Source organism: Telopea speciosissima, chromosome 2 (genome assembly GCF_018873765.1).
Source record: "Telopea speciosissima isolate NSW1024214 ecotype Mountain lineage chromosome 2, Tspe_v1, whole genome shotgun sequence".
NCBI classification, from domain to species: Eukaryota; Viridiplantae; Streptophyta; class Magnoliopsida; order Proteales; family Proteaceae; genus Telopea; species Telopea speciosissima.
The window spans coordinates 52,257,192-52,399,800 of NC_057917.1; the positions used below are offsets into that span (position 1 = coordinate 52,257,192).

Genomic DNA, 142,609 nt, shown 5'->3' on the forward strand with positions numbered 1-142,609 from the left:
TGTGGATCAACAATTGAGCCTTTCCTTCCAGCTATGGGATCTCAACTGAACCGGCCAAATGTCCGACCAACCATAAACCCTCTGTAGCGTGACATAATGTATAGTGTACCATGATGGTCCACAGTGCTTGAATATGCAGCTCAACACACAGGTGGGGTGTTGAATTATATACCCAAACATTGTGGGCCATGAGATGTGCGCTACACTCTGTATCGTGAAACAGAAGAGCCCAACTGTTGAAAGCGAAAACACCCTTAATGGAGAAATTTTAAAAATATCTTTGACTAACCAACGGTGGCTGACTACATTAGCCGTCAGTTGGTCTCCATTACTGTATAAAGAGAGAGAGAGAGAGAGAGAGAGACCCACCCAGGGGACCATTTGCTGTCATAAGTTCTATCATTATGGGGGACTTTTCCCCATTCCTGAATTATTGACCTAATTACTTTCCATTCATGGAATGGTAGCGGATGATGATGTTTTCGGTCTGGACTCTTGGACAGAATAATAATGTGCTACTGCAATGTGATTGGAGCTGAGGTTGGAGCTTGGAGCTTGGAGATGAGATCTTCCAGAAGAGGAAAGAGAGAGAGATACCATTCTTTGATTGGATAGGTTTTATGCTCCTTTTGGATATTTTTATTGTTACTTTGGATACGTTTCTCAGCTTTTTAAAGCTTTGCACAAAGATCATTGTTTTAATACTTTACCATATCCACAAGTACAGGACAGACAGGCTTTCTGGAACCCTTGTGCTCTTTAATGGTGAGAGAATGTTTTGACCCAAAAAAAAAAAAAAAAAAAAAAAAGCGATGGTGAGAGAATGTTTTGACGACTTGACTAGCATCTATGACGTGTTTGGTTTAATGCTAATAAGAGAGGAGAAGAGAGGATAGGAGATGATTAAAAGAAGAATTCTGATTTGATATTTGATTTGAGTTAACCAGAATGATGAGCAGACAGGGCATCATCAGGTAGTTTGTTCTGATGATATGGGTTACAGTTAGATTACCTTTTGACATGTGGAAGCCACAAATTGGTAAATCAGGACTCAAGAGAACCAAGTTCTCTTCTTTTCTTTCTCTGTTTCCCTCTTTTCATAAATTATTTTTGGGGTTTTGGAGGATTAAATATTGGATATATTTCTAGAGAGAGATAGACACATAGGCTGCTGGCATATGGTATAGTGCTAGTATACCTATCCCTCTCCCATTACCTATTCATAAAATTACAATTCACAAAAGAGACAAGTTTTCTACGGAGTGTACCATCCACACCCAAAAATAGTGGGGGTGAAATGACCATTCTGCCCCCTATGAAAGGTGAAAATCCCATCAATCCCCATGGAGACAATGTTATTACCATCAAATGCTTTTGCTACCCAAACTGCTTCTAGTAAAATGATGGGAAGGAGAACAGGAGAAGATGAGTAAAGGCTCCTTTTCATTCCCTCTCATGCTTTACTTGATACATCCAATAAGCTGTGGAGTGTTGATTGGACTATACAAGCCATTTGTTATTATTGATCATATGATGTTTGAGGACATGCTTTAAGATTTGAGCAGACTACTTAGAACAGGATTTGGGACTTAATTGTGTCTTTGAATTCCAATCCCAAGGTTGTTAATGAATACCCCCCATTTCAAGTGTAATGAGTGGGATTCTTGTACCATTTAACCTCAAATAAGATGTATGTGGGGAAAGATTTAATTAAGGGAAAATCTTGTTTTAATCAAAGTTAATGAAAAAGAATTTTACTTTTTGGCCTTTTTAAGACAACTCATAAGACATCCCATAACCCAAACAATCATGTACCTAAATCCTATGCCAAAATCACTAAGACTATCTTGAAGTTGCTGAACCAACTTTCAACTTTTCAAGTGTAAATATCTTGCACAAAACATCCACTGGTTTAGGGCATTACGCTCCCTAGCGCTTTTTACTATCACAAATAGAATTACCATCCCTCTTTTTATGTATGATATACAGATTTTCTGTTCTCTTTAATTTATATTTTTTTTGTTTTCTCATCAGAAAAAATAAAATAAAAAAGCACCAAGACTTGCTGGAGATTCAACCATATTCCATAACCAAGGTCCCAATTGTGCACTCTATGGTCCCTGCACTGGTTGTCCCATTCTTGAATTAATCTTATAACATGGTGATAGGCATTGATACTGATTGTTGTGGGCCCGATGCTGTGCAAAAAGTGCCTGGAGTTATTACAGATGGGTCATTTTAAATATTAAATGGGAGAGGGCCGGGTTCTCTAAGCAAGTGGCATAGGGAGCGCATCAATGAGGAGCGACAAAAAAATTTAATACATAGGGGGCTGAGAGGACATTTCATTTGTGAGAGAGAGAGGGACAGTGCTACTGTACCCTCGACGGTCAACTCAGAATCTTTCCCATATTAAACAGTTTGGATTATAACACTAACCCATCAGTATAGTATAAACCCGCCCACTAACCCAAGAGCAAAGCAGACCCCCTAAAAGTCCTGGACCTCTCTCTCTCGGTAAGCGCCGCCAAGAGATCAGGACTGCAATGGCAAGGTCGAATTGTAAGTCTGGCGGGGGGCAATGAGGAAGGGTAAAGGAAAATCAATGCCTAAGGGCAAAGAGAGTCACACACTCACACCTGGAGGGTAAAGGTGAGGCCTTTAAGAACGCTACACTACTACCCAGTTTGACAACCCCAGATCAGAGAAGCTCTAGAGAGCATGGTTCGTGATCTTGGAATCGGGATTGGATCGGTATCACCTAAAATCGAGCAAAATATGATGCATTTGTCTTTATTTTTCATTAAAAACTATTTATTGTATCTTTTTACCCTTGACCATACAAATGTATCGGGTCTCGGGATCAATCTCAGCCGATATCGATCCGATCCGAGATTAGGAACCATGCTACAGACTTACAGAGTGAGGTTTTGAGCAGTTAGTGTTGAGCATCATGACAATGGGCCGCAATGCTGACCCATTTGAAACTCATCAACAGTGTTTGGGGAAAACTTTGGTTGGGCCCATTTAGTTTTGAGCGAGCAAAACTCAAACAGCTTTAGATCTCCCAAGATAATTAAGTATTTGCGAACCTTGATGTATAAATATCTATAGGATCAATCTATCTACATACGTATGTATGCACCAAAGTAAGCTTGACAAGTACTCCACCCCTAAGTACATGTCTCCAAAATTGCATTGGATCTAGACTCTTGGGCTGTGTTTGGTATACATTCATGGAATGCATCTGGGTCCATTTTGCGTTTTGGGACTATATGAACAACTATTTTTATGATCCAAGAATGTGAAATCAACCCAGAATGTATTCCAAGAATGAATACCAAACACAGCTTTGATATTCAATTTCTAACGTGCTTGTCCTCTCTCGGATGTATCCAACACTTTCAGAATGAAAAGTCTAGGATGGATCCAAGGTTTTAAAATGATCCATATTAGGACATTCAATTCCATTTAGTGTATACTTTCACGTAATTACGAACTTGGGTCTGTCAAAGTTTAGTTGTAAAGGGGAGGAAGAGGGAATGTGGGATGGCAATAGTATATTAAGTCAACCAAAACAAAAAAAGCATGTCTGAAGAAAAGATATAAGACCACGCGCGCGCACACACACACACACAAGGTTGAGTATATCATCATTGGTGCAGTTTAGCTAGACAACATATTGCAATATCCTGCTAAGTTGTAGACATGGATTGGTCCGTATGATAGAGGACCTCACACCTATCTCATTGGTTAACTTTCAATTTGAAACAAGAAAGTAAGTGGTCAAAAATTAATTTAAAGTTCCATAACATTAAAAGAAAGTCATTTCATCAAATGACATACTTATAATTGTAATTTTTTTTTCACTTTGGACTCGCTTTAGAGGCATTTTCTTGTTTGCTTGAGGTTGAAATTTGACCGATGAGATGGGTGTGGTGTACCTATTTTCATTGACACATCCATCTTTGGCCCTTAGTAATTGGTGTCACTCTGAATGGCACCACCAATGTGCCAGTTAAGAAAACCCCGATGCTCAAATATCTAACACAAGTTTACAATGATTAATGGGAGAATGTTCTCTGTGTCGCAGCGCAGCCTGTGCCTAGGCACATGGGCAGCCTGTGCAGGGGGGCTGGGTGGTCATTGTGCCCACCCCCATGTGCCTGGGCGCAGGCTGCGCTACGCCACAGAGAACAGCACCCCCTGGTTAATATACACAAAGGGAAAATGATTTTCTAGCCACCCATGGAGTATTTTTTTAATACCAAAATATTTGGCATGTGGCATGTTGGACGGGGTCTAAATTTGTGAACAAATAGCTTCAAGGTCCTCTATTCACATGTCAAGTTGCAATCCTAATGGCATTGGCAAAGCGACAAAATAAAGCTTGAAAATCTAATTAAATGCTAAAAAAGGGTGCAAGTTTGACACATATACATGGGAGGGTATGTGATTGAATTTGGAATTGAATGCTTGCATGTTGGCAATGTTGATCTTGACCTATCCATTCAATGGTGGACTATTGAGGGAGGCTTTCCTTGCAATGGTTGTGTAATGACATTTTTTTCAATTTTGCGTCGATTGAGGTCCAAATGACTGTGAGGGTCATGTGAGGGGGAGGTTTCGGGGTGACAAGGTCTGAATGACAAGGAGTTGCCACGTAGATTAGGGTACGTCTAGAACCCATGCTAAGAATAAAACAAAAATGACTCCAATCGGAACTGATCTAATCTAAAAGTTGGGATCCGTGTCAGATTGCCGTCCGAGGAAGGTGTGTTAGGCACCCCGATCCAACCGGTACAAATCGGTCTTCTACCATAGGTTGCATGTTATTTGGTTGAGCCTAAATTAATTTAAACAAGAATGCTAGGAAATCACAAAAGGGGGATGGAAGACAGACCTTGATCCAGCTTTGCCCTGCATGGTTAGTATTCTAGAATTTAAAGTATTCATGGTGTCTAGTAATATAATATTCCTTAAGCTAAACATACTAGAAACCATACATGCATGTTGGAAATTACAAAATTGCTATTCATTTCACCAAAGTATGGAAGAATAAGCAATATAGTGTGTAGAGCATAAAAATTGATAGCAAGCATTATGGACATGTATATAAGAGCATTCTGAGCATGGTGGACAGCATGTATTGAATTAGAAATAAAAAAATAAAGGGGATAAATTCACGCATACAATATTATGAGAATACCCCAAGTGCTAGAATAGACTAGAAAGGGTGAAAAACATGAAAAAAGAAGGGGAAAGAGATCTAAAATCCTATGATAAAGAAAGGCGATTAAAACAGCGATGATAGTATGAGAAAAACTCTAAAAAGATCAAAACATGAAAAGAAAATGAATCAAAACATTGAAAATCATTGAAAACGATGAAAACTTCGTTTAGGCCAAAAAAAAAAAAAACAGTGAAGACAACCTATTCTAAGAAGAGAAAATCGATAAAAATAAAAAAAATAAAAAAAACAAATAAAACAGTGGTATAAAATCCAGTTAAATTAGAGAAGATAACTAAAAGGGTTGCGAAACATGGTGAATAGGGTTTTTTTGCTAAACTTATCCGATAGAGCAATATAACTGTGCACAACACCGCTGCCCCATGAAGGGCAGCAGTGAGTCGTGCTCAGTAGAAAAATCACAAAAATATGAAATCAGAGCCAAAAGAAAGAAGACTCGCCTTCCTACAACTTTCATGAAGGAAAGTAAATCATTTGAGTGGTCTCGAATCAACTTAAAGAGGCTTCAAATCGGAACAACTACTGCAACACAACAACTTTTGCTCCAAAATATCATCAATCTTCGTTTCGGAACTTGTCGGAACACTTCGAATTTTATCAAAATCATTATCAGAATCCCCTAAAACGTGTAAGGATGACCTATTTATAGTGTGAAGGATCCCAAAACCTTGCAAGGTATGGGTTCTCAACTTCCCTTAAAGGGAGATCTTGTTACCATAAGAAGAGGGTTTGATCTTGCTTGGGCTGGAAGAAAATTGATTTGATCCATCCAAGGAAGATTTCTAGAGTCTTGTGGAGGTCTTTTGGATCATAAAGGGTGTCTAAGATGGTGCTAAGGTCATGAGGGACGAAGCCAAATCGAATCTCGGATTGAGATTCACCAAATCCCTGAGTTTTTGCCAAAACATCATGGAATGACAATAACGGCACAAAGTGGAGTTAAAATGGCATTGACTGTGGTGCATCGGATGTCGTTTTGACGGCACCAGGTGTTGTTTTGGACAGAAAGTATCTGGTTCATATGCAACACCAAGGGCGTTGTGTAGCCGGTTCTAAACCTATTCCAGCTAAGGTCTTGGTCCATGGGGTTAGTCTGAGTCTATCTAAATGTGATAAAGCCATGTACCAGTATTTTTGAAAAATCATTTAGTTTAATTTTAACCACCTATAACATCATTGGAGTTGAGAACACTGTTTGGGGGCAAGGGCACACTCAAACTATAACGAGGGAACCACCTCCATATTTTAGGTAGATTCTGAGTTCATCATCGTCTAGGGCCACTCGGAGCGACCAAATAGGGTATTTTCACGAAATTTTACGTGCGAGCTTAAAATGATCAAATAATGATCAATTGATGTTATCTGGAAAGTCTTGGGCCAGTTGCGGGAACCCCTATAAATAGGGGTCTCCCCCTATTTTGAGAAGAGGAGCCCCTAACCTCGGGATTCGTGTTGCATCCACCTTTTCCCATATTTTTCATGTTCTAAAGCCTTCTTTGAGGCCCTTTTCCCATCCCCATTTGCAACCACTGCTCCTATAACCCTATTTGTGACCCAAATCACCCAAAATCCCACTTTTTACCAACCTTGGCTACATTTGAGCACCTTTCCAAGCTATTACTCTGCCCGAAGTCTTAGTAGCGAAAGTCTCATTTTCAAGCCGTTACTCTGCCTGAAGTCTTAGTAGCAAAAATTCTATTTTCAGTTGTTACTCTGCCCGAAGTTCGAGTAGCAAGATTCCCATTGCAGTCATTACTCAACCTGAAGCCTCAGTAGTGCAACTCATTTCACATAGCCCTGTTATGTCCGATAAAAGGAAGATGAGCCGAAGGGGACAACTCATATTTTGTATTTACTGCATTTTTTGTGTACAGGTATATTTTATTATTTTTTCTTTTTCTCATTTTTGAAAAATTGTAAATCATTAGAGCATTTTGCATTAGTGTAAATAATAAACTTTATCCATAAAACAACACATTTTGGTTTCCTTCAAAGCACGCTTAGTTTATTTAATTTTTCTTGTTTGCTAAAAATAGTTTATTTTGACATGTATATTAATATTTTCATTTGCAAGTAACATGTTTAATTCCTTTTCATGTACTTGATGCATATCAAATTAGCATTGCATGTTGGTCTAAGACAAAAAAGAATGGAAGAATGTTCGAAATCAAACATCTAATAGAAAGACCAGTTAACCAGGGTGAGATGGGGTGCTAATACCTTCCCACGCTCGTAATCTGACCACTTACCCAAACTCTCTAACTAGATCATATGGAATCGAGTAGCCTTTACTACTCACCATGGATGGAGCTACCACTATTGGTTCCTAGGCCCGAATCCTAGCTAGGTGGTGACTCCTTTTATTTTGACATATGAAGCATGATCCCAGAACCCCCTGTCGCCAAGGGACCCCCAAAACCTTTGGACCCGCCACGCAAGGACGGATCGAACCCCGCTCCAAAGGACCATGGTACCCACAATACTTGACTAGATTGTCGAGATGGGGGAATAGTGGGGGTTGGGGAGATAGGTGGTAAGGGGCAATGAGGTGCTCATGTGGTGGGTTGGACGGAGGGGTTCTAGGGAAGTCGATGAAGTGATAGGGGCTCATGTGACTAGGTTGGGGTGGGTGTAGGTAAAGTTGGTGAAGGGGTAGGGAAATGGTCAAATGTGGTGTGGTCTAGTAAGGGTACAGATAGAATAATAGCATGGTTTTTGGGAATGGATGAGGGTTGAGCCTTATAGAAAAAAAATATTCATGAAAAACGACATCTCGATTGGAAGAGTATTCATGAGTAGAAAGATTAAACAAACAATATTCCTTTTGACCTTGTGGGTAACCACAAAATTACACCGTGTTGCACATGGACCAAATTTATCGCGGTGTAGATGACCATAAGACACATAACAAACGCATAACAAACGCAACCAAAAACATGGAGATGATCAAGGTGGGGGTCCTTTTGACCTTGTGGGTAATCACAAAATTATACCGTGTTGCATGTGGACCAAATTTATCACGATGTAGATGACCATAAGAGATACATAACAAAGGCAACCAAAAACATGGAGGAGATGTGATGTTTGCACTCTGCCAAAGGCATGACATCGTCAAGAAATTTGGTCCATGACCTTATAGGAAAAAAATATTCATGAAAAACGACGTCTCGTTTGGAAGAATATTTATGAGTAGAAAGATCAAACAGACAATATCGCTTTTGACCTTGTGGGTAACCACAAAATTACACCGTGTTGCTCATGGACCAAATTTATCGCGGTGTAGATAACCATAAGACACATAACAAACGCAACCAAAAACATGGAGATGATTAAGGTGGGGGTCCTTTTGACCTTGTGGGTAATCACAAAATTATACCGTGTTGCATGTGGACCAAATTTATCACGATGCCTGAAAAGGCATGACATCGTTAAGAAGTACCGTGGGAAGACGGTTAATCAAATAAGTTGTTGTTAGAAGGAAATCTACCCAAAAGGAGGTGGGAAGGTGGGTTGAAAACGAAGGGCGCGTACCACATTGAGGAGATGTGATGTTTGCACTCTGCCACACCATTATGTTGCTGTGTCGAAACCATGTTGTGGTGATGGAAAACACCTTGGGTATGAAAAATTCTAAATCATCGTCGGTGCATATGATTTTGATAGAATAATTGAATTGATTTTTCACATGGGCAAAAAAATTGCTAAGAACATAAAAAGTATCAAATTTAAAATGCATGAGAAAAGTTCAAGTACACCGTGAAAAATCGTCAACCATAGTTAGAAATAATTAGCACCAGTATTACTGGAAGCTTATGGTCCCCAAATTCCACAATGAATTACTTGCAAATTTTCAATTGTAGAAATAAAGCTAGACAAAAAAGGTAAACGAAGTTGCTTGAAAAGGGGACATATATTGCAAGGGGGGAAGTATGTGAATTAGAAAAAATAAGTGTGTTAGTTAAAGCATTTATTCGATCAAAAGAGGGATGACCCAGTCGTGATGTCATAACTCATAAGTAGGTGTTGTGGATGCATGTGAGAGAGGTAAGGTATCGATGTGAAGGTAGTAAAAGCCACCATATTCATGGCCCCTTCCAATCTCCTTCCCCTTCAAGTGGTCCTGAATAAGACAATGTGATGGAAAAAAATGTTAAGTAAGCATTTAAATGGGTGGTGAGTTGATGGACAAGAATAAGATTGTATTAAAATTAGGGATATAGAGGACATGATTTAACTTGATGGTGGGAGTGAGATTGGCAGATCCAGAATTTTGAATCAGTACACTACTGCTATAAAGGATGCTAATAGAGGCTGAGGTAAGGATGAATAGAATGCAATACATGGGGTAAGTGGGTAACCTAATCAATAGCTCTTGTATCTAGAATTCATGGAGAAGGAAAATTAACAGAAGAACTTAAGCATAGAGTTGTATATGCCAAGTTTGTAGTGGGCTGAATATGTACTAGTTAGGTTTCTTCTATCAATTTCTCCATTTTATTGAACGATTGTACAACCGGCTTCTTTCACAACTCTCTCACCATCAGACAAGGATGCCCTATGCCTCCCTATATCTTCACTTTGATTATGGAGGTGTTTTCTAGACTCATTCACAAGCAAATCATATAGAGGGCATAAAGATGTTCCCCAAATGTAAAGAGTTTCAACTTCTCTCTCTCTCTCTCTCTCTCTCTCTCTGGGTTTCAGATCGGGTCCCTCACAATGAAATACTTGGGCCTCCCCCTTATAACAACTCGGTTGATTGCCCATCATTGAGCCCCTATCCTTGATAAGCTTCGGAAAAGACTTCAACTTTGGCAAGCAAAGCTCATATTCTATGCAGGAAGACTGGAGTTGATCAGAGGAGTATTACAAAGTTCCTACTTATATTGGACTGGGATTTTTGGCGTTTCCCATTCCATCATCCTAAAAGTTGAAACCTTGATGAGCGCATTTCTGTACAAAGGATTTAGAATAATAGATTCCTTCACTGCACCAATTGGGCTTCAGATTGTCTCCCTAATGTAGAAGGAGTGTTGGGGCTTCGTTGAGTTAAGCACATAACATGAATGACACTTTCAAGCCAATGTGGAAGGTGGCTTTCAAATCTAAAGGCGTATGGGTATCTTGGATCTACTCTCGACTCCTTAAGAGGGATTCCATCTAGACTACTCACTACCCTCAGGATTCCTCATGGGCCTACCATCAGATTTTAAAGCTTAGAAGTATAGTTGTAGATGTCATCCGATCCAGGATTGATGATGGCACCTCCACCTACCTCTGGCTCAATAATTGGCACCCCCTTTGGAGTCTTACTAAACACTTATGGCAATCGGATTAGATATGATACTGGTTCAGATAGGCATGCTCTTGTTTCTAACATCCTTCGTGATGGAGATTGGGACCTCGGCCCTGAGTCTTCTCCTAACCTTCTGGATGTCTGGGATAGCTTGCTATGTATCCCCAAGAAACCTCGGGGGAGCAATGACATGGTTATATGGCCAAAGACAAGCTCAAGCATATTCTCCACTTCTTCTGTGTGGAATGTGGTCCTCCAACATGCTTCGATGGTCCCATGGGACAGCATTGTTTGGTTCAAAGGATATATCCCTTGCCATAGCTTCATACCCTAGAAGGTGCTCACATACTCCCTCCCTACTCTGTGCTTTCTACAATGGAAAGGAATTACATCATCTTCTAGATGTTGCCTTTGATGGAACGGTCAAGAAGATATGTCCCGCCTATTTTTCTCTTGCCCCTTCTTACAACAGTGTGGGAGGAGCTCCTTCAAAATTGCACCCCGACAATGCGACGGCCCCTTCCTTTTGACAAGGAGTGGCGTTGGGTCCATAAGTACTTTGGCAACAAGACTGGTTATGATATTGTGAAACTTGTGTTTTGTGCTACAATCTACCACATTTGGAGTAACCGTAATTTTAGGGAATAGAATTCCAAATCTTGAACCGCCATCAAATTTAGGATGCAATCTCCTTTGAGATCAATTCCAAGCTCACCTCCGTTTTTGACCCATGGGTAGAATTCCTTAGTAACAGACATATAATGTTTTCTTGGAACATTGTCCTTCCTAGTCAAGGAAGCAAGGCTCTTTGTTTTTTTATCAATTTTTTCACTCCCTTATTTGGGAGCTTCTCTGTTTCATTGGGCTTGTTGAATATATTTACGTATTCACCCACAAAAAAAAAAATATGATACCACTAAAACTAGTTGAGAATAACAAAATAATAACTTAACAAAAGAAGGCCTAAAAAAATAAATAAAACAAAATAATAAGCTTAGGACGTTATACTTTTGCACTTGAATTTTTTTTCTAAGAAAGACAACATAGACACAAAAGTGGTATATTGCTAGTGTATAGACTCTCCTCCCCGTAATCATATATCAGAAATATAAAACCAGAGTACATAAGAGAGAGAGAGAGAGAGAGAGAGAGAGATTACTAGCCGTCAATATCGAACATTGGCCTCAAGAATGATCTTGAAAAACTGGCATCTTTCCGCCGGGGGATTAGGGCTATTAGAGGGTTCTCTATTTCTCTGGTAACAGCGCATTGCTTCAACCACCAGAGACCGATTCTTTTGCTTCTGCTAGGGCTCGACTAAGATTGAAGATTGTCAATTCCACACTCCACACCAAATAAAGCTAAGAAGAAAATGAAACGAAAGAGGAACTTTCCCCTTTTTGAATTGGAATGCGAACCATCCATCGTTTCAGACCTCCTTCAAACTTCTGCGGATTCCTGAGGTTCTCAAGTTGCTAAATCGGCTTGTGACTGTTAGACTGCTACCAAAATCACTCATTTAATAATGTCTATAAAGGTCATACCCAGTGCACAAGGCTCCCGCATTTAGCAGGGTCTGGGGAAGGTCAAATGTACGCAGCCTTACCCCTGTTTTCAGAGAGGCTGTTTCCAGGACTTAAACCCATGACCAAGCGTTCAGCAAGTGAGCACTTGACCAACGCACCAAGCACAAACTTCAATAAATTATGATTTGACATTCAAATTGACCAAGAACCAACAGATCCAACTATAGATACTTTTAATACTGCCGTTGGATTGGGAATGAATTGTAACAGTTAGAACTCATATATAGGAGAGTATCGATGTTCTACTGTAATGGATCCGAGTTTCTTGTTTTTGAAATCTTTTATGCATACTTTAGTGAATCCGCTTTATGCGTGTAACTTCGGCAAGGCTCCCTCGTCTCACCTTTGTCTCTCTTTCATCTTCTTCTCCTCTGCCCCTCTCCTCTGTTCTCTCCAACCATGAAAGGTCCCAATCCTCCACCGTTGAGACCCCTATCCCAAGGCACAATCCCTTTCCAAGGTTCATCTTCTCAACGGGCTCAACTTCCTCTAACCACTGCTTTCTGTCACCACCATCTAAGCAACACCAAATCAACAATATGACAGTTCTACAGATTTTGATGAGGACCCTTTCTTTGTTGATGACAAAACGGAAGATTGACTCAACACCGATGGATCCAATACTCTTATTGGTTTGATTCTCGATGGAAAACGGTGTCGAAAGCAGGCGATTACGGACTCGCTAGTTCCAACATGGAACATAAGGTATACCGTTGAAACCTCTTTCTATGCAACTAATCAATATCTCTTTCATTTTCACCACAATCAAGACCTCAAAAATGTACTCGATGAAAGACCATGGGTAGTTTCCCGGAACCTTAGGTAGCGTTTGGTTGCGTAAATCAACAGAGCGGTGTTCTATCGGACCATAATTCTAAATTAATAAAACCGTTTGGTTGCCTAATTCCAATGGATTACAAGAATTGCATAATTCTGATTTTTCACTAAACTTGATCATTCATCTGAGTTCACCTCTTTAGGTGAACTCAGATATGGATGATCATTCACAACCCTAATATAAATACTATCATCCATATCTCGGATTACCCTAATTCAAAAATCACAAGAGCCCTCGACAAAAAAAACCGAAAAGCTCGTTGTTCCTCTCGATGCACGAAGAAGAAGACACCTGCAAGATGGAGGTGCTTGGCTGCTTGCGACTTCTCTGTCTCTCTATCTCCTAACTTGGAAATCGTTGAAAGCAAGGGTGAGCAGTATTCTCTGCCCCTCTATGTCTCTCGTTATCTGGTCTCTCTCCCTCTCTCTAAGATTTAGGGTTTTATATTTTTAGGTTTTTTTGGATTGCAGGGATTTTTGGAGCAGAGATACTTGGGTGAAAAGGCTTTGTCAAGTTTTGGATTGCAGGTATGCTCGGTGGTCTCTCTCTAGCTCTTCATTCTTCTCTTTCGTATTTCCTTTTTTTTTTTTTTTTTTTTCCTTCTCTGTTTCCTTGTTGCTAGTTAAAGAGGATGGATATTCTCCATTATTCCATCGATCGATTTCTGACTCAATTCCTTCGTCTAATGGCCCTTGATATTTCATACTTCATAAATTCCTTATTTCTTTTTCCTTTTTTTGTTTCCTTCCATCCTGCAAGATCGAACCTAGGTCTGTAAGTGGACCTTTGTGCATGGCCTGGCACAATGGCCATTGTGCTACCACTCACTTTTTTGTGCATCGAAATTGAGGAGGCTTAAAGTATCTTTTCCAGCTGTTGCAATTTCTAAACTAGTTAATTTTAGTGTGATAATCTGATTTATTGCCTACAACTCTGTACGGCTGCTGATTGTTAGGTTAATATTTAACTATCAACTCATATTTTAATTGTGACCCTACAATGCAAATTCTTTTGATTAATAACTTGAGCGTTGGAGGGATTCGGCTGATTGGACTTTCAATCGAGTTGATTTCTAAGTTCAACTTCACGACTTACCCTAAGAGCTATGCGATCCGGAACTTGCCTTTAGACTGGCTGCCAAGGTTGGAATTTTGAAGGAAGCTATGATTATCTCCGGCAACCAATCTGGTGTTCGATCCCAATTCCTCTGCATCAGGATTACAATGGATATTAGTAAACCCCTCCGTAGCTCAATACCTGTCCACCGACGCACTGGTAACCAAAGCTCTGCTCGTCTCAAGTATGAACGACTTCCAATCTACTGCTAATTTTGCGACATGGTGGGTAATGAAGAGAAATGGTGCTCTATATTGTTTGAGGTTATGGAGCAAAAGCAGCACAACAACAACTCTCCCCATCAATTACATTTCGAAATGAAGTTTTTAGGCTCAGGGGATCGACGCCACCACCGCGTTTGATTGAAAGTGCCTAGACTCTCCAACCTGGACAGTTACCACCACACCAAGAAACGGTGGGTTTCCCTACCGGTGATGAGGAAGACTGGCCACGTATGGAAGGAGGCATGCCTCCAGTCTCACGTGCCACGTTGCGTCATACCACAACGCATGTGTTACACCCTGGCAGAACGATTTTGTCTAGCACATGCTCCAAGAGCACACCCACCCAATCATATCCAAGTACGGAATTCCCTGTCCCCTCTACAAATTCCATGACAACCGTTTCCCAACACCCAATCTGATATCCAGTACTAGCTATCTCTTCCATCACTCCTCACCCCACCTCGGACCCTTACCTCCAAAACCACCCTTTAAGTACCTCGGTAACCATACTTTATCCTCTGCAACAATATATCCTCCATAACCCCGAAATTACCCAAGCCATCCTCTCTCTCCTCCACAACTTACAGATACCCATATTTCTAACCTACTAACCCCACACCAATCCCGCCATACCTGTGCAGTCATAACCTTGACAATTCCAACTTAGAAGTCTCATTGCTTCCCTTGGAGCTGTTCCACAACATCCACGAGGGTATCTAATAAAAAATGAAGATGGGGATTTGTTGGTAAAGAGGTGGTCGGGGTTTTGGAGCACTTCGCCCTTTTAGATTTGGTAACTCCTAGAGTAGATGGAGAAGGGCGAGTTAAAGCGTGGTACTTGGAGGAAATTTTGGTTGAAAACGCAGGTGGAGAGTCAGATGGAGGTGGTGCTATTGGTTAGGGATTGGTTGGATTAAGGGCATGATGGTTTATTTGAAGGGTGGATTGGGGTTGAGTTGGTGTTATAGGGGATGAGAGGTCAGGGTAGATGGACTGGGTTGAGTTGTTTTGGATTAGGTTGTGCTGGCAGAATCGTGGGTTAGAAAGAGAGGAGAGAAAATAACAGCTTAGAATGTTGTTTCATTGATAGGTAAGCCCCTCTATTAATAATAGAGGAAAAATTACAAAGAGACTAAACTAGGCGATGTGGGACTAAAACCCACATAGCCGACATAAACTTAATAATATAAGAAGAATAAAATTACCCAAAAAGATCAGAATACCCCCACGGTATTCTGGATTACATATTCCAACACTCCCCCTCAAGCTGGATTATACAAATAAGTAAAGAAAGAAAATCCAGCTTGAAGTAAAGAAAAAAAAACTCCTAACAATGCTAACACTTCCCCTCAAGTTGGCGCATATAAGGTACTAATGCCCAACTTGAACAAAATGGGAAAAAACTAAGTTGTAGCAGAATGCAGCTTCAAGACGAATGCAGCTCCCAAATAAACCTTCAAGAACTTGAAAAAATAGATCTTCAAAACTTGGGCAGACTTGATTGGCAAACAGGGACTGGAATGTTTTCCAAAAAAGGCAGCTTTCATCAATCTTCTAGTTCTGTCCAGTGATGAATCTCTGAATGATAATCTTGAAAATAAGTAACTAGGATAGCGAGCAGATGAATCAAACAGCAGAAAAAATCAACTCAACTGTAGAACCTCATATAGGCAGGCAATAACCAAACATCTTCAATACTTTAATTTCCCCCTTACAGCAAACTCAACCTAATAACAAAGTAGATACCCAATGGCAATGGTGGAAACTCTGATCTTCTATGTTTTGCACCAAGTGTTCCTGCAAGTTCTGCTTCTACAATGTCTGCAGGTGTACTGTACATAATCCCCCCCTTATGTGTAGTACACGTGGATATAACAGAGATGATGTAAAAGATAGGGCAAAAACATAATATTCCAGAATTTTCCAAGAGATGCTAAGGGTAATGGAAAAAGAAGAAATGGCAAATTAAAGAATACCATTATCGTCCAAAATGGTTATGGGTATATGTCAAAGGTATGTTTTGGGAGGTGGTGAAGTGAAAAGAGCAGCGGGATAATGAACCATGGACAAAAACAATGCAACAAAGTAATCTTCAACCTTATTCAATCGATCAAACTAATTCCAAAACACCAATCTCCAATGATCAGATCTGAATTATAAAAAAATAGGTCTGATTTTTAGAAGGAGAAGGCACTATTCTTCAAAAACTTGATCGATCTTCACACAAGGAAGAACCAGTGTGTAAAATTCCAAACTATAAACTCCCACATGCTAAATAGAATTAATGAAGAGATCTAGATAGCAATGGATGTAAGAAGCTTCAACAAAAAACTTGGATCAGATCTGAATTAGTGAATAAGGCTAGGATCAAGCTCTCAAAGTAAGTCAGATATGAACCAAAAAAGCTTCACATAATTGAATAAGTTCGTAGTTACAACCAATAACCTTGGAACACACTATTGTAATCCCAAATAAGTTGATCTCCAGGGTAGTAGATTCGAGTCTTCAATAATGAAAGAAATTCGATCTCCAATAGTAGGATACCCAGTCTCAATAATAGGGCAGCAGTAGTCCGCATAAGGGCAGCAGTAACATGTCAACCAGTCATGCTTACAGAAGCCAATCAATAGATCCAGCAAGGTAGGTAGTAAAGCTCAATAGAACCAACAAATATAAGATAATCACTTAGTAGATCCAATAGGTAGTTCAAGCAGCCAGCCACATAAGAACAAGGAAAATAGGTTGATAATTGGAAAAATCGAGCCATAAGAATGAACCTGAATTTTTTCTAAAAATAACTAATGAATTATGCTGAAATGTGGGTTGAATACTCCTCTGATATGTATAAGACTGTCCTCAAAATATGAGCTTGATAGGAAAACCTTAACCCTAAAATCGATTGTTGTTAGGGTTTTAGAAAACTCTGAAATTGAGATCGATTTAGGGAAAGGGGGTTGTAATTGCTGATGTAGACATGTAATAGATGCTGACCAAGGCTGCTAGAATGGAACCTCCAAGGTGAACAATCAATCTCCAGTAAGAGTGAGACCTGATCTTCACAGGGGAGAGACTCCAAAAAATCGCAGAAGTAGAGCAGGGAAGCATTACAGCACTACACCAGCATAAAGGACCTTCTTCAAGCCTTGAACTGATGAAGGAGAGTTCTCTTTTAATGTTAGAACCACCTCCAAAGCACTCGAACAACAACAAACATCCCTAGCCCAAATCAATTTTTATCAGGGTTTTGGAAAACCCTGAAAAGAAGAGATCGATTGGGGTAGGGGTCTTCAAAAAACTTGGATAGGTACAATATTGAGGTCGATTGGTCCTTGAAGTGGAAGTAATCAGCCCTCCAAAAATTAGCAAAAACTGAAACCTGAAAGTCAGGGTTTTTGGCAGGTAACCAAATTAGCAGGTTAAGGAATTTTTGTTGTAAAAACAAATCTAGCCATCAGAAAGGATCCAAACTTAGGTCGCATAGGGCTTGTAGTAATAGGGAATCACCCCCAAAAGATCAGCTGCATCTGAAAAAGGAAACACCAAAATCGATTGGAGTCAGGGTTTTGAAAAACCCTGACAAGTTGAGATCGATTAGGGTATGGTGGCTGAATCTAATTAAAGCTTGGAGAAAGAGGAAATAGGGAATGAGGATAATGGAATAGGGTAGAAAGGGGCTGGAGAAGGGTGCATAGGGAGCTCCAATGGTGGAAGGTCAGCCTTTAATAGTAATAGAAAGTCTATCTCCAAAAAATTCTAGAAAATCCCAAATCGTAGGTATGGCTCCAGCAGATTTCGAACAGAATTTTTTTTAATAAAAAAGGTAGAAAGTGAGGGGGGACAGCAACTAAATCATTGATATGCTGTGTTTACGTCATTAGTGCTACGTCATTAGTGCTGCCCCTTTACAAGGTTGAGAAGAAGAAAAACAGAAGAAGGAGAAGTTGATTGAAGAGAAGGAGTAGGGTTTTTTTTCTCTTTTTCTAACCTAGATCAGACTAGCTCTGATACAATGTTGACAGAATCGTGGGTTAGAAAGAGAGAAGGAGAGAAAATAATAGCTTAGAATGTTATTTCATTGATAGGTAAGCTTCTCTATTTATAATAGAGGGGAAATTACTAAGAGACTAAACTATGCAATGTGGGACTAAAACCCACATAACCAACATAAACTTAATAATATAAGAAGAATAAAACTACCCAAAAAGACCAGAATACCCCCACGGTATTCTGGATTACATATTCCAATAGGTTGGTTGGACTGGTAGTGGGGTTTACAGAGGAGTCACCAACCTCCCATCTTCTTCTCTTTATGGATGACATTCTGTTGTTCTCTGAACTTCAGCTTGAGAAGGTTTGCAATCTGAAAACTTTCCTTGATCTTATTGCCAAGCAAGTGGGCAAGCTATCAGCCTTCCCAAATCTTCTCTTATGTTCAGTACCAACACTCCCTCCAAGTTCAAGCGCTGCTTCTCTCGTGTTTTGAAGATCAAATACAGCTCAAGTCCTCCTAATTACCTTAGGTTCCCAACCGAGTTTGGTAAAAACAAGACTAAAATTTTCAAGGGAATTCAAGATAAGGTAGTCAAACATTTTCAAGGTTGGAAGCAAAAGCATCTATCCCAGGCGGGGAAAGAAGTTCTCCTAAAGTCAGTTACCACATCTCTATCAAACTATGCTTGCTCTCAATTTAAACTTCCCCAATCTCACCATCAATTCATCAGTAAATCAGCTGAAAATTTCTTCCAAGGAGAAGGGGATGGGATGCCAAAGACCCACTAGATCTCCTAGAATAGGTTATGTAAATCAAAGGACAAAGGTGGACTTGGCCTTAAAGACTCAAATCTCCACAACTTGGCCCTTCTAGCAAAGGCAGCCTGGCTGTTATGGACCTTCCCGGACTCTCACTGGGCTAAGACTGTTAAGTCAATCTATTTTCCCCCCCTCTGACTTTCTATCGGCTCGGTTAGGCAATCACCCATCATGGGCTTGGTGTAGTGTTCTCAAAGGTCGCAAAGTTCTTCAAGAGAGCCTTATCTGGAAAGTGGAAACTGGAGAAAATATTAAAATTTGGGAGGACCAATGGGTCCCTCTACCCTCCCTGATTTCAAAATTCCTCTCCCGTGTCCGGAGCAATGCACTTTGGTCTTTGTAGAAGATCTTATTGATGAAGAGAACAGACGCTGGAAGCATGACTTGCTGGTATCCCTAATCACCCAGAGATCAAATCTGCTATTGAGAGTATTCAGCTTAGTATCCTCCCAAGAACTGTTTCTCAAATCTGGGGCGTTTCAAAAAATGGGAAGTGGTTCTCTGTCTGGGAGTGTGGCCTACTCCAGCGCTCCTTGTGCCTTTCTCTCTCCTTCCCCAAACAAGGGGAAGAGATGTCTTTCTACATGGGGAGGAGAGAGATAGAGACATGGGAGTGGTGGCATAGGCCATGCTCCCGAACAAAGCTCTCATAAATAGCTGATTGGATTTCCTGATAAATCAAATAAAGCTAGTGGGTAAACAAAAAAAACCTCACAAATAGTGCAATTAGGATATATAATTACTATTTATTGGCCATGCCCTGTTAAAGAGGTTTTTCCTAAGAACTGAGTAGAAAATGATATTGTAGACCACATCACAGCTTCAGGTAAAGATCTATCATATATGATGGAATGACGTCTTAAACAGAATTACAGTCGCAGTCAGAAACATGGACATGCCCAGGCTGATAAATGCACAAAGAATTGCACTGTTGTGGAACTTTTTTGCATAATTCACTATCTATTAAATGGGAATTGCAGTCTGTCAAAAGGACAAAGTGTACATGACATTTGTATAAAATTATCCAGGGAGTTCCCTATCTATCTAGTGGTTAGAATGCCTGATAATTCTAGTTCCAATATAAATAAATGTTTATGTTAACACTAAGCCATACAAAATTGCAATCCTGTTCATCCATGAATGTGCAGACAATTTGTTCTTTTTTCATGAAAAAAATATGCTAACACAGGACTCCAATCTATGGCCACACTAAATATGACATCCACAAGAATAAAAAGTTCTCCATAGAACTAGCACATGTCAACTCGGAAGATTAGAAACTAGTATGAAAGGTCAATACTCAGACAGTTATTGAATGGATTATAATCAGAAGCAGGCAGAAACCAAGCTCATGGAAGCATCGAGTAAGCCCATCATATGCCTAATTCAACTGTAGAAAATAGAAAATATTTAGTTCTGTTGCCCCTTGTATATTGATTGTGTCCTTTAATTAGTGATAAACAAGTACATTCAAACAAAACAAATGTCTGGTAACTAATTAACCACCTCTATATACATCAAGCAAAAACTCCAAGAACCAAGTCTGCGCCTGTTAGCACGTCTTCAAAAGGTTTACAATAAGACAGGATATACACAGTGGCAAGATGAGATTATTAATTGTCTTCAATTGTACAAAACTTCTCATCTTCTTCTGGCATCATTGTGCAGGAAAGTTAGCATGAGGATGTTTGACTACAAAATTCATCAACTAGTTGGGGCCCAATAGACAAGTCAGTTATTGAAAAGTCAATAAAGTCTGCAACAGATCCTCAAAACTTGGTTTTCCATACCATATTATGAAGATAGAAAGAAGGATGTTGAAGTTGAACTTGCTTTTGATGTCGATGTTGAAACCAGAGCTGAAGCAGAAACATCATGATGTAAACTGAAGCACATTACAAAAGTTGAGAAAAAAGTACCTACGGAAGAAAAAACTAGTATATACTGGAGCCAAAAGGGAAATTCGTAGGAGAAACTGAGAAAGTGATAAATTTAAATAGAACAGGGGATGTTGAGGACAGGTAAAGAAAAGAATTGGACAGAGAGGATTGCTAATCCATAAGTTATTACAATGGTAATGTGAACATTGAAAATCTTACATTCTGGAGAAATATAAAGCATTCACAAAGAGCAAAAAAGTCAAAAAGTAATCTTTGATGGGAATTATTTTCCAACTTTGTTTATACATTGTTTTTGTCCTTATTGACTAGATTATGCATTTAAAAACTTCCTGATGCAGTTGCATTAGACATTAACCCAACGTGTACAGGCTGATGCAGATTCATGGTTCAACCGGCTTGACCCGTCTGGCCATCCAGACTGAGATGAACCAGGTCCAATGGGTATTGTGGTCTAGTAGGATATTATAAATTTATTAATTTTTATTGTGATAATCATGTAATCTTTAATTTGCATTTCAGATAGGAGATTAGATTGTGTTTTCCAGTTTCCCTACTAGAGTAGTTTCCTTGCTAATTTTATTTCCTTATTAGATGTAATTCTTTTCTTTTAGTCTCTGTGTTATCCATTTCCTACCTTCCTGTAGTCGCTTTCCATCTCTTTCATTGTTTCTCTCCATAGTTAGGATGTGTGCAGGCAACAATGTATCAATCAAACGGAGAAGCCCAACAGAGATCAGCACCACAACCATCTGCACCATATTGTAACCTAAATCATGTATATTGTTGGTAGAATCGTGGGTTAGAAAGAGAGAATTAGAGAATGGAATGACTTATTCATTGATAGGTAAGCCCCTCTATTTATAATAAAGGGGAAAGTTGCAAAAGGACTGAAAGACATAATTACCCCTAACTAACTGACTCTATAAGAGCAGTAACTTAATCTAATGAGATAAGAATTAAACTACCCCCAAAAGAACCAGAATACCCCCACGATATTCTGGATTACATATTCCAACACTCCCCCTCAAGCTGGATTATACATTTAAGTAAAAAGAAGCTCCAGCTTGAACTAATAAGAAAAAAAACTCCAGAATAATGCTAACACTCCCCCTCAAGTTGGCGCATACAAGACACTAATGCCCAACTTGAACAAAACGGGAAGAAACAAAGGTGCAACAGAGTCCAGTCTTGACAGATGAATGCAGCTCCCAAATAAACCTTCAAGAACTTGAAAAATAGATCTTCAAAACCTGGGCAGACTTGATTAGCGAACTTTCACCAATCTTCAATAGCTGTCTAGTGATGAATCTCAGATTGTCACAGTGACATAAAATCATAAAGTGTAGAACTAGGGCAGCAAGCAGCGGAATAAACGAATCAGATAGCGGAAATGATCAACCCAACTATAGATCCTCATATAGGCAAGCAATAACCAAACATCTTCAATACTCTTCATCTCCCCCTTACGGCAAACTCAACCCAATAATGAAGGATACCCAATAGCAATGATGGAGAAGACTGATCTTCTATATTTTGCACCAATGTTCCTGCAAGTTCTGCTTTTTGCAATGGTTGCAGGTGTATTGTACATAATCCCCCCCCCTCACGTGTAGTAGTACACGTGGACAGATAACGGAGATGATGTATGAGATAGTGCAAAAGGATAACCATCCAGAGTTCTCCAAAGGTGCTACGGGTAATGGAAAAGAGGAAGTAATGGCAAAGTAGATTATACCATAAACTCCCAAAGTGGTTATTGGTAAATGCCAAAGGTATGGCATAGGAGATGGGTAAGGGAAAAAGAGCAGTGGGATAAAGAACCATGGACAAAAACAATGCAACACAGTAATCTTCAACCTTCTTCAATTGAACTCTGAAACACCAATCTCCAATGATCAAATCTGAATTAAATAAAAAAAAAAAGGTTTGATTTGATGTAAGGAGAAGGCACCATTCTTCAAAACTTGATCGATCTTCACACAAGGAAGAACCAATGTGCTAAATTCCAATCTGTAAACTCCCACAGGCTAAATAAAATTGATGAAGATATCTAAGTAGAATTGATGTAATAAACTTCAAAAAAACTTGGATCAGATCTGAATTAGTGAACAATACTAGGATCAAGCTCTCAAAGTAAGCTGGATTTGAATCAGTAGAGGAAACTTCACACAATTTAACTATGGAACACGCTGTTGTAATCCCAAATAAACTAATCTCTAAGGTAGTAGATTTCAACAATGAAAGAAATTCGATCACCAATAGTAGGATACTCAGTCTCAAGAACAGGGCAGCAGTAGTCCTCATAAAGGCAGCAGTAACCTACCAACCAGTCATGCTTACAGAAGCCAATCAATAGAACCAGCAAGATATGTAATGAAGCTCAATAGAACCAGCAAGTATAAGATAATAACTCAGCAGATCCAATAGTAAGTGATGCAGCCAGCAACATAGGAACTAGAAAATAAATAGGTTGATTGATGTAGAAGGTGACTATAAGGATGAAACCTGAGTTTTGTTAGAAACTCCATGAATGATGCTGAAACTTGGGTCGAGTACTCCTCTAATGGTGATAAAACACTCCTCAAAAAATCAGCAAGAGAGGACTGCCCTAACCCTTAGATCGATTATAGTCAGGGTTTTGTAAAAACCCTGAAACTTGAGATCGATTGGAGGGTAGGGGGCTTCAAAAAACTAATGATGACTTGTCAAAGTGTGATGATTTCAGGTAATAGATGTTATCCTCAACTGCTTGAACGGATCTCCAATACGAACAACTAATCTCTCCTAGTGTTTGAGACTTGATCTTCAAGAGGGAGAAACACCCAAAAGTGCAGAAAAAATAGGGCAGCAGCTATCTTGTGTAAAAGAACTTCTTCAAGCCATGAATAATTGAAGTAAATTGCTTCTCTTGATAGTAGAAATACCTCTAAAAAACTCCAGAAGCAGTAGGTAACCCTAACCCAAAAAATCGATTAATGTCCCGAAAAATAGAGATTGATTGGGGTACGGGTCTTCTAGAAAACTTGGATAGATGCAATATTGAGGTTGAGTGGTCCTAATAATGGAAGTAATCACCCCTCCAAAAATCAGCAAAAGCTAAAACCTGTAACCCTAAATTTGATTGGAGTCAGGGTTTTATCAAGGTTTTTAGAAGGTTAAGGAAACTTTGCCGTAAAAACTAATCCAGCCATCAGAAAGGGTCCAAACTTAGGTCAAGTGGGGCTTTTAGTAGTAGAGAATTACCCCCCAAAAATCAGCTGCATCTGAAAGGAGGAACCCAAAAAATTGATGGAGTTAGGGTTTTGGAAAAAACCTTGATAAAGGAGATCGATTGGGGTAAATCAAGGCTGGGAAAGAAAAGAAAGGAGAGTAGATGGAAGAGGGTAGAAAGGTACTGGAGAAGGTTGCATAGGAGGCTCCAACAATGGAGGATCAGCCTTCAAAAGTGGAAAAATCTAATCTTCAAGGATTTTTGGAAAAAACTCCAAATCGCAGGTATGCTTCTAGCAGAATTTCAATGGAAAAAAATAGATAGGATGGAGGAGGGCAGCAACTAAATCATTGGTTTAGGATTTTACCTCATTAGTGTTGCCCCCTTACAAGGATGAGAAGAAGAAAGAACAAAAGAAAGAGAAGCCGAGAAAGAGAGAAAGGAGGGTGAAGTCGATTGAAGAAGAAAAGGGTGTTTTTTTTCTTTCCTAACCTAGATCAGACCTGCTCTGATACCATGTTGGCAGAATCGTGGGTTAGAAAGAGAGAATTAGATAATGGAATGACTTATTCATTGATAGGTAAGCCCCTCTATTTATAATAGAGGGGAAAGTTACAAATGACTAAAATAGACATAATTACCCCTAACTAACTGACTCTATAAGAGCAGCAACTTAACCTAATAACATAAGAATTAAACTACCCCCAAAAGGACCAGAATACCCCCACGGTATTCTGGATTTACATATTCCAACATATATAAATGGGGATAAAATCAACAAAGGATGACCCCAAGGGGGTTGCACAGTTGGCAAGGACCAACACCTCACAAATAAGAGGTCATGAATTCAACTCTCCTTGGGGCCTAACTATTAAAAAAAATATATATCAACGAAGGATGTGAAAAACCTTGAAAGGATTTTGAACATCACCATACCCCCTTTTATTCCATTAATAACCCCCCCCCTTCGTATTTATCCCCACATATCCCTTTAATTGGTTTTGCATCCAAGTCTGTCCTTAAACTATAATTCCTAATACCTTTTATGTCCTCTCTTCTTACATACCAAGTAAACCCTTGGAAAATCGGGTTCATTACAAGTCTTGCCATTCCTACTATTGCTTGGACTTTTGTTGAATGGGGTGGACCCATAGCAAACCCAAATAGGGTTTTTGACCATGAGATTGCATCAAATTAGTATTTAGAGCAAATCTGGCCGATGGATCCAACCCTCTTGCTGGCTTTCTGTCAACAACTTCAACTTATGTGAGAGAATCTCGAAGAGACTCAGCAACAATGCAGGGAATTCAAGAACCGAATGCTAATCACATCTGATCATATGGACTCTTCCTTCGACAAATTAATCTCAGTCGTTAAGTAAAGGCTGAAAGAGCCAGAAGACGAGTCACCAATGATGGGGGACGAGATGGTGCCGCTGATCATTGACAATCAACTTGTGGAAGACAATAAACCAGTTCATCTCTTGAGTGAACCAGTCGATTTTGTATTTCCAAGTTGCAACTTCAACAACGAACTTTGTGTCGGATTTCATACAGTTCGATCAGGGTCTGACCGATGATTTAATAAATCAAGGACGGAAAACGATCGAGTGGTTCTGATTCTCCTGTTTTATAAAATTCGAAGATGAGTTTTTCTCAACATCGGAGGAATTGATGCAAATTCATGGTTGAACCAGCTTGACCCGTCTGGCCATCCAGGCCGAGATGAATCGGGTCCAATTGGGTTTTGTGGTCTAGTAGGATATTTAGGATTTTATTTATTTTATTGAATCGTCAAGTAATTTTTTATTTGGGAAGTCAAGTAGGAGATTAGATTGTGCTTTCTAAATTCCCTATTTGAGTAGTTTCCTAGTTTGTTAAGTTTCCTTATTAGATATAATTTCTTTTCTTTTATATAAGTTTGTAATCTTCATTATATCATGGGAGCATAGTTCAAAATCTCGTTTCAGTAGGCCATTTTGGTCAGACTTAAATAAGCAAAATACTGAAATTTTGCCGAAACAGTGTACTTTTCCATGAGTTTCGCTTGGCCATTTCGGAGGGAAATTGGCTGAAATTATCACAATTTTCAACTGAAATTTCGACAAAACAGTGCATTTTGTGAACAAATCAAGAAAGATTTTGACTGAAATTTTGGTGAAATGAACAAAATTTTGGCAAAACAGTGCTGATTCTAGGTTTCGCCTCCTGTTTCATCCAACATGTCGAAATTAGCAAAATTTTGGTGAAATTTCGACGGGTTTTTGAACTAACCATGAGAATTGAATTGCGAATGAAATAGGGAGTTTGGTAAGATGAAGCCTACGTGACTTGTGCGACCCCCCTCTTTCTCATCTCTTCTTGTTTCTCTCCCCTTCCCCTGCGAGATCTTCTTCTTCTTCTTCTTCTACCTTTATTCTTCTTCAATTCTTTATTTCCTTCCCTTTTGCCGTTATTTCCTATTACTGTTTCCCTACTCTGTTTCAGACAGTGGTAGCAGTCCCTTTCTTATTGGCTTTGATCTCCCTTATTTCTCTTCTTTTCTTCTTCATAGTTTAGGGTTAATATCACCACCTTAGGGTGATCCAAAACCCTAGGTGCTGGTTCCCAAATATCCTCTGAAGTACTGAAAATCATAGCCTGCAACTACGCTGGTTTCACTCCTACCACCAGAATCAGATTCAGCACTCTTGTTTCTTTGATATTTGGTTGTTTGGATCAGATTGTTGGTTGTATTCCATAGATTTCAGGGTTAACTACTGTAATAATATCAAAGCTAAGAAGACCAGCAATGGAGAGAAGAAGAATTGAAGGGAAGAAAGGAGAAACCGAGAGATAGCATGCAAGGTTTAATATTTCGCGATATCTCGGTATCTCGGGCCTACCGAGATACCCAAAATATCGCAAAATATGACCGAAATATTGCATTTTTTCTGCAATATTTCGAGGGTCCATCTCGGGGGGTATTTGGCCATATCTAGGCCTGAAACTTCATGGACAGCCTTATTTAAGCTTAATAAACACATTTAAACCATAAAATTGTAAAAATGTGAATTCAAATTGGTGTTTTGGGCTTGCACCCTTGCTTGACATACGGTCGCCGACCCTAATGTATAAATAGTTAAATACACATAGATTAGGCAGTTAATATTTAATAATAGTATTTAACTTCATCACATATCAAGTTAAAGCCAATACACATTGATGAGTACCATGATTCTCATAAACTCCATAATATTCAATAACTCGCTTAAAGCCTTAAAGGCAATACACTAAGTGTCAAAGTTAGTAAGTCACAAGACTCGCAACTCGCAAGTCACAACTCACAAGTTCATAGATCAATGAAATCACAACTTAAGTTACAAATTACAAGTGCTAAACTGCTAATAGTAGTTGTTGTGCCTCGCTGGAGTCGACGTCCATTGCTCTCTGTTTGAAGGACATATGTGGACCACGGTATAGAATCGGAGAAGAAACGAGTGTAGTCATCCACTAGTGTCACGTAAATGGAATCATCAACATACTGTAGGTAACCTATCCTAGGATATAAACTAGGGTTACCAATCGATCCAGTCCGTGAAGAAGATGATCCACTGTGATATGATGTTGGCGCCGGCGCAAGAGGCGATGGCATTGGCTGCATGTATGGCTGGTGAGGTTGGTAGCTAGGTCCGCTAGGGTATGCAAAGATGTTATCTACAAAAGATGATCCAGTATGTCCCTGGGACTGGGACTGGTAGTCATAGTCCCCTACCCCACTAAACTGCCCATATGATGATGATCCATATCCATATCCACCGTAAGGTTGTGATGCACCATAATCCGATGCCAATGGAGTGGTATGTGCGTCAAAAGATGGGGCATGCCAATGTCCAGTCGGTCCTCCCTCCCTATCACCCATACTCAAACCACCAATAGAGCTAGATAGGTTATCAATGTCCATGTGATCAGGTTACAACTGTGTTTGTCGACCCCTACGCTTCCTATTGTATGTATGTAGGGGGCCTCTTGAGGGTGGGGGTACGGGGGCACGTGCTCCGTGGTCCGTATCTTGTGTGGCATGATCAAACTGTGTCTCTCCAGTGAATCGGAGTGGCTCTACAGGTACCGTATCCTGGGCCTCCTGGCCTACCACATAACGCTCTCGCATGCCGTCAAATTCTTCACCAGCATCACCACCACCAACATCACCACCAGCATCATCACCACCACCATCATCACCATCATCACCATCATCATCATTTGAGGACTTAGACCAGTCTTCATCATCAGCAACATTGCCACCAGTGGGCTGGAATGGTATGGGTGAGGCTTCCCTTGCATGTATCTGACTCTCATCAGCCATATACTCGTCCACATCAGCACCAATCTCAGAAGCTATCATGGGGTCGGACCTACCTACCTCCTCATCCAACACTGGCTCACCTCTATCCCTCACCCAATCCACAATAGGGTCCTCATCGTCTGAGTCAACTAGAAAGATGTCAGCTAGATCAATGGTGCCCCTCTGTCCCTCATGTCCCATGCGTATGTGTTGCAGTTTCAGCCTTAAGTTGTAGTGCACATACACCATGTCAGATAAATGTTGAGACCCCAATCTGTTGCGCCTCTTGGAGTGGATGAGTGCAAAGGTACTCCAGTTCCTCTCACAACCAGATGCAGAATATGTTTGGGTAAGGACTTTAATTGCTATTCTTCTTAAGTTTTCAGCCGATTCCCCATACAACACCCACCATTCAGCTGCATTACAAGTTTACAACAAAAAAGACATGTGTCAAATGTTGTTTCAACTTTCAAATTTCAATACATATGTAATTTAAAACTTAAAAGAACTACCAGCATCACCACGTGCTCTGCCTTGTATCGCAGCCTTAGTTCCAAAACTATATTATAAGTTAGGCCTTTCATTGTTTTTTTTTTATATTTTACTTTTTTGGATTTCATTGTAATGGGCTTAATTTATAAGCCCATAAAGCAGGGATAAAGTTAGTATACGGATAAGTAGTTAAGTGTTTGAGTTAGATTATTATACTTAATAGCTAGATAGAGTTATGCTTTGAGTTTATTTACTTTATTGAGAGTGTGTGCCCCACACCTAGCTTAGCTCACCTCAGGGCTCACGTGATTCACCGAAGCGACGAGACTGCTTTTTCAAGTCTCTGTCATTCCCACATAGCCCTTCATGGTGACAACTTGTTCAAGAGATGCTTGCTTAAGACCGATTATAAGTCCGTTTATGAGTCAAATTAGGAATTTTTGAAGGTCTTTATATATGTACTACACCCCCATCAATTAGAGATGATTTGAGTAAAGAATATGAGTCTTTTTAAGAGTTTTGGTGTTGTTGAACTCTCTTTTTTCTCCCAAGAAGATCGATCTCATCTCATCTCTTTTCCCTCCCCTTCCATTGATCAGATTTCTCCCCTTAACAACTCAGTTGCTTCCTTTAGATCTGATCACAGATTTAACCATTGGGCCTGCTTGCATCAGACATCCATAATCTGAATTTTCAGATTGCATTATTTGGTATCAGAGCTGTAGCCGTACCCATTTAGTTGGGATAAGGTTGAGTTTTTGTTGTATTATTTGGTATCAGAGCAAACCTGGCTATGGATTCTCTTGTGTTCAAGACTAGAGTTCGCTTTCCCAACAGAAAGCTTTCAATTTTATTCATTGATAAAGGACAAAGCGACAATTTCGTCTCGAGGTCCATGGTGGAAATGGAATCAAAGCAAGTGAGATCATCATTGAGTATGAGGATGATGTCTTCAATGAATTCTCCATTTCCCAGTATTGTGACGGTGCTTATTGTGATATGCTTTATTCTTTCTAATGCATCATTAAAGTTGGTCGGCAATAGTTGGAATCGCAAAATGGTGTAGTTGATTGCCATAGCAATATGTGCATCCTAAAGCCTTCTCATTAATGACAAAGACTTATTTTAAAGAGACTGAATGATGCAGTATGCTCGGAACCAAAGGAAACGGCACCAATAGTGCCGCCACAGGAAGAGTTGAGAGGGTGAGCACAAGAGGAAGGCCGTTCTGATGTGGGATAAGTAACAGTAAAGGGGGACGAAATGATTATTATACGTGAAGCAATAACAAAATTTACTAACAGTGAAGGATATTTTACACATTGAGTTCGTTAATCCCTACATATTTCAAGAAGAGAACGAGCCATTCATGTTTCATCTTTTGAACCCGGATGAGTATGAATCGCTTTTCCAAGCTCTACTATTTTTTCCCTTCTAAAAAACTCAAGGGTGAGTTTTTCTCAACACCGGGGAAATTGATTCAATTGCATAAGACATTGATCCTGTATCGGGGCCTATACGCAAGCTTCGAAGGCCCATAAGATGTCGGTGGCAGTCCAATGGGCTGAATGGACCTTTGGGTAGTCATATTATGGGCCTTTTATTTTTCAGGTTTCATTGTAATGGACCTAATTAAGAAGCTCATAAAATGGGCATAAAGTTACTATACGGGATTAGTAGTTAAGTACTTGAGTCATATTAGAATACTTCATAGAGTTTATTTACTTTATTGAATGTGTGAGTATGATTAGAAGTCCTTTTATGAATCGAATTAAGAATTTAGGTCTTTAAATATATAATATACTCCCATCAATTAGAGATGAATGAGTAACGAATGTGAGTTTTTTTTTAAGTTTTAGTGTTGTTGAGTAGTCAACAAACAAGGAAGGATAAAGTACAGAATGAATATATAAGAGCGGACTTGGGAGTTGCCTCGATAAATGACAAGCTCTGAAAGAGTCGTTTAAGGTGGTATGGTCATATTCAATGGAGGCCTAGGGACTCCCCAGTAAGGAGTGATATGATTCTGATTGAAGGAGCTAAAATAGCTAGGGGCAGACCTAAAATGACCATAGGAGAAGTGGTGAGGAAGGGCATGCATAGTCTAGGTCCTGTACCAAGTATGACCTCGGACAGAGCCTATTTGAGGCCAAGGATCCATGTCCCAGACCCCATTTAGCTGAGAATTTCCAGATGTGTTGGGCTGTGCCTCTTTCCTCTTACTATCTTTCATTTGTCTTTCTTCCTTTTGCATCTATCATCTCTTTCCCCATCCCTCTTCTCCCATCTTTTCTTTCCCTTTTTGGTTAGAACTCTGTTTTCTGTATGTTATTTTGTTTGGATCCACGTAGCAGGCCCTATTAAGTTGGGATAAGGCTTAGTTTGTTGCTGTTGTTGTTGGTGGTGGTGGTGGTGGAGGTGGTGTTAAGCAGTGCATACGGGATTGGTATCCCATACCTGATTTCTTCTCTTCTTCTCTCTTCTTCCTCCTAAGAAGATCGACCTTATCTCTTTTCCCTCCCCTTCCATCGATCTGGTTTCTTTCCTTAACAGCGCAGTTGCTTCCTTTATCACAAATCTGATCATAGATTTGATCATTGGGCCCGCTTGCATCTGATATCCATAATCTGAATTTTCAGATTGCAATACTTCCAGGTACCAACGAAGTCGGTTCCAGCAGTGGCAGGAGATCTTACTTGAATTGCAATATATCCTTTCTGTTTCTGTGATTCCATTAACATTATGTAGTGTTTGAGAGCATGGTATAAAATCTCGCGAAATATCGGCGATATATCGCCATATTTCGTGAATCTCGACATGTCCGAGATACGAAACACTTCCTAAACATAAAAATACAATATCTCGTCGATATATTGTGATATATCAACCATATATCGCGAGAACTCACGATATATCGCGAGATATTGTAAAAGTGACAAATAGTGTCACACTAAGGGCCTTATAATTCCATATTTCGCAGCTCTTGGTCGATATTTCGACCGAGAGCTGCTGAAAATCAAATTTGCTTTTCTTCCTCCCTTCCAAGCCTCATCCAAGCATTGTTGAAGCTCCTTGTCGCCGGGAAGACGTCGGAGGGTCATCTAAGCTCATCATCCAAGCCTATTTTCATTATTTAAGGTAAATTCTATTTCTCTAAAACTATTTTTTTTAAAAACTTTGTACAAATGTTGTTGGATGTTGATGATATTAATATATGTTAGACACGGAGGCCGATCTAAGACCTCACGGTGTCGAAATTTTTTTCCCATATGTATTTTTTTTATTTTTTTTCTGGTTTTAAAAATTCATTTTCCTACAACTAAAATAGGAAGTAATTAGGGGTAATATGACTTAGATGGTAATGAATTAAATATATGTTAGACACCAATGGCCGATCTACGGCTTCACAATGTCGGATTTATTTTTCTGCTCTTAAATAATTCTTTTAATTTTCGAAAATTAAGAAAAATATATAAAAAATTAAAAAAACAGAAATAAATAAGAAAAAATATGAGTTTTAAATTTAAAAAATAATGAAAAAATATGAAAGTTATTTCTATATGTTTTGAGATGCATTACATGTATATTATGTTTACTAATTTTTGGTTTTGTTGTGTTAGGTCAATACTTATATTAACATTATATATAAAAAATTGGTTTTAATTATGTGAAAAATATAAGGGTTAGGGGAAAAATATTAAATAACTATACAAGTGTATTAGTAATCTAAAAGTGTCAATTGAAGTGCATCTACATTAAGTTTTTTAATTATTTGTGTTACTTACATTGCAGTAAACAAGTATCATTATGGCGGATCGTGATAGACAACGTGCGAAGGGCAAGCAAAAGGTGGGGGAAAGTAGTCAACAAAGGGGGCGGAGGGAACAGAGGGAACAAGAGAGACCAGCCAGCCAGCATAGGGGTGACATTGCATGATTACATGGTACTCCCATTGACGGGGATAAGAGAAAATCTATATGTAACTATTGTCACATGTATTTTATGGGAGGGTCCAGTAGACTTAAACAACATCTGACTGGAGGATCTAAAGATGTTGTAGGTTGTCGTATGGTCCCTACCGAAGTAGCCAGGGAGATTGGTGATAGTTTGAGGGGAAGAAAGAAGAGGAAGGCTGACAAGCAAAGGATAAGACAACAACTTGAGGATACTGTGAGGAGTTCGATGGGAGGAGGAAGACGATACAATGATGATGATGATGATGATGACTCCTCGATGATGATGATGATGACATTGCAGTGCACGATGACATACAAACAGCGAGAGGAGGCTAGGGATTTTAGGCGGACTGTTTCAAGGAGTAGAGTAAGTTTTCAAGATGATCGGAGAGACAAAGAGTAGGGGGTAGTGGAGGAGTGGCGATTCGGAGGTCCTAGAACTTTGAATCCTTTTAAAAGATCACAAAGTGTGAGGGCAACCCCAACACCTCTACCAGTACCAAGACCACCATCAACATCTGATCCTAAATTGCATAAGAAGAAAGGAATCAGTCAACCCAGAATCAAAGGAGCTTCGAAGGGGATGAAGGGATTGGTTAAAGAATCAATAGCTAAGTGAATGCTATACCATACCATCCCAGCAAACACTGCACAAGGCCCCCATTATGATACCATGATAGATACCATTCCAGAGGCTGGCCCAGGATTCAAGGGCCCCACCCCATACGAGGTAATGAATGTTTATCTACCTCAACAAAAGAGTGAGATTGATGAGTACATTAGTGAGATGAGGAATATGTGGGAGACATATGGGGTGACTATAATGGCGATGGATGGGTGGGCCTACAAGAAAGTCCATCATCAATTTCATGGTTTATTGTGATGGGAGGGACAGTGTTCCTCAAATCATGGATGCATCTAAAGAGATTAAAGGATGCAAAATATATTTCTGATTGTTAAAGGAAGTAGTGGAAAAAGATGTGGGTATTGAGAATGTTGTCAGATTGTAGCAGACTGATGGAAGTAACTTCAAGTGGCCGGTGAGAAGATGATCAACAATAGTAAGTACCAGCTCTTCTGGACTCCTTGTGCAGCCCATTGCATTGACTTAATGCTAAAAGATATGGGAAAGTTAAAGTTGGTGAAGACTGTGGTTGAAAGTGCAAGACAAGTCACCAACTTTGTATACAACCACTCCTATGCACTCAATCTATTGAGGGAAAAATGTGGGGGTGACTTGGTTAGGCCTGGCATCACAAGATTTGCCACCAACTATATTCCTCTCAAAAGCATTGAGACAAAGAAGGCCGGGTTGAGAAGCATGTTTGCTTCTGAGGAGTGGTTTGAATGGAAGGGTTCCAAGACTGCAAATGGGAGGGAAGCACAAACAACGATGTCATCTGAGGACTTCTGGACCAAACTAAGCAAAGTGGTGAAAGTTTTAGAGCCAGTAGTTAAAGTTCTACATGTTGCTGACTCCGCTCTGAAGGGCCCAACCATGCCAGTCCTATATGCTGCAATAGACTTGATGAAAGATAGTGTCTATAGTGTGGCTCCTCGCAGTAGCAAACACTTCTTAGATATCATAAATGCTCACTGGGAGAATCAACTTATGCATCCACTGCATAAGGCTGGTGAGTAAATTTGTTTTATGTTTACTAATTCATAGTATTATTATTTACTAATTACCTATGCATTTGACAATACCTCTATTCTATATGTCATATTTCAGCATACTACTTGAACCCTAAGTATCAATATAACAATAGGCTTGGGTTGGAAACTCAACTTATTGATGCTGTGAAACAAGTAGTGAAGAAGTTGGAGCCAGATGGTGCACTACAAGCAATTTGCAACAATGAAGTGAGTTCATTTCGAAACTCAACTTATTGATGCATTCAAATAAGTAGTGAAGAAGTGCTTACTAATTTTTCACATGGGTGTAGATCAAGGTATTTAGGGATGCATTGGGAAGTTTTGGAATTGAGGCTGCGATACAAGGCAGAGCACGTGCTGATGCTGGTAATTCTTTTAAGTTTTAAATTACATATGCATTGAAATTTGAAAGTTGAAAGTTGAAACAACATTTGACACATGTCTTTTTTGTTGTAAACTTGTAATGCAGCTGAATGGTGGGTGTTGTATGAGGAATCGGCTGAAAACTTAAGAAGAATAGCAATTAAAGTCCTTGCCCAAACATGTTCGCATCTGGTTGTGAGAGGCTGAGTACCTTTGCACTCATCCACTCCAAGAGGCGCAACAGATTGGGGTCTCAACGTTTATCCGACATGGTGTATGTGCACTCAACTTGAGGCTGAAACGCACACATACGCATGGGACATGTGGGACGAGGGGCACCATTGATCTAGCGACATCTTTCAAGTTGACTCGGACGATGAGGACCCTATTATGGATTGGGTAAGGGATAGAGGTGAGCCGGTGTTGGATGAGGAGGGAGGTAGGCCCGACCCCATGATAGCTTCCGAGATTGGTCGATGTGGGCGAGTATATGGCGACGAGGGTCGATACATGCGAGGAAGCCTCACCCATACCATTCCAGCCCACTGGTGGCAATGTTGTTGATGATGAAGACTGGTCTAAGTCCTCAAATGATGATGATGGTAATGATGGTGATGCTGGTGGTGGTGATGGTGATGCTGGTGGTGGTAATGCTGGTGGTGATGCTGGTGAAGAATTTGACGCCATGCGAGAGCGTTATGTGGTAGGCCAGGAGGCCCAGGATACGGCACCTGTAGAGCCACTCCGATTCACTAGAGAGACAGTTTGATCATGTCACACAAGATACGGACCACGGAGCACGTGCCCCCGCACCCCCACCCTCGAGAGGCCCCCTACATACATACAACAGGAAGCGTAGGGGTCGACAAACACAGTTGCAACCTGATCATATGGACATTGATAACCTATCTAGCTCTATTGGTGGTTTGAGTATGGGTGATAGGGAGGGAGGACCGACTGGACATTGGCGTGCCCCATCTTTTGACGCACATGCCACTCCATTGGCATCGGATTATGGTGCATCACAACCTTACGATGGATATGGATATGGATCATCATCATATGGGCAGTTTAGTGGGGTAGGGGACTATGACTACCAATCCCAGTCCCAGGGACATACTGGATCATCTTTTGTAGATAACATCATTGCATACCCTAGCGAACCTAGCTACCAACCTCACCACCATACATGCGCCAATGCCATCGCCTCTTGCGCCGGCGCCAACATCATATCACAGTGGATCATCTTCTTCACGGACTGGATCGATTGGTAACCCTAGTTTATATCCTAGGATAGGTTACCTACGATATGTTGATGATTCCATTTACGTGACACTTGTGGATGACTACACTCGTTTCTTCTCTGATTCTATACCGTGGTCGACATATGTCCTTCAAACGAGAGAGCAATGGACGTCGACTCGGCGAGGCATGAGTGGGATTGATCCAGGGAGGCACAAAGAACTACTATTAGCGTTTAGCACTTGTAATTTGTAACTTAAGTTGTGATTTCATTAATCTATGTGTATTTAGCTATTTATACATTAGGGTCGGCGACCGTATGTCAATCAAGGGTGCAAGCCCAAAACACCAATTTGAATTCACATTTTTACAATTTTATGGTTTAAATGTGTTTATTAAGCTTAAATAAGGCTGTCCATGAAGTTTCAGGCCTAGATATGGCCAAATACCCCCCGAGATGGACCCCCAAAATATTGCAGAAAAAATACAATATTTCGGGCATATTTCGCGATATCTCGGATATTTCGGATATCTCGGTAGGCCCGAGATACCGATATATCGCGAGATATAGTACTATGTTTGAGAGACGCATGCACATACTTGTAAATCTGTATATTATTTAGAAAAAGTTGATATTAACTAGATTTTCTTGATTTTGCCAAACAAGCTTCTGACATATTTCCTGTGAAACAACTATTCTTTTTATTCCTTTTGGGTGGGGGGTGACATAAAGGAGGATGTAGATTTTGGTGGTAATATCTCATATGTGTCCACCTTCACCATTCGATTTTTAAAGAGTTTTATATGGTTTTGGAAAGGAGCTGTCCCCAATATCTCCTTCTATTAAATTCTAAGCCTTAAGTCAAACCTATTACATAGCTGATAACTTTCCAAGATAAGGCTCCATATCTTCACTATACATATTATAGAGTGATGCACAGAAGATACTATTCTAGGCTCCCTACAAGTTGCAGCAGGCTTAATTTGGATTTTTTTGGAATGTGGGGCACGCATGAGGTGCCTTTTATGATTGATATTTGTGTCCTCAGCATTTGATAAGTTAGGCATAGGGTCAAAACTTTTATAATAGGTTGAGCAGATCAAAAATAATGACCAGCCAAATTTTTTATACAAGTTGCAGGAGTGATGATGCAGATCATAGGTCCATATGTAGTGGCAAGAAAGAGGCCCTAAAACCAGTCCAGAATCGCTGTGGGAGACAGCCTGTACTGGTTTAGCCTGGTTCTTTTTTTCTTTTTTTTTTTTGGTGAATAAATAATTCATTACCAAAACACCCCAAAGGGGAGGAGAGAGAGGGTGGGGAAACTATACAAAGCCTCAAGCCCTACAAGCCCTAGAGGGGTGAGCTAGGAGACTGAAAAAGAGTCATCTAAGCCCCAGGAAGCAACAATATGTCTGTTCCTAGGAGAATCTATAAGAGAAGTGTTAGAATAAGTAGTTCTACCCAATAGGGGTAGTTTTGTCCTCTTTTATGTTTGTTCTCCCTTAGCCTATTCTTATTTGGGTATTCCTAATATGAATATGCAAGGGTAGCTTTCCTAATTCTAGTATGATAAGTGTAACTCTTTGATAATAAATAAAGGAGCTTGGTGATACATATTGATCACTCAAGCATTCAGTTCTAAGGCTGTTTACATGGTATCAGAGCCAACTCTGATCTAGAAGAACAGCTTTCTCGTTTTTTTTAGGTTTTCTGTTCTCCACCCTTCTCGGTTTCTATTTTCTACTTCTCTACCACTCTCGCTCTCGCTCTCTCATTCAGGGCAGCAACTATGAGGTGATCTAATGAAGATTTAGCTGCTGCCCTCAATGTCACCTCATTGAAGATCAAATATCCTTGGTGTGATCAGAATCTGCCGCAGGTTTCCTCCAACCTTGGGGATCGAGCTGCTACTTCAACTCAAGCTTGATTTCTGCCTTTTTGATTCCTGCCATTATTGGTCTACACCCTTCCCTGATTGAAGACTGCAGATTTGAATCAACATAACTTCAGATTCAACCCTGCAATTACTCTCATTCAAGGTTTTTTCCTAAATTTTCATACATTTAGGGCTTTTTATTGGCTCATCAGAAGGAGCTAATTTTTGGAGGACATCTTCCCTACCACTAGAGGGAAACTCGACCTCAGTTTCAGCTTATTCTGATGGCCGAAAATTCTGCAATCTCAAAACCTAGGATTCTACTCGATTCTGACATCTACGCTGCTAAGGTTTTTTATTTATTCACCAGAAGTGGCTGATTTTTTGAGGACTTATTCCATACTACCTGCAGTAGTTTCGATCCAAGTTTGAGCCTATTCTAACAGTTCAATTTGTGGGAATTTCAAAACCCGTCTTCTACACTTTCCACATCATGTCTGATCTTACTTCAGCTGACTCAGATGGATCTGCTCGTCCAGAGTACCTTCCTTTTGCTTCCCCCACTAAACTAGATGGGACTAATTATTTGATGTGGTCAAGGTCTACTTACCTTACTATTGCTGGCCGTGGCTATACAGGACACCTTACAGGCAACCTTCCCAAACCTGTTGAAGAAGGACCTGCCCTGACTCGGTGGTTATCTAATGACTCTATGGTAATGTCATATCTTATACATTCTATGCATTCTTCCAGTGCACCCAGTTCCCTTCTCCGTGACACTGCTGCCCAGATATGGAAGGCCGCAAAGGATACCTATTCCGATGTTGGGAATGATGCTCAGGTATATGAGTTAAGAAAAAAAATTCATGACACTAAACAAAATGAATTGACTATCTCTCAATACTATGTTGAACTTCACAAGTGCTGGCAAGAACTTGATCATTACTCTGATTATCAGCCCATTACTGCCAATGACATTGCTGCGTACAGAAAGCATGTCGATAAAATTAGGGTTTATGATTTTTTGGCTGGCCTTAATGTTGAATACGATCCAATTAGGATTTAGATTCTCAGCAAGGATCCCTTCTCTACACTAGAACAGTCCTATGCATTGGTTCATATTGAAGATCGACGACATACAGCTATGCTTAATACTACACCTCTGGATCGATCAGCTCTACACAGTGGGACTGGTTCTACTCCTATTGCTCGAAATTCTAAGTCTGAAAAGGCAGCAGTCAAATGTGATCATTGCGGTTGTGGCACACTAAGGCCACATGTTGGAAGATACATGGAAAACCAGCCGACTTTGAAGCTAAGCGTGCTGCTCAGAAATCGAAAAACAAAGCTAATCATACTGAGGCTGTCACTACTTAATGGAGGACAGAATCAGGAGAGAGGAGATGATAGAAAGAAATCAGTATTGCAGGGGGTGTAGAGAATAAACCTTGAGAAGAAATAGAAGAAGGGGGGGGATTAGCAAGAAATCAGAATTTCAGAATAGCAGGGGGAAAAGAAGAAAGAAACCATGGGGAAGAAAGAAGAAGAAAAGAAAGGGGGGGGGAAGCAATCCACGATAGGGAAGCGAGGGAGCAACCAAACTTTTAAAATTCTCATTTTTTTTTCCATTCAACAACTTCTTGCCAAATGGCCTGTACATAGCTTAAGTAGAGAAAAACAAAACAATAGAAAATTATTGATCTCCCCCTTGGGAAGCACACCAACTGAATTGTTACCTAAACTTAATGGAGCACAAGTTCCAAGAAGTCCACGAGTCAACTTAAGGGGCTGATCCAAGTGGGCCTGGGCCTAGACCAAAGAACCACAAATTGAACCAAAACTGAACCAAACCGAACCAAATTGAACCAAAAAGTGCAACAGAAATGGACCCAGTTAAATAATCGCCTAAATTAAAATGGGTCCAGGTCTGGTTCGGGTCCCAACCCGTGGATCAACGGATCGAACCAGGTTTGTCCTGCATCAACTCTCCCGTGGTTAAGAAAAACTCGACCACGAGTGTTAACAAAACAGGTTTGTGGAATAATGCTTGAATGATCAATGAGATCAGTTAAGCTCTCTATTTATAATAATAATAAAAGCGATTACAAGGGAAAATACTATTCACGACACTGTACACATGAACAGTGTCACAGCCCTAATTACATTTCTACCCTTGCTCATTAATACATAAATAAAAAATAAATAAAACACCCAAAAGACCAGAATACCCCCATGGTATTCTGGTGTACATAATTTAACACTCCCACTCAAGTTGGTGCAAATATATCAATCATGCCCAACTTGACTAGAATGGGATGGAACAATTTCCCAGATAATCCCTTAGTGAAGATATCAGCAACCTGATCAGCAAACTTCACAAAGGGAACACAAATCAACCCTTCTTCCAGCTTTTCCTTGATGAAATGTCTGTCCACTTCAACATGTTTAGTGCGATCATGCTGTACTGGGTGTGCAATGCTGATTGCAGCTTTGTTATCACAGTACAACATCATGAGAAGATGAACAAGAACACCAAGATCTTGTAGCAAGCCTTTCAACCAAAGTAACTCACAAATGCCTTGTGCCATAGCCCGAAACTCGACTTCAGCACTAGAACGAGTCACCACATTCTGCTTCTTGCTACGCCAAGTGACCAAATTACCACCTACAAAATAATAGTAACCAGAGATAGACTTCCGATCTGCAGAACCAGCCCAGTCAGCATCGGTATACGCCTCTACCCGTAGGTTACCATTAGGAGACAGAAGAATGCCTTTTCCAGGAGCTGACTTCAAGTAGTGGAGAATCCGAAGAACAGCCTCCATGTGAGAAGAATATGGATCATGCATGAACTGACTCACAGTATTCACAGCAACAGCAATATCTGGACGAGTGTGTGAGAGATAAATCAGCTTTCCCACTAGGCGTTGGTACCAGCCTTTATCAATAGGTTCACCCGCCTTTTCTTTGAGACGAACAGTAGCCTCCATAAGAGTATCTGAAGGGTGACATCCTAACAGACCAGTTTCAGCCAACAAGTCTAGGACATACTTCCTTTGGGAGAGAAAGATGCCTTTAGAAGATCTGGCAACCTCAATCCCAAGAAAGTACCGTAGCGGCCCTAGATCTTTAATCTCGAATTCCTGCCCAAGAAACCTCTTCAACCGGCTAATCTCATCCCCATCATTGCCTGTAACCACAATGTCATCCACATACACTATAAGAACTGTGAGCTTCTCACCAGCCCTCTTTATAAAGAGAGTATGATCAGCATTACTTTGCTTGTAGCCAACAGATGCCATTGCCTTGTGGAACCAACCAAACCATGCTCGAAGTGACTGCTTCAGCCCATACAATGCTCGCTTCAATTTGCACACCTGGCCTTCATTATTGCCAGAAGAAAAACCTGGTGGAATATCCATGTATACCTCCTCACAAAGTTCCCCATTTAGGTAGGCATTCTTCACATCCAACTGTTGGAGATCCCATCCAAGATTAACTGCACACGATAGTAAAATCCGAACTGTATTCAATTTTGCAACAGGGGCAAAAGTCTCCTGATAGTCAATCCCATATGTTTGGGTGAAGCCCTTTGCAACCAAACGTGCCTTATACCGATCCACAGACCCATCAATCTTTTGTTTGACCGCAAACACCCACTTACATCCCACTGGTATTTTTCCTGGAGGGAGGGTTACAAGATCCCAAGTGTTGTTTTTTTCTAAAGCTCTCATTTCTTCCAATATAGCTGCCTTCCACTTTCCATCTGTATATGCTTCCTGCCAATTTTTAGGAATAGGAACAGAAGAAAGAGAGGACACAAATGCACGAAAAGATGGAGAAAGAGAACTATAAGAAACAAAGCGAGAAATGGGATGCAGGGTGCAAGTCCTAGTACCTTTTCGATGAGCAATAGGTAGATCGGAAGGAGAGGTCTCACCACAAGGAGGAGGAGGATCTGACTCCTGGGTCGGCAATTGGATAGGTATTGGTGCCACAGTGGATTGATGTTGCCCTCTATTGGAGTGTCTCTTGTAGGTAATGATATTAGAGTTGTCAATTCTCTTCTGAAATTCACTGATAGTTCTCTGGACTGGAGTCAACTCCCCCTGACAATGATCATTACTACCATTATTTCCTACATACTCCCCCTGTAAAGGAGTCCCTACAGATGAAGGGACAGCAGCCAAAGGAGGCTGGACAGCAGCGGTAGGAGGCTGGGCAGCAGCCAAAGGAGGAATTTCAAGGGGAGGAAACACAAGCACATCTTCACTGGAACCAGAATTCTCCCCCTGAAGATGTGTAGACTAATAATAGGCAAGACTTTCATGAAAGATCACATCCATACTGACCAAAGTACGACGAGAAGGAGGGTGGTAACACTTATAACCTTTTTAGGTTGGAGAATAACCCAAAAAAATACACCTTAACCCACGAGGATCAAATTTGCCATCAGGTTTAGTGTCTCTGGCATAACACACACAACCGAAAACTTTGGGAGGAACCACAAAGGTGGAATTCCCATGTAAAATATCGGCCGGACTACGGGAGTCAAGAACACGGGAAGGCAACCGATTAATAAGATAGGTTGCAGTAAGAATAGCATCCCCCTAATATTGGGAGGGAACATGGCACGAAAACATCAACGCCCCGGCCACTTCCAACAAGTGTCGGTTCTTCCTTTCAGCCACACCATTTTGGGCTGGGTTATCAACACAACTTGTCTGATGAACAATCCCATTATCAGCAAGGTATTTCTGAAATTGAGTCTCTGTATACTCAATCCCATTATCACTTCTCAAGACTTTGAGAGTAGCATTGAACTGAGTTTTGACCATGTTATGGAAATGCTGAAAACAAGAAAAAACTTGACTTTTGGTGTGTAAAAGATAAACCCATGTGTGTCTAAACTGACAATCAATAAAAGAGACAAACCAACGGTGACCAGAAACCGAAGTCTTACGACCGGGGCCCCAAACATCAGAATGTACTAAGTGAAAAAGTAAAGAACTCCTTTTATTAGAAATAGAATAAGTTGAACGTGTCTGTTTGGCCAGAACACAAGCCTCACAAAAGAAATCGGTCTTATCACAATGTTTGACCAAAGTAGGAAATAAAGATGCTAAGATGCTTAAGGGGGGTGACCTAATCTAGAGTGCCACTGATAAATTTCAGAAGATACTAAGGAATTCTGATGTAGTGGTAGTAATGGAGGTGGAGTGAGACGTCCATCGTCAAGGTGTGCAGTGCCACCATGCACTTTACCCAATCCAATCGTCTTCCCGCAGTCCAGATCCTGAAAAACACAATGGGAAGGAAAAAATGTTACTTTGCAGTTAAGATCACGAGTTATACTACTAATAGAAAGAAGGTTAGTAGTAAAATTTGGAATATGTAAAACATTGGACAAAGGAAGGGAAGGAGTGCAGTTAATGATTCCTTTTCCAGAAATGGAGGAAAGGGAACCATCAGCCACCTTGACTTTGTCTTTCCCAAAGGTAGGAGAATAACGATGGAAGAGGCGAGAGGACCCGGTCATGTGATCTGTAGCTCCAGAATCAATGATCCAAGGATGGGAAGCTATAGAAGCACAATGACCACCAAACGAAATACCTGACCGAGCAAAGTGTGAACTTGAAGGAGTAGACAAAGTGGCAGTAGCTGGTATAGTAGAGGTAGCAGCAGTGGAAGACTTTAGCACACGTAGGAATGCCTGTAAATCCTCCTGAGATAGGCCAGTGTCAGTAGTAGGGGCTGCAATGACAGACTCAGAGTGATTGGCCTTGGTTTTTGGTTTTCGTTTGGCAGCCCGTTTAGCCTCGAAGTCAGCGGGCTTCCCATGAAGTTTCCAACATTTGTCCTTGGTGTGTTAAGGCTTATGACAATGCTCACAAGTAATGGTGCCGATAGTAGTACCACCCACACACAGAGCGCCAACTGGTGTAGAAGGAGCCGGTACAGTAGTCTGGAGGGCTGATCTGTCAAGGACAGCAGGGTGCAACATAGCAGCTCGGCGATTTTCTTCAGAGGAGACCAAGGCATAAGACTACTCAAGTATGGGAAAAGGAGAATGGCCCAACACTTGAACACGAATTGGGTCATACTCAACATTTAACCCAGCCAAGAAGTCATAGACCCTAATTTTATCCACATGTTTCTTATAGGCAGCCAGATTAGTAGCATTATCAGGTTGGTAATCAGAGATGTGGTCCAACTGTTGCCAAAGGTTGCGCAAAGTAGCATAATATTTAGAGACTGTTAAGTCCCCCTAAGTAGTATGAAGAACCTTCTTCCTGAGTTCATAGACCTATGCACCATTACCAAGCTGTCCGTATGTTTCCTTACAGGCTGACCAAACCTGAGAAGCTGTATCAAAAAGGAGGAACCCATGTGCAATGTCCGAAGTCATAGAACCAATCAAATAAGACTTGAGAACACCATTGTTAGAAAGCCAGCGAGTCAGGGCAGCACCTGGGGCAGCAGGCATGGGAATAGTGCTATCAATGTGGCCAGTGAGACCACGGCCAGCAATAGCAAAAGAGGCTGACCGAGACCACAATAGGTAGTTGCTGCCATCAAGTTTGATGGGATTGGGCTGAAAAGTATGATAATCTGATTTTTCATGTCCAGGTTGATTAGAAGTTGCAGTGGAATCAGCAGTCACCCATAGTTGCAACAAGGCTATGGAGAATGAAAAACCAGCAATTACACCAAACCAAGAGCTGAAATCAAGGTCGAGTGGGCCAATATGAAGGACAAAACAGCTCCCAAAAAATCAGCAGCAGTAGAGAGATCCCTTCCACAGAGATCGACAATGTCAGGGTTTTTGGAACAGAACCCGAAATTGGAAATCGATGTGGTGATGGGGATCCAAAAAAAAATTGACGAAGAAGCTTGATTGAATCTATCCAGGAACGTGTAGAGGATGTCCTTGATGAAGAGAAGAAGCTCCAATAAAAAAACAGCAGCAAACAGCCTAATTCCCAAAAATCGATAATGATCAGGGTTTTAGAAAACCCTAAAAAAGAGGAATTGATTGGGAGAAGGGGTCTTCAACAACCAAAAGAGGCTTGAGGGCAGCTGGTCCAGATCGCAAATGAGTGTCCAATATGCAAAAAACCAGCCTTGATCAATGGTAGTGACTAGGGCTTCAAAATTCTGGAAACTCCAAAAATCGCAGACAGGAACCAGCAGCAATCGAACCAAATAAATTATCTCATAAAGGGGAAAAACAGATGTGGGAATAGGACAGCAACTAAATCATATGATCACCTCTGCAGTGCTGCCCGTAGGAAGGGAGGAGAAGCAAAGGGGAAAAAAGGAGAGAAAAGAAATCGAGAGAAGGGGAGGAAAGAAAAAACGATAGGAAGGGGGTGGGTTTTGAAAACTTAGATCAGAGAAATTTTGGCTCTGATGCCATGTTAACAAAACAGGTTTGTGGAATAATGCATGAATGATCAATGAGATCAGTCAAGCTCTCTATTTATAATAATAATAAAAGAGATTACAAGGGAAAACACTATTTATGACACTGTTCATGATACTGTTCACGTGAACAGTGTCACAGCTCTAATTACATTTCTACCCTTGCTCATAAATACATAAATAAAACATAAATAAAACACCCAAAAGACCATAATACCCCCATGGTATTCTGGTGTACATAATTTAACAAAGAGTTTTAAAGAAGGAAAGGATCAGCACCATTTGGTCAACGTCCACGAACAACGGCTTTGATGGAGAGATGATCCAGGGCACGTCACGAACATCAACAATCAGTATAGGGAGAAAAGGATCAGCCGCTACGATATGCTGAAGATCATCCATCAACTGTATTTCGTCGATTGGAATCTCGTCATGGGGGTTCAAACTGTCATTTGGACCGTCGATCTGTTCTTCGGGTTCGACCTCTAATGTAGTCCTAGATAGGTAGGAGAGCTACTAGGAGCCAAATAACATAATAAATAGCAAAAAGGGGCTGCTGGTTCACATGGACAGCCTAGGTTTTAGGTTAATTCTAGGATTTAGGATGGGAATTTGGGAATGGGTCTTATATGGTTTTAATATGCAGGTTTAGGGGATTATTTTGGTATAAAGAAAATAGGATTTGGTTAGGTTTTAAAATTCTGCAGATTTAAGGTTAGGGTTTCGGGTTTAGGGTTAAGGGAAACTCCCAAAACTAGGTTTTCAAGTGGGCTGTGAGGGCTGGGCTTGGGATCGAATGTAGGGGACTGTGAGAGGAGGATTTGACCAGGATATGGTCCAATTCTGATGGTCAGAATGGGCTGTGGCAAATTTAGGGCTTATAGGGCTCTTATGGAGAAGAAGGATTTAGGGTTTTGGGTGATGAATATGGGCAGCAGCTGAGATCGAGTGTAAACAATGGTGAGGGGGGGCCGTGGACTAAGTTTGAATAATTTCTGATGGGTAAACAGATCTGGACAGAAATTCAGCAGTCTAGGGTTTATGAAAATAAAACAGAAAATTAAAATTCAAACTCACACTGGAATCCACCGGCAGTAGCTTGAATGTTAGAAGGATGAAACCACCTTCGAAGAGAGATCCCCCCAGGCGTCACGGCGTAAAGAGTCGCAGGAATCCATCCATCCTTCCACCTTGAAGTCCACAAGGATGCACACTCACACAGGGGAGCAAGGAACAGCAGCAATGCCAGCCACGAAATCTGTTTTTTTAACTTCAAATAATCTGTCGGGGAGCCCTCCACAATCAACTTTATTTATAATAAAGGCCTAAGCCAAATCCTAGTACAACTTAATGTCTCTTCCTTCTAAAATCGTGGAAGGGAGAGCTCTAATATAACTTAATTAAATTAAAACAGTAAATGTCCTAACTACCCCTACTAACTTAAAATAAAAGAATCTAACTTAAAAACAACTAATTTAAAGTAGATTCCATATTAGCCAATAGGATATAAGAACCTATTAATCAATAGGAACATTTCACTTAAATTAGACCCATTGAACCAATTGGATGCAACCAATTCTAAACCGGTTCAATCTAAAAACAAGAAAATAAACTAAGTATGGAAAATAATAAATCCTAATCTATGGCTCCCTATTCAAACCCTAAGTTCAAGGCCTCTTCTTCTTCTTCTTCCTTCTTGGAGCTGCATCAACTCTCCCCGTCTTGAAATCATTCATCTTTGATGAATGGCTGGAGATCACCGAATGGTCTTCCAAATTAGGAACAGGTTTCTTCAGATTATCTTCAACGGATGGTTCAAGCTTGTATGCGGACAGCAGCTCTTTGACGGATGAAGAAGGCTGGAATGCTGGCTAGGCAGCAGCCTCTTGAAGTACCATATGAACACCTCGTGAATCATCGTCATCAAAATAATCAACATCATCATCAGGAGGGAGTGCATGAATATGAATGCCGCCTTGGTCTTCATCTTCACCTTGAACTTCTTCTTTTTCAGCCACGTTGAGAGGCTTCTTCTTGTGTGGGCAGTCCCTAGCAATGTGTCCCTTGTCTTGACAGTAATAACAAGTGAAGGGGTCATTTCGGCCCATAGGAGCCTTGCCCTTATCATCCATACGTGGGGGAACAGCAGGGCGAGAGATGTTGCCTATGGAGGAACCTTGTTTTAAGGTGCTATTGTTGATGAAGGCCGGCTTGGAGATAGACCCCAGCTGTTTACTTGAAGCTAATAACTCCTCTGCTTTCAAGGCCTTCTCAAAACAATCTCGAACGTCTACAACGTCAACTACCCCAATTGTCCTGTTGATCTCACTTCGCAAACCCAACCTGAACCTGGAAAGCATTTGGATGCCCTCCTCCCTAATGCCAGTGCGAGAAGAAAGAGCATCGAATTGCCTCATGTACTCGATTCTGATCATGGTTCCTTGGCGGAGGGAGTTGAATTTATCCAGCAACTGAGACCTGAGGTGCCTTGGCAAGTATTGCTTGCTCAGGTCATATTTCATGTCTTCCCAAGTGCGGGGTGCAGTCCGATTAAAGTCCATCTCTCTTTCAGCAGTTCTCCACCACTCACGTGCAGGTCCGACAAGTTTAGCACGGACTAACTTCATTTTCCCTTCTTCAGATAAATCATACTAGTCGAAATAATCTTCTATTGCAACAAGCCAATCAATAAATACCTGGGGGTCAGAGTTACCATCGAATTCTTTCAGCTCAAGCTTCACCTTTTGGTTGCCTGTATGGCGCCGATTAGTACCCTAGTCTTCAGTGAAGTAGGACCTCATATACTCCTCAAAAGTAGGCTGCCGAACTCTATCTCTATCCCGGTCTTCTCTATCTCTGTCTCTGTAGCCTCGGAGGTGATCTCTGTGTTCCCGAGAAGGTTCATGGGTATATCTAGGTCTGTCCCGACGATCTCTGTAATGATCTCTATCATCCCTGTTATCTCGGTCAGCTCTAAATCTGTCCCTGTGACCTATGTGTTCATCTCTATAACCCCTGTAGTCATCTCTGGGGCTCCCATCTCTGTCAGGCAGTCTCTGTACAACTGAATGGAGTTGGTACCTGTCTTCTTCTATGGGTACATTGCTGTCCCCATTAAGTGTAGGCTGTCTATGCTCAATTACTTGCAGCCTCTCAGCCATAACTCTCTGTTCAGCTCTAAAGTCCTCAAACAAGGTCTTCTGGTCAGCAGTAAATTTCTGAAACAGCTCGAACATTGCTGCCATAGGGTCGGGTGGTAGTGGCAGCACCGGATTGCCATGTTCATCCATGGCTTTGATACCAAGTTAATGTAGTCCTAGATAGGTAGGAGACCTACTAGGAGCCAAATAACAGAATAAATAGCAAAAAGGGGCTGCTGGTTCACATGGACAGCCTAGGTTTTAGGTTAATTCTAGGGTTTCGGATGGGAATTTGGGAATGGGTCTTATATGGTTTTAATATGCAGGTTTAGGGGATTATTTTGGTATAAAGAAAATAGGATTTGGTTAGGTTTTAAAATTCTGCAGATTTAGGGTTAGGGTTAAGGGAAACTACCAAAACTAGGGTTTCAAGTGGGTTGTGAGGGCTGGGCTTGGGATCGAATGTAGGGGACTGTGAGAGGAGGATTCGACTAGGATATGGTCCAATTCTGATGGTCAGAATGGGTTGTGGGAAATTTAGGGCTTATGGGGCTCTTATGGAGAAGAAGGATTTAGGGTTTTGGGTGATGAATATGGGCAGCAGCTGGGATCAAGTGTAAACAATGGTGAGGGGGGGCTGTGGACTAAGTTTGAATAATTTCTGATGGGTAAACAGATCTGGACAGAAATTCGGCAGTCTAGGGTTTATGAAAATAAAACAGAAAATTAAAATTCAAACTCACACTGGAATCCACCGGCAGTAGCTTGAATGTTTGAAGGATGAAACCACCTTTGAAGAGAGATCCTCCCAGCTGTCACGGCGTAAAGAGTCGCAGGAATCCACCCATCCTTCCACCTTGAAGTCCACAAGGATGTACACTCACACAGGGGGGCAAGGAACAGCAGCAATGGCAGCCACGAAATCTGTTTTTTTAACTTCAAATAATCTGTCGGGGAGCCCTCCACGATCTACTTTATTTATAATAAAGGCCTAAGCCAAATCCTAGTACAACTTAATGTCTCTTCCTTCTAAAATCGTGGAAGGGAGAGTTCTAATCTAACTTAATTAAATTAAAACAGTAAATGTCCTAACTACCCCTACTAACTTAAAACAAAAGAATCTAACTTAAAAACAACTAATTTAAAATAGATTCTATATTAGCCAATAGGATATAAGAACCTATTAACCAATAGGAACACTTCACTTAAATTAGACCCATTGAACCAATTGGATGCAACCAATTCTAAACCGGTTCAATCTAAAAACAAGAAAATAAACTAAGTATGGAAAATAATAAATCCTAATCTATGGCTCCCTATTCAAACCCTAAGTTCAGTGCCTCTTCTTCTTCTTCTTCTTCTTCTTCCTTCTTGGAGCTGCATCAACCTCGTTCTGACCGTTGAGTTTATTCTTGATCATGGGGTCATCCTCGGGCTCTTCCACAACCTGTGGGGGAATTGGTTCTTCATGCGACTACGGTGTGGTTACCTTTGGCTTTAATCTTCTCAAAATATGACCCTTGGTCAAATGTAATGGCCTTAGAATACAAGCATTGTTGAGAAGGTCGACGTTGCCACAATGCTCATTCACCCAATCACGGCCCACTTTGATGATGCGCCTTGAAGATGGAAATATCCGACACCAAGCCCCATCAAAGTATGTGGTATGAGCAAATTCGACAAAGTATTGATCAACAAACTCGTCATAACATATCTCGTCGGTCTTCGACATCTCTACTATGGGTTGCGAGACGAAATTGCTACTTTGCTCATTATCAACAAGGAATATGACACCTTTTCCATTGGGCAATCCCAATCGAGTTCGGAAAATATGGGTTTCCATTGAGCAGTCTCACGTATAAGGTGAAGGGCAAACTAGGAAAGGTACTGTCAAAACAAGTGAAAACAGTAGGCTATAACACTCTTTTCCAGCAACAGAAAATAGGTAATAGTCCCAATATTAAGTTACTGGACTAGTGCTATTAGGACTGATGTAACCTTGGGTTTTAGACAAAGATACAACCACTGGAATACCTTACTACAGATGACAAACAGAAAGTGAAAACACTGCTCTCGGAAACTGATAAGCCTTCTTTAGTTGAGGCTGAGTTCTAAAGAGGGCTTGAAAAATAGAAACTAGTCTTCAAAATAGGAGGTCAGTGAGGAACTCAATCTGGCCAGCAGCTGGGGAAGCCAAGCAGGGTCTCCAGTCCTAGTCTAGCCTCAATAGGCTCAGTGGTTGATGAGTTCTGGAGCCTTGAAGTTGTAGCAGAATCAGGGCAGAGAAACAGAGCCGCAGGTGTGCAGCAGCTCTCCAACTAGTGGTGTGAACAGCAATAGGCCACTAGGCCTATGTGTGGATTAGGAGCTGAATCAGGTCTTGAAAAAGTATTATTGCAGAGGATTGTTACAGTCTCACAGTAGCAGCAACAACAGCAGCAATCAAGTGGACGGAGATGAAAAAGATAGAGAGATAAACAGAGTGAGGAAGAGAGATCACAAGGGAAGGAAGATGGGATCCTCCGGCCAGGCTTCGGCTCTGATACCAGATAATGGAGGACAAAATCAAGAGAGAGGAGATGATAGAAAGAAATCAGTATTGCAGGGGGTGCAGAGAATGGGAGCAGCCAAACTTTTAAAATTCTCATTTTTTTTTTCCATTCAACAACTTCTGGCCGAATGGCCTGTACATAGCTTAAGTAGAGAAAAACAAAACAACAGAAAATTATTGATCTCCCCCTTGGGAAGACCAACACATTGGGAAGCACACCAGCTGAGTTGTTACCTAAACTTAATGAAGCACAAGTTCCAAGAAGTCCACCAGTCAACTTAAGGGCTGATCCATGATCCAAGTGGGCCTGGGCCTAGACCAACGAACCACAAATTGAACCAAAACTGAACCAAAAAAGTGCAACAGAAATGGACCCAGTTAAATAATTGCCTAAATTAAAATGGGTCCGGGTCTGGTTCGGGTCCCAACCCGTGGATCAACGGATCGAACCGGGTTTGTCCCGCATCACTACTACTCCTCCTGCTGACACTGGACTATCCAAGGATGAACTTTAGGCTTTCCGTCGTATGTTACAGGCTTCCGCTACTTCTACTACATCGACTCCTGCCAGTTCTTCCAACCCTCCAGGTTCAAATTTAGCCCACTCAGGTATTTCTTTTGCTGATCATTATGCACCGGTAGTCTCTTCTCCCTGGATCATAGACTCCGGTGCCACTGATCATATGACTAGATCCTCCAGCCTATTTCATCGTTATTATCCTACTTCTGGTAAAGATAAAGTCCGAGTGGCTGATTGTTCTCTCTCTTGTCTTTGGGAAAGGATCTATCAGTTGCTCTCCTTCTGTAAATTTATCATCTGTTTTACATATCCCTAAATTTACCACTAATCTTCTATCCATCAGTAGTCTTACCCGTGATTTAAATTGCAAAGTAACTTTTTTCCCTTCACACTGTGTTTTTCAAGATCTGGCAACGGGGGCGACGATTGGATGTGGTAAGATGCATGGTGGATTGTACCTGCTTGATAATGGGAGTCCTACTTCACCACCACCACTTCCTTCTTCTTTTCATCAAAGCTCATTAGTCTCTTCTGAACTTCAACAATGGCATAAAAGACTAGGTCATCCCCCTTTAGGCACATTTTCTTTTTTATTTCCAGCATTAGTTCAAGAGTGTAATAAAGACGAATTTTTTTGTGAGGCTAGTGTTTTGGCCAAACAACATCGTTCCACTTATTCTATTTCTAATAAAATAAGTTCTTCTCCTTTTAATCTTGTTCATTCTGATGTTTGGGGACCTAGCCGAAAACCTTACCTCAAAGGCCATCATTGGTTTATTTCTTTTATTGATTGTTATTCTAGGAGTACATGGGTTTATTTAATGCATAACAAAAGTGATGTCTTCTCCTGTTTTCAAAATTTTCATAAGATGGTTCAGACCCAATACAATGCCACTCTCAAGATATTGCAGAGTGACAATGGCAAAGAATATATGGATGGTTGGTTCCAACACTATCCTCCATCAAACCAGTTGCGTCGATACCCCAACCCAAAATGGTGTGGCTGAAAGGAAAAACCACCACCTCCTTGAGGTCTCTCGGACTATTATGTTTGCCCATTCTGTTCCTTCCCAATATTGGGGAGATGCTGTCCTTACTGCAACCTATCTCATTAATAGGCTGCCTACCCAAGTCCTTGACTCACAAACCCCTGCTACTTTATTACAGGGATATTCCTCCTTTGCCGTTCCACCTAAAATTTTTGGTTGTATCTGTTATGCTAGGGATACTAGATCCCCAGGCAAACTTGAACCCCGTGGCGTCCGTTGTATTTTCTTGGGATATTCTCCCTCCCAAAAGGGTTATAAATGTTACCACCCCCCCCACCCGTCGTACCTTGGTCAGTATGGATGTTATCTTTCATGAAGCTCTCTCCTATTATCCACCTATACCTCTTCAGGGGGAGATTTTCAGAGAAGATGTGTTGGTTGAGCTTCCTGTACAGAACCAGCCGAATATGTCTCCTCTATAGAACCAACCGAATATTGACCCCACTCCTCTTGAGCCTTCTGCTCCTCCCCTCCCTCCTATTGAAGACAGAGAGGATTTTCCCCAAGGGGAGAACTTAGATGATGCTGAAAATCCCCTTCAGGAGGAGTTTACTCCAGTCCAACAAACCATTAGGGAATTTCAGAAGAAAATTAATGATTCTAATCTCAAAACCTACCACAGGGGGCATTCCAAAAACACGCAGCTACCATCCACTGCAGCACCAGTACCAATCCAGTTGTCGGCCCTGGAACCAGATCGTTCTCTAGGTAACATCTCTTCTCCTTCTTATCCTGACTAACCTATTGCTCATCGCAAAGATATTCGGGCTTGTACTCGGCATCCTATTTCTCATGTAGTCTCTTATGATTCCCTTTCTCCATCCGTTCGCACGTTTGTCTCTTCTCTTTCCTCTGTTCATATTCCCCAAAATTGGCAGGAAGCTTTTACAGATGGAAAGTGGAAGGCAACAATGATGGAAGAGATGAAAGCCTTACAAAAGAATGATACATGGGAGCTTGTGGCTCTTCCTCCAGGAAAGAAACCAGTTAGATGTAAGTGGGTGTTTGTGGTGAAACAGAAGATAGATGGCACTGTGGATCGATACAGAGCATGATTGGTGTCAAAGGGATTTACTCAGACTTATGGGATCGACTATCAGGAGACCTTTGCACCAGTTGCAAAGCTGAACACTGTCAGAGTACTACTATCTTGTGCAGTAAATCTGGGATGGGAATAGCAGCAGTTAGACGTGAAGAATGCCTTCCTCCATGGAGAGCTTGAGGAGGAAGTGTATATGGATATTCCACCGGGTTTCTCATGTGATAAAACCAACGGCAAAGTATGTAAATTAAAGCGTGCTTTATACGGGCTGAAGCAGTCACCCCGTGCATGGTTTGGACGGTTTCACAAGGCTATGGTTTTTGTGGGTTATAAGCAGAGTAATGTTGATCATACCATGTGTATAAAAAGGAATGGTGAAAAAATAACCATTCTCATAGTCTATGTGGATGACATTGTGCTCACCGAGAAGGATAATAATCAGATCAGCAAATTGAAGACTTTCCTTGGCCAAGAATTTGAAATAAAAGATCTGGGAAACCTACAGTACTTTCTAAGGATAGAAGTTGCTCGATCTTCTAAGGGCATCATTCATTCTCAAAGGAAGTACATCCTAGATTTACTAACCGAGACTGGAATGCTAGGGTGTCATCCTTCTGATACACCTATGGAAGCTATTGCACGGCTTCAAGAAAAGGAGGGTGAACCTGTTGACAAAGGTCCTTATCAGAGATTGGTCGGCAAGCTTATTTATATATCTCATACACGACCAGATATAGCCATCGCTGTGAGTATGGTAAGTCAATTCATGCATGGTCCTCATTATTCTCACATGGATGTTGTTCTTCGAACTCTCCATTACTTGAAGTCGGCCTCAGGAAAAGGAATTCTTCTGTCTCCGAATGGCCATCTTCGTATCGAAGCATATACTGATGCTAATTGGGGTGGATCCCCTGATAGGAAGTCCATCTCTGGCTATTGCTCGTTTGTTGGTGGAAACCTTGTTACATAGCGTAGTAAAAAGCATAACATAATGGCAAGGTCTAGTGCCGAGGCAGAATTTCGTGCTATGGCACAGGGTATTTGTGAATTGCTATGGCTCAAAGGCTTATTGCAAGATCTTGGTGTTCCTGTCTGTCTTCCCATGATGTTGTATTGTGACAACAAGGCTGCCATTAGCATTGCTCACAATCCTGTTCAGCATGATCATACAAAGCATGTGGAGATTGATAGGCACTTTATCAAAGAGAAGTTGGAAGAAGGGTTGGTCTGTGTTCCTTTTGTGCAATCTGCTGACCAACTAGCTGATGTGTTCACTAAGGGATTAAGTGGGAAAGTTTTTCATCATATTCTTGTCAAGTTGGGCATGTTTGATATTTATGCTCCAACTTGAGAGGGAGTGTTAGAATAAGTAGTTCTACCCAATAGGGGTAGTTTTGTCCTCTTTTTTGTTTGTTCTCCCTTAGCCTATTATTATTTGGGTATTCCTCATATGAATAAGCAAGGGTAGCTTTCCTAATTCTAGTATGATTATTATAACTCTTTAATTATAAATAAAGTAGCTTGGTGACCCATATTGACCACTCAAGCATTCAGTTCTAAGGCGGTTTACAAGAAGCATGGCAAAGCAAGTGAAGCTTTAAGCTGAAATCGAAGAAAATAGCTTTTAAAATCATGTCGAAAGAACGGGAGTTGGAGGTCCATCTTCGAAGATTCCTCTCCACCCAAATGTGTGAGATAGCGGCCCTAAACACCAGTTTATTTATGGAGTCACAAATAGAATTGCCTAAGAAGGTCATGTCCAACCAAAGCCACTCCCGGGCGAAGGGTAAAGGTCTCCTGCTACGAGGCCAGATGAAATCTAAAGCTTTTTTCCAAATAGAAGAGGTGAAAGGGCAACAAAGAAAAGATGATCAATGTCCTCAATACCATCCTAGCAAAGGAGACAGGAAAGTGGCGGTGAAGGAGGAAGGCTTAGGTGGGGAGGCAATTGTTTAGGGATCTCCAAACATTAAAGCTATGGCAGAGGATGTGGCCTTTGAACCAAACAAGTTTGTACCAGGAGACGATGGAGGCTCGAGTCCTAACAAAGTCCCACGCAGAGCTGGAACTAAAGAGGCTATTGGGGGAGGGGGTCCAAATGATCTTGTTCGAGTGGGAGGTGAGGGGAGGAGGAAGGGGGGAGAGAGGCCCAAACCGAGGTGAGACAAGGGGGAAAGGGCGAGGGAGGGGACCACGAGCCATTGGAGATTATAGAGGAGTGCAGGGCAAATTTAGGGATGCCAAAGAAGTAGACTAAGCGGGCTCCTAAGGCATTGAAAAGGACTCCTAGAGGGTGTCAGGGGTCAAGTCAGAGGGAAGTGGAGGTCCCATCAGCGATCACAGAGGAGGTAATTCTAAGGCTAAGGGCCGGAGAAGGAGCAAACCCAATTGAGGAGGTAGGAGTAAACCCAATTGACCCAGATGGAGTGATGCTTAGTGGAGATTCTCCAAATAAGCTTGAGGATGACCGCAATGTTAAAATCTCGGATCCTGTGAATGCTGAGACCTTCAAATTTAGAGAGATAGATGGTAGCCCAACTAAAAGGGTGGATGAATTTAGAGCATTCTTTTCCTTTCCAAAGGTAGGCGTAGAAGACAGATTCCATTGCTTTGATTGCGGATTTGGAGAGCCCATAGATGCCACACCAATAAATATAGGAGGATTGCAGAACAGATCTAATCAACTCAATCCTACCAGCAAAGGAGATGATTTTGCCTTTCCAGAGCAGAAGCCTTTTGCGGATGAGATCAAGCAAGGGGGTATGTAGTCTGGTTCTTGGTTGGTTCAATGGAGCATATTCTAAGGGACCCAAGTACAGATTGTAAGGAGGATCTTCTTGGTGTAACTGATTTGCGTGGGAAGATATTTATCAGATTTCATGGGGCCAGCTTGTTATATGCATGGAGGCTTTTGTTGGACTATTGATTACTTGCAGTAGAACCGCAAAAGACTCTTAGAAGATCTTGTGGGACCCATACACAGCTAGCATGGAGAAGATTATGGAGATTATTTAATAGATTAGGTGGGACCCATTAGCCTTGCGTGGAGGTATCTTGGAGCACAGGTTATTGGCTTGAGTGGAGACTATTTAGAAGATCATATTTTAGTTGTCTAGGCCATTTAGTCTTCAGTTACTATTTTATTTATTTCCAATTTTGCAGTTTCTATTTTCATTAGATTGTGTTTTGTAAGGGATCCATCTCCCATGCAAGAGGGGTTGTTTATGAAAGCTATTAACAAAGGAGAGAGCTGTCATAGCCCCAACTATTTGAATTACAAACAAAAAAAAAGAGAAACCTGCTGGTTTTGCAGTGAGGTGCATTGGCTGTGAGAGACAGTTCCTGTGAGAGGAAGGTATAGTGAGAGACCATGGGTGAGAGACCCATCACTATCCCCCTTCTTCTTTCCATCTTCTTCTACCTTCTTCTATCGATCCCTAGTTGAATGCTTATTTCGCTTCTCGTTAGAAGATCTATAAACTGGAGAATTCTGCTGATTTATTCTTCATTCAACTAAAGATCATTGTTGGAGGAATCTACTGTTGGCCAGTCATCGGTCCTACTGTAGAGTACTTCTTAATTGAACTACTACATTAAGTGGTTTTAACTGAGTTGATGTATCGGTATCTTGGATACTAGTAGGTTTTCCATTTTTTTATTTTTATAGGTGATTTATTTGTAGTTTTTACCATTAGTAAGCTTCAAGGCTGGCAAGCTATTTTGTGAGAGGTTCCCTATTTCTAGTTTGACTTCTAATGAGACAAGGAATTATAGTGCTAGTTTCAGGACTCAAATTCAAGGTAATAAAACTCGGGTATCGGTACCAACTCGGCCCTTGGAAAAACCAAGTCGAGTCGAGATCTCTCCGAGTTGGTGCATTTTTTTTTTCCGACTTGAAGCCTCAACTCGGTGGGTTTTAGACCTAGTTTGGGTCTGAAACTTGGTATTCAGCCTATTTTAGGCCATTTAAACACAATGGCACTATCAGATTTTGCAAAAACAAAGTCCAAATCTGAGTTTCAATTCGGACCATAGGTTGGTAGGCGATGACGTACTGGAATACCCTAGTCTACACATAATTTAGTAATAGAAAGCAAGCAAAACATTCAATTAATAACTAAACAAAGCCTCCCTCTCCTCCCTCACCGGCTTTACCATTGGCACCCTCCCTATCCGTTACCTAGGCCTCCCCCTCATCCCTGCCAGGCTTTCAGCCCACCATTGCTCCCCCATCCTGGACCTTCTTCGCAAGAGGTTGCAGCTTTGGAAAGCCAAGCTTTTATCTTATGCAGATCACCTTGAGCTTATCAGATCGGTGCTCCAGTCTTGCTACATTTATTGGAGTGGAGTGTTTGGCCTCCCAAAGGCTACCATCAAAGCGGCTGAATCTATTATGTGTACCTTCCTTTGGAAAGGTGTGGACTCTGCCAGATTCCTTCATCCTATGAGTTGGGCCTCCCTTTGTGTTCCCAAATCTGAAGGAGGCCTGGGGCTAAGGAGAATAAAAGATGTCAACATTGTTGGGTCCATCAAACTTATTTGGAAGATCCTCACCAACAAAACCTCCATCTGGACTTCTTGGTTGTATCCTGGGCCCCTCCGTAGAGATTCCATCTGGACCGTTAGTCCAAGGGCTGACTCCTCTTGGGTTTGGCGCAAAATTCTGCAGATGAGCCATTTAGTCAAGGACGCCATTTCGTGCTCAATAGATGATGGTACGTCCACCTTTCTTTGGCTGGACAAGTGGCACCCTTCTGGTGTACTCTCTTCTATTGTGAGCCCCAGAGATATCTACTCCTTCGGATTGGACAGATTTGCCCATGTTGCTGCTATCATCTCCAGAGGCTCTTAGTCCCCTCCCACCTCCCCTCCCCCTCTCGCTGACCTTTGGAGATCCCTTCCCCCCATCCCCCCAGGGCATTGAGGTAGAGGTGACACCATCTTATGGCTCCCCTCCCAATCGGGCAGATTCAGCTCTCACTCTGCTTGGGATTTGGTTAGACACAGAGGGACCCCTTGTCCTTGGTATAGAGTTGTCTAGTTCCATGGTCACATTCCTCGTCATAGCTTCACTGCTTGGCGCGCCCTTGCTAGCTGCCTTCCGACCCAAGCCTTCCTGTATATCGGCATATTCAGGTCCCTCCCAACCGCTGTCTCTGTTAGAATGGGACTGAAGATGTCGATCACCTTTTCTTTTCTTGCCCCTTTGCTGCCTCCATTTGGACCCGTGTTCTCCGCCATTGTTGGCCCGGTCGTCACACTCCTCTTCCTTTCAATAGGGAATGGATTTGGATTGACATGACATTCAGAGGGAAGTCGATCTGTGACTCGGTTGGCAAGATTGCCTTTTGTGCCACTATCTCTCACATTTGGATGGAGCGCAACCTTAGAAGATGGACATCCAACTCCCGCTCTTTCGACATGATTTGGAAGGCCATCTTTTTTTATGTTTCATCTAAAGCTAGATCCCTCCCCCTCCGTGATGTGAAGGATTCCCCAAGGAACAGGCTCATTGTTGTCTCCTGGGGCCTCACTACATCCATTTTGCGCCCTAACTAATCCCTAGTTTCGGCTTGCTGCCCTTGGGTTTGTATATTCCCTCTTTTCTTCGTAATTAAATTTTTATTCATCCAAAAAAAAAAAAAATAGCTAAACAACATAAATAAGAATTAGAAATGTTAAAGTGATGCATCAAACTGTTTAACAGTGTTCAACTATCATCACATAAAATGACTTTGAATCAAGTATTCAGTCCCCGCTAGTGTCACATAGTCTTCCCATGACATAGTGTTTCTGTAATGTTGCATATACTGCTCCACAGCAAGCATATAAGAGTTCTGTCGAGTTAAGTAAATACATAATAGATGGGTCATTTCCATGGGTCAACCCGAGATCCGAGATCTTGCTGAGATATGTCGAGTTCTGTCAAGTTAGGTAAGTAAATACATAGTAGAAGGGTCATTTCCATGGGTCAACCCGAAATCTCAGCGAGATCTCGGCGAGATATTGCACTTTTATGTACCGTATGCTATCTCGTCTCGGTTTTTTGAGCAACCGAGACGAGAGCCAAGATCTCGCCGAGTCGAGACGAGTTTTAGAACTATGCTCAAATTGATCCCTACATACAATCTCTTCTCTTCTCCTCCTTGATCCTTCTATTTCCTATTTTCTTCAACTTGTTCATAGTACTTAACAACCCACGAGAAAAGCTTACCATCTCCCACGTTTTCATTCTCAATTAACCACTACGTAACCCATAACCTGTTTAACTCAACCATAAAACAGCCAGATTAATTCCATCAACACGTAGGTGGGGAGAATTCTATCAATCCTTAAAACCCATTCCAGCCCATTAAACCCTAATCCAACTTCATAAAATTCAATTCTTTTAACTGAAACCCAAACTAAGATTGACCTCAAAACCCTAGTTTTTAGCAATCCTTGATGTGCCACGGTGGTTATTTTTCAACAAGCAGCATGTTAAGAATGGTTGTATTGTATCAGGGGTATATGTGTAAATATCCCCTTGTATTATTTTCTTATTTTTTGTCATTTGTATAAGGCCAAGGGCCTAGGTGTAATTTACTATTCTTTTCAATATAAGCATGTTAGTCTCTAGGTTAGAGACATAACACTTGAACACCAAAACCGTGGCTGCTCTCTTCTCTTTCTTCTCTTCTCCTTCTTCAACCTAAAATCTAACACAGCAACCATCTTTGTCCAGCTTCAGTTAGCTGATTAGCTCACTAGGCTTCTCGTTGCATTGGTTTCACTCTCAACTTATCTTAACTACGCCTCATTCCCAACTCAATTGAGTTGGCTGAATGGATGCTGTTTCACCATTCATCTCTGTGGGCTCGAAACTTTGTGGAACATTTACTCTATATCAAATTGGTATTAGAAGCTCTGTTATATGGCTGTCTATCATCTGATGTATTGGAAGAAGAAAAAAAAAGGCGTACCCAGTGCACGAGGCTCCCGACCCTGAGGGTCCTAGGGAGTGCCATAATGTACGCAGCATTACCCTTTCGCAGAGAGGTTGTCTACCATCTGATGTATTTACAAATTGAAGGAGATCCCAAAAATAGATATTAAAGTTTTAGTAGGCTGATCTGACATATGAAGGTGTTCCAAAAACAGCAGTGTGTAATGCTGATGCTAGATCTATGTCATCACATTATCATCATAATCATGGTATAAAATCTCGCGAAATTTCAGCGATATATCGCCAAATTTCGTATATCTCGACATGTCCGAGATACGAAACCAATCCGAAACCAAAAAATACAATATTTCGTCGATATATCGTGAGATATCGACGAAATATCGTGGATCTCACAATATATCGCGAGATATTGAAAAAGTGACAAATAGTGTGACACTAGGGGCCATTTTATACCATATTTCGCAGCTCTTGGTCGATATTTCGACCGAGAGCTGCTGAAAATCTATTTTTCTCTCTTATTCCTCATTTTTTGCTCTTCTTCCTCCTTTCCAAGCCTCATCCAAGCATTGTTGAAGCTCCTTGTCGCCGGGAAGACGTCGTAGGGTCATCTAAGCTCATCATCCAAGCCTATTTTCATTATTTAAGGTAAATTCTATTTCTCTAAAACTATTTTTTTTTTTTAAAACTTTGTACAAATGTTGTTGGATGTTGATGATATTAATATATGTTAGACACCGGAGGCCGATCTACAGCCTCACGGTGTCGAAATTTTTTTCCCATATGTATTTTTTTTATTTTTTTTCTGGTTTTAAAAATTCATTTTCCTACAACTAAAATAGGAAATAATTAGGGGTAATATGACTTAGATGGTAATGAATTAAATATATGTTAGACACCAATGGCCGATCTACGGCTTCACAATGTCGGATTTATTTTTCTCCTCTTAAATAATTCTTTTAATTTTCGAAAATTAAGAAAAATATATAAAAAATTAAAAAAACATAAATAAATAAGAAAAAATATGAGTTTTAAGTTTAAAAAATAATGAAAAAATATGAAAGTTATTTCTATATGTTTTGAGATGCATTACATGTATATTATGTTTACTAATTTTTGGTTTTGTTGTGTTAGGTCAATACTTATATTAACATTATATATAAAAAATTGGTTTTAATTATGTGAAAAATATAAGGGTTAGGGGAAAAATATTAAATAACTATACAAGTGTATTAGTAATCTAAAAGTGTCAATTGAAGTGCATCTACATTAAGTTTTTTAATTATTTGTGTTACTTACATTGCAGTAAACAAGTATCATTATGGCGGATCGTGATAGACAACGTGCGAAGGGCAAACAAAAGGTGGGGGAAAGTAGTCAACAAAGGGGGCGGAGGGAACAAAGAGAACAGAGGGAACAAGAGAGACCAGCCAGCCAGCATAGGGGTGACATTGCATGATTACATGGTACTCCCATTGACGGGGATAAGAGAAAATCTATATGTAACTATTGTCACATGTATTTTATGGGAGGTGGGTCCAGTAGACTTAAACAACATCTGACTGGAGGATCTAAAGATGTTGTAGGTTGTCATATGGTCCCTACCGAAGTAGCCAGGGAGATTGGTGATAGTTTGAGGGGAAGAAAGAAGAGGAAGGCTGACAAGCAAAGGATAAGACAACAACTTGAGGATACTGTGAGGAGTTCGATGGGAGGAGGAAGACGATACAATGATGATGATGATGATGATGACTCCTCTGATGATGATGATGATGACATTGCAGTACCTGATGACATACAAACAGCAGAGGAGGCTAGGGATTTTAGGCGGACTGTTTCAAGGAGTAGAGTAAGTTTTCAAGATAATCAACAGAGACAAAGAGTAGGGGGTAGTGGAGGAGCTGGCAGTTCTGGAGGTCCTAGAACTTTGAATCCTTTTAAAAGATCACAAAGTGGGAGGGCAACCCCAACACCTCTACCAATACCAGTACCACCATCAACATCTGATCCTAAATTGCATAAGAAGAAAGGAAGCAGTCAACCCAGAATCAAAGGAGCATGGAAGAGGATGAAGGGATTGGTTAAAGAATCAATAGCTAAGTGGATGCTATACCATACCATCCCAACAAACACTGCACAAGGCCCCCATTATGATACCATGATAGCTACCATTGCAGAGGCTGGCCCAAGATTCAAGGGCCCCACCCCATATGAGGTAATGAATGTTTATCTACCTCAACAAAAGAGTGAGATTGATGAGTACATTAGTGAGATGAGGAATATGTGGGAGACATATGGGGTGACTATAATGGCAGATGGATGGACTAGGCCTACAAGAAAGTCCATCATCAATTTCATGGTTTATTGTGATGGGAGGACAGTGTTCCTCAAATCTGTGGATGCATCCAAAGAGATAAAGGATGCAAAATATATTTACAGATTGTTAAAGGAAGTAGTGGAAAAAGATGTGGGTATTGAGAATGTTGTCCAGATTGTAACGGACAATGGAAGTAACTTCAAGCTGGCCGGTGAGAAGATGATCAACAATAGTAAGTACCAGCTCTTCTGGACTCCTTGTGCAGCCCATTGCATTGACTTAATGCTAAAAGATATGGGAAAGTTAAAGTTTGTGAAGACTGTGGTTGAAAGTGCAAGACAAGTTACCAACTTTGTATACAACCACTCCTATGCACTCAATCTATTGAGGGAAAAATGTGGGGGTGACTTGGTTAGGCCTGGCATCACAAGATTTGCCACCAACTACATTGCCCTCAAAAGCATTGAGACAAAGAAGGTCGGGCTGAGAAGCATGTTTGCTTCTGAGGAGTGGTTTGAATGGAAGGGTTCCAAGACTACAAATGGGAGGGAAGCACAAACAACGATGTCATCTGAGGACTTCTGGACCAAACTAAGCAAAGTGGTGAAAGTTTTAGAGCCAGTAGTTAAAGTTCTACATGTTGCTGACTCCGCTCTGAAGGGCCCAACCATGCCAGTCCTATATGCTGCAATAGACTTGATGAAAGATAGTGTCTATAGTGTGGCTCCTCGCAGTAGCAAACACTTCTTAGATATCATAAATGCTCGCTGGGAGAATCAACTTATGCATCCATTGCATAAGGCTGGTGAGTAAATTTGTTTTATGTTTACTAATTCATAGTATTATTATTTACTAATTACCTATGCATTTGACAATACCTCTATTCTATATATCATATTTCAAAGATACTACTTGAACCCTAAGTATCAATATAACAATAGGCTTGGGTTGGAAACTCAACTTATGATGCTATGAAACAAGTAGTGAAGAAGTTGGAGCCAGATGGTGCACTACAAGCAATTTGCAACAATGAGGTGAGTTCATTTGGAAACTCAACTTATTGATGCTTTCAAATAAGTAGTGAAGAAGTACTTACTAATTTTCCACATAGGTGTAGATCAAGGTATTTAGGGATGCATTGGGAAGTTTTGGAACTGAGGCTGCGATACAAGGCAGAGCACGTGGTGATGTTGGTAATTCTTTTAAGTTTTAAATTACATATGTATTGAAATTTGAAAGTTGAAACAACATTTGACACGTCTTTTTGGTTGTAAACTTGTAATGCAGCTAAATGGTGGGTGTTGTATGGGGAATCGGCTGAAAACTTAAGAAGAATAGCAATTAAAGTCCTTGCCCAAACATGTTCTGCATCTTGTTGTGAGAGGAACTGGAGTACCTTTGTACTCATCCACTCCAAGAGGCGCAACAGATTGGGGTCTCAACGTTTATCTGACATGGTGTATGTGCACTACAACTTAAGGCTGAAACTGCAACACATACGCAGGGGACATGAGGGACAGAGGGGCACCATTGATCTAGCTGACATCTTTCAAGTTGACTCAGACGATGAGGACCCTATTGTGGATTGGGTGAGGGATAGAGGTGAGCCAGTGTTGGATGAGGAGGGAGGTAGGCCCGACCCCATGATAGCTTCCGAGATTGGTGCCGATGTGGACGAGTATATGGGCCGATGAGGGTCAAATACATGCAAGGGCAGCCTCACCCATACCATTCCAGCCCACTGGTGGCAATGTTGCTGATGATGAAGACTGGTCTAAGTCCTCAAATGATAATGATGGTGATGATGGTGATGCTGGTGGTGGTGCTGATGGTGGTGATGGTGGTGCTGGTGGTGGTAATACTGGTGGTGGTGATGTTGGTGGTGGTGATGCTGGTGTAGAATTTGACGGCATGCGAGAGCGTTATGTGGTAGGCCAGGAGGCCCAGGATACGGCACCTGTAGAGCCACTCCGATTCACTGGAGAGACAGATTGATCATGCCACACAAGATATGGACCACGGAGCACGTGCCCCCGTACCCCCACCCTCAAGAGGCCCCCTACATACATACAATAGGAAGCGTAGGGGTCGACAAACACAGTTGTAACCTGATCACATGGACATTGATAACCTATCTAGCTTTGTTGGTGGTTTGAGTATGGGTGATAGGGAGGGAGGACCGACTGGACATTGGCGTGCCCCATCTTTTGACGCACATACTACTCCATTGGCATCGGATTATGGTGCATCACAACCTTACGGTGGATATAGATATGGATCATCATCATATAGGTAGTTTAGTGGGGTAGGGGACTATGACTACCAGTCCCAGTCCCAGGGACATACTGGATCATCTTTTGTAGATAACATCTTTGCATACCCTAGCGGACCTAGCTACCAACCTCACCAGCCATACATGCAGCCAATGCCATCGCCTCTTACGCCAGCGCCAACATCATATCACAATGGATCATCTTCTTCACGGACTGGATCGATTGGTAACCCTAGTTTATATCCTAGGATAGGTTACCTACAGGATGTTGATGATTCCATTTACGTGACACTTGTGGATGACTACACTCGTTTCTTCTCCGATTCTATACCGTGGTCCACATATGTCCTTCAAACAGAGAGCAATGGACGTCGACTCCACGAGGCATGAGTGGGATTGATCCAGGAGGCACAACAACTACTATTAGCGCTTTAGCACTTGTAATTTGTAACTTAAGTTGTGATTTCATTGATCTATGAACTTGTGAGTTGTGACTTGCGAGTTGCGAGTCTTATGACTTACTAACTTTGACACTTAGTGTATTGCCTTCAAGGCTTTAAGCGAGTTATTGAATATTATGAAGTTTATGAGAATCATGGTACTCATCAATATGTATTGGCTTTAACTTGATATGTGATGAAGTTAAATACTATTATTAAATATTAACTGCCTAATCTATGTGTATTTAACTATTGATACATTAGGGTCGGCGACCGTATGTCAATCAAGGGTGCAAGCCCAAAACACCAATTTGAATTCACATTTTTACAATTTTATGGTTTAAATGTGTTTATTAAGCTTAAATAAGGTTGTCCATGAAGTTTCAGGCCTAGATATGGCCAAATACCCCCGAGATGGACCCTCGAAATATTGCAGAAAAAATGCAATATTTCGGTCATATTTTGCGATATTTCGGGTATCTCGGTAGGCCTGAGATACCAAGATATCACGAAATATTAAACCTTGATCATAATATAGCATACAAATGACTTGCATAAAGCAATGCAAAGTGAACCACCCTCATATCAGGGCCACAACTTGATCACCCTGAATTCAGGATCAGGGAAGTGCTTTAAAAGCCCTAGATTTGCCCTAAATCTGTCAAACTCTTGTATATAAGCCAGGTCAAGGAGTGATCCATCATCCGATGTATTGCAGTATCAACAAAAAAAAATCTGATGTATTGAAAAATTGAAGGAGATCCCAAAAATAGATATTAAAGTTTAAGTAGGCTGATCTATTAGCCAGGTCAAGGGGTGGTTCTGATAAGTGGGAAGCCCCATTAAGAATTCAATAAAATTGTACCAGTAATAGCTAGCCATTTTGAACTTCGATCGTCACAAAAGCTCCAATGTAGAAATAGATTTTTCATACACTCATGACTCATTAAAATAAACAATGGAGAAAGCTAAGACAGCCAGAGGCATATGGACTACTCTCAAACTTACGGAAAGAGAAGAAAAGAGTTGCTATTTTTTTGTCTAAACAGAAGAGGGGGGGGTTTCCTTACCTAGGTTATCTCGACTTGGTAAGCACTTCAATTATGTCATCGTCCTCCATGCCTAGGCCACCAGGAGTTTCTGCTGGACTAACTTTATCCCCATCAAAGCAAAATACTAAGCTTGCTGTGTCATGCTGAATTTTCTCAGCATACATTTTGAAGATCTTTTCAAACTTCTCATCCTAGACAAAAAGGAATGACTCTCAGTTATATCATCTTAGAGATATTGTTTTAATGTGATGCAATGCAAGTGACTGTTGTTACCAAAAAACAGCATGATTACAACTGCCAATTTTTTGACTGGGGGAAAAAGAAAAACATCTGTTGAGACTTGAGACTTCGAAACTAATAAAAGAATCAAATGAGAAGATATAACTGATCAAACTATATTCTTTGTTGAATCTTTAGATGGGACCCAAACAGCCCAAACGAATTGAGTGGTTGCTTCTGATCCATGCACAACTTTTTTGGGGAGGGAGAAGGGATGAGGAAGCATATGCATCACAAGAAAGAATACCTTCACTTTTGTCCAGAATAACCGAGGTCAAGTTTTCAACCATCTGAATGATGACTATCAGGGAGAGATCCCTTATGTCTTCCCTTTTCAGTATTTAAAAGGCATCGGAAGAAGAAGCTCAAATAATTTTACCAAACTGGAAAGCAAACCAGATATATGTCTGGTTTCCTTACCCAGTTTAATTGGTGGGCTATGGGACCCAGAAGGGTCACTGCTTCTAGTTAAATCAGCTAAACTGGCGACATTGTCCTTTTAAAGAGAACTGAATTATTTTGCAGCACCCTATCAAAGCCCAGCCTGATAAAGCTAAGACATAGATAAAAGCTTTCTTGGTTTCCCTTTACAACATCTGCAAAAGCTAGAGGGAGATGCTCATAATCAATTCCTTTTATCAATGACTTTTGTCTATCAGGAGGAATGGAGGATAGAGATACATGTGATGAAAAAACTCAAAGATCAAAAGGAAATGGAGACCCTAAGTATTCAACACTAACAATATATGCATGAATCTCTTCAAGAGAAGAAGCAAGGCATAGATGTTTCGAATAACTGTACATGAGATCTAGTGGCCACAATTGATTTTTGAATTCTTGAAGGATTCTCTTGGCAAGACTCAATTAAAAGGGTTAAATCTATAGTCCAGACACAAATCTCATTCATTCTTTTGGAATGTTTGTTCAGCTCATGCTTCACCTGTGCAAGTTTAGAAATAAATATCCAACAGTTGACATGTTTTTATCTTCCACATTTACACTCTCAGCACATCTGCAACTAGGCAAATATCTTAATCATAAGCTTTTTTCTCCACTCTACATTCTTAATTAAATTTGACCATTCTTGCTTTACCACCCCACCATTATTGTTTTAAACTCACCCATCCCAATCCACCCTTCCCCCCCCCCCAAAAAAGGAATGCCTGGGCCTCTAGAGCCTGCACGCAGATGTTGGCCAATGGGAGCACGCGCGCAAGCATCGGTTTGGGCAGGATTTCTGCCTTTTCCATGAGGCAGCACGGTACTTTCGAGCGCTTCTGTGTGTAGGCGCAGGAGCCACACAGGCCATGCTACCAGGTAGCATTCTTTTCCCCAAAAAGGAAAACAAAACCAAAAAAAAAATCTGAAAAGTCTCACAAGCGTAACATATAGATAAGGAGGAAAAAGATATTTCAATCATTGGGAACAACCAACCTTGAAGACACGGAACTGCTTCTGTCCATCCTTGTCCTGGATAGAAATAATGATTTTTGCACGTTGATCATGAGGTTTTGATGCATTTTCAACTTCAGTCTCCTGAGGAGAATGCAGTGAACTTTTAAGATCCCTTTGGGCTGACTCTTCAACTTCTCGCAACACATCTTCAGCTGATTGAGCAAATGATGCCAACTCCTGCTTCTTTAACCTACACAATTAGAATACCAAAGTGTTTGTACAAAATTAGAGCCAAAAATAATCACATGCACTTGGACACATGTCACATGAACACACAAAATCAGACAAACAAACAAATACTCTCACCCCAATATACTAGCAAGCAGTCAAAGAAAAGAAACGAGGTTTATCTACAGTTCAAATAAATTTCCTTTTCCCCCAGTTACAAGTGTTAACATGTATGTTATGGATGATTATTTCAAACATTGTTCCTCCTACTAAATAATACCATTGAGATTGGGGTAGTTGTTGGCCTTGAGGCCTGTTCAGATCAACATAAGCAATCTAGATGCCCAATCAGGCTAAAAGGGCTTATTACTGTATTACAGCGAATAATGCCCTAGGTTTTTGTATACCATTTAGTCTTTACTTACGAATTTTCAAAAGTCCAACTATGGCACACCTTACAGTCTTTGTGATTTACAGAGGAGGATGCTAGGCAATGTATGAGGATGAGAATGGAAAGATTTTTAAGGGGAAAAAGTAATTAAACAATTCCTCCTTTTTTTCATTGCTCTAGATTATCACAAGATAATCCAAGAAAGGTTGCTGCCATAGCCATCAGAGTATATTCACTTTTGAATTGATGAGTATTGCATCCCCCACGCATTTGCATCAATAAGAGCAGAGCACAACCAAACATGAGAAAGAGAGAGAGGTGGCAATTGTGCAAGATGCAGCCCCAATATAGTTATACCTCAATTGCTTTATAGTCGAGTCCTCTTCGAACTTCCGAGCAGCATCTGAAACTTTGGGAGGAGGTGGAAGCCAATCCTCCTCATCTTCATCCACAATATTTACAATGTCGGGGCCCTTAGTCCCCTTGTCAACCTAATAACCATAAAAACATTCTAAAAACCCAGACATATAACCAAAAAGGTATATCCAAGTTCAAATGCAGAGATAACGTAGTGAATAAACATATTAAAACAACTAGGAAAAAAAACGAATTACAATGATAGACGCTTCAGAAAACTTCCTTCGTTTCGGCAAGGGGGATTCGTAAGAGTCATCTGGAGAATAGGTAGAAGCAAAGAAAACCTAAGTAATCCAATTCCGCTAATATCAAAAAGGAAATAAATAAATAAGAAGTTCTTACCGTCAAGGCATATTATATTACTCGGCTGAACTCGACTGTAGTCGAATAGAGGTTCAAGTTCTTCTTCCTCAGCAGCTTTATCCTGCAAACAAAAAAGAGATAGAATTTAAAACTGAAAACCTAGAAATAATAAGCCAATGAAAACCGGAGCGACCAATAAAGTAAGAGTTTTCACCATTTTCACAAGTTTGAAGAATGCAAATCGTCGTCAGCGATCGGCTCAAAGAGTATCTTCGTCTCAGAGCTCAGAGCGCAAGAATAGTCTTTCACTATGTCGTCCCTTTTATATTCTGAACTCTAAACAAAAGGCGGGCATTTGCGATGCCTAAACAGCCAAACCCAAACAAGTTAGGTGTAGGGGTGTCAATGGGTCGGGTTGGGCCGGGCCTGCCTAAACCCTGACCCGACCCTAGAGGCCTTGACCCTGACCCGACCCTGTCAGGGTCAAGAAACTCTCAACCCTGACCCGACCCTGCCAGGGTCGGGTCGGGTTGGTCCTGATTTATGGCACCATCCACGTGTCTCATTAGACCATGTTTTTGTAACATAGGATCTCAACCTATGGGACAGCTAATAAATATGTTGAAAAAAATGGCGTGTGTATAAACTCTCTCTCTACAATTGTAACGATGTCCCCTTAATAGGCCTGGAAGCTTATAGGGGCTACAACTAAATAACAATCATGTCAGTGACTCTTTTTATGGTCCTGATCAAAATAGTAGATGATCTACTCTTTTTATGGGTTCCCACTTCATGATGATGACAAAGCTAGTAGTTATCTATGTACAATTCTCTTCTGTTTTTTTTTTTTGTCAAGAAAATACTTATATTAAGTATATAATATATATATATATATGTAATATTATATACCTATAATTAATACAGTGGTCGGGTCGGGCGGCCGGCTAGGCCCAGGATCTAAACCACGACCCGCCCCGCGTGACTATAACTAAACCCAAACCCGCCCTCGGGGTCAAAAAATCAGGGTCGGGCCCGGGCCGGGCTCAGGACGGGTTCGGGCGGGTTCGGGCCAGCCGGGCTTTATTGACACCCCTAGTTAGGTGAGGTCTTAACCTGGGTCGATTGATCTTATCAGTAGCCTCAGCTCTACTCAAGTAACCCAACCGTCCCAACTTATGGATTTAGGTATCGGTATCGGTATCGGTATCGTATTAGGGATATGGCAATACTTCACGGTATCAGCGGTAATGGATATCGATACGGAATTGATACGCATCAATCGCAATTCAAAATAAGATTTTTTTTTTTTTTTTTTTTTGGGTATAAAAAAGGGTTCTTGGTCATAAAATGGGTATTTTGTACTGGAATTGGCCGATATGGACTGATAATAAGGGTGTGTCAATTTAGAATTGAAATCGAAAATCCAAACCATTTAAACTCGAATCAAACCGAATTAAATTTGTTCGATTTTAGTTTCAAAATCTGAAATCCTTCATCGGTTCGGTTTGGTTTGGCTTCAATTTCAGGATTGAAAACATCAAATCGACCGAATTACCCATCTTCAAACTGAATAAGATAACCATTTGTTCCATTTTAATGTTTGAAAAAAAGTTTAGTGGATTATGACTCTAACAAACAAAGGGCTCTTCTGATGTAAAGATGTAAAAAATTTGCCCAAACAACCTAAAATAAGGCTCAAATAGAGTCAAAATCGCATAAAACCAAATTGGTACATACCCATATATATACAGGCACCTGTACACATACAAGTAGCACCCTGATACATCCAATATTCACCGGGCCAATCAGCGGCCGCCACGTGTCACAGGGCGACCCGCTCCAGAACCAAGGGGAACGAACCAGGGTCCCAGCACCCGGGCGCGGCCAGCACCCAGGCGCGGCCAGCACCCAGGCGCGGCCTCACCCAGGCACGGCCACACCCAGGTGCGGCCTCACCCAGGTGCGGTCACTCACCCAAGCGCAGCCACCACTTAGGCGCGGCCTGCACCCAAGCACAGCATCGTGGGCACAAACATGAGGTGGGGGCTACTCACTTATGACCCGATCGTATCGCTACAGACTCATGTCACCACCAGGACTCTAGGTCACCGCTTAGAAGTCACGTCACCCAGACGGATTCAAGCACCAAGGACGTTATCACCACACGCGGGTATCTATCCACCAAGGATCTTGATACCACTAGGACACTCCCTCCCGCGGGGAGATGGTCAATCAGGATAGAGCCCCGTTACCCAGGGTCTCTATCCACTCAACGACACACTCGCCATCAAACTAGGACTCTCCACACCGCCATACACTACTATAAAAGGCAAGGTACACAACCCCATCAGGGGACATCTAAACTCATATTGAATAATCACTATTCATCTATTTGCGCCAAGAGATCTAACTTTGGCATCGGAGAGTCTTAGGCCGGAACCACACCGGTTCTCTCTGTTGACCCCTTGGTCCACTTGCAGGTGACGGCACTCGCAGGACCGCTCGATGATTTCTTGACGCAACAGATTGGCGCCGTCTGTGGGAACGACGCTAGCCATTACAGCTACTAGCTCGCTTCCATACTCATTCAATGGCACGAAGGGAGACTACCACCACCAACAACGGAGCAAGGAATGGATCACCACCCCCAGAGTGCTCTCGTCGCAGAGCCAACGACCAGCACCATGTCCCTCTAGAGGAAGTGATCCCCCTTAATGACTAGTTTGTGGTCGACAAGCCCAACCATGACGAGGCAGACGATGTGGTGGTGGAGGTGATACCTGACCCCAATGCTCCAGCCACTGTGGGTCAGATTAACGACCTGCAATGACAGATCCTCGATGAGCAACGACTCTTTCGAGAATACTTGACGCAGCGTGCGACGTCCCATCGTCGAAGGACTTCACCATCAGCAAGGGTGGAGTCCGTACCTCGACAAGAGCCGAACCCTAGGAGATCATCTCCTAGGGGCGTGAGATCAGAGAGACTTACGCAACGGGCAACCTCCACTCCGCAGCGGGGGGAGCCTTCCCAGCATCCCAGGAGAACAAGAGACCTCTCGCCACGGTCAGAACGTGGGAGGACGCCAACACCCAGGGCGAGGGTGTCTAGCCCGCAGAGATCGGTCCGGAGGTCTATGTTCGACGGACGACTTAAAGAAGGTCACATACCACGATGAAGCCGGACCTACAGAGAAGAAAGCCCCTCACCTTCACTACAGGGTTCATCACGGCGTGACCATTCACCATCCCGCCAACACTCAAGGCGGGAGGGGACATCAGGAGAGAGCGTGAACGGGGTTGCAGTGAACGTCCGACCAGGCTTGAGGGACAGACACGGGATTAGGAGCTCGATCAAAGACTCCGTGACCTGGATGAGAAGCTGGAAGGGTTGAAGAAGTCGACCAAAGGCGAGACACATTCGATACCTGGACAACACCCATTCTCGGAAGAGATCATGTCAGCCACACTACCTTCCAGGTTTCGACTACCCACCTTTGAACTCTACAGTGGTACCACTGACCCTAATGACCACATCAACTACTTTAATGGTATGATGACGCTGTATGGTGGGTCGGACGTGGTCTCCTGTCGGGCATTCCCAGCATCCCTCAAGGGAGCAGCCACATCATGGTTCTCCAGGCTACGACCGAGATCTATATGCTCCTTCGTAGAGTAATACGAATAGTTCGTCACCCGCTTCCAAAGCAGCTTCGAGCAGAAGAAGACCACCGTCAATCTACTGAACGTGGTACAGAACCCTGGGGAATCTCTCAGGGAATACGTTAGCAGGTTCACCAAGGAGTCCCTGGAGGTTCGAGACTTGGATGACCAGACACAACATGCAGCCCTAGTAGGAAGCATCAGGGATTTGGACCTGATCAAGGACCTAACACGTCATGAGACCAGGACTATGAAAGAGCTCCTGGAGCGGTGCAACGAGTTTGCAAATATGGCCGAGGTACTACAAGCTAGAATGAAAATAATCAAGGCCAAGCCACAGGACAACAAGAGGTCAACACCTGATGACCGCAAAGAGGGTAAGAGGTCGAGGACAGAGCGTCAACAAGAGAAGAGCGACCGCCCATCTAGGAGGACAGACCGCCGCCCAGAGAGAAGTGAGAGGGCAAGCACCCCTGAGTTCACACCACTGAACACCACCAGGTCCTAGATACTCATGCAGATCCAGGACCGTGACCTACTCCATTGGCCACGACCCATGCTAGCAGGACCAGAGAAGCGAAATCCTAACAAATATTGTCTCTTCCATAAACAGAATGGGCACGACACAGAGGAGTGCTATCAATTGAAGAGAGAGATAGAGCAACTGGTAAGAGCAGGAAGCTTGAACAAGTATGTGAAGGGGAGACGTGATAACCGCTCAGGCCAAGGAGATAGAGGTTGCGACGAAGACAGAGTGGAACCGAGACGAGAAGAAAGAAGAACAGATCGAGAGAGAGACCGCCCAGAAGAGCGGAGCGATGCAACAGAAAAGCTAAAGCTCATGCCAGGTTCGTGGGAGTGGCAGAGAAGCCAAGCAAGATAGCCAGGACCGAGGCGGTATCTCCTTCTCGGATGAAGATCTAGAAGGACTAAACTTCTCGCATGAAGATGCCCTGGTAGTACAGGTGGAGGTAGCCAACCGGCCTGTACACAGGGTACTGATAGACACAGGGGCGTCTATTGACGTACTCTCCTTAGACGCCTATCGATAGTTCGGGTTCGGGGACGACCAGCTCAAACCAGAGCCCACTTATCTCCATGGATTCTCAGGTGCCACCGCCTCCATCAAAGGTACCATAGAGCTACCCGTCACCTTCGGGGTACACCCTCAACAAGTAACCATCATGGTGAATTTCATGGTAGGCGAAGTCTGAGGAGATCAGAAGAAAGTAAGGGAGTGCTACGCCACCTTCATGAAAAAGAACAATGGTAACACCCGTGGAATGGCACCCTGCCTAGAGAGCATAGTCAGTGACCAGAGAGATGAATTGACAGAGAGAAGGGGAAGGCCAGTGGAAGACCTCATCCCATGGCCCCTCAGCCTGGACGACCCCTCCAAGGTCGTTCAGGTCGGCTCGCTGCTAAGCAAGGAACAGAAAGAAGGGCTTGGACACCTCCTCTGAGCGAACATGGATGTCTTTGCATGGTCGACCTCCGACATGCCGGGAGTACCACGTTCCATAGCGGAACACCAACTACATGTCGACCCAACCAGGAAGCCCGTTCAACAGAAGCGGCATAACTTCGCCCTCAACCAACAAGCAGCAATCAAGGAGGAGGTCGAGAAGTTAAGCCGATCAGGGTTCATCAGAAAGGAGAAGTTCCCAACTTGGCTCGCCAACGTGGTCATGGTACCAAAGCCAAGTGGAAAGTGGAGGATGTGTGTCGACTACACTGACCTGAACAAGGCCATCCCAAAAGATGAGTACCTACTGCCCAGGATCGACCTACTAATCGACGCCACCGCCGGCCATGAGATGCTGAGTTTTATGGATGCCTACTCCGGATACAACCAGATCCTCATGTATGAGGATGATGAGTCTTACACCGCATTTCGGACGGACAAAGAGAACTACTGCTACAACGTCATATTGTTCGGGTTAAAGAATGCAGGGGCCACCTATCAGAGGATGGTCAACAAGATGTTCAAGGAGTAGATTGGGTGCAACATGGAGGTATAAGTGGATGACATGCTCGTGAAAAGCATCCACGCCAACCAACACCTGACCGACCTAAAGGAAGCATTCACAATACTGAGGAGGAACCAGATGAAGCTAAACCATGCAAAGTGCGCCTTCAGTGTAACGTCCGGAAAATTCCTAGGGTTCATGGTCTCAGTCCATGGAATAGAAGTCAACCCATCCAAGATCAAGGCCATCCAAGAGATGACACCTCCTCGGATGGTCAGGGAAGTGCAGAGGTTGAATGGAAGGGTCGCCGCCCTTTCCAGGTTCGTGTCACGATCAGGTGATAAGTGCTTACCATTCTTTAAAACGTTGAAGAACCTCCAAAGCCCTAAAGATCTCACATGGATGGAAGAGTGCCAAAAGGCGTTCAGAGAATTGAAGGAGTACCTAGAGAGCCCACCACTGCTTGGGCGACCAGAACCTAACAAAGAGTTGCAGCTCTACCTGGCCGCCACCCCTGTCGCGGTCAGCGCAGTACTATTGAAGGAAGAAGACAAAGTCCAAAGGCCCATCTACTATGTCAGCCATGTTCTGATCGATGCAGAGACCAGGTACACTAGGATCGAGAAGGTAGCCTATGCATTAGTAATTGCAGCCAGGAAGCTACGACCATACTTCCAAGCCCATACCATCATAGTCCTCATAGACCTACCCCTGAAGAAGATACTGCACAAGCCGAACGTCTCCGGGTGATTGATAGCATGGGCGGTGGAGTTGAGTGAGCATGACATCAGGTTTCAACCAAGGACAGCCATCAAAGGCCAGGCTCTTGTAGATTTCATTGCAGAGTGTACCCTATCTGAGATCGAGTCAAAAACAGGGGAGCTCGAAGAGAAGGATCACGGATCGTGGGACATGTTCGTGGACGGGTCGAGTAATGCGGCGGGAAGCGGCGCTGGTCTCATATTAACCAGCCCCGAGGGATTTTGTATCCAATATGCTCTCCGATTCACCTTCCAAGCATCCAATAATGAAGCAGAATACGAGGCATTACTAGCTGGACTCCAGGTGGCCAGAGCCATCCAAGTCACACACCTATCCACCCGGAGCGACTCCCAGCTCGTGGTGAATCAGGTGAATGGAGAGTATGAGGCGAAAGATGATAGGATGGCATCATACCTAGCACGTGCTCAAGCATTGATCGAGGGTGATGACCACATTTATGTGTGAAATTTTAGGGCATAAATTATACATTTTACCACATTGGACAGAGTTACTCGGTGCTTTCTTGTGCTTTTTAGGGTTTAGGTGAATTCTTGTGAAAATGAAGGAGATGATGCTAAGGAGATGTTTTTAAGCTTTTTAGAAGTGTAAATGGATGCATAGTCCATCGAGTCAGCTTCGCAATGGTTCAAACGACACTTAATTCTGAGTTGAAACGAAGAAGTTATGGCCGTTTCCGTAATGACGCGTGAAAATGGTCTGCAGGGGTTTATTTATAATTATTGACAGTCGGATGGGGACAAAGTGAAGCGAAAGTTCGGATTTTATGGGCCTTAATGCAACTATCAGAAGTTACTTTACTCTACCCGAAAGATTCCATTTGGAAGGCTCTGGACAGTCTAACTTCAACTTGAGATATCTTGGGCTCCCCAACTCCGAATTGGATGAAATTTGGGTCTATTTTGTGTGATTTTTCGCAAGGAACACAATGGTGAGACCTATATAAGCACCCCATGCTCCACATTTTCTGAAAGATAGAATGAGTATTTTATTTATTCTTGAAGGAATCCTAGTCATCACCCTTACTCTCTCTCTCCTCCAACTTCTCAAGGGCACTTCTGGAATTCTACTTGGGATAGATTTATATTTTCTCATCTATGGAAGATTGAAAAATCAAAGATGCTTTGATTTTATTGCTTGGAGAAGATATCTACAAAGAAAAGGAAGCACTTGTTAGAATTGGAAGTTTATTTTTCTATAAATAGAAGGTCTATGTAAACAATCTTCTCTTCTTCTTCTTTCTATTTTTTTTCTTTTTTCTTAGGATTCAAGGCATTGTAAAAGAGGAAAGAGAAGAGAATATTCTCTTTTCTTAGGGAATATTTCTCCTACACTTCCATCTTCTCTCTTCTCCTTTCTTCCACCTATAAATACCCCCTACCTCTCTTGTAAAAATTTGCTCATTCACTTAGTGAAATTTCTTCTCTTCTTCTCCTTCTAATTTGTGATTTTTGGCTTTTCTAAGTTCTAGTTTGCTTTTATAATTTTTAGTTAATGGTTATAATAGGTTTAGTTTATTCTTTAATTTCAATTTAAGTCTTCAATTGGATTCTAATTTCTTAATTCTAGTTTAGGTTTTAAGCCTTCTAGTCTAAGTTCTTAAGTTGATGACAAGACTTGAAGATTTAGAAGAGGAGGCCATGGTAAGTTTATGTAAGTATTCAAGCTTTTCATTTACATTCATGCAAGCACATCCAGGTTTTACTATCTAAACTCTCAATCTCATTCTCCATCCCCTCTATCTCTCTCTATCTTCTTCTTCTTCCCCCTCTATTTCTTTTATTTTAATTTTATATGGTTGTGGTTTATGGATGCATTTTTATTCCCTTATTTCTTTTTATGTGGTTAGTATGTGTGGCTGTATTTTTATTCCTTTCAATTGGCTTTAGTTTGATAGGTTAGATGCTCATGTGTTAGGACGCCGATTTAATCCCTTAATTTTGTTAGATGCTTATGAGTTAGGATGCATTGATTTTTGTTAGTTTAATTAGTTTAATTTAACACTTTAATTTGGTTCATTTTGCATTACTTTTTAAGTTAGTTAAATAGAGTGGCGTATATCTCCTCGTGTTCGACCCGTAGCTACGATTGACCCGTACGCTTGCGGTTTTATTTTAACTCAAACAAGTTTTTGGCGCCGTTGCCGGGGAGATTATTGTCCATTTTATTTATCTGATTTTTAAGTAGTTCGAAGTGTTTTAGTTTATTATTTTCTCTTCTTTTTTTTTTGAAAAAAAAAAAAATCAGTTTTTGAAAACCTCTTCTTGTTTCTCTTCTGTTTCAAATAGTGTGCGCCCAATCTAAAGTCCTTCATATGCTTCAACCCTCCATCTTTTGGTGTCCCTCATAGGATTAAGTTAACTATGACGCTACATCTTGACTTGGTTGGGTGGATTGACATGTGACTTATCTTTGGAGGTGATCACTCTTGATAACAGGAAAGCGACATAGTGAGAGTTTTGGAAACATAAACGTATAGTAAACCTCCATTCTACATCAGAATCCATATTGGAGTCGCACGTAGGTGGCTATAGAAGACTATACGGGTTCCCTTGCTGTTAACCTATATGGCATCCTTATAGCTTTTGAACCATTGTTTCGATTTTTGAGGGATAGAGATGCACTATCTACCTTGGGGTCCCTCTTGTTTCTCGTTTTTTTTTTTAAGTGTTTTATTTTTCTTTAATTTTTCTAAAGGAGACCTCATATCTATTTAGGTGGCTAAGGTGTGGACTCGTGATTCAAGTAATCGTCTTATTAGAAGACCACTTTCTCTACCACCTTTGACCATGGGTGACCAACAACCCAAGACTCTTAAGGATAGGTTTTACCCCTCCAGGGCTGCACAGCCCTCATGCATTAGTCTGCCTATTGTTACAGGGAATAACTATGAACTCAAGACCAACTTCATCAGCATGCTACCCCATTTCCATGGGATGGCTAATGAGGATGCATATCTCTTCCTTAGGAAATTTGAGGAGGTCTGTGTTATAATTAAGGTCCAAAATTTGACTGATAATGCAATTAGGCTTAGGTTTATACCCTTTGCCCTGAAAGACCAGGCCAAGAAGTGGCTCTATGGACTGCCAACAAACTCCATTAATACATGGGATGAGTTCACCATTGTCTTTTTGAGAAAATTCTTTCCTCTTCACAAGACCAATAAGCTTAAAAGTGACATCCTCCAGTTCAGGCAGAAACCACATGAGTCCTTTTCTAAATTCATGGAAAGATTCAAGGACCTCCTCTTAGAATGCCCTCACCATGGTTTTGACTTGTGACAGCTATGCCAAATTATTTATGAGGGTATTGATTATCAGACCAAGCAAGTTGTAGAGTCTATGTGTCCAGTAGGCTTTACTTCTTTTTCTAAGGAGAATGATGCATGGACATTCTTAACCAACTTGGCTGATAAGACTAGGGAATGGGAATCTTCCCAAGAGGCTGAAAGGACCACTAAGAGGTATCTCATTGAGGGTATGCCAGACAAGGAGGCCAAACTTGATAGCCTCATAAAACGATTGGAGTCCATAGTTCTTAAAGAGTCTATACCAGTTAATCCGGTCAACCAGGTCTACCATGTGTCGGTATGTAGTTGGTGCCAAACCCCTGGACACCTTTCTGAGGAATGTCCCAACACCTTGGTGGGCAATTCCAGCACTGAGAATGTAAGTGCTCTCTACCAAAATAACCCATGTTGCAATACTTACAATCCAGGATGGAGAAACCCCAATTTCTCATGGAATCAAGGGAACCAAGCAGGCCCATCCAACTTTAACCATCAAGGCCAAGTTGGTGCCCAAAGGACCAACTTTGCACCATAAAGCCAAGGAATGTCTCCTAACCCCTTTCCCCCTCTTCCTCATCCAGGACCTTCTATTAATTCTGCTAGGCCTCCTCTCTTTGCACCTTATCAGCAACCCCCAGGGTTTACCAATATAGGAGAGGCAACAAGACTGAATGAGATGGACAACAAGATAACTCTTCTCATGACAAGCCACAATAACATGGAAAAACAACTCACCCAGCTTGTCACAATCCTGCATGAGAGGGAAACAGGGAAGTTACCTAGCCAGCCTGAGCCAAATCCTAGGCATCAGGTTCATATTCAACAAGGTACCCAAGCTCCTCCAACCAATGTTGCACAAGGCCAACAGCACCAAGGGCCCTCCAGACAGGTAAATGTTGTTTATGCTTTAAGGAGTGGCCGTGAGTATCAACAAGTTAGTGCACCTCAATCTTTATCATCTTATACTCCTCGTTGACTCTCCCCTTCGAAGAGGCCATTGAAGTGCCCTCTGTTTCAGGTTCTCGATGAACCTAAAGATATACCGAGATGATTTGGTTGAGGAAACCAAAGAGGATTCTATTGAGGAAGTTAAAAAGACCAACCTTGAAAGAATTTATACCCCACCTGCCCCTTTCCCAAATAGGTTGGTTAGCAAGAAGTCTCCTTCTGTGGATAAGATATTGGATGTGTTCAAACAGGTTCAGGTGAATATCCCCTTGTTAGATGCTATTGCCTAGATCCCCGCTTATGCTAAAGTCCTCAAAGACTTATGCACCCAAAAGCGGACCACCAATGTGCCCAAAAGGCATTCTTGGCTGCTAACATTAGTTCTCTAATCTCACACCGAGTGCACCAAGCATAAGGATCCGGAAGCCCCACCATCTCTTGCACTATAGGCCATACTACTATTGATCATGCCTTATTGGACCTTGGTGCAAGTGTGAACCTCTTACCCTTTCATGTCTACCAACAACTGGGATTGGGAGAATTGAAACTGACCAAAATTACTCTTCAACTTGCAAATCGGTCGGTTAAAGTTCCTAAGGGAATGATTGAGGATGTCCTGTTAAAGGTTGGGGAATTTATTTTTCCTGTAGATTTTATTGTTTTAGATACCCAACCCACTACCAACTTCAAGGACCAAATCCCAATCATATTGGGTAGACCATTTATAGCTACCAGTAATGCTTTAATCAATTGCAGGAATGGTCTCATAAAATTATCTTTTGGCAATACTTCTGTTGACTTCAATGTGTTTAGGTTGGGCAAGCAGCCTGACATGGATGAAGAGGTGCATATGCTTTAAGGATTTTCCGATGATATTGATATGTTCTTTGAGATTGATTTTGATTCGGGATTTCAAGAATGTATGCAAGAATTGGAGGGTGTTGATGATACTCCCTTATCTGAGGTCTGGAGCATCCAACCACCTTTGGAGCCCCTTGGACCCTTATCCACTTCCATTCCCAAATCCTCTATTATTGAGCCCCTCACATTAGAGTTGAAGGCATTGCCCTCCAACCTCAAGTATATCTTCTTAGGACATGATCATACTCTTCCTGTTATTATTGCTTCTGATTTGACTTCTATTCAGGAAGAAGAGTTGATTAAGCTTCTAAAGGATAATAAGGATGCCATAGGTTAGACCATGTCTGACATCAAAGGTATTAGCCCCTCCATTGTTCAACATCATATACATCTGATGGAGAGTTCCAAACCTTCTAGGGAACCCCAAAGGAGGGCTAATCCTGTGATGAAAGAGGCAATCAAGAAAGAGATCCTAAAATGCTTGGATCATGGCATCATTTATTATATTTCTGATAGCCAATGGGTGAGTCCTGTGCAGGTTGTGCCTAAGAAAGGAGGAGTCACTATAGTTGAGAATGCTAATAATGAGTTGATTCCAACCCGTATCCAAACAGGATGGAGAGTGTGCATTGACTATAGGAAATTGAATGCGGCAACTTGGAAGGACCATTTCCCCTTACCTTTTATTGATCAGATGTTAGAGAGACTAGCTGGCCATGAATATTATTATTTTCTTGATGGTTATGCAGGCTATAACAAAATTCCTATTGCTCTAGAGGACCAACACAAGACCACTTTCACATGCCCTTATGGAACCTTTGCTTACCGGCGTATGCCTTTTGGGCTTTGCAATGCCCCTGCTACATTCCAAAGGTGCATGATGAGTATCTTTTCTGATATGGTAGAGCACTTTCTAGAGGTGTTTATGGATGATTTTTCTATTCACGGCTCCACTTTTTCTAATTGCTTGCATCATCTCTCTTTGGTTCTTAAAAGATGCATAGAAAAGAACTTGGTCCTGAATTGGGAGAAGTGCCACTTCATGGTAAAGCAAGGTATAGTTCTTGGTCACATTGTGTCCAAAGAAGGGATCAAGTTTGATAGATCTAAGGTGGACCTTGTTGCCAATTTACAACCACCCAAGAGTGTGAAGGACATTAGATCTTTTCTTGGCCATACAGGTTTTTACAGGAGATTCATCAAGGACTTTAGCCAGATAGCTAGACCTCTTACCTCTCTTTTGGCAAAGGACTGCCCATTTGATTTCTCTTCTGAGTATCATGATAGTTTTGAGTAATTGAAAAGAGCGTTGACTTCAGCCCCCATTATTCAAACTCCAATTTGGACAGTTTCATTTGAACTTATGTGTGATGCCTCTAATTTTGCTATAGGGGCTGTTCTTGGGCAAAGAATCAATAAATTGCCCCATGTGATTTATTATGCAAGCAGGACTCTTAATGATGCACAGCTTAATTATACCACCACTGAGAAAGAATTTTTAGCTGTTGTGTTTGCTTTAGAGAAGTTTAGGCCCTACTTGGTTGGATCACATGTGATTGTTTATATTGACCATGCAGCAATCAAATATCTTGTACAGAAGAAAGATGCCAAGGCTCGCCTCATTAGGTGGGTCCTTTTGTTACAAGAATTTGATCTCAAAATTAGGGATAAGAAAGGGTATGAAAATTCGATTGCAGACCATCTATCCCGGCTGCCTAATTCCTTGACTGTTGATTCTCCAATCAACGAGAATTTTCCTGATGAGTATCTGATGGCAGTGTCTAGTGAACCTTGGTTTGCTGACATTGTCAATTATCTGGTTATGGGTGTGACACCTGCACATTGGTCCACCCAAGATAAGAATCATTTCTTTTCACAAGTTAAGTATTTCTTTTGGGATGATCCTTATCTTTTTAAGACCTGCCCGGATCAAGTAATCCGGAGATGTGTCCCTGATCATGAGCAACAATCTGTCTTATCTTTTTGCCATGATCAGGCTTGTGGAGGCCATTTTGGGCCTAATAAGACTGCGGCCAAAGTTTTACAGTGTAGATTTTATTGGCCTAGTCTGTTTAAAGACGCTTTTACTTATTACAGGACATATTCTTCATGCCAATCCTTAGGGCATCTTACTAAGAGAAATATGATGCCCCTCAACCCAATTATGGTGGTTGAGGTGTTTGATGTATAGGGTATTGATTTCATGTGGCCTTTCCCTAACTCTTTTGGTAACCTGTACATATTACTTGCTGTGGACTATGTGTCCAAATGGATTGAGGCAGTTGGTTGTAAGACCAATGACCACAAGGTGGTTGTGAAATTTCTGAAGGAGAACATCTTCTCCCATTTTGGTACTCCCCGGGCTCTCATTAGTGATCGGGGCAAGCATTTTTGTAATCGGCCTTTTGAGGCCCTCATGAAAAAGTATGGTGTCGTCCATAAGTTGGCCACACCCTACCATCCCCAGACCAGTGGCCAGGTTGAGGTTTCAAATAGGCAGATCAAGCAAATTCTTGAGAAAACCATCAACCTGAACCGCAAGGATTGGTCTAACCGATTGGTAGATGCGTTGTAGGCCCATAGGACAGCCTTCAAGACCGATCTTGGTCAATCTCCGTACCGTCCGGTGTATGGAAAGGCATGTCACTTACCTGTAGAGATTGAGCACAAGGCCTTTTGGGCTATCAAGAAGCTTAACTTTGACCTATGCACTGCAGGTGCCCATAGGAAACTCCAACTATCTGAGTTGGAAGAGCTTAGGAATGAGGCATATGAGAATGCCCGAATTTACAAGGAAAAAACTAAGGCTTTCCATGATAGGCACATTTTGAGAAAATCTTTTGAGGTAGGCCAGAATGTTTTGTTGTACACTTCTCGTTTGCATATCTTTCCAGGTAAGATGCGTTCTAGATGGGATGGCCCCTATATTGTTCAAAAAGTTTATCCTCATGGGGCTGTTGAAGTCCTCAATCCAAGTACAGGAGCTACTTTCAAGGTCAATGGCTAAAGATTGAAGCCGTACATATAGATGCCTACTCCAGTTGATGAAGAGGTCATGAATCTCCATGAGCCTCTTTACCTTGACCCCTGATATCTTGGTATGTATCCCCTCCCTTGTCCTTATTCTTTCTTTTCTGCATGCATTGAGGACACTGCATGAATTAAGTGTGGGGGGGGTGTCTTGGACTTTAATTGTGAATTTTATGAATTTTGAATTTTGTGAATTTTAATTGTGGCGATAGTTTTTGGGTATGTGCATAAGTCTCTTCGATTTGTAAAGCGAGAGTGAGAGGGAATTAGGTGCCCTCCTACCATGCGAAATAATAAAAAAATCCCTTTTCAAGGATGGTAGTTGGTTTGTATTCGGTGATGGGGATTGAGTTTGAAAATATGAGTGCTACTTCATGTGATGGTTAGATTCCTCTATGTGTTTATGGACCCCTTTGATCTTTTGGCTAGTAGTTGAGACCAATTTGTTTGTGGCAAGGCAAGGCATGAAAGTGGAAGTAAATGAAAAAAAAAAAAAAAAAGAAAAAAAAAACAAGGAACAGAAAAGAAAGTGGAATTCCTTAGGACTAGACAGGGCACTGTGCCTCATGAAGCAGGGTGACTTGATCGAAATTCCTTGGAAGGAAACTCAAAAAAAAAAACTCTTGCATCAATGTCTCAATGTCTTATGGATATATGGAAAAAGCGAAGCTACCAAGTATTTGGGTGTCTAGTGTATGCTTCACCATGTCATTCAGAGAACAGTAGTGGAGTAGAAATAGAGTTTGTGGTTGAGAAAGAAAAAATTTTTTTTGCCTTAATGCCTGAAAAAAAAAAAAAAAAGTATGGTCAACAATACTCAATGCCTAAGTCTTTGGTTCCATCGATGCTATGGGGGGTTTACTTAAAGGTGAGTAGTGTTCAAAAAATATGAGGAGATCCCTTAAACTTGAGGCATGCTTGTTACTTGAATTGATGTGGGGTGATAAAATTCAAGTGTGGGGGAACCTTTGGCTCCTTGATCATTAGTTGAACACTTTTTGGGATTATGTGCACTGTCCTACTTATGCCATGATTAAAATTTGCAGCATTTATTTACAATTGAATTTTGGGTGTATATTCACTGCAAACACCCATGAGACACAACTCGTCCACTAGGGGTAACCTAGGGGTTTAAAGGCTTGTTGCACATGCTAAGTGCAACCGTGATTCCTACGAAAGTGAGTTAGGATTTTCTGCATTCTAGGTCAGTTTTTGTTTTTGCTTTACTTGAGGACAAGTAACGTTCAAGTGTGGGGGAATCTGATAAGCACATTTATGTGTGAAATTTTAGGGCATAAATTATACATTTTACCACATTGGACAGAGTTACTCGGTGCTTTCTTGTGCTTTTCAGGGTTTAGGTGAATTCTTGTGAAAATGAAGGAGATGATGCTAAGGAGATGTTTTTAAGCTTTTTAGAAGTGTAAATGGATGCATAGCCCATCGAGTCAGCTTTGCAATGGTTCAAACGACACTTAATTCCGAGTTGAAACGAAGAAGTTATGGCCGTTTCCGTAACGATGCGTGAAAATGGTCTGTAGGGGTTTATTTATAATTATTGACAATCGGATGGGGACAAAGTGAAGCGAAAGTTCGGATTTTAGGGGCCTTAATGCAATTATTAGAAATTACTTTACTGTACCCGAAAGATTCCATTTGGAAGGCTCTGGACAGTCCAACTTCAACTTGAGATATCTTGGGCTCCCCAACTCCGAATTGGATGAAATTTGGGTCTATTTTGTGTGATTTTTCGCAAGGAACACAATGGTGAGACCTATATAAGCACCCCATGCTCCACGTTTTCTGAAGGATAGAATGGGTATTTTATTTATTTTTGAAGGAATCCTAGTCATCACCCTTACTCTCTCTCTCTCCTCCAACTTCTCAAGGGCACTTCTGAAATTCTACTTGAGATAGATTTATATTTTCTCATCTATGGAAGGTTGAAAAATCAAAGATGCTTTGATTTTATTGCTTGGAGAAGATATCTACAAAGAAAAGGAAGCACTTGTTAGAATTGGAAGTTTATTTTTCTATAAATAGAAGGTCTATGTAAACAATCTTCTCTTCTTCTTCTTTCTATTTTTTTCTTTTTTCTTAGGATTCAAGGCATTGTAAAAGAGGAAAGAGAAGAGAATATTCTCTTTTCTTAGGGAATATTTCTCCTACACTTCTATCTTCTCTCTTCTCCTCTCTTCCACCTATAAATACCCCTACGTCTGTTGTAAAAATTTGCTCATTCACTTAGTGAAATTTCTTCTCTTCTTCTCCTTCTAATTTGTGATTTTTGGCTTTTCTAAGTTCTAGTTTGCTTTTATAATTTTTAGTTAATGGTTATAATAGGTTTAGTTTATGCTTTAATTTCAATTTAAGTCTTCAATTGGATTCTAATTTCTTAATTCTAGTTTAGGTTTTAAGCCTTCTAATCTAAGTTCTTAAGTTGATGACAAGACTTGAAGATTTAGAAGAGGAGGCCATGGTAAGTTTATGCAAGTATTCAAGCTTTTCATTTACATTCATGCAAGCTCATCCAGGTTTTACTATCTAAACTCTCAATCTCATTCTCCATCCCCTCTATCTCTCTCTATCTTCTTCTTCTTCCCCCTCTATTTCTTTTATTTTAATTTTATATGGTTGTGGTTTATGGATGCATTTTTATTCCCTTATTTCTTTTTATGTGGTTAGTATGTGTGGCTGCATTTTTATTCCTTTCAATTCGCTTTAGTTTGATAGGTTAGATGCTCATGTGTTAGGACGCCAATTTAATCCCTTAATTTTGTTAGATGCTTATGAGTTAGGATGCATTGATTTTTGTTAGTTTAATTAGTTTAATTTAACACTTTAATTTGGTTCATTTTGCATTACTTTTTAAGTTAGTTAAATAGAGTGGCGTATATCTCCTCGTGTTTGACCCGTAGCTACGATTGACCCGTACGCTTGCGGTTTTATTTTAACTCAAACAGAGGGTTTCGTGAAGTTCGAGATGATTCGAGTTCCCAGGGATGAGAATGCCGCCGCCGATGCCCTATCCAGGCTAGCCAATGAGGAACTTCGAAATTTGACTAGCGCAATCTATGTTGAGATCCTGCATGAGCCAACGTATAAGGAAAAGCAGGTTAACGAGATCGAGGAGGGACCTAGCTGGATGGACCCTCTACTCAACTACCTCTAGAAAGATGTCTTACTAGAAAACAAGGCCGAGGCAAGGAAGATCAGGATGAGAGCTACAAAGTACACCATCCTAAACGGGGTACTGTACAAGCAGGGGGCAACAACACCACTACTCCGGTGCCTAGGACCCAAGGAGGCAGAGTACGCCCTAGCCGAAGTCCATGAGGGGATATGTGGAAGCCACATGGGGGGACGAGCCCTAGCCTACAAAATCCTCCAGGGACTCTACTGGCCACGAATGCAAGAGGAGGCCATCCAATATGCCAAGAAGTGCGAGCAATGTCAGTTGTTCGCCCCAGTACCCCATCTACCCACCACCAAGCTGACATCAATCCTCAACCCCATACCTTTTGCCATGTGGGGACTAGACATCTTAGGCAACTTCACCACAGCACCGGGAAACAGAAAGTACCTGGTCGTCGCGATTGACTACTTCACCAAGTGGGTCGAAGCTAAACCCTTGGCCAAGATAACAGAGACAGAGATGGAGAAGTTCGTCCGCGACGACGTCATCTACAGGTTTGGAGTACCACAGATCCTCGTCTCTGACAACGGCAAATAATTCAACAATCCCAAATTCCAAGCATTCTGTCACAACTACAACATCGACTATCGACCTATGTCGGTAGCATACCCACAGGCCAATGGTCAGGTGGAGGTCACCAACAGAACACTACTGGAAGGAGTCAAGAAAAGGCTAGAGGGAGCCAAAGGCAAGTGGGTAGAAGAGCTACCAAGCGTCCTGTGGGCATACCGAACTACAGTACAGACACCCACAGGAGAGAGCCCATTCTGCCTAGCATATGGCACTGAAGCATTGGCGCCAGTAGAGGTCTGCGCCATGTCCCATAGGGTTCTGCACTTCAACAAACGTACCTATATCGACGGACTACGGGCGAACCTAGACTTTATAGATGAGGTCCGTGAGAGAGCACTACTAAGGAACGTCGCCTACCAGCAACGTACTGCCAGGTACTATAATGCCAGGGTCAAGGAAAGACTATTCCACCAGGGAGATTTAGTACTACGGAGGGCAAGTGCATCACAGCCATAGAAGGCAAGGAAGCTGTCACCCAACTGGGAAGGACCCTACATAGTCTCCAAGCAGATACGTCCAGGGACCTACCGCTTGAAGACTCCAGGGGGCAAGAAGGTAGACCATACCTGGAACTCAGAACATCTGAAGAAGTATTACCAGTAGAAGCAAACAGCTCCATCAAGAGTAGTAGTCAAGTAGTAGCAGTAGTGGTAGTGGTTACAGCAGTAGTAGCAGTAGCAGTAGACGACATCACTGTTTCAAGGTCAATTTGAATTTCGTTCAAAATAAAGAGATGTTTCAGGAATACTTGTCTTCTTCTACCACTCAATCAAATCACTGCCACTACATTAAGGCGTCATGCCACCCCGGAGGCTTTATGCCTAAGGCAATATGCCACCACTGAGGCTTCAGGCCTAAGGCGACATGCCACCACTGAGGCTTTATGCCTAAGGCAACATGCCAACACTGAGGCTTCAGGCCTAAGGCGTCACGCCACCACTGAGGCTTTATGCCTAAGGCAACATGCCACTACTAAGGCTTCATGCCTAAGGCAACATGCCACCACTGAGGCTTCATGCCTAAGGCATCATGCCACCACTGAGGCTATATGCCTAAGGCAACATGCCACCACTGAGGCTTCATGCCTAAGGCGTCATGCCACCACTGAGGCTTTATGCCTAAGGCAACATGCCAACACTGAGGCTTCATGCCTAAGGCGTCATGCCACCACTGAGGCTTCATGCCACCACTGAGGCTTCATGCCTAAGGCGTCATGCCACCATTGAGGCTTCATGCCTAAGGCGTCATGCCACCACTGAGGCTTCAGGCCTAAGGCGTCATGCCACCACTGAGGCTTCATGCCTAAGGCGTTATGCCACCACTGAGGCTTCAGGCCTAAGGCGTCATGCCACCACTGAGGCTTCATGCCTAAGGCGTTATGCCACCACTGAGGCTTCATGCCTAAGGCGTCATGCCACCATTGAGGCTTCATGCCTAAGGCGTTATGCCACCACTGAGGCTTCAGGCCTAAGGCGTCATGCCACCACTGAGGCTTCATGCCTAGGCGTCATGCCACCACTGAGGCTTCATGCCTAAGGCGTTATGCCACCACTGAGGCTTCAGGCCTAAGGCGTCATGCCACCACTGAGGCTGTATGCCTAAGGCGTCATGCCAACACTGAGGCTCTACGCCTAAGGCGTTAACCCACCAAGGTCCGAGGATCACCAAGGCACAACGCCACTACCAAAATCCCATGACTATCAAGGGTCAGAGAGCATCAACGCGCAAACAATCACCAGGAGACAATGCAATCAAAGAGAAGCAAAAGCGATCACATAGAAAAGTCATAGTAGTTACAACTCAAGTTTAAAAAAGAAAAAAGGTTGAGACGTCTACAGGATCGGTACGGCCGTAGGGTCAAGGGACCACAGAGTGGTGGGTCACCTCCGACCTAGCAGGAGACATCATGTCCACCTCAAGAAGATGCGCAGCAGTACCCCCCTCAGGCAGGGTAGCCTCCACCTCTGACACTGGAACGCTCTCCACCACAGCTACACCCGGAAGTGCCGCAGCAAACTCAGAGAACCCCAAGACAGAGAAGTTATAATCGGGGGTCACCTCCAGGACACAAGTGGCTAAGTCCCGGACCCCTCCCTCATAGGCGGGCTGAAGCTGCGCCTGATACAGCGTCGAGAACGCAGAGGACGCCTGGAACTCGGCCACAGCTCGCTCACCTGCAGATGCCAGCTCTGCCTCATGCCTTCCCCTCAACGAATGAAGCTCCTCCTCCAAGGCAAGAACCCTAGCCGAGCTCTCGGCCGCACCAGCAGAGGTCACACGCAGCTCCTCAGACACCTCCAGGAGCTTCTCGGACACCACCGCGAGCTCCCTCGACGCCCTCTGCGCGTCGGCCTCGGCCCTCTCATGGGCATCGATCTGTCCCTGGAGCTCCCTCTCCACGTCACGCAGGGTGCGTTGTATCTGCACCTCACGAGAAGCGTGACCCTCCAATCGAAGCACCGCCTCAGCAATACAGTGATGGACCTACAATCAACATGGCAAGCGATAAAACAATCTAAGAATAAATGGAGCAATGAACATGACGAGACAAAAAAGGGTTAACTCACCGAAGCCATATCATGGTAGAGAGTCTGGGCCAGACAAGCATCGCTAAGCCTCTGCAAGGCCACCCTCGCGGTAGGGAGCCTACCCCTGTCCACCCACTCCAGCGACACGCCGGCTCCAGCCAAGGTCGAGCCCTTCGGTACGCCCAAGGTGATCACCAGGGACTCATCCAACGTGGGAAGATCAGTGGCAGTACCACCAGAGGAACTCACACCTTTCCCCTTGGAGAGGGGCAATACAGAAGACCCGGAAGGAGCGATAGAGGGAGGCAGAGGCACAGAGCCCGGAACTCCATCATCATCATCGTTATGTGGGCATGTCCTGAACCACCCTTTCGCTTCGCTCCAACAACCACAGGCGCAGAAGCACCACCAACATCGGTCACTCTAGCAGATGGACCACCCTGAGAAGCGGCCTTCCTCCGCAGATTGCCACGGAGCAAGCTGAAGTCCGGACGCGTATCCACTCCATAGACCGCCCAACCAATCAGATGACATATACATTCAAATACCAATATGCCAATCAAGTATAAAAGACAGTGCTCTTACCAGGACTCAGCTTCCAGAGAGATAGGAAGGCCTTCGAGTCCAACTCCTGGACGTGGAACGAATCGCGACCCAGGCACAGCTTGAGGGTGTCACCCTCAAAATCACTCAGCTCAAGCCCTTGATTGACCCTCTTGAGGTTAATAACTTCCCTAACAGTCGGTAGTGGGCATCGGGGGACCGTGGCAAAAAAGAAGCGATCCCTGCAATACTTCACGTGGCTAGTAATCCCCGTGAGAAGCTCCACAGAGGCATAGGGCCCCTTGAGCATGCGACGAGCAAAGTGATAACATCCATGGTTCCCCTTCTTCAACAGATAAAAGTGGGAGAACAGGGGAACAGTGGCGGCGCGCCCTAGGCGGGCGAAGAAGATATAGAAACCCAAGATCACCCTCCAAGAGTTGGGCAACACCTGCCCAGGGGTGAGGTGCCAATGCTCTAACACCAACTCGACAAAGCGAGGGATAGGAAGGCGAAGGCCCTGGAGAAAAAATGAACGGTAGAGACAGATCTCATCCGCACGGTGAGAGAAGGCATACTCACCAGGCCCAGGAGTACGCAACATGACCTCAGCAGGAATATGGAACTCCTCACGAAGGGAGACCAAGTCAGAAGGTGACAAGATGCTAGCAACATGGCCCAACCTATCAGTAGGACCGGCGGCTGAGGATGCCGCCCCCGAGGACCGACGATCCCTACTGGGATCGGAGACACTAGAAGGTCCCACACCTCCATCAATAGCACTAGGGGAGGGTATAGAGGATGGAGTACCCACAGAAGAAGGCGATCCTGGGGAACGCTCCTCTGAAGATCCAACCCCGATTGAAGCAGGGCCAAGGTCACCCGGGAACGACATGAAGGACAAGAGAGGAATGAACTACTTACTCGAGAAAGCGATCTCCCAGAAGCTAGCAAGAAAAAATGAAATGAAGGCCACCTGCAAAATATAAATAGCAGATCCATCACATATAAGAAGAAGAAAAGTGAAGAAGCGTGAGGGTCCATCACACCCACGCCGCGGCCACCATAGGCTCGGCCTCACACCCACAGGCGGTGGCCACCCGGGCGCGGCAACCAAGCAACCTCACGTCCCATAAGAGCAGCGACCCCGGCCTTGCACCCGTAGGCACTGCCACCCATGCGTGGCCACCCCAGGGGCGGCCACACCCTCAAGGCGGGGCCACCTCAGGCGTGGCCACCCGGCAAGGCACAGCCACCCCAGGCGCGGCTACCCCAGGCACGGCCACACCCAGGTGCGGCCACCCCAGGCGCGGCCACCCCAGGGGTGGCCACACCCGTAAGACGCGGCCACCCCAGGCACGGCCACCCCAGGAGCGGCCACCAAGGCTCAGCCACACCCAGGCGCTGCCACCCAGGAGCGGCCACACCCACAGGCGTGGCCACCCTAGGCGCGGCCACACCCACAGGCACGGCCTCACCGAGGTGCCGCCCTACAAAAAAAAAAAAAAGAAGGAAAAGAAAGAAAAGGGATCGAACTTACCTCAGGGGGAAGGTGATCGCACAGGGAGGTGGGCACACGACGACAAGGCCACACCACTAGCACGATCAAGTGAGAGGACCACCAGAGGCAAAACACTCAAGCCAAGCACCACTTAAGCCTCCCAGCAAACAAGACACCAAGTGAGCACAAAGCAAACACAAGGACCCAAAATCAAACAAAATGGATACTAGTCTAGGTGACCCAAAGACAAGCACATGGTGGGCACCAAAAAGAGGACAAAAGATAAAAAGTGGAATGCAAAGGAAAAGTTAAAGGCGAGCAAAATGGGAGACAAAAGCAAGAAAGAGGAATGAGAAGTGAAAGAAGAGAAAGTAAAGGAGAGGGACATATGTCTACAAAAAACAAAAGATGAAAAAGTGCAGGAGGAAAGGTTTGAACCCCCAACCTCTCCTACCTCATTACTAGATTTACAGACAAGCCCCACAAGGAAAGTCTATTCGCAGCGGACCCCTCACTATGTAAAGGCATCTACTCTCTTGGACATCCTATCCCAAGAGAGTGGGGGGCAAATGATACATCCAATATTCATCGGGCCAATCAGCGGCCGCCACGTGTCATAGGGCGACCCGCTCCAGAACCAAGGGGAACAAACCGGGGTCCCAGCACCTGGGCGTGGCCAGCACCCAGGCGCGTCCTCACCCAGGCGCGGCCACACCCTGGCGGCCACTCACCCAGGCACGACCCCACCCAGGCACGGCCACACACCCAGGCGCAGCCTCACCCAGGTGCGGCCTGCACCCAGACGCAGCCACCACTCAGGCGCGGCCTCACCAAGGCGTGGCCACACCCAGGCGCGGCCTCTCCCCCAGGCGCAGGCTGCACCCAAGCACAGCATCGTGGGCACAGACGTGAGGTGGGGGCTACTCACCTATGACCCGATCGTATCGCTACAGACTCATGTCACCACCAGGACTCTAGGCCACCGCTTAGAAGTCACGTCACCCAGACGGATTCAAGCACCAAGGACGTTATCACCACACGCGGGTATCTATCCACCAAGGATCTTGATACCACTAGGACACTCCCTCCCGCGGGGAGATGGTCAATCAGGATAGAGCCCTGTTACCCAGGGTCTCTATCCACTCAACGGCACACTCGCCATCAAACTGGGACTCTCCACACCGCCATACACTACTATAACAGGCAAGGTACACAACCCCATCAGGGGACATCTAAACTCATATTGAATAATCACTATTCATCTATTTGCGCCAGGAGATCTAACTTTGCATTGGAGAGCCCTAGGCCGAAACCACATCGGTTCTCTCTGTTGACCCCTTGGTCCACTTGTAGGTGACGGCACTCGCAGGACCGCTCGACGATTTCTTGACGCAACACACCCATATGTACACAATTGTATACACCTATATATATGGGTTGTGCATTCAACAAAAACCCTTTTGATTCTTGCGGAAATAACCCAGCGAATACTCTGTCCGAATTTCTTCTCTCTCCAACAGTGTAAAAGTGTGGGAATAAATACTATTTTGTAAAGTGCTCTAACTGTCTTTTCGGTTTGCCTCTTCTGTTTTCTGGTTGCATTAAAACCTTCTTTTATAACCAGTTTAGTGAGCCTAGCCTTACTCTCCCTATTAATTAGAGTTTGTGAGCATAAGGTTGCAATTCTATGGTTGATTTATCTTGGAGGTAAAATGTGAGAAACCTTAGTTGCATTATTAAAGGGGACGTTCAAGACCTTAAGCAGTTAAGGGAAGTGTTTATTCTGATACGACTCAACCAACACTGTTCGTTTGTTTCTACATCAGCAACATCATCTCACTTTGTTCAAGGAAAACTTCTCAAAAAAATAAGTCTCATAACTCTACACAACAAAAACAAACATAGCCGATAGCAACAAAAGCAAACTCAGCCATATCCCAACTTAATGGGGTCGGCCACATAGATCCAAACAAAACAAATTAAGGAAAAGATGGGAAAAGAGGGATAGGGAAAAAGATGATCAATGAAAAAAGAAAAAGAACAAAATGAAATAAATGAAAGCTAGTAAGAGGAAAGAGACAGAGCCCAACACGTCGGGAGAATCTCAGCTAAATGGGGTCTGATACATGGTTCCTTGCCCTCCAATAGGCTCTGTCCGATGTCATACATGGTACAAGACCTAGACTATGCATGTCCTTCCTCACCACTTCTCCTATGGTCATTTTAGGTCTGCCCCTAGCTCTTTTAGTTCCTTCAATCAAAATCATATCACTCCTCCTTACTGGGGCATCCCTATGCCTCCGTTGAATATGACCATACCACCTTAAACAACTCTCTAGCTTGGAGCTTGTCATTGATCGAGGACTCCCAAGTCCTACCTTATATGTTCATTTCGTATTTTATCCTTCTTTGTTTTTTCACACATCCATCTTAACATCCTCACCTCTGCTGCACAAAGCTTACCAATAAAACACTTCTTAACTGCCCAACATTCTATCTCATACATTATGGCCGGTCAAACAACAGTCCTATAAAACTTTCCTTTAAGTTTTAAAGTAATACGTTGGTCACATAGCACTCCGGGCGCACCTCTCTACTTCAGCTATCCCACTTTGATTCTTTGTGAAACATAATCCTCTATATCACCTTCTTTATTTATAATTGACCCTATATATCTAAAATAGTCACTTTTTTGCAGTATCTCTCTTTCCTCAATTCGTACCATATCAGTATCCATCATAGTGTGACTAAAATTACACGTCATATACTCTGTCTTCGTTTTACTAATCTTAAAGCCTCTTACTTCCAAGGTTGACCTCCAAAGACCTCATTTAAAGTTAATCTCTTCTTTTGTCTCATCCACCAAAATGATATCAACAACGAAGAGCATACACCATGGGACCTCATCTTGAATGCTCTTGGTTAATCGTCCATGATAAGCACAAAAATGTAAGGACCTAAGGTTGAATCCCGATGTAATCCAATCGTAATTGGGATTACTTACCCTGACCTCCCATAGATATCACACTAGTTTTAACCACGTCCCCCATACATATCTTTAATGACATCCACATTTTAACTTCACACCCCTCTTTTCACTAGACATATTGGATTAGATCTCTCAAGACTCGATCATAAGCTTTTTTCAGGTCCAAAAAAAAAAAAAAATCAAATTGGTTAATCAAGATATGAGTCTCTCTTCTCAAACAGGCTTCAATAACCTTATCTCACAGTTTCATAGTGTGACTCATCAATTTTATGCTTCTAGAGTTATTACAATTTTGGATACCACTTTTATTTTGTAGATCGGGACCACAATGCTTCTCCATTCATTTGGCATCTTCCTTGAGTTCATAATCCTATTATACATATTGGTTAACCAATAAACCCCTAACGTCCTTGGGCTTTCCATACTTCAATTGGAATCTTATCTGGGCCTGACGTTTTGCCTGCTTTCTTACGGCTTCATTAACTTCCACCACAGTATACATATCTATTCATAAGCCTTATAACATTTAGATCGGGACTACAATGCTTCTCCTCCATTCATAAGTCTTATGACTTGGAGCCCATATATTTCCAACATATTATCCAGGATATACAACACCTTGCAGCTAAATTTAGAGTTTGTACCTTCACTTGTATTTCTAGAAATGCAAATGTTGTTGTACATTCTCTAACCTGGAAGGCCTTGTCTTTGGAATGTAAGATAGTGTGGCCATTATCCTCTCATTGGCTTCTTGATTTGTGTAATCTGGAGGCTTTGAGTTCCTATGTCCTTCCTTGGAATAACATCCTCTCTTACCCAAAAAACAAGTTAAAGAAGGCTGGTTTGTTAAGTTTTGAGGTTTTGGCTAGAGTGATTTGATTTGGCTTGATTATAAACCATAGCTATCATTTATGAATAAAAAGATGGGCTAAGGAAACACACACGGAAAAAAAAAAAAAAAAAAACTCGATGAATTGCATTTGACTCGGGAAAAGAAACCAAGTCGAAGGAAGCATCGACCAACTAAGATGAATCTATGTACAAGTGTCTAGTGCACTTGGTAGAGTGTGGAGCGTTAAAGCCCATCCTACCAGGAGGTCTTGAGTTCAAGTTTCTTGGTTAACACCTTCCCTCCCCCATCATAGAATAAGAATAGGATTGAGTAGGACCTACCCAAAAAAAAAAAAAAAAAAGCTTAGATGGATCTTCTTGTTGTTTCTGAAGCCTGGGCAAATCTTTATCTCTTGACCAGGTTTCACAAGATTTTTTTACTCGACTTGAGCAACCTGCCAAACCTGGTTCCCAACAATGAATATTTTTAAGAATTCTTTCATTGACTATCAATTTAGATTTCCTTTTTTGTTTTCATTTTTTTTTACAGGAATGTATTCTCTATCTGGGAGTGTGACTCCTATGCCCAAGCTTAAGGGTACCAGTGTGAGGACAGTGCGTCATGGCAAGGGATCGCCACATGTCCTCTACCTCATCTCTCTTTGGGGGGAAGAAAGAGTGATGTGATTTGAATTGTAAGGAGTCGCCACCTAGAGGAGGGTCTAGGACCCATAATGTAAATGAATCTCATGGAGTGACCTCTGGGGACTGATTGGTCCATTGGTCTAGGTATGGATAATATCACGGTCCAGTGAAGGTATTAGGCACCCCAGTCCGTCTGGTCACTAAGCTTGGATTGAACATGCTTTTGGGTGGGAAATTAATGTACAAAAAAAAGTAAAGTCTAAAATACAAGAAGGATGGGAAACATACCTGAAACTTTGCTGCATGGTAAGGATTAGTATACATGAAAGTAAAGAAAATAAATATGAGAAAAGACAATGGCTAAGCATATGGCAAGCATGTGACAAAAGTGATGAAGTGATGGACATTGTGAATGGTGATAAAGAAGTGCAACTAACATGCATGGATTACAAATTTCTAACAACTTATATTTTCTAGGGCAGGGTGGGGTTATGTGGGAAAAGCCTTTAATTCATAGGGCAAATTATGGCATCCTTTAGGGCAGTTTTCTGAACTATTGGATATTAGCATGACACGAAATCCACTACATTTATTTATTTTTGCTAAACAATCCAATGCATTTATTAACCTACCATTAAAATACTTTTCCATCTCCCACTCTGAGAAATCTGATTGTCCAATGTGCAATAGTTTAGATATTCTACCTAGAGCTAGCTACCTCTACTTTAATTTCACATTCCAGATAAATCATAAAATATCATCATTTTTTCACTTGTTTTGTCATTTTTCCCCTATTCATCTCAAGCTAGGCTCCTTAGTTTTTCGTTTTCTTTGTGTTCTTCTCCTTTGGATCCTCCTCTTAAAATGTAAGCCAACTAATTATACAAGTAAGAATATTTTTGTTGTTCCATTAGCTTGATCAGTGCTCTTTGTCATTGTATTTGCAGTTTGTTGCCGGACTTTGATATTACCGGTCAAAGGAGAAAAATCGCATGATCTATGTTCATCCAAACTTAAAGGTATTGAAGATTTGATTTTCTCTTCTTTTCGTCTTATTGATTTGATATCACTGAATATTGGCTTTTCTATTGCTAAATTATTTTATGGATCTGCGAGTTTATTATCTAATATAGCTTTGATCAGATTAATGCATGCAAAAAAATTGTTTCTATTATACGAGCCTTGGCACAATGGTTAAGTTGTGTTATTGCAACCATTAGGTTGTGGGTCCCAAACATGGAAACAACCTATGCAAAGCAAGGGTAAAGTTGTGTACATTTTCCCCTCCCATACCTTGCAGTAGTGGGAGTCTTCTGCACTTGGACGCTGCTTTTTATTAGATTGATAATTTTAGATTGTTGATTTCTTAAATATAATTATAGCAGCTTTATATGTATATGAATTAATCTATAAAATCATTTTAAAACTTTTTTTCATATGTAAGGAAATTCAAAACATCTTGCATCTAATATTTATTTTTAGGGATTGAGTTACCTGTCCGAGTGCGTAGCGTACGCTAGCACCTCCTTCTATCTATCTCTCTCCTCCCACATTAGGGGCAGATACGTCATTTTGTAGGAGGAAGGAGAGAGATAGATATAACTCATACAGTCATATGTAAGGATATATCTAAAAGAAAAGACACATTTGCAAGGGACTGTTAGATTTAGATCCGAGCTTAAAAATGAAAGTCTACGACTTAAAAAAAACAAGTAACAACTACGGCAGAGCACTTGAGCATGTGTCCAAAATTATAAGTAACTGGACCCAATCCTAAGCCCATGTATATATCACACCACACTGCTGATAACTATTGTTTCTTCACTTATATACTGCCTTACAAGATTATGCCTTAGACAGAATTGTTTCCTTTTCCCCTTATAATTCCCATTTCTAACAAGCATTAATACAACATACATGGGATAACTTCTTTTTTGACACTTGAATCCACTTCTTTCAATTGTTGTGTACTATTCTTTTTTGCTTTTGTAATAGCGGTCTATTAATCACAATGAAGTGATATAGAAGGCACAAGCCTTGGGCACAATGAAATATCTGACATTAATTTTTTTTTTTCTATTTGGCTTCGGTACTGGTCATTTCAAAAGCCATAAATTTTGCTTCTATGGTGGGCATAGATTTGTTTCACTGATTTTTAAGAAATCGTTCCACCCCCTAGTGTGAATACATGCCAGCTAATAACCAAGGATTCATCAATATCTGAAATCTAATTTGCATTGCAATAGCCCTCTAGTACAACTGATTTCCACTATAATACAAAGCATAACTCAAAGCGGCCTTCAAATATCTGAGCCACCTTACCAAGGCATGCAAATGATTATAGACATTGAATTTTGTCACCCTAGAGAACCCTTTAAGACAACGAGGAATTAATTTTGACATTGCTCTCGAAGATTGAATGATAGAAAGTGATAGTTGTGCCCCTGGGTAAATTCGAACAATTCTACCTTTTCGGAATGGGCTAAAACTTTTAGGATAGGTTCATTTCATCATTTAAGACCGTCTCTAAGCTTTGGGGCAAGGACGACCCTACTCGGCCACCATATTATGCAAATTAGGGTTTCGTAGAACCCCTCTTTGAGCACCATTTTGACTATGTTTTTGACATACTTTTTGTCTGAACTTTGTATCATTAGATAGTACTCAAAAAGACCTTTTCAACGAAACATAGCTCGTCAAAATCTAACGGTCGGATATTTGGAAATCACCCCTAAAAGTTTGATGGAAAAACCGGCCAAGCTGCTAAAATGCGACAGCGAAATTGCATTGGCGAAAAAACCACTAATTTCGACGGTGAAATGCGTGCACCGGTAAAATAATGCTTATTTTGCCAGAGAAATGTGTCAATTTTGCAAGTGAAAATGCTTATTTCGCTGGCAAAAATAAAAAATGCTTTAACCAGCCCTTCCAAAAATGGAAAAGGAAGATTTCAGAGAGAGAAAAAGGGGAGGAAAAAAAAGATTTAGTCTTCAGGGTGCTTAGAGTTTAGAAAAGGCTCTGACCCCTACGAAAAATTAGAGGAAAATAGAAAAAGAAAGGAGGGGTACTCTAGTTGAGAAAGTGCCAGAAAAGGAAGAAAATTACAAAAATACCTTAGAGCCGTAATTCGGTAAAAAATCCAAAGGAGCATCAGAACTAAGTAGCACTAAGTCTGCGATGCCTCTTTGACCAAAACAGGTATTTTCTCTCTCCTTTTTTAATTTATTATTTCAAAATATAGATAAATAATTAGATTTTACATTTTGTGCAAACCTTTTCGTCTTTTCCAAAAATACCCTTTTGGGCCATTGTGATGGCCAAATTTCTGTAATATGCATCAATTAACATTGATCTTTGCTTTTGTTTTTTCGATGAAATTAAGTGAAATACCTTCTGTTTTACAGAAGCATTGTTGTTCTTCCAAGCCAAAACTTAAGCAACAACAAAAGCAATAGCGAAAGCAACCTAGTGCAACATCACCCAATGTGCAACTTGGTGTGAATCACCACTAAAAGCAGAACCTAGCAGTTACTGAAGCCCAATCTCATAGTGAATAGAGCAACAAGAGCCAGTTTCAGTTGTCTCCCAAGCATGGAATATGAGAAACACTTGAATAGTACTTCTTTCCAACTCTCACTTGGAAACGAAATTTCAAATGAGAATGGTAATGACAAAGTGACACTTGGATCCCAAGGTGGTTCTCTTCGAGTCCCTGAGTTGATCCCAGAAAATTTTAGCAATGTTACTGAGGAGACAACTACTGTCACTAGTCCTGAAATCCCATACAAATTTGGATGGGAAGGAATTCCTGATGCTTTTGAAGGCATTGATAATTTTACTGTTGCTGACAATATCAGTATATTGAAGATTCTTCTGGTACTGTATGTGATCTGATGAGAAATTACATTTGTCAAGTCCGTTCTCATCCTCAGGAGTTTGACGACTTTGATTTCGACAAACTGTTTCCTAAAGAGGTCAGTACTGACTTAGTTATGCAGATAGTTATATATTTGTGATTTTTTTTTGAGCTTCTCTTCCATATTGAATCCAATGGTGTAGAAAAATCTTTGAACAGTCCAATCCAATGGTAATTCCAATATTTGGTGGATGGATAGGCCAAAGTTCTCCCACCATGTAAAAGTATGTATAGTCCATGTCTCATGTTCCAGTCGGTTTTTCATATATTGGTTTGGTCCGATTTTGGGTCAATAAGGAGTTTGGTCTATAAAATCAAAACCAATTGATAACTATCAGTCTGGTTGGTTTTTGGTCCCTTACTGAAAGAAAAACATTATAAAGATATTGACTTCAGTTTGTTTCAGTCGTTCTTATTATTGATTTTCATTTGGTTTCTATTTGTCACCAATTTCTAAAAACCAAAAGCAATATCAAACCGATAAGAAGTTCAGTCCAATCGGTCTTTTTGGTTCGGCATCCATTTTGACATCAACTCTAATGTGAGCCCAGTCCGGCCATACCCTGCTTAGAAATCATAGTTAACCCACAAGCTGAAAAGCCCAGCTCAGGCCCTGAAGTTTTTAGGTGGACTAAACTTGCACCCCTAGTTGTTACTAATTATTCTTGAATAAAGCTATGTGTTTATACTATTCCTATTTTCTTTGGTGCATGTAGGAATGTGACAGTTCAGAAGGTGAAGATGGATCCTGAATGGTGTGTATCAAAAAGATGAAGGCCCTTCTGCTGTATATAAGTGCAGTCATGAATCATGTTTCAGCTATAATCTGTTATTTAAGAAGTTCCTACCTACTATAGTGGTTCTAGAACTGCATATCTTTTAATAAAGAACATTAATAAATCCAACTAAGAACATATAAATTTTCTTGGGTCATGCATATGACTTGAAGAAAATGTTGTTTTTATATATAGGATATTAGCTTCTGATAGTCTTAATAATTTTATACATGAGAAATTACAGTGGTGAAACACTTTTCTTGAGCATAGTTTTAGAACTTGTTAAGGTATCATTGATATCTCAAAAGCTCTATTTTTCAATGAAGTTCAAGATGATGTAGTTAATATATAGTTTCCTTGGTGGCCACTGTATGGTAGTTTCCCATTAGATTGTTGGTTAAACAACGGTCCAGGGATTAAACCATGGTTCCGTAGGGAAACCAATTATAAACCAATTAGGGTATTGCACGTCCTGGGTTATCCCACGGTGTCCCATGGGTGCCCCATTTTAATTTTAGGGTGTCCCATGGTTTCCCATGGGAACCCTGGTGCATCCCTATTAGGGTTTCTCCTTCCCTATTGCGTCCCACAAAATTAATTATCACAATAGGGACGGAGAAATTCATCTCTAGTCCATCACATGGCAAGAAAGATCCATCCCATACTCGAATGCGCAGCGGAAATTAATCGATTCGAGTTTCTTTCGCATCCCATAAATATTAATAATCAATGAACATAATGAATTAATAAAGAACTACTAACCTGGTGAGCCTCAAGTGTTGCTCCTCCAATAGACAGTGGTTCTTCCTCCAGTGAGCACTCCAAGCAAACAGATCTGAACCTCCAATGGTGCTACCAAGGTTCTACACGCCAATCCCAGATGCCCTCAAACTCCTCAGCACATATCTAGGGTTTCATAAACCCCAACTCTCAAACACAGGTGAGAGAAGCAAGAAGAAGAAGAGAGATCACAAGAGGGAGAGAGAGAAACCAAAAATGTAGGAGAGAGAGTGTCTGCTCCAAAAACGTGGAGAGCTTCCTCTTCTGCGTTTTATGGTCCCCTATTTATAATAATAGGGTTTAATTAAATCCTAGATAGATTTAATAGAACCCTAGTGAGAGTCTGACTCTCTCTCTCTCAGTTTGGCAGTTCTGTTTAAACTCAAAGTGCTACACAGGTGAAGAAGCAGAATCTAATAGGTAAAGTATTAATTAGATTCTTTATTTAATTATTAATGGATAATTATAATTATCACCAAATCCATTAATTAAATAAAGAGCCAATTAAATTAGCAAATTCCAAATAACTCCCTATATGATAACAATTTATCATATACAACCCCCCCACTAATCAACACCATCATTATGGAATCTAGGGCATGTACACATGTACTGCCAAACCCCAATCCATAGTACATGTCCATATAAGAGCGTCTGTGCATCCGATCGGGTCCTGCAAAACTCGATAAAACACTTTATTTGAAATAACTATAAATAATGTATCATTTTATGTAAAATAAATTTTGCAAAACCATATCAAAACGGTATTGGATCCAGATTCTGATCCGACCATGCACAGACAGTCTCTATCTTGGTGTTCCCCAATCGGGCAGTGGTGACCGTGTTGGATAACTCCTTCACTCACAAAGTGTTCACGCATTCCCAGAACACCGGCTTTGACTCGCTTGAGTCTCAGTCATTGATGAACCAAAGAATGCAATCACACTTTGCAGTGATAGGGTTCCCTCAGGTACAGGGTGTCGGTGACACATGTCTATCCCTTCCTACATCTGGCAGTAATACATGAGGGAATCGACAAAGTAGATTCTTCGCCAATGCACACATCAAACATGTGAGCACTCGTATTCGTACCCTGACATCACATGTCTAGGCATACCCAATGCGACAACCATATGATAAGGGTGCCCAGCCCAAACCCTAGTCGTGACTACCATTTTAAGTATAACTTACGGACACATAATGCTCAAAAAGTTTATATCGCATGTGACAATATTAAACTAAAATGTATAAATGTTCAATACAAAGGTGAACCGGGTTGAACCGGACCGAACCGGGTTTGATGGACACACACTTGTCCAACAATTTCCCACTTGTACATCAAAGCCAATTCCCCATACATTTTAAACCCATGCCCTCCATGTGTTTCTCAAACACTCCTGGTGACAAACCCTTTGTCATGGCATCAGACACATTTTCAGTTGTGTCCACTTTGGAGATACTCACTTCACCCTGCTCGATAATCTCTCTGATGAGGTGATACTTCCGCTGCACGTGCTTGTTCCTCTAATGAGCCCTAAGCTCCTTAGCTTGTGCAATGGCCCCTCTGTTGTCACATAACAGGGGAATAGAGCCCTTGACAAGATCAGGGACTACCTCCAAATCTGATAGGAATTTGCTCAGCCAAACACCTTTTTTTGCTGCATCACAAGCTGCAAGGTATTCTGCTTCGGTAGTAGAATCGGCTGTAGACTTTTGTTTCGCACTCCGCCACATAATGGCACCTCCACCCATTAGATATACCATCCCGGACGTGGATTTTCTGTCATCCTTGTCAGCTTGAAAATCCGAATCTGTGTATCCTAATACTGACAACTGATCAGATCCAAAAACCAAGAAATATTCCTTAGTCCTTCTCAAGTACTTGAGGATATTCTTGACAGCACTCCAATGCTCGCGTCCAGGGTTAGATTGATAACGACTTACCATGCCTACTGCATAGCAAATATCCGGCCTCGTACATAACATGGCGTACATAAGACTCCCTACTGAGGCATAGGGAATCCTCTTCATCTCTTCAATGTCTGTCACGAGATCGAGGACATTGAGATCTAGAAAGACCGACTCCATGTCCGAAGGGAACACTTCCCCTCTTGGAGTTCTCCATACTAAATCTGGCCAGGACTTTGTCTATATAGGTAGCCTGTGACAAGCCTAGCATCCTTTTCTGGCGATCTCTTACGAGTTTGATCCCAAGGATATAGCTAGCTTCACCAAGGTCTTTCATCGAAAACGTTGTGGATAACCACTATTTTACTGATGAAAGGAATCCTACATCGTTACCAATCAGCAATATGTCATCTATGTATAAAACAAGAAAACATACTGCCCTCCCACTGATCTTCTTGTAAACGCATGGTTCATCCATGTTTTGATCAAAACCAAATGATTTGATTGATTGATCAAACCTGATGTTCCAGCTCCTGGAAGCCTGCTTCAGCCCATAAATGGACCTCTGCAATTTGCACACCTTTCTTTCTTCCTCCAAGGAAGAGAACCCTCTGGCTGTTCCATGTAGATTTTCTCTTGAAGGAACCCATTTAGAAATGCAGTCTGCACATCCATCTGCCAGATCTCATAATCAAAGTGTGCTGCGATAGGCAATAAAATCCTGATGGATTTCATCATCGCTACTGGTGAAAAGGTTTCCTCATAGTCTATACCCTCTTTCTGGGTATAACCCTTTGCCACCAGTCTCGCTTTGAATCTCTCGACCTTTCCATCTGCGCCCTTCTTCCTCTTGAAGATCCATTTACATCCAATCGGCTTGACGCCAAGTGGTGGATTGACTAGAGTCCAGACCTTGTTGGAATGCATCGAATTGATTTCAGAGCGCATTGCTTCCAGCCACCTAGTGGCATCAACATCCTTTAGAGCCTCAGAGTATGTCATCGGATCATCATCCGATTCAACCGATACCATGTGGAACTCTTCCACTGTTTCCTCTTTGGTTAGAAGAGTTAGCTTGGTGGGTGGTCTAATAGTCCTCCCACTGCGTCGAGGTTTCTCAGGTGTTGGTATTTCAGCGGATATGTCAGTTGGTCTCACTTCTGAAAGTGACGTTTCTGAGCCATCTGATAGCTCTTTTATGACTACTGGTTCGGATCTCGGGGTCATCATTTCTTCCTCAAAAAATGTGACATGTTTACTTACAATGACCTTTTGGTCAACTGGATCATAGAAATAATAGCCTATCGTGCCTTTGGGGTAGCCTAAGAAATAGCATCTCGAAGTCCTGGATTCTAACTTGTCTGTTTGTTGCTTTCGCACATGTGCTATGCAACCCCATACCCTAAGGTGTTGAATACTGGGCTTTCGCCCTTTCCACAACTCAAAGGGTGTCTTGGATACAGACTTAGATGGAACTCTATTCAAGATATATATCGCCGTCTCTAAAGCGTACCCCTAGAAAGAACGAGGCAGCTCACTATAAGTGAGCATCGTCCTGACCATATCCAATAGGGTCTGATTGCGTCATTCGGATACACCATTTTGTTGTGGTGTGCCTGGATTAGTTAGCTAACTAATTATCCCTTGGGATATGAGATGTTCTTTAAACTCATCCGATAGATACTCCCCTCCACGATCTGATCGTAAGGACTTGACGCGTTTATCGAGCTATCTTTCGACCTCGGCTTGGAATTCTTTGAATTTATCAAGGGCTTTCGATTTCCTACGCATCAAGTATATATAACCATATCTAGAGTAATCATCGGTGAACGTGATAAAGTACTCATACACATATCTTGCTTGTATGTTTATAGGTCCACACACGTCAGTGTGTATCAACGCCAACAGATCTGTGGCTCTAGCACCTTTATTGCTAAAGGATTTCTTGGTCATTTTGCCCTGAAGGCATGACTCGCAGGTGGGGAATGGTTCCACCCTCAGATTCTCTAAGGGCCCATCCCTCATCAATCTACTGATTCGGTCCACATTAATGTGACCCAATCTTAGATGCCACAGATATGTTGAGTTCATTGGAGCTGCTTTCCGTTTCAAATCAATATTTGAAACAACATTCGTTCTAATAGGGCAATCTAGAAAATACAAACCACTTTGCATATATCCGGATGCCACAAAGGAATTATTAAAACGAATAATCAATTTAGAATTAAAGGAAAAACTATATCCGTCCAAAACAAGTTTTGAAACTGAAATTATCTTCCTCTTGAAAGAGGGTACATAATAGCAATCCTTTAAAACTAAACTAGCAGAACTAAAATTTAAAATAAAAGTTCCCACAACCAACGCCATGGTCTCAGCTCCAGTGCCCATTCGAAGACGCACTTCATTTCTTTCCAGGTTCCTTGTCTCCTTGAACCCCTGCAAATCATTGCAAATGTGAACAGTGGATCCACTATCCACCAACCAAGAATTGGTTGGTTCAAAAGACAAATTAGACTCATAAAGAACGTGAACATCACATGTACCTTCTTTAGCAGCCTCTGTTTCATCTGGCTTCTTGTCTTTCCAAGTTGCCAGGTAAGCACGACAGTTTCTTTTCCAGTGACCCTCCTTCTTGCAATAGAAGCACTTACCTTTGCCTTTATTGCCAGACTTCCCACCCTTGGCTTTTAGGGTCTTGCCCTTACTTCCCTTTTTCTTCTTCTTCCCATTTGAAGAAGGCTTTGCCTCAGTTGCATTGACCTCAGCCTTGTCCTTTTTCAAGGACGCTTCGGCCTCTACCAGTGCATTAGCAAGCTCGGTGAGCTCCATCTCCTTCTCGGACATCTTATAGGACATCCTAAAAGATGCGTAGGCAGAAGTGAGTGACGCTAAGATCACATCAGTCTTGTATCGCAGGCTGAAATCAGTCCCCATGGATTCCAGTTTTTCAAACAGATTGATCATTTTCATTACATGATCCATCACTAGAGTCCCCTGAGACATCTTGGAGTTATGGATTTGACTCACCGCATCAGAATGTGTGTGTGTCAACTGCCTGTTGACCAATTCAGCAAGCTTATCCATTTTACCCCCAGCAGTGCGTATATCCTTGACTGAGTCTACAACTGATTTTTCCAACGATCCTAGGATATAGAGTGATGCCTTGGAATCCCTCATGAGGAATCCTTGCATCTCTTCATTTGCCTCAAAATCATTCAGGTCGGGTTGAGGAGGAACTTGTTCATCTAGAACTGTGTACAGTCCTTCAGCAATCAGGAGCAACTTAATGCTCCAGTACCAATCGACATAGTTTGTACCATTAAGTTTGTATTCGCTAATGAGTGTTAACAGGTTGGAATTAACGGCAGCCATCGTATATTAATCTACACATGCACAAGTAAATAACCACATGCTAATTAATGACCATTGAAAATAATAAATTGAGCACACACACATCAATGGTCTTTCATGATTTGGGTTTTCCTCATAACCCAAAAGATGAATTGGATACCTACAACCCTTGCATGCATAACTTACCCTGTCGGGAGTCATTATACACACCATGGTAGTGTGGACTAAGCTGTCCGCCTCATGGGCTTCCAATATTTTTGGCCACCTGGGTGTCATGTCCAGATCCTGTTGGCTGACATACACCCAAGTCATGTACTTACCTATTGCATTAGTTAGAATCATGGAATCATGAAAGATGGCCCACTGTCGCAATGCCCTCTCACTATCCATACCCTAACGTATCTAGATGGAGGTAAATATAGATAAATGCGTGACAGAGGTCCTGGCAATATCCTGTCGGCTTATGCGGGGTCATGTCACATATTTTCTACATTTATCTTCAATAGGAGGCCATGGACATGTCTACCGATTAAGACTAGTCCATATCATACATGTATTGTGAATAAAGAGGGATTAATTAACTCTCACATACATGGATAGATTTAAACAATATAATTAATCAACATTAATTAAAAGTGATTATGGGATGACGGCATTTTTATCAGAAGCAATTAAAGAACCCTCCCAATAAAAATAAAACTAATAACTTTGGGTGCATTTATCATGCCATGGATGCCACGCCTCGATCATCTCCTCCGCCCGATCACATCTTCAAAGTAGGTGACTTGCATCTCCATAAGCTTTGAGCACCACATGTGGATCACCATCTACATGCCCTGGGAGTCCTAACTCCTCTAAAATTACAATGGAAACCTAGAAAAATTTTATACACTTTCCTTTCCATAATAATAAAGAAACCCCGCATGGAGAATCCAACCCACCATTTGGGTTGCCCATGGGGTGGAGTACATTTGTTTATAAAAAAGAAAGGGGGAGAGAGAGAAAGAAAGAGAAGCATCACATCCACCCATAACCCCATGTATCACATACATAAACAATCCATTCATTTATTAGAATGCCATTCCCATAATCACATCATAATATAATTTCTTGTATGGGCATGAAAGCAAGTGAACCAAAAATTAAAACATGGATTCCTTCAATTATTGAACCACCACATCGCATGTGATATCATGTATCCAAGCCCATAAAATTAAAATCGCATTTTAATTGCAAGTGGGTAAAGAGGGAATCTCTTCACCCATCATCATCCTCCAAAAACAAAACAAAATAATAAAATTCTGTTTTTTTATTTTTTTATTTTTTTATTTTTATTTTTTTTATTTTTAAACTGGAGGGAAAACAAGGGGGGTGCATGCAGCCCACTTGCGCAGCAGCAGCACTCCTGCGCAGCCCCATAGGCACAGGCCCACGACACACTGCGAGCCCCGCACCGCAGCCCGCAAGCTTGCGCTCGCAGCAGAGCCCACAAGGGGATGCGCACAAGGGTAGGTTCATGGGGAAGAGCGTGCACAGAGGCTTGGCACGTGCGCTCCCCCCCCCCCCCCCCACATATAGAACATGATTAAAAAATTTTAAAATAAAAATTAGTAATCACAACCTAATTGGATACATGCTTCAATAATTGGAATAAACAAAACAAACCAAATCCATCATCACATGGGTAGGTTGTTACACTAACAACCTTATAACTACCCATGTGCACATGGGAAGGTTGTTACAACAACCATATCCTAACCACCCATGTGCCAACTTGCATCACACTCATGATAATCATATTAACCATTAATTATCTAATATTCATGGGTGGAAAAGGTGGCTCTGATACCACACTGTTGGTCAAACAACGGTCCAGGGATCAAACCATGGTTCCGTAGGAAAACCAATTATAAACCAATTAGGGTATTGCACGCCCTGGGTTATCCCATGGTGTCCCATGGGTGCCCCATTTTAATTTTAGGGTGTCCCATGGTTTCCCATGGGAACCCTGGTGCATCCCTATTAGGGTTTCTCCTTCCCTATTGCGTCCCACAAAATTAATTTTCACAATAGGAACGGAGAAATTCGTCTCTAGTCCATCACATAGCAAGAGGGACCCATCCCATACTCGAATGCGCAGCGGAAATTAATCGATTCGAGTTTCTTTCGCATCCCATAAATATTAATAATCAATGAAGAAGGAATTAATAAAGAATCGCTAACCTGGTGAGCCTCAAGTGTTGCTCCTCCAATAGACAGTGGTTCTTCCTCCAGTGAGCGCTCCAAGCAAACGATCTCGAACCTCCAATGGTGCTACCAAGGTTCTACACGCCAATCCCAGATGCCCTCAAACTCCTCAGCACAGGTGAGAGAAGCAAGAAGAAGAAGAGAGATCACAAGAGGGAGAGAGAGAAACCAAAAATGTAGGAGAGAGAGTGTCTGCTCCAAAAACGTGGAGAGCTTCCTCTTCTGCATTTTATGGTTTCCTATTTATAATAATAGGGTTTAATTAAATCCTAGATAGATTTAATAGAACCCTAGTGAGAGTCTGACTCTCTCTCTCTCAGTCTGGCAGTTCTGTTTAAACTCAAAGTGCTACACAGGTGAAGAAGCAGAATCTAATAGGGAAAGTATTAATTAGATTCTTTATTTAATTATTAATGGATAATTATAATTAGCACCAAATCCATTAATTAAATAAAGAACCAATTAAATTAGCAAATTCCAAATAACTCCCTATATGATAACAATTTATCATATACAACCCCCCACTAATCAACACCATCATTATGGAATCTAGGACATGTACACATGTACTGCCAAACCCCAATCCATAGTACATGTCCATATAAGAGCGTCTGTGCATCCGATCGGGTCCCGCAAAATTCGATAAAACACTTTATTTGAAATAACTATAAATAATGTATCATTTTATGTAAAATAAATTTTGCAAAACCATTTCCAAAACGGTACTGGATCCAGATTCTGATCCAACCATGCACAGACAGTCTCTATCTTGGTGTTCCCCAATTGGGCAGTGGTGACCGTGTTGGATAACTCCTTCACTCACAAAGTGTTCACGCATTCCCAGAACACCGACTTTGACTCGCTTGAGTCTCAGTCATTGATGAACCAAAGAATGCGATCACACTTTGCAGTGACAGGGTTCCCTCAGGTACAGGGTGTTGGTGACACATGTCTATCCCTTCCTACATCTGGCAGTAATACATGAGGGAATCGACAAAGTAGATTCTTCGCCAATGCACACATCAAACATGTGAGCACTCGCATTCGTACCTTGACATCACATGTCTAGGCATACCCAATGCGACAACCATATGATAAGGGTGCTCAGCCCAAACCCTAGTCGTGACTACCATTTTAAGTAGAACTTACAGACACATAATGCTCAAAAAGTTTATATCGCATGTGACAATATTAAACTAAAATGTATAAATGTCCAATACAAAGGTGAACCGGGTTGAACAGGACCAAACCGGGTTTGATGGACACACACTTGTCCAACATAGATTACATTGCCCTTTGCTGTTCATGTTTGTTTTTTGTTGTTTTTCATTTTAATCCAAATAGTGATTCTTGGTTATGAGCTTTGCTTCAGGGGCTTTTAAGGGCTTATAGAGTTTTGGGTCAAAATATTTCTAGTACTACACCTTAAGTGAGTTGTTGAGCCAAAGCTGAGCCTTGCATATCCTCAGTTAGAGATACAAACCTGATTTTTGAAAAAAAGTTGTTCAGGAGTTTTATTGGCTCAAAAGACTTTTATGCAATACAAACTTTCATAATAGATCTTAAGATAAAGAACATAGGCAGAAAATATTGGACCACCTTAATCAACATATGTGGAAATGGTAGTTACAGAATGATTTCAGAAACAACACATGGTTTTTTTTGTTGATGAATTGTTGGGGTTGGAAAAATAATTTTCCAACTCTCAATCGGATTTGGGATTGGTCTAAGTTGATACCGATCCAATTATCCTGAGTTTGCTACCGATCCGGATTGGTAAAAAAGGACCCAAATCCAAGTTTTAGTGGATCGGGTTTGGATCGGTAAAAAACATGAATAAAATATTGAAAATCAATATGAATCGGTAAAGAAATTTAAAAAAAAAAAAAAAAAAAAATCAAAATCAAAATCCCCAAAATATCTGTTTTTCCCAGGCCAATCCAACTGAGTTGACCGATCCAAGGAACGATCCTGGAATACCTTGCCAGATCGATCTAATCTTGGGATTGGCATCGGCCGATACTGATCCGATCCAGCCAGCCAATATCGACTGATCAGATCCAAGATTATGAATCATGTTCTAGATTTTCCATTAAAACTTGGCAGACAGTCAATGACTTCTCAATGCTATCTAATTCAAAACTAGTCCTGAAAGTTCTTGAATCTGACATAAAAATCAGACAACAATTAATTGGTCTATTGTCTGTGCCATGGATTCCCTTCTACTTTCTCTTCCTTCTGATCGAAAAAGTTAGAACCAATTATTTTTAGATTTATAGTGACCATATTCTTTCCATTTGTTCATAGTTGCATGCAGACATTAGAGCAATCCGTTCCTTCCATGACAATCAGGTGGAGAATATCTTAAAAAAATCAATTTGTGAATTGTATATATAGTGTGATAGTAAGTAATGATGACCATGAGAACAAACTGGAGCTTCTACCCAAGTCCAAATCCCGAGTGAAATCGAAAATGAGGAGCATTTAAAGCAGATTATTAGGACTATCCCCTATTGCTAATTCTTGATTTACATAGCAGAACTTTAGGTGCCCATGGGATTGCAAGTAGAATGAAACCTTTAGCAATTGTAAGAAAAGAATAGTTGGAACAGAAGACGAAGTGCTTCAACCGTTTCACTTATTATACTGAGAACTGTGAATCAAAGTTTTACTGTTTTTTTTTTCTTCAAATATCTATATTGGTGATGCAAGCTTTAAACCAATGCTGAGCACTGATGTTCCAAGCAGAGAGAGGCTGCCAACTGCAACAGGAGTGTAGTTGAGAGTGTCCTTCGTAATGGGATATTCTACAGGCAAAGAGAAGAGAAAGCTGATTGATACCCAAAGAACTGCAACCCAGCCCACAAGGATTCCATATCGGCGCAAGTTGAAGAGTCCTGGAACAAAAACTTTGCAGACTAATGTCACCCTAAAGAAGATTGGTAGCGCATAGGCTATATAGAGTCCAATGGTTGCAATTGAGACCCATTGCTTGAAATGCCACTGTGCTTTCCAGAGACTGCAAGAGAGGTACACAGCACAAGAATTGTCAATCAACTTCAGGATAAACATCATTTGGAAGCATTGAGACATGGTCAAGTGGTGTAGCTTCGTCAACTTATAAAAATTTGACATGATCAGCAAGGCTACAACTCTTTTTAAGCCAAGTCCTAGTCAAATATTTGTAAGTTAACTTGGACAGGGATGAGTTGCTTAATAACTGATTCACAGGGGAAGCAATCAAAGTGGAGAACAATTTAGTGGAATCGCACCAACGTCCAACAAAATTATAACTGTGGTTCTAAGCATGAAATGCCATACCGCTATGCCATGCAAAATGAGATAAATGCAGAGAGCCAAACTGCATTTATTAGGATCTCAATGATGAAAAATGCAAAGCTCCATCTCTTGAGAATGCACATGCCATCCTGCCATTTGACCAACAATGCGTAGCAGTTCATAAAGAAATTAAGGATTGGAACTACCAAAATAAACACATTTTAGATGTTTGAAAACAGTTAAAAGGGAGTTTTTACCTGGAGTTACTTGTCACAGAACTCATGCCACTGAAAAATATGGCAAAGGAAACCACTCCCAAGCATATAATTCCCCAACTCCATTGCCATATCTACACTTGAAAGCCATATAGGACACTTCTGCTATGGCATAACAACCACCATCATTGTCACTGCTCAAAAGGTATGGAATTTATGTTACTGCAAATGTGATACCGAGTAGGTAACTCCATCCAACAACAATGGATATGCCTATTGAGTTTATTATTCCCTTTGGTCCATTCATATCTGCATTCTTTGTCTCCTCTGTCTGCAGATAGATGAAAAATGAAAGCAAGTTACATTTCAGCAATCTAATAGCCACCATGAGAACATAATAGAACTAGACTCCCTAATTTAGTTTTAACTCGACTAAATTTTCAATTTTGGATTGGTTTGAAGGCAATCTAAGGCATTTCTGAATGAATCAGTGCATGAGGTCTTCATACTGAAAGAGGAAGTTCTTTATATTGCTTTAAAGATGAAGATTGGGCACATGTCATGGTTTCAAACATTGATTTGCAAACTTAAGGAAAACACAATGTGTCCTTATACCTCATTTTCACCAAAATAATGTAACCATCCTGCTGAAATGGCTATAGTTTCAATTAAAAACACTTATCATAATCTATAACAAAGAACATCAAGGTTCTAATTTCAAGTTTGAGGAGTATCTCCATCTTCAAAAGATGATGGTAAATATATTCAAGAATGCCATGCATATAATAGACAGCTTACCATATGTGCAGATGCATCATACCCAATTAAGTTATACTGGCTCATTAGGAGCCCAAGAGCAAATATGTAAGCTTTGCAGTGGATTCCATCTCCATTATCCGTATTGAAGTGAGTAAAACAAATTTGGCACTTGCCTTCTCAGTTGCAACAGTTGGAGTGAGAATCACAAGGACAAAAACACCTAGAAATGGAGACAGGTTAGAGGTCTTAGAAGGAGATTAACACCCACTTACATCACCCAGACATTAAGAAGAAGAAAAAAAAATTTCCAGGAATTTCTTCCTACCTACGATATTCCATGCAGCAGCAAGTTGACCAAAAAAGGATAAAAATGTTATAAGATGGCTATTTATGATGGCATGAATGAGTACAATTCCTCCATGGAAGCAAATAACTACATATTTAGAAGCTTCATATCCACCACCATTTTTCCCGTGCTAAGCAGAATGATCACTTTAATTAGTTGTGTCAGAGAGCAATCCGCATTGGTTGTGACAGCCCACTGCAAACTACCAGTCAGTTAAAAGATTATTAGGTAACAAAAATTCCAGAACAGGCATTGCCACCATGTAGTATTGGAGGTTTTGAGCTTCAAAATATATGCATTCTCAGAAGTACCTGACCGACAATGTTGAACCTGCAACAAGAAAAAAGGGGGGGAATATAAAAATTACTTCATATGAAGAGGCATTAGCCAGACCTGGCTGCAAAGGGTCATAATTTACTGTTAACTTGGACTGATGAGAATTCAAATCTCTGCCAAGTCTAATTGCAATAGGAAATAACTAAAGAGACATCCCACACTAATTACAACTCAACTACTAACTATTATCCCACGGTACTCTGTTCCATGGAACACTAACCACGATACACATATTAACAACTACCTTCACCCAAAAAGTTGTGTTGATTGGATCAGTATTGAGAGAGTTCTCTCCTTTGGAATAGTTCAGCATGATGGCTGGTTGGGTGTTCATTCGTGGGTTAATGAAGAAGATGAAGCGGTGACAGGATTTTAACTATCACAATACCCCCCTCTTATTCCATTAATACCCATTCCTTTAGACTTTATCCTGACATCCGTTTAATTTGTTTTGCTTCTAAGTCTGTCCAGAAACTATAATTCTTAATACATTTTATATCCTCTCTCCCTTACCTACCAAGTAAACCCTGGGAAAATCTGATTTATTACATGTTTGCCATTCCTTCTAGTACTTGGACTTTTGATGAATCAGGTGGGCCATAGCTAACCCAAAAGAAATTAAGTGAAATACCTTCTCTTTTACAGATGCATCATTGTTCTTCCAAGCCAAAACTTAAGCAGCAGCAAAAGCAAGCTAGTGTAACATCACCCAATGTGCAGCTTGGTGTGAATCACCATGAAAAGTAAAACCTAGCAGTTACTGAAACCCAATCTCATAGTGACCCGAGCAACGAGAACCAGTTGCAGTTTAGCATGAACTTGCTCTATGAGACTATGGGTTCATAATCCTCTGATACTCCAACTGATGCACCGGCAGTGGTCTCCCAAGCATGGAATATGGGGAACTGTTTAATAGTACTTCTTTCCAACTCTCACTTGGAAAAAAAATTTCAAATGATAATTGTAATAAGAAGGTGGCACTTAGATCCCAAGGTGGTTCTCTTCAAGTCCCTGAATTGATCTCACAAAATTTTAGCAATATTACTAAGGAGATAACTTCTGTCACTAGTCCTGAAAACACATACAAATTTGGATGGGAAGGAATTCCTGATGCTTTTGAAGGTCTTGATGATCTTAGTGTATAGGTTTTTGATTCTACATAATATCTCAGGATAAAGAAGGATATAGAATAGGAATATATAGAATGGAAGTCTTGCATATTTCTATATCTCCCAAGAACGTGAAAAGTTCATCTAAGCGACCCCTTGGAAAGGAACCTCCAAGTGGATGCTTCATTTTTGCCACCTGAAAAAAAATATAGAGAATGGTATAAATTGATCATGTCATATTTCTGTTACCAAAAAACAATGTCATATTTCATAACTTAATTCAATTAAATACAGCCGGTGTATTGACATGCATCTCCAAGTATTTCGACGCATGCCTATGGTTTCTGTGCATTTTTTATAGTCATGAGTTTTTTCAATATCTGTTTGACCATATGGTTGATATAGTATCACAAACTTGATATGAAGCTAATTCAAGGGTTGGACTACCTTTCAATTATTTGTTTCATTAAAGATAGCCTATTAAAACTTATAAAATTGAATTTCGTCGAAGGAACATTTTTTATTTTCAAACTAATATTAAGTTGTTTAGTATTGAAAGATAAAATAGAAAAAACCATACATGACCATAAAGTTTAGGTATGGTAATAAATGTTACATGTGACCTATCTAGAGAATTCCCTCATGTATCCAACGGTTATGACTAAATCATCACCCCATATAATAGAAATAGGCAACTATTCTACCATGGGAATGACATGAAAAGGAGAGTGGTTAAAGGAGGCTGATTTGTTAGGTTTTGGATTTTTGGCTAGAGTGACTTGATTTGGCTTGATTCTAGACCATAACTATCATCTATGAAGAAAAATATGAGCTAAAGAAACATAAAAGAAAAGCAAAATCGATGAAACATGTTTTACTCAGGAAAAGAAACCAAGTCTTAGGAACAATCAGATGAATCATCTTGTTGTTTTTGAAGCATGGGCAAATCTTTATCTCTTGACAAGGTGTCTCAAGATTTTTTACTCGACTTGAACAAACTGCCAAACCTGGTTCCCAAATCCCAACAACGAATATTTTAAGAAAGTTCTCCAAGACTGCCAATTTAGACTTCCCCATTTTGTCATCATTTTTTCACAAGAACGCATTTTCTGTCCGGAGTGTGGCCCTTACAACCAAATAAACAACAAGGAGATCCTCTATTTTCCTCAATTCAGTGAACAATCAAAATAATATTAATGATAATAGGATTATCAAGAAATTAACTTTCCTTATGATATTATCTTTCCTTCAATGCTTTTAAATATTCCTTACCATTTATCTCTATTTTTTTTGTTCCATGATTAACAAAAAATTTTAAATCTTACTATCATAATCACAAAAAATTACTTGAAACAAAGTAATAATAACATGGTCTTTAATTAATGACTTATTAAAGGACATATTTTTAGCTGTCATGGGGAGAAAAGAATAAGAAAAATGAATTCACAAGACCATAGATATTTCCATTCTTTTCTTTAAGTATGCTGAGACCAGCCCAGCCCTACCTTGCCCAATATATACATTAGGGAAGTCAAAGGGATGATGAATCAAAAAGACCGATGGGACCGAATTTCTTATCGGTTTGATATTGGTTTTGGTTTTTAGAAATTGGGGACAAATCAAAACCAAATGAAATGACCAATACGAATGATTGAAACCAACTGAATGGACTGAAAGAGAAAAACCGATAAAAATCAATATCTTGATAATGTTTTTCTTTCAATACGGGACTGAAAACTGACCAGACCAATAGTTACCAATTGTGGTTTTGCTTTTATATACCAAATTCTTATCGACCCGAAATCGGACTGAACCAATATATGAAAAACCGACTGAAACACGAGTCATAAACTATAGAAAGAGTTCATGCTAATACAAACAGAATTACCAATTCATCCTACGATGTGGCAAAACTAGGTGAATCACCAAGAGAAGTTTATCCGGATTGGACTGTTCAATGATTTTTCTACATCATTGGATTCAATATGGAAGAGAAGCTCAAAAGAAAATTACAAATCTATAACTATCTGCAGAACAAATTTAGAACTGACCTCATTGGGAAACGGTTTGTCGCAATCAAAGTCATCAAACTCCTGAAGATGAGAATGGACTTGGAAAATGTAATTTCCAATCAGATCAGATAAAGTACTAGAAGAATCTTCAATATATCAATAATTGCCAGCAACATTAAGATCATCAAGGCCTTCAAAAGCATCAAGAATTCCTTCCCATCCAAATTTGTATGTGCTTTCAGGACTAGTGACAGAAGCTGTCACCTTAATAACATTACTAAAATATTGTGAGATCAATTCAGGGAGCTGAAGAGAACCACCTTGGGATCCAAGCGCCACCTTCTCATTACCATTCTCATTTGAAATTTTGTTTCCAAGTAAGAGTTGGAAAGAAGTACTATAGTTCCCCATATTCCATGCTTGGGAGACCACTGCTGGTGCTTGTGACATCAGTTGGAGTATTGGAGGATGATGAACCCATTCTCATAGGGGAAGTTCATGCTAAACTGAAACTGATTCTCATTGCTCTGGTCACCATGAGATAATTGGGTTTCAGTAATTGCTAGGTTCTGCTTTTCATGGGATTCACACCAAGCTGCACATTGGGTGATGTTACACTAGGTTGCTTTCGCTGCTGCTTTCGTTGCTGATTAAGTTTTGGCTTGGAAGAACAACGATGCTTCTGTAAAAGAGAAGATATTTCACTTAATTTCATTGAAAAGAAAGAGAAAACAAATATCAATGTTAATTGATGCATGTTTAAAGAAGAGAAATAGAACATGTATGGCACCCCTGTTAATGGTCTGTCTGCTCTGTGCCAACCTGTATAATAGACTCCACGAAGAGCTTAAGGCCCTCAAGTTTGAGCTACAAATCAACCTCCCATTAGGATTCATATCTAGTGTAATAAAAGGGAGTATGGGTTAGTTAAGATGGATGATCTTTACCGAAAATGACCCATAGTGCAGAAAGGAGATGTAATGTGTGAAGGGATCATACCCAGTTGGAGTGTAGCTTTTAAATCTCTATCTCAAAAGACTGATGTGATGAAGAGGGTGTTCATAGGTATATTAGGAAAGGCTCACGTGTAGGTGGATCGAAACCACCATATAAATTAACTTTGGAGAAAATTCAGTGAACATGTGGCAATGATGGAGTCTAAGGTTTGCCATATGGGATTTTCATATTCATGGAATCATAGTTGTCAAGGCGCCTAGGTGAACCAAGTTGACACCAGCAAGGCAACAAGGCGTCGCCTATGCGACCAAGGCGACACCAGAATTTAAGGCGTGACAAAAGGCGCCTGGACGCCTAGGCGACGCCTTGACAACTATGCATGGAATATGTTAGGGAAATTTGAGGACACCTGAATACTAATATGAATGAATATGGCATCATTCGGTTATTTGTAAAATCCACAAAAACTAAGCTTGTGGTGAAACGGCTAGTAAGCTTGGTAAGTTAGCCAATGAATGATGAAAGTAACTTTTCAAAGTTTTATATTTGATTCGAGTGGGAAATATTGGAATTCGTAACACATTAGAGCAATTTGAATCAAATATAAATATAAAAGAAAGTTTGAGCACTCAAACTCTCAAAGTTATATATATTTTGGATAATAACAACCGGTATGGGGAAGAGTTACTTCCTCAACAGCTTACAACTTTTCAACCAAAAAGTGTATCACCATAGGACACTACTTGGAAAAGAGAGATATAAAAGGAAAGAGGACCATAGAGTGTAACCAACACATATCTACGAGAAAGATCTCTAATGTAAGACTGTATACCGAAGGTAACAGTCCCAATAATAATCCTCAAACTCCAATAAACTCAGGTGGGAAAACTACTTAGGTAGGGAAAATAAGCAGTCAAATCTGAGAATAAACTGGGTCGATTGGGGTAGATAATGGACTTTGCTCCAAATTCCAGCCAATTCTGATGGATAATGGCTGAGATTTGAAGAGGATCCCAAAATAGAAGGTTAATTGAAAACTTGCAAACCAGTAGGAGTTTGGATCCCAAACAAGGATCGAATGGAGCTCTCTCTTGACAGGGTTCAGCCCTCTAAATCTCTGCTGAATCTGAGCACTGACTGCAGAGATATTAAAGCTTGAAATTGATGGAGAAAACAGAGCAGGACAGCAGAGCCGCTGGGTGTTCAAGTTCTCCTTTTGGTTGGATACAGTTCTGATCTTGAAGATGTTCTCCAGCAATAGCTTTGCAGTCAATAAAGGGCACCACAGGTAGAACTCGATGGAGAGTAAGGGGGACAATGGAGTAACAAGAAATAGAAGATAGGAGAAAAGGAGTAGGGATGGGCTTTCTCAGCCCTGGGTCTCTCACTCACAGCTATCCCAGTTGTTGAACAGAGAATGTTCTCCCATAACCGATGGCAAGCATGGCCTGAAAATTCTATTATTCAATTGTCATCCTTCCTTACAATAGGGGGCCTATTAATAGCTTAGGCAAGCTTAGAAAATAGAAGGTAGAAAAATAGAAACTAACTGAAAATAGAAAGTAGGAAAATAAACTACTAAAACCTAGCAACTAGTGACAATGGCAACTTATTGAAAATAGAAACTAACTAGAATTAGAAACTACTAAGGCTTTATAATCCAGCCTTCTAAAACAAAAGTAAGGACACTAAATAGAAACTAAGCAGCTGGGGGTTTGTCAAAATCGTGGGCATCTTGGGTCTTCTAGAAGGCCTGCTGGGCTGGCTCAAGCTGGTCCAGTTCTGGTCCTTTAGAGACTGGTTCGATGGGCTCGCTCTGGGCTGGCTTTGGTGATGCTGGTCAGTCTTGGGATCTACATCAGCTCTCATTGTCTAAAGAAAGGTCTCTTGCAAGCATAGTCCGAGAACTCGCAAGATCTCGTCGAGTTTCTCGGTTTTTGGAAAAAACAAGACGAGACCTTAGGCGAGTCCCAAAAGTGTGAGATCTCACCGAGATCTCGGTCCGAGATCTCATTTTGAACCATTTTTATGAGGCATCTTGTCCATATCTCGCCGAGATCTCGCCCGAGATCTCGGATCTCAGGTCGAGATCTCGGGTTAACCCATGGAAATGACCCACCTACTATGTATTTACTTACCTAACGCGACAGAACTCTTATATGCTTGCTGTGGAGCACTATATGCAACATTACAGCAACACTATGTCATGGGAAGACTATGTGACACTAGTGGGGACTGAATACTTGATTCAAAGTCATTTTATGTGATGATAGTTGTAACACTGTTAAACAGTTTGATATATCACTTTAACATTTTTTATTTTTATTTAAGTTGTTTAGCTATTAATTGAATGTTTTGCTTGCTTTCTATTACTAAATTATGTGTAGAGTAGGGTATTTTAGTACATCATCGCCTACCAACTTATGGTCCGAAGTAAAACTCATATTTGGACTTTGTTTTTGCAAAATCTAATAGTGCCATTGTGTTTAAATGGCCTAAAATAGGCTGAATACCAAATTTCAAACCCAAACTAGGTCTAAAACCCACCGAGATGAGGCTTCGAGTCGGAAAAAAAAAATGCACCAACTAGCGGAGATCTCGACTCAACTCGATTTTTCCCAGAACCGAGTTGGTTCTGAGATCCGAGTTTTAGAACCTCGCTTGCAAGCACTTATTTGTGGACGGAGGTACTTCTAGCTTACTATAAAATCCTGGCAAATAAATCATTGTATTGACTTTTTTATTTAGCTTTGCCTTTGAAATCTTATCTCTCCTCTCCCTCTTTTCAAAGTTACAATCCGGTAGTGATTAAATAGAGTCTCAAGTTCTCCTCTCCCTCTTTAGTCAAAATTATATTGTTCATTAATGGTATTAGAGTATTGGTAGTGTTTAATCACCTTCTGTTCTTGATTGAAATTTTGCGTTTAATAGGATTTCATCGACGGTTGTCTCCTTGAAATGATCATATCATTTGCTTCCAATCTACAAGGAGTAATCATCATCTCTGATTCCAAGTCAGAGAATGGTAGTGCATCATCGCAATTTCAACGTGACAAAGATGCAGATGAAGAAATAGAGATTGAAAGGCCAGACGGTTCAAGAATACTCCAACAAGCCTGATTGTCATTCACATAGTAGCACTACCCACATTGGACAACATCAATCTTAAATTGATTCCACCGAAAATTGATCCAAATCAGCCCGGTCCAAGTAAGGTACCTTTGCCAACTCAAGAACACAACCAAAGGATCGTTTAACACATTAATTTGCACCAAAACACTTGAAAGGAGTTATCAAGGGTTGGTTGATTGCTAGTCTAAGATCGAATATTAGGAGTTTCACAAGACTTAAAGATTGACATATTTGACAGATCATGCATATTTGGAGGCATACACACAAGTTCATAACTAAGCTTGGCGAAGGGGGTACCGTAATTTTCTGAGATGGAAAGCAGAACGAGTTGTACAAGTATTTGTTCACTGACAACATGCATTCCGGATTAGAGGATTCCTGATGTAGGGCAAAACACGAAGATAAAGAAGCCAAAACACTGTTCACGTGAACAGTACCACAGCCCCTCATTTTGCCTTGGTGCAATATTATTATAAGATCCTGTGGGGCCCAAGACCAGATCATGTGAAGATTTTTTAGAAGGGTCAATTTTGTCTCTATGTGGGGATTTAGAAGTTTAGTTTATAATTTTAGATTTAGAAAGTAGGCTTGAGTTTCTATTTTTAATTAGACTTGGTTTCTATTTTATGTTGCAAGTTAGTTTCTAATTATGTAAGTTTCTATTTTTTTCCCCTCTGCTACCAAATAATGTGAGACTAGAATACTAGTCCCAAAACCCACAGAATTTTGAAATAAGAATAGAATAATAAATAAGAAAGAAGTTAGGGTTCCTAGCCAAACCAGCCAAAGGAATTCTCCCAGCTTTGGATCCAATGATTCTTGTATAGGGCTGAAACTCCCAAATTCCTTTGGCTGGTTTGGCTAGGAACCCTAACTTTCTAATTTTTTATTCTATTCTTATTTCAAAATTCTGTGGGTTTTGGGACTAGTATTCTAGTCTCATATTATTTGGTATCAGAGGGAAAAAAAATAGAAACTTACATAATTAGAAACTAACTTGCAACATAAAATAGAAACCAAGTCTAATTAAAAATAGAAACTTAAGCCTACTTTCTAAATCTAAAATTGGAAACTAAACTAAACTTCTAAATCCCCACACAGAGACAAAATTGACCCTTCTAAAAAGTCTTCACGTGATCTGGTCTTGGCCCCCACAGGATCTTATAATAATATTCCACCAAGGCAAAATAAGGGGCTGTGGCACTGTTCACGTGAACAGTGTTTTGGCCTCTTTATCTTCATGTTTTGTCCTACATCAATTCCATATTCATGAAATGGGATGTGTAGTGAATCAGAACGTGAATCTTGTTCGTGTTAATCTTCAACGTAGAAGATGGCTCTTTAGGGCATTTTCACACCGTTTATTATCATATTTGAATAATTTATTTTTAGTTACATTCAAGTCAGTTAGAGGAGGGCGAGCGTTGGTGCAACGGTAAAGGTTGCTCTATTGTGACCAAGTGGTCACGGGTTCGAGTCTGGAAGCAGGCTCTCTGTGAAAGTAGGGGAAAGGCTGAGTGCATTATGACCCTCCCCAAACCCCGCAGTGTTGGGAGCCTCGTGCACTGGGTACGCCCTTTTTTTATTCAAGTCAGTCAGACAATAGGTATTTTTTTATTCTCTTTAAAGTTTCAGTTAGTTTTTTATGAGGGCATGCCCCGGCGCAACGGTAAGGTTGTTCCATTGCAACCAAGTGCTCGCACGTTTGAGTCAAGAAACAGCCTCTCCCCAAAGCGGGGGTAAGGTTGTGTACATTATGACCCTCCCCAGACCTGCATTGACAGGAGTCTGATGCACTGGGTACGCCCCCCCCCCCCTTTTTTTTGAAGTTTTAGTTAGTTTATTTTTTTATTTTTAACTTTCAGTTGTATCTAGTTTAATAGTTTAAAAGACTTCAGTTAGGTCCAGTAAGTGTTACATTGTAAAGTGAACACTTGATATTTAAACAAATTTGGTTATTCGTATACCAATATAGATCTCAAGGATTTTAAGTTTAAGAATACTATTAAATTGAACTACTTAATGGTCCGACCAATTATAATATTTGGAAATGGAAATTAAGTATGTCTTGAACTCTTGATACAAGATATTTAATTTTGTTCTTATTACAGAACACCACAATATGGAGAAATTTTCAGCAAGTGGCAGGAACTTGATGACTTGGCCAAAGAACATAATTTATATAAGGGAAAAATAACGCTAGCCGGCCACATGGTTCCTACGTCTAGACACAAGACTCTGTGAATTTACTATTCAGCTCTCAGTAAAATTATAAATCCCATTCCAACAGACCGCCTACGAGCACTCTCAGTGGCTCCTTCAATGGTGGAGGCGCTACACGACCAGACAGCAATCTCTTTCCCTCTAAATAATACTTCTGATTATTTAATTCCAAGTTTTGAGGAATCTAAGAAGCCAAAAGAAATGTTAAATAATATTGATGCAATGTACAAGGCCAAGTCTGAGACAAATGAACAAATGTTACTTGAAAAATATAATGGTTTTAAAATGACTGAGAACGCTGATGTAAATGAACACATCAATCAATTGACTGTTCTAGCCATTGAGATTGAAGCACTTGTACCATGGTTTAAAGTATTGCACCGTATCGGTTCGTATCAGCTGATATGTATCGGTATCGCTGGGTATCGATACGATACAATGAGATACATATCTTTTTTTTTTTTTTTAAATGGTATCGATCAGTATCGCATTGTATCAGCCGATGCGGCACGATACGATACGATCAATACATACTGATACTCTCGATACGATTGATTTAGGGGTTGAAACAAAAATTAAAGTACTGATACGTATCACATCGTATCGGCCGATACGGAGCGATACATTGCGATATGTACATTAAAAGGCACATGTGACTTTAGAATCATGATTCTAGAAACCAGAAAGCACCAACAACACCTAGACAAACAAGTTTTCACCCAAAACTTCAATTTTGTGACCTCTTCTATCAAATTTCATGCTTGGGGCTTTGATTCCTTGCGGAAAAACGAATCAAATCAAGGAAACAAACTGCACTTTGGTTGAATCAAGGAAACAGACTGCAATATTGCTTATTTATGTTGTTTTTTGCTCCAAAAGTGTATTTCTACATGTATCTTGACCACTTTCATACATATCTGTAGCGTGCAATACATATCTCCGATATAGTACGATACGATACATCTCTTAAAATCAGCCCACCGATATGATACGCGATACCGATACTTTAAACCTTGCTTGGTACTACAATCTTAGATAAACAAAATGTTTCTACTATTATTAACAATCTCCGTCCTTCGTGGGATTCTATGGTCACTACAATTACTTGTAGTACGAAAGACATCAAGTCTAACAATGTACCAACTTTGTTAGCCTTAGAACAAGAAAAAGATCTCGTCAAAAGATATCTGAATTACTTTTGGTATGAGATTCTTCCAATTCCAACAAGAAAAGGAAGAATTTCAATAAATTTAATAATGGTTCTCAAGGCAATAAAAAATATAAGAAACTTATATCTTTAAGAAACATTGTCCGGAAAATGGAAAAGCTTAGGACAAGACTAAAGAAGTAACAATAGTTGTGTCACAAGTTCTACATTGAAACAAAATAAGTCAAGTAGTAGGATGTGGATGGTAAGTCAAGAAGTACGACTTCACCCATACTCTGTTAGCATGGTTTTTCAGGTCTAGTGTAGTCCAAAAGACATCTGCAATGATGTGTCCTATTTCTAATGTGCTCAAATGGGTTTGCCGGTTGTTTTGAATATTTTGAATCATGTGGGGATTTTTAGAATTTTAAGTTATATTAAAATAATGATTAAAAATATTAGTTTCTTTTTATAAAAGGTTTGTTAGAGAGTTGTATTTTTCCTAATTTAGACCTAAGTGACCAATAGGTATGACTAATTGGAAGACATGTTTGAATGGTCAATATACATGGTGTTTGGGGATGTCTTTTGGAGACAACCCTTGGTGGTGTCATTTCCTTCCTATATATAGAGAGGAGGTATAACCCATTTCTGGTGGAGGGCTGGTTAGGAGAAGAGGGGAACTTGGTAGAAATCAGAGTTGCAGGGGGGGAAGAGAAGAAATCGCATAAGAAGAAGGGGGGGGGGGGGAGAGAGAAGAGTGCACACGCACACAGCCCTCAACCCTCAGGCTACTCAAACAATAAACTCAATTCATTCTTCAAATCTGTCTCCAATGATAGGTAATTACATCATATATAAAGAGAAGTAAAAGACTCCTAAAAACAAAGACTAACTCTCGAACTAGGAAACTAAGAAGAATTAGGAACCAAATATCTTACGTAGCTAACTTTTAAAATAAACAAAAAAAATAAAACTAAAAGACTTTATTTCCTAAAATCCTAGGAGATCCAAAATCTCTACTGGACCTAGCTCATCGTCTGGGTATCCAATTGGGTTTGGGTCGGTCCAAGGTAGAGTATCTACATCAATTCCCCTGGTGTTGAGAAAAACTCAACCTCGAGTTTTGTAGAATGGTAGAAATAAAAGCTTACGAGCGGGGGTTATAGGTTCCATGTTTGCAACTTGAAGAAAATCCAAAATATGAAGCTTTGGGGGTGCATCCATGGCTGGAAAATCAAGGGGAAGAACAAACTCATGATGTGGTATAACTTTCACTACACTGGAATCCGTCGTTACCTAATCCACAATCTTCTTATCTTCCGTTGCCACTATTTTTTGTTCTGGTTGAGGCTGTATCACTGGTGCTGCCTCTTTTGACTTGGAACAAACATCATCAACTAACCCATGAAGAACAAATGTCTGGGGCATGTAAAAAGGATGTAAAGTGCACAAGTTTCCGTCACGATCAATGATGCCTTTTCGTTCTTCTAGCCATTAACGACCCAATTTAATAGCATGCTGAGGAGAATCAAATACTTCACAATGAGCACCATCACAATAATAAGAAACAGAGAATTAAACGAATACATAATCCTTAGAGTGAATAATGATTTTGTCATTCTTTGATAACATCTCTACCACCGATCGTGAGACAAAATTGTTGCTTTGCCCTTCATCTATAAACAACATAGCAAGTTTTCCATTGGGCAAACGAACCCTAAACTTGAACACAAAAGAGGCCATGGCTTGCAAAGAAGAGAATACTCAAACCAAAGAGTTAATGGCAATCCTGTAAATAAACTGAAACCTATAACAATAGTGGCTGAATTGTAATTTTGGGAAACACAAGAGGAACATCACAGATAGAGGAAGGGGTAAACTTGGAAACTAAGAAAAATTAGGATAGGGTCAAAATAATGGACATCAGAGGGGTAATAGTGTAATAAAAAATAAACTGACACCTTAAAGCAAGTAAGGCATTAAGTGGAGGGTATATGGGGAAAGTGGGTTTAAAATGGAAAGAAAGACTTACCGAAAGGGCAGGGTGTGGAAAACGTGTTGCAATTGTCTTCTTCCTCTGGTTGTTGGAGATAGCAAAAGCAAGGGAACCTTTGGCAGAATTGAAGAGAACCAGTGTGCGACTTCGACTCCAAGGAGAAGACGGTGACTGCGATTGAGGATGTCGAATCACAACGGGAAGTCGGGAAACTAGATGCCAGGTATGTAATTTTTTTTTTGTTTTTGGTTCTTTGCTTCTTGATTTCTCTCTGTTCTTCTTTCGTTGTCTTGCGCTCTCTCTCTTTCTCTTCGCACTTTCTTTCTTTTTCTGATTGCTAGTGGAACACGAGGGCGAGGGTCGACAGAGTTGCAGAAAAAAAAAAAAAAAGGAAAGAGGCAGCGGGGAAAGGTTAGCGCTAGGAATCGAAGGGAGGATTGGGCTGGATTTTCGTTGGAATCCTCTGTTTCCGACAATGTCGATTTTTTATTTTTTTTTTGGGAATGGAAATGTTGTGGGGGTCAAAGGGTGGAGGAGTGTCACGGAGGGGTGGTTTTTTTTGTTTTGTTGGGGATGGCAAAGAAAGAGAACTGTTACGATGGTTTTTTTTTTTGGTTTGCTGATATAATGAGGAAGATGATGGGAAGGTTAAGGAGATGGGATGAAAGGGGTTTGCTCTTGTTACCGTAGGATAAGAAAGAGGTTTGGGAAGGGGTAGAAGGAGAATGAGATGAGAGAGATGGACAGGGAAGGAGATGGATCCTACGGCTCTGATACCAAATGGTGAAGGGCCGGTTAGGAGAAAAGGGGAACTTGGTCGAAATCAGAGTTGCAGGGGAGAAGAGAGAAGAAATCACATAAGAAGGGGGGAAAAGAGTGCACACACACAGCCCTCAGGCTACTCAAACCGTAAACTCAATTCATTCTTCAAATCTATCTCCAACGATGGGAAATTACATCATATATAAAAAGAAATAAAAGACTCCTAAAAATAAAGACTAACTCTCTAATTAGGAAACTAAGAAGAATTAGGAACCAAATATCCTATGTAGCTAACTTCTAAAATAAGCAGAATAAAATAAACTAAAAGACATTATTTCTGCAAATAACATAAATTCCCAAAATTATTCATCCAAAAAAAATCATAAATTCCAAAAATCCTAGGATATCCAGAATCTCCAATTGGACCCTGTTCATCTTTTTTTGGATACCCAACTTGGTTTGGGTCGGTCCAAGGTAGTGTATCTGCATCAATTTCTCTAACATTTTATACGCAATCCCAAAATAGTTTTCTCTTGGCTATCTCCACACATTGGTTTTGTTATGTCCAATTGAGCATAACTCAGAAGTGCCCCGACGTGGCCTAGTAAGCAAGTGCAATGACTAATGGAGGAGCCTGTGGGGCTGTTTTATCTTGGAGGCTGATTCGCAAGAACCCGGTTTGCATCATAGGGGCCACTTGAAGAAAAGTGACCGATGGCATGACAGCCCCACCGATTCCTTAAGTTTCTCCATAAGTTTTCAGGTTTGAGATGCTTTGTATGGAGCTTGAGTTTGCCGTCATCAACTGAGGTTTGCCTACAGTTCAAATAAGTTTCCTATTCCCATAGTTACATGTGTTAACTGATGTAGATCCCATGACTGGCCAGAAGAAGAAGAAGAACCAAGCAGCATCGAACCAGGTCCTAATGAGCCAGAACGGGGCAAGCTCGAGCCAGCCAAACAGGACCAGATCGAGCCAGCTCAGCTGGCCTTGTAGAAGACCCAAGTTGCAGCCCCACTATTTTGACAAGGATGCTAGTCCTTGACCAGTCAAATCATAGTTATTTAGTTACTAAATTTATTAGTTTCTATTTTGATTATTCTTGCATGTGGCTGGATTATAAAGCTCTAGTAGTTTCTAATTCTAATTAGTTTCTATTTTCAATAAGTTGCTATTGTCACTAATTCCTAGGTTTTAGTAGTTTCCATTTCCTTACTTTCTATTTTCAGTTAGTTTCTATTTTAGAAAGTTTCTATTTTTCTACCTTCTATTCTGTAAGCTTGCCTAAGCTATTAATAGGCCCCATAGTTATCAAGGAGGGAAGGCGATCAAGGCGTTGGAGAGGGTCCAAAATCAAGGCAACATGAACATGGCGGACCAAGGCATCCATGGCGACCAAGGAGAGCGTGTCCTTATTGTAAGGAATAGAGTTTTCAGGCCATGCTTGCCATCGGTTATGGGAGAACATTCCCTGTTCAGCAGCTGGGATAGCTGTGGGTGAGAGACCCAGGGCTGAGAAAGCCCATCCCTACCCCCTTTCTCCTATCTTCTATCACCCACATCTATCTCGAGTTCTCTTCTTCTCTGCTTTTTTTTATTGTCTGCTACCGCTACTTGAAGATCACCAACTCATCGAGTTTACCTAGCTACTGGACACTGCTGCGTTGCAAGAAGGCTCCATATTGTGTTACTAAAATTCAGATTTCAAGCCTGCCTGGGCCTTGTCTGCAGAACTCGATCCCCTGTGGTTTCTAATTCTGGGATTCAATTACAGCAGGGTTTTGGGAGTTTGATCTACTCTCTAAGGAGGCCATTTGATCTCTGCCGGGGGACCTAGTTCCTGCTCCTATTGCTGCCTCTGCAAACCTCACTCGAACCAGATTTGAGACCCCCTTTTGTTCTGTTGTTGCTGCTATTTGAAGCCCTACTGTGAGTAGTTTAATTTGTCTTCCTGATTTGAAGTATTCTCAGATTTAACTGCTTATCTTCCCTACCTAAGTCTGAGTTTTCCCACCTAAGTTTATTGGAGTTTGAGGACTATTATTGGGATTGTTACCTTCCGTATACAGTCATACATTATTAACATGTATGTTATGGATGATTATTTCGAACATTGTTCCTCTTACTAAACAGTACTATTGAGATTGGGGTAGTTGCGGGAGGCCTCGTGGCCTGTTCAGATCAACATAAGGAATCTAGACGCCCAAACAGGATAAAAGGGCCTATAAACTGTATTACAGTGAATAATGCCCTAGGTTTTAGTATACCATTGAGTCTTTACTTACGAATTCTCAAAAATCCAACTATGGTACACCTTACAGGCTTTGTGATTTACAGAGGAAGATGCTAGGGCAATGTATTTTTTTTTGGGGGGGGGGGGGGGGAAGTAATTAAACAATTCCCCTTTTTTCACTTCTCCAGATGTAATAACAGAGCAGAACCAAACATATGAGAGAGAAAGTTGGCAATTGTGCAAGATGCAGGCCCTATATATTTATACCTCAATTGCTTTATAGTTTATAGTCGAGTCCTTTTCGAACTTCCGAGCAGCATCTGAAACTTTGGGAGCAGGTGGAAGCCAATCCTTCTCTTCATTTACATCCACAATGTCTGGGCCCTTATTCACCTTGTCAGCCTAACAACCATAAAAACATTCTAAAAACCCAGAGATGACGTACTGAATAAACATATTAAAACAAATAGGAAAAAACCAATTACAATGATTAGGCGCTTCAGAAAACTTCCTTCGTTTCGGCAAGGGGGATTCGTAAGAGTCATCTGTAGAATACGTGGAAGCAAAGAAAACCTAAGTAATCCAATTCCACAAATATCAAAAAAGATAAATGAATATATAAGAAGTTCTTACCGTCAAGTCATAATATATTAATCTGCTGAACTCGATTGTAATCGAAATGTCGAATTGAGGTTTAAGTTCTTCTGTTAGAATAACCTTGGGTTTTCATGAAACCTAAATGATGTGTACCATGTTAAAGAAGACCAGGTGAAGTTTCTCATGAAGAGCACCAACAAAATCTCTGATTTAGGGTCTTCCACAAACTTCTTGTCCTACTAGCATCTCTCAAATTATTGATGGGAAGAAGAGGGAATGAGATTGGGAAAAAGAGAGAATGAGATCAAGAGACTGCAAGGACCCCAATCGTGTATTTATATTACAAAACCCTAATCTTTGTCCACCCCAAGATGAAAAGGACTAATATACCCTCATTAACTTTAAAGTAGTCTTAAACCGGGTTTTGAGCTCATGCACCCACACCAGTAGGTTATGATATAATTATTTAAACCTATAAAAATTAACACTTCTTCCCCTGCAAATTTTTCCTGCAAACAAAAAAGAAATCGTTATTCAAAGTTGAAAACCTAAGAATAATAAGCCAAACGAAAATTTGAGCAACCAATTGAGTAAGAGTTTTTCACCATTTTCACAAGTTTGAAGAATGCAAATCGTCGTCAGCTAGCTTCATCTCAGAGCGCATAGTATTCGTATCATTTTTCATTTTCATTCTTTTACAATTTTTTTTATTTTTTCATGTGTTCAGTATCATTTTTTAAACTTATTTTTATTTAAAATAAATGAAAGGACCTCAAAAATCATAATAGACTCAAGAGTCTATTATGGATTATGGGCAATAACACTTTTTTGTCATTTTTATGTTGAACTGTAATGAACTCTAATAGCTCAAAACTGAGGGTAAAGAAGTAATTTCAATTTTCCTCTTAAAACCACTCATCTCCACCATCTCCATTACTTTCTCTATCGCCGCTACTGTCCCTCTCTCTCACGCACATATTCCGGTTGCAACTCCAATACTCAGTAGCCTCCACTGCCCTTCTCTGCAACTTCATCACCCTCCACTACTGCTGCCCATCTCCCTTCTCCTCAACCCCAGCATTCTCCTTGTACAATCGATACAATGGATATCGATACAGAATTGATGTGTATCAATTGATACAATTCAAAGTGGATATAATACATGGTTAATTATATGTGGCAGGTTCTAATGGTATGGATAGATCATGGATTAATCATATTTCAAATTATGTGCAAAATTTCAATCATATGCATATCTTGTATTATTTTTTGGGTGTGTATTTTAGATGGCACCTAATTTTAGCTGTTATTATATATTTGCTTTTTCTTCATTTATAGAATTTGGTTTTAGTTCACATTTTATGGGTAGATAAACAATGATGGGGTCGACGTGTGAACCAAATTTTATGGCCAAATGGATTGCCAAGTGGCAGATGTTAGTTGGAATGTTTTGTTAAGCTTGGCAAAGTATATTGCTCTTAGGTGTTGTTTCATATAGGTATCTGTTTAACTATTTTAGTTTGCCTTACCTAACTCTCAGGTGCAAGTTGCCTTTAAACTGAATTGAGCATGAGCCCGGTCCAACCCTGTGTCTTTGATTCAAAATTGAATCCAATTTAGACTTGATTTGTACCCTTGCACGTATGAGGACACAGGTGAGGATTTTATGTCCTATACAAATAAGGGTGGCGGCCGTTTTTCTTCAACCTTGAAGAAGGAAGAATCTCCTAACCACTACTAATTTGGCCTTGTGATTGGACTCCTATATCATCATAAACTCCATAGGATTGAAAGCACCCCTTTCCTAAACCAATTAGATGGGACCGAAGGCATTGGTGACTGCTTAGAGAATTCCTCGACCCTGGGTGAAAGAAAACTCAGTTTAAATTTTGGATACTTGTCCTATAGGCCAAAAGATCCAGAGCTGATGGAATGCGTTGAATCAAGCCCTTGAACCTATCCCATACTAGGCTGGCCCAATCAAGCGCCAATACACTAGATCAAACCCCTTTAGGCACATAACACATTCCCCCCAGCTTAGCTTGGTGGCTGCAGAATTGGGATCATATTCGGTTTCTTAGCAAAAACAGAGGAAGGGAGATATTAAGCCTATGCTCGTTTATATGTTGATATTTATGGATTGTTCGAAACAATCTGGTCTTCAATCGTCACACTTGGACTACAGAGGAGGTTTTTAATTATGCTCATCAAGCCTTTAATGGATTTTGGTCGACTAGCAGAGGCCTGTGAACTCCATCTTCGGATATAGGGTCCAATCCCCAAGGGTCATATACATGGACTCCCTGTATCAGTCTTTTTAAAGTGAATTTTGATGCGTTTCTTCCCCTAGATTCATTGGTCGGTGGCCTAGGTGTGGTTGTGAGATATTCCTCAGGGTGTCTTATTCACGTGATGTCTGAACCATACTCCTTTTCAGACATCCCAATAGGAGAAGGCCTAATAGTTCGATATGGGCTTATAGTAGAATCGGATAACACAGCTCTCGTTAATGCTCTCACGCACCTAGATTGCCACCCCCCCCCCCCCCCCAATTGTTATCTCAAATATTATCCAGGATATTCAGCACTTTGCAGCTAAATTTGAACTTTGTAACTTCACTTTATCAACAGAAGATATCGACCAGCCTAGCATGCACAATCTTGTGCGATCTTAATGGTCACACTTTCCAATCTTAGTACTTGCCATACTGTGCACATTCCTATCTTGGAGTTACCAATACTGAGTTTTTCAATCTTGGAGTTACCAATATTGACAATATTGTCTTTCGTATATTCTACATTGTGTATATTGTATTTCCACATCAACTCGGGGGTTTCCTAGACCAGACAGATATCTTGTAATCTTCTACCATTCTATATAAATACAATATGTTCTCTTTCGTAGAGTGTGGATTAATTCTTAAGTTAACATGGTATCAAGAGCCATCAACTCCAACAAGATTTTCTAATTTGTTTTTCCTCTTCCCTCTCTAGCTCCACCGAGCTCTATCCATAGAGGCCGAAGACCACAATGACTTGGGGAGCCCCTCCCCAACTGCGGCTTCTTCTCCTGCCCCCGTAGGATTTAATGTTGCTTCTCCCATCACCCCTTCTCCCTTGGTTGACCCTTCACTGGTTCTTCTCATCAGTCTTGTTGTTCCTCTAACCGCCGCCACTCCCTCCACTATGGCTCCCATGATGACCTTTTATGTAGCACATCATTTTTTGTTTATCAAGCTTACAAGCAAGAACTATATATTCTGGTGCACACAAATTGTTACTTATCTACGTGGCCAGAACCTCTTTGGCTATCTTGACGATACTCTTTGTTGCCCTAGGGATTCTTCTATTCTCAATCTCCTTATTGCACCCCTTTCTGATGATGCATTACCCCTTGCTGTTGGTAAAACCACGAGCAAAGAATTATGGGAGGCTCTACAACTAGTGTATGGCTCCACCTCTAAAACCCACTAGTTGTCACTTCACATGCCTCTCCTGGACCTGACTCACAAGGTGGATGAGTTGGTAACTCAGTTTCTGCAATGTGCAAAAACCAACTCTAATGAGCTCACCACAACAGATAAACCAATGGCAACAACTGATTTCAATATTCATATCTTCAGGGTGCTTTGCTCTGATTTTAAGAGCCTTATCCCCACCTTGCTTGCGCGTGTGAATCATATCTCTTATGATGAGTTGAACAATCTACTTTTAAGTTATGAGTTTTTGAACAACACCTCTTTGCATAAGCTCACGCTCCAGGACTCATCAGCCACACAACTACCATCTGCAAATGTTGTGCAGGCCGCACCACCCTCTTCCTCCACCAGTTCACAACCCTCTTCTAACTGCGGGGGCGTCAACGTGGTAGTAGTAGGCATGGAGGTCATGGACGTGGCGGTTGCGGTTTGATTCGAGGCCCTTTTTATTGTACCATCTGCTATCATGTCAATCATCTCGCCAATACTTGTTTTAACCGCAACACCACCCCCTCAGAACCCAAATCCGCCACCACCACAATTCCCTCCACCATCCATCTGCCTCTCCCACCCAAACCCCCCATCTTCTTACTAGCCGACTCACCCCACCTTACCCTTACCTCACCCAATTGCAAATGTGGTACTTGGACATTGGTGCTTCTCACCATGTTACACCAGACCTTCAGCCACTGGCTTTGCTTGATACTTACAATGGTCTAAATCAATTGCAAGGTGGAAATGGTAAGGGCCTCCCTATTACACATGTTGGTCATTCTTCTCTTTCTTCCCCATCCCATTCTTTTTTGTTAACTAATATTCTAAGTTCTCTCTCTCACTAAACAATTACTTTCTATTAAGCAATTTGCTAAAGATTATAATGTGTTTTTTTAATTCCATGCTAATCATTTTGTTGTTAAGGATCAATAGTCCAAAAAATACCCTCCTAAGCAGACCAAGTAAGAATGGACTCTACACCCTGTCAGTCAATTCTGCACCAACCACCTGCATTGCTGAACGCACTTCCCTCGATAGGTAGCATCATCGTCTTGGCCAACCCCATTCTCAAGTTCTTCGCTTTGTTTTAAATTCTAGTAATTTGCCAAGTAATTCTTTTAGTTCAATTGGCTTATGTATTGCCTGTTAACTAAGCAAGGCTCACAGACTCACTTTATTTTTTAGTGATGTTTAGATACCATCTCCCACAGTTTCCTCTAAAGGATACCACTATTTCTAGGGGTGCAAGTTTGGCCCTGATGACCCGAACCCGCCTTGGCCCACCCTGAGCTCAAACAAGGCCCTGAGGGCGGGTCTGGGTCAGAAATTTCTGGCCCTGGGTCAGAGCCTGGTTGGGTCAGGGTTGAGGCCTCGGGCTGAGCTCGGCCTTGCCCAACCCGACCCTGTCTTCTATTTTTTATTTTTGTTCTTGTTCTTTCTTCTTTATTTTCTTCTTCTTCTTCTTCTTCTTCCCAGCTTAGCAAGCCCATGCATCTCCCTTTCCCAGCTTGGCTAGCCCATGCATCTCCATTCCCCCCATGGCTAGGGCCAATCAGGGTCAGCCCGACCCAACCCTGAGGGCGGGTTAGGGTTGGATTTTCCTGGCCTTGATTCAGGGTCGAGTCAGGCCTGGACCCAGCTAAGGGGACTCAAGGTTGGGCTGGAGTTTTAAAAGGCTCAGCCCAACCCGACCTTGTTGGAGCCCTAACTATTTCATTATTTTTGTTGATGACTGTACCAATTTATTTAGTTTTATCCCCTAGTTCAAAAGTCAGAGGTGTTTGAGATTTTTAAATGATTCAAGCCTTAGTTGAACTCCAGCTTTCATAGAAAATCAAATCAGTCCAAACGGACTAGGGGGTGAATATAAGACTTTAGCGAACTTGTTTTCTCCTCTTGGCATTCAACCTCACCTCTCTAGTCCCCACACACATGAGCAACAAGGTACGGTTGAACTCCATCATCGATATATCATCGAAACCCGCCTCACCTTACTTGCTCATGATGTGGTTCCCATCACTACTGGCATTACGCCTTTGACACTGCAGTGTTCCTCATAAATCGTTTGCCCTCTAGGGTGACCCGTAATGTTCCCCCCTTTCAACTGATTCATCATAGGAAATTGGATTAAAACTTTCTCAAAAGTGTTTGGATGTCTTTGCTTCACATTTTTATGCCCTTATCATGGACATAAGATGGACTTCTGATCCACCCCTTGTGTGTTCTTAGGGTATAGTCCCTCTCATATGGGCTACCATACCTAGATCTATAAACCAATCGTTTGTACATTGCATGCCATGTTCGATTCGACAAAATAAATTTTCTCGCTAAAACTACCTCCATTCTAGGACCACCACCATCACCGCCACCCTCCATCCCCTATGTAGCTGTCTCCACAAGGGTGACTCCATCCCACATCTTAAACCCACATCCAACTCCACCACGTCCGGATCCCCTACCATGTATGGCTCCCCTATCCTCCCCACCTACCTTCCCCTCCCCTATACTGCCACCACAAAAGTCCCCTCTCTATAGAAACTTCACCACTCCCTGTCGGCCCCTCCCCACCGCCCTTAAGACCAGGTCCATCATTGACCTTTATGATGTCACCTCCCCCAAGCACTCCACTCCCAATCCCAACCCCTTCTACTGAACATACTTGTATTTCACAGGTATAAGGTACTAGAATGGTGCACTACCATGGCTGAGGAATTCAATACATTGCTATGCAATGGTATATGGACACTGGTTCCACCCAAACCCCACATGAATTTGGTGGGTTGTAAGTGGATTTATAGGATTAAACGTAAGGCAAATGATACCTTGGAACGTTATAAAGCAAGGCTGGTAGCTAATTAAGGGATTCCATCAACAACATAGGTTGGACTACAATGAGACCTTCAGACCGGTGGTGAAACCCACCACCATTCAAACTATATTGTCTTTTACAATCTCTAAAGGTTGGTCTGTCCGTCAACCGGACATGAATAATGCCTTTCTCCACGGTGTTCTCAATGAAGAAGTATACATGGCTTAGCCCCTATCTTTCAGGATAAAAGTAAACCAGATTATGTCTGCAAATTACTAAAATCATTATATGGTTTAAAGCAAGCACCAAGAGCGTGGTTCACTTTCCCAGTTCCTACTGAACTCCGATTTTAAGGCTTCTCAGGTAGACCCGTCCTTCTTCATAGTCACAAATGGAATGGTTACCATATATGTTCTTGTATATGTAGATGACATTCTGGTAACTAGCAGTGGAAGTGCACACATTATCTCTCTACTAAGACAATTGTCCTCCACATTTGCTATCAATTGGACTTGGGTCCTCTAAGCTTCTTTCTTGGGGTTGACACAGTTCGTATACCCACAAGGGGTGATACTCTCTTAGTCAAAGTATATTTTGAACTTTCTCCATCGAGCCGGCATGACTAATTGCAAACCAATTCTCACCGCCATTGCTACCAATACCAAATAACTAGTTGTAGGGGTGCACCACTGGCTAATCCAACCCAGTAATGGTCCATCGTTGGAGCCCTCCAGTAAATAACCCTAATCCATCCTAACGTTGCATACTCTGTCAGTAGAGCATGACAGTTCATTGCATGCCCCAACTGGTGAGCACTGGACTTTAGTGAAGCAATTTCTCAGATATCTTAAGGGCACCTAAAGTCATGGTATTTTTATTAAAAAAATCCACAGATATCACCTTATAGGCCTTTGATGATGCTGACTAGGCTGGCAGCAGCGATGATAGGAAATCTACAGGGGGATATACATTATTTCATGGTTCCAATCTGATAATGTGGAACTCAAAGAAATAATAGACCATGGCCCGTTCGTCCTCTGAAGCTAAATATAAGGCCCTTGCAAACGCATGTTTTGAAATAACGTGGCTGGGATCTCTACTTACCAAACTTGGAATTGGAGTTTCTAAGGCACTAATCCTGTGGTGTGACAACATTTATGTCACCCATCTATCGGCGAACCCAGTCTTCCACGCCCACACCAAACACGTGAAAATATGCTTCCACTTTGTTCACAATAAGGTGTCCAAGAAAGAGATCACGGTCCAATTTATTTCCACTAAAGATCATCTTGCTTACATTTTTACTAAGGGACTCTCATTTTCCAGGTTCAATTTTATGAAAGCACAAGTTGAAGATTCGTAGTTTCAAATCTTCCACTTGAGGTGGTGAATCAACAAAAGATATTAGCCAGCCTAGCATATGCAATCTTGCGTGATCTCAACGGTCACACTTTCCAATTTCAACACCTTCCATACTATGCACATTCCTCTCCTAGAGTTACCGATACTGAGCTTTCCTATCTGGGAGTTATCAGTGTTGACAATATTGTCTTTCCTATTCTATATTGTATATATTGTATTTCCATACTCTGGGGTTTCCTAAACTAGAGAGATCTTTTGTAATCTTCTACCATTCTACATAAATACAATATGCTCTCTTTTGGAGAGTGTGGGTTTATTCCTAATAAGTTAACCCACTTGTGTTTCTAGGGACACAAATGTTGTTGTACATTCTCTAACTAGAAATGCCTTGTCTTTGGCATATAAGATAGTGTGGCCATTATTTTCTCCTTGACTTCTTGATTTCTGTAATCTGGTGGCTTCGAGTTCCTCATGTCCTTCTTTGGAATAACATCCTTTCTTACCCAAAAATGTTAAAGGAGACTGATTTGTTAAGTTTTGGTGTTTTAGCTAGAGTGATTTGATTTGGCTTGATTATAGACCATAACTATCATCTATGAGGAAAGAGATGGGCTAAGGGAAAAAATAAAAGCAAACCCGATGAGTCACGTTTGACTCGGGAAAAGAAACCAAGTCGAAGCAAGGAAGCATCGACCAACTCAGATGAATATGTGTATAAGTGCTTAGTGTACTTGGTAGAGTGTAAAGCGTTAAAGCCCATCCTACTAGGAGGTCTTGAGTTCAAGTCTCCTGGTTCACACCTTCCCTCCCACCCCATAGAATAGGATAGAGTAGGACCTACCCGAAAAAAAACTCAAATGAATCTTCTTGTTGTTTTTGAAGCCTAGGCAAATCTTTATCTCTTGACCAGGTGTCTCAAGATTTTTTTATCCATTTGAGCAACCTGCCAAACCTGGTTCCCAACAATGAATATTTTGAATTCTCTCCTAGACTATTAATTTAGATTTCTTGTATTATCTTCATTTTTACGGGAATGTATTCTCTGTCCGGAACGTGACTCATATTCCCAAGCTTAAAGGTATTGGTATCCCTAATGATTCAGAACCAGATGAAATTTCAAAAAAATATAATATATGTATTAGCCAAATTCATCGATCAATATCGGTATTATATTGGTATCGATATCTAGTAATACTGATATTGTCGATATCATATTGATACTTTAATCCATGCATGCGCCAATGCGGGGTCCAATGGGGGTGTACGTGGAAGCATCAACATGGGTGGGATTTCCACCTTTCATGGGTTTGGGATGATCATTTCACCTCATCCTATGTCTAGGGGTAGGGTCCTTTTTCCCTTTTTTCTTTTTCAAATTCTTAGGAATGATTTCTACAAATTGTCTCCAATTTTAAAATATCTATAGGAAATACAAAAAAATAGTTTCAAGTCTTACAAATTTCTATCAACTTGTATTTCTTGGGGCAGTGTCGGGTTATGAGGGAAAAACCCTTATTTCATAGGGCAAAATATGACATCCTTTAGGGCAGTGTTCTGAATTATTTCATATTATCATTACAAAAAATCCAATGCATTTATTAATTTTTACTAAAGAATCCAATGCATTTATTGACCTACCATTAAAATACCTTTCCATCTCCCACTCCAAAAAATCTGATTGTCCAACGTACAATTTTAGATATTCTACCTAGAGCTACTACCTCCACTTTAATTTCACATTCCATTGAAATCGTATTTAAATATCCTCCTCCTCACTTGCTTTGTCATTTTCCCCTATTCTTCTCAAGCTAGACTCCTTAGTTCTTCATTTTCTTCATGTTCTTCCTGTCCTCTGGATCCTCCTCCTAAAATGTGAGACAACTAGTTATATAATTAAGAAGATTTTTTTTTCCATAAGCTTGATCAATGCCCTTTTATCATTGTATTTGCAGTGTTTTTTGGAGGACTTTCATATTATTAGTGAATGGAGAAAAATTGCATGATCTATGTTCATCCAAACTTAGAGGTATTGGAGATTTGTTTTTCTCTTCTTTTTGTCTTATTGATTTGATATAACATTGAATATTTGCTTTTCTATTGCTAAATTGATCTGAGAGTTTATTCTTCAATATAGCTTTGATTAGATGAATGCATGCAAAAAATTGTTTCCATTAGGCTAGCCTTGGCGCTATGGTTAAGTTGTGCTATTACAACCATTAGGTTGTGGGTTCCAAACTTGGAAACAACCTCTCTGCGAAGCGGGGGTAAGGTTGTGTACCTTTGCCCCTCCCACACCTTGCAGTAGTGGGAGCTTGTGTAGTGGAACGCTCTTTTTTTATTAGATTTGATAATTTGATAGATTGTTGATTTATTTTTAGGGATTGAGTTCCCTGTCTAGCTGTGTAGTGTACGCTAGAGTCTCCATATGCCTATTTCTCTCCTCACATAATAGGGGGTAGATGTGTCATTCCTAGAAGTGAGGACAGAGATACACATAGGGAGGCGCTAGCATATGCTACATAGCCTGCAATGTTCTTTTCCCCTTATTTTTATTTCTTTAATTATTTTTTCTTCCCTATACATTCTCTTATAGGTAAAAAAAACAAAAATTAGTTCTTTCTAGGTCGAGTTTCTCAACAGCCACATCTACATAAAATAAGTGAACAACCACCTATTGTCCACCACATGCTAAATTGAATGGAATGAAATTCTGCCAACGTAAAAGAGTTAGACACATGGAAAACTAAAGTATTAAAAAAAAAATCAAGGAAAACCAAAAGGGTGTAAAAGTATGCACGGATGAGTGATGGATGCATATATGCACAAGAAAATAAGTGATTGAATTCAGGGCTAGAATTCGAAAGGCAGAATGATTGAATCCCCATTCCACGAGGTCCAATTAGGTTTTTTTTTTTTTTTGGTCGAAAGATAATTTATTGATCATAAAACCGTGAAACAGCTAAGGAGTCCAAAGAACACAAATCTTGGATCCAAGGAATGGATTTGGGCCAAACTGTCTTACACGGACAAGACAGGAGACTCCAGGCTAGGGAGTCAGCTACGCTGTTAATCTCCCTAGGAATGCGGCTAATAGAGAAAACCACGAAATAAGAGGAGAGGTGTCGGATATACTGAACAACAGGACATTGGGCTGGGCTTCGAGTGATTTTGGATCAACAAAACAAGTTCAAGGCTGTTAGACTCCACGATGATGTTGTCAATGCAATCTCCCAGAGTGTGGAGAAGAGCAGTTCGCATTGCCAGGGCTTCTCCCATAAGGCTCGAGTGGAACTGCACAGATTTGGAGGCAGCTAGAAAACAATAATCGAGATGGTCCTGAATAATGAACCCCAATCCTCCATTCTCCAAGCCAGGCGCAAGAGATGCATCGCAGTTGAGCTTGTAGAAACCTGCTGGCGGGCAACACCGCTCATCCACCTGTTGCCTAGGCTCCAAGATGGCACGACCTTGCTGGGGGAGGCTCAAGGATTGGGAAAACTCACTATGCCCTCTAACGACTGCAAAGACAACTTCTTCAGGAGACCAGGCTTGCCTTGAGAAAATCATATCATTGCGGGCATGCCAGATAAACCACACAATGAATGATGCAAGGCCTGCAACTTCCTT

General features: G+C 41.2%; 1 protein-coding gene and 2 long non-coding RNA genes across 3 annotated transcripts; 1 reads left to right on the plus strand and 2 right to left on the minus strand.

The window, feature by feature from the left end:
- Positions 1-20,123: 20,123 nt before the first annotated feature.
- On the minus strand, positions 20,124-70,213 carry LOC122651826. Its single transcript, XM_043845379.1, has 7 exons — positions 70,123-70,213; positions 69,948-70,029; positions 69,803-69,861; positions 69,546-69,679; positions 68,609-68,819; positions 66,914-67,086; positions 20,124-21,005 (listed from the first exon to the last, which is right to left on the minus strand). Exons 1-6 carry the CDS (start codon positions 70,123-70,125, stop codon positions 66,919-66,921), a joined length of 657 nt encoding a protein of 218 aa, XP_043701314.1. The 5' UTR covers positions 70,126-70,213; the 3' UTR covers positions 20,124-21,005; positions 66,914-66,918.
- Positions 26,650-115,507, minus strand: LOC122651827. Its single transcript, XR_006331518.1, has 3 exons — positions 115,406-115,507; positions 102,019-102,021; positions 26,650-26,990 (listed from the first exon to the last, which is right to left on the minus strand). It is a non-coding gene; the product is annotated as an uncharacterized LOC122651827 (long non-coding RNA).
- On the plus strand, positions 101,101-102,200 carry LOC122651829. Its single transcript, XR_006331520.1, has 2 exons — positions 101,101-101,228; positions 101,887-102,200. It is a non-coding gene; the product is annotated as an uncharacterized LOC122651829 (long non-coding RNA).
- Positions 115,508-142,609: the final 27,102 nt, after the last annotated feature.

Coding starts and splice junctions, on each gene's coding strand:
- LOC122651826 (XM_043845379.1), bottom strand. Junction 69,680..69,802: donor TTTCTGAAGCGTCTATCATT/GTAATTCGTTTT, acceptor TATGGTTATTAG/GTTGACAAGGGGACTAAGGG. Junction 67,087..68,608: donor AGCAGTTCCGTGTCTTCAAG/GTTGGTTGTTCC, acceptor CTTTTTGTCTAG/GATGAGAAGTTTGAAAAGAT.